The following is a 131,351-nucleotide window of genomic DNA, read 5'->3' as shown; positions in this document are numbered from 1 at the left end:
AGGTTTTTTTTTTTTTTTTTTGGATTTGGGGGAAAGGAAATTCGAGTCTTGCTTTTTAAGCAAGAAAATCATGCACAAACTAATGAATCAAATGCTCGAGTGCTCATATCAATTTTATTTCCTTATAATTATTTTCAAAAATATTCTCATATGTAATACTTTTGTTTAATCATCTACTCATTTTACAAAATTCGCATATTATAAATAGTTTATACCATATAACATATGTAAGATTTGTTCATTTTTTTTCTTCTTTCTTTCTTTCACAACAAAAATAAAATAAATGTTTTAATAAACTGAATCCATCAAAAAAAATTCGACGAAATGATTCATGACTTACAGATAAAGTTCATGTAAATATTGTATAACATATAACATATGTAAGATTTGGTTTTTTGTTTCTTTCTTCCTTTCTCATGCTTATGTAAGATTCACGAGACATTTCCCTGTTAAAAATAAAGAAAAACAGCCTGTAAGATTCAGATTACTCTTTAGACATAGGTAAGATTTGCTTACATATGTAACATATGTAGGGTTTGAGGCTTTCCCTAATAACATATCTTTTATTCTATTTTATTTTATTTTTCGATATATATATCAAGATGTCTTTTGGATGGGAGATTAATGATACATATAATGTTCTGTTTATGTTATTTTCAATTGGTGTAATTCTCTGTTGATGTTTGATTCATGAAATTTTGAATATATCCTAAAAATTAAAAAGAAATTAAACAATTAGGATCTATTAAAATTATTTACAAAAAAAAAATATGGAATCAAAGGATTTCTTTTTTGATATACTAATTAAATGTATTAACTTTGTCTGATTTTGGACAAGGAAGTATATATGTAGCTAAGCAAGGAGTAGGGTTAATCTTATTAATTTCAATATCATTGCATCATTGGAAGCAATCAAACAATTTTATATGGTTTTAATTTTTCATTTTAAGATTTAACACTTGTAAAGTTTTTTTCTATCTCAAGATACAATGTTTTATTTTTATCAATTAAGGCTCCCAATTTCTTTTTATTTTGATTAATCAGGGAAAATTAATGAAGGCACAAAAAATGCAGAATGAAAAATATTTTTTTTATAAATGTATTTACCTAGAAAATGACTAAATCTATCTAACTAAAAAAAATGATAATTTTTGTTGATTTTATTTGTTGTTCATCTTGTGTGAGGTTAGTTTTTATCTTGATATCTATTTTCCTTGATCAATTTTTTTAATTAATTATGATTAAAAAAATAAATTAACTAAACTAAAACATTACATTTTCGAATCAAAATTTCAAATATTATTAGATTTTAAAATAAGTATTTAATTATTTTAGATTAAAAGTTTGGACCTAAATAACAAAATATATTAGTGTATTGATCTTAGAAATAAAAATTACTGGTAAATTTATATTTTAGAAATTTCTTCATGAGTGATTTCGCATGTTTGAAGGATTTGATTAATCATTTGTTCTTTTATGGCGGGGGGATTGCTTATTGATTCATGTGCTTTGTCTTGACTTTTGCAATTGAATAGGTGTTGGGTGTTGCTGTCAAATCTTGATGACTGCAACTTTTTCTTTCAAACCAAATGCCTACATATGTAGGGAAATTAATAAAAACTCCAACAAAAAGAAGTGGGTTATTGACAATGAAATGTTTCTCATGGTGGCTACAGGGATTTATAAGAACAATGGATATCTAGTGGTTATAGCCAATGGAGGCTTGAATCAAAGACGACTTGCTGTGAGTAATTTCAATTTGTAGCTAGCAGTACTTTGGGGCATATTAATTACTTTTCTTTGGATTGATATTTACAGATTGCTGATATGGTCGTGATTGCAAGATATATTAATATCACGCTTATTGTTCCTTTATTCGATAATGAAACTTATTGGAACGATAAAAGGTTGGTCAAATATAAGTTTTTCTCTCTTTAATATCTAACAATATTTAGTCCTAATCTTGTGAGATGAATAATGATTGAGAATTATTGAATTGTTAAACCCGATCAAGTGAAGATTCAATAATTGCATATAAATGATCAAAGATTACGATAGTTCTTCATCACGCATAACAAAAGATCTTTTTTTTTTTCAATTTATAAAATTTATCTTGCCATTCTTAAACTTGGTACATGAAATTTAGAATTAAATCTTTAAATTTTAATTATTGAAATCTATATTCTAGTCCAATTATAATAATTACTTCATAACATCCTAATCCCCTATTTCTCTTCAAAATGCCATGCGCCAAGGGAAACCTAGTACATTGTCGTGCATAATCCCAAGGGTTTGGATTATATTAATCATCTTAAAAATGTGACTTTTAATTTGTTTAGCAGTTGATAATTAGCTAGTTAACAAGCATTTTTTCTTGATGTGGCAGCACATTTGCAGATATATATGACCTGAATCATTTTATTACATCTCTAAGGGATGAAGTTCGTATTGTGGAAGAGCTTCCTCCAGAGCTAAAGAGAAGAGAGGAATCAGAGTCAATTTATTCCATGGTTCCCATAAGTTTTGCTAGCTTGACATATTACTATCAAAAGGTTGGCTCCCCTCTTATTTGTATCAAGCTGCTTCTTCTTCTTCTGACGGCAAATATTTTCTTTTTCAGGTTATTCCTCGAATACAAAAGCGTGGGGTCTTGCATTTCTCTCTAACTGACGCAAGGCTAGCCAACAATGGGCTACCAGATGAGGTCCAAAAGCTTCGCTGCAGAGTAAACTATGAAGCATTGAAATTCACTCAGCCAATTGAGGAAACAGGTAGAAAAATTGTTAGTCTCCTCAGGCAAAGGGGACCTTTCTTGGTTCTTCATCTTAGATATGAAAAAGACATGGTTGCATTTACTGGTTGTGTTCAAGGTTTAACTAAAGAAGAGATCAAAGAGGTTACAGAAATGAGGTGAGAATTAATCTAATCCTATCTTTAATTTGTTTTTTAAACTGAATAGGTATTAGAATACAGCTTGATATTGTGACTGTGATTGAAATAATTTGGCAGGTCTTTAGATACTTTTATAATTGATAATGCAGTTATCATAATGAAATTTGATGATTGCGATTAAAAGCACTCTAATCTCAATACCAAACAAGCTCTAAAGCCAAATGTGAAAACTTTGGATTAATCAGGTACTCCTATGAAGGGTGGAAGCATAAACCGATAGATGCTAAAAGGAGGAGAGAACATGGTTCTTGCCCATTGACTCCCGAGGAAACTGCTCTTATATTGCAAGCATTGGGTATTGATAGGAATACCACAATCTACATAGCTGCCGGAAAAATATACAATGAAGAAAAGAGAATGGCAAACCTAGCAATGGCCTTTCCAAATCTGGTCAGTTGAATGAAAATTTTGTAGTATATTTCAACAAGTTAGCTTTAATTATCGACTGATAATTAATTCACACAGGTTGCTTTCTTGATGTGGAATGTGAAATAGGTCAGGAAAGAGCTTGTATTAGAACCCTCGGATCTTAGGCCCTTCCTCAATCATGCAGATCAGATGGCAGCACTGGATTATATTGTTGCAATAGAAAGTAATATTTTCATTCCTACCTTTGGAGGAAACATGGCCAAAGCTGTTGAAGGCCATCGTAGGTACCTATTGTAGTGTTTTTAACCAAGATGATGGTTGGGGTTTACTCATTCAAACCCATTGACATTAATTGATCATTTGACATGAATATTATTGACATTCAACTCGTTTTTTTTTTTTTTTTTTTCAGATACATGGGATTCAAAAGAACAGTTGTTCTTAACAGAGCGTTTCTAGTCAGGCTGATCGATGACTACAAGAAAGGAAGGTTGAGCTGGGATGAATTTGCTCTACTAGTGAAGAGATCTCATGAACATCGTACTGGGAAACCAGCCAGAAGAAGGGAGATTCCTGATCATCCCAGACTTGAAGATTTCTTCTATTCTAATCCACAAGAATGTCTCTCATCAATTTCTTGATCAACCACCGATTAGTCCTACATATATACTTTTACCATAGCTTTCATTTTTGTGTGTTTGATTTCATTGTTTATTTGGATATCAAATATCTATAAATGTAGCCATACTTCAAAATTCAAATTAAATGTGTGAATATTCCCATAAATAAGTTGATATATAAATATAAATATATATATATATATTTATATAATGTAGATCATAAAAACCTGATAGAATTTGAAAAAAGTATCCTAAAAATGTTAAAATTTGTGAGATATGCATCATATAAAAAACTAAAAGAGTTTCTTGTAAACTCAGACTGTATATTAACTTTGAAAAACGTTGTAACTGTATTGTTAATAATAAAAACCTGATCATCTTTTTGCTTAGGGGCAAGCAATTATTTAGTTCCTCTTGTTTTCAGGTGTAGGATTTGTGGATTCATGTTGTTCACCGCCAATGACTTTTTGTGGGGTCTCTTTAATTAGTGTACAGTTATCCAATACCCGGACCTTGACAATGTGTCATAAAAAAAATCTATTGTAGCAAGTAAGAGACTTAAAATGGCATATGGATCATTGAGGTTAATAAAATCGTTTTATTAAAAAAAAAGTAATAAATCTCATAGCACCGGCTGTTTGAGTTGGTGATAAACAATTGCTTATTTTTGAAGATACCTAGATAAAATTGAAACATCACAGAAGATTAATATAACTCCTGCATAAGGATGACATGCATAAATCAAGAAATGATTCAAATTTTTTCTACAATTGAGCCAAAAAAGTTTAGAAAATTAAACTATTGCCCAAACTTAAACTGAATTGAGTTTGTTTATTTATTAATTGTTTCTTTTGGTGGAGAGGAAGCCATTCCTTTTAAAAAAATGGATTCATGACAGAGAAATCATGTAACACCATATGAGTCATTAGCCTGACAAATTGAGATGTAAGAAGGGAAATTAAAGATTGTCAAATGAGGAATTAACCACCCCTTGAAATCTCATAATCCAAGGGGAACTGCTCTTACCATGAATTCGGTTAACACTAGGACCCCAAAAAACCAGAACCGTAGATAGCATATACAATAACCAAATGAAACTGAAAGAAAACAGAAAGAAAGAACAGGATGGACAACCGAGTAAGAATGAAGTTTCAGGAAACGCCAATGCCGGTCTTATTTCTTCAGCCGCCTTTTAGCATGATCAGATTCCTCTCCACTGCCCACATCTCTAAGACGTGTCATTGCCTGATTGGGGGAATTCTGTGGATCCTGTACAATTATTGTAGCCAAAATAAGAGCCGCAACAACTTTATACAAGAACATGGAACAATAAAATCCGACAACAGGATCGACAAACAAGAGCATTCCAAGATGTTGATAATGTAAAGCAATAATATTGTTGTCCACATGTAAAATTTTTCTCCTTCGGACAATACTGTAGGTCCTATCTATTTATATCAAGTTTGAAGGCCAAGCTGGATCGAATAATACATTATCAAGGTATTTCAGTCCAACAAATACTGACAAATAAAATTAATTTGATAAAACTAAGGTTCTTTTGATGCTTTTTCTCATGTTTTCGCAATTAGAATAAGCCATTAGAATACACAATTGTTAACTTCTTTTATTCTTATTTTAAACAATGAATATGAAGAAAAAGATACCTAAAAATCAAAGGGAGGTTCGAAAGGAGGGCTAAGAGGGTGCAATCGTCGGTATAAAATCTGTTCCTTTCACCAAGAGATATAAAGAATACAATAATTAATATTTGTCCCAACCCCATGAAAACAATTACTATGATTAAAAATTATTGTTTATCATATGATTTTAATGGGAAAAAAATATTAAACTAATAAAGAATGATCATGGTGGTGATTTGACAAGAAATAATTTCCTTTTTAATGAAAGAGTAAGTTTTTTTTTATATATATATACATAAATTTTATTTGCTAAATGCCAAAGTCAAATTGACTTGGGCTTTATGATTACATAAGAAAATAACATGAAAAAATGGTAAATACCACCCCAAATCCTAAAGACATTCAAATTAGGGATATTGAATGTCAAGAACTACAAAACTCAATTTACGCTCAACCCCTTGACTGATACACAAAATCGTGATATAAATTCCCGACCAACCTGTCCAGGCTTAATCACGTCCCAAGACAAATTGAGTTGTGTCCGAGACACTTGCTGTCCAACTGTAAACTCAAACCACTTGCTATCCGACTAAAGATAGATCCTTTAAAAATCCAAAAGCAATGTACATCAGATTCCCACTAGTAAAGAAATTATTTTTAACTAAACTACACAGCCGTATTCAGCCCAAACACTCCTCCAGCAACCTTATTGTTTTAAACTCAATCACATAAAGATCAAATTTAGATCAACTACTATATTCCTTAAGAAAAGATTAACTTCCACACAAACACAAACTTCTCAACTCAATTGACACCTTACTAACCGAATATACACAACAATCTGTCTGTCCTATTAATCCCAGCTTTAGCTAACAAATCAGCCTCTTCATTAGCTTCTCTGAGCACATGTGTTACCTTGCACTGAATTGTTAATCCCTTCAGTTGTTCGATTTGCACTAATAAAACTCTTAATCTCCAAGGTGCATTCTGTGACTTATTGAACCATATCACGGCATTACAAGAATCACTCTCGATGCATAACCTTGCATAACCACACATATTGGCACTAGAAAATATCAACAAAACCTCTTTTAATGCCATAATTTCTGCAAGATTAAAATCCCTCTTACCAATAGATTTTGAAAAAACCAGCCATATTGTACCATGATGATCTCTCAAAATTCCACCAATTCCTGCTTCACTAGAACTCCCCGAAGCAGCTCCATTTATATTAAATTTCAATTATCCCTCCTCTAAAGGAGTCCATGCAATAGGACCATGCACCAGCACTGCCACCTTCTTCTGAATCATCTTAACCATATTCGGCCATCGAAAAGTCTCTTCTGTTTGCTCTTTTAACTCAGGCCATCTAGCCTTCAACCAAACTCTTCTTTTGATTTTGTGGAGAATGTTATGGATCAATGTATATACCACAAGGTTAGCGGGAGTAAATCATCTTTTTGGTTTTATATGTGGATGATATTTTACTCGCAACTAATGATTTGGGGTTGTTGCATGAGGTGAAACAATTTCTCTGTGAACATTTTGCTATGAAAGATATGGATGAGGCATTTTATGTCATTGGCATTAAGATTCATAGAGACAGATCTAAAGGTCCTTTGGGATTGTCTCAAGAAGCCTATATTAATAAAGTTCTTGAAAGATTTCAGATGTAAGATTGTTCAAGCAATGTTGCACCTATTGTGAAAGGTTATAGGTTCAGTTTGAGCCATTGTCCTAAAAATGATCTTGAGAGGGAAAGGATGAAAAATATTCCATATGCTTCAACTGTTGGAAGCTTAATGTATGCTCAGGTTTGTGCAAGACCAAACATTGCATTTATAGTTTCAATGTCGGGAAGATATAAAAGTAACTCGAGTTTAGACCATTGGAAAGCTGCAAATAAGGTTTTGAGGGACATTCAAAGAACTAAAGATTCCATGCTTACATATAAAAGATCCGACAATTTGGAGGTAGTTGGATACTCAAATTTAGATTTTGCTGGTTGTGTTTACTCATCTAAATCTACATCTAGATATATCTTCATATTTGCTGGAAGAGCTATATCTTGGAGAGGTGCAAAGCAATCTCTAATTGCTACTTTTACCATGGAAGCAGAGTTTGTTTCTTGCTTTGAGGCTACATCACAAGGTATTTGGTTAAAACGTTTCATATATGGGCTTCAAGTTGTTAAGTTTATCTCAAAGCCATTGAAATTGGATTGTGACAATTCATCAGTTGTGTTCTTTGCTAAGTAATAAGAGTAGAAGTCAAAGTAAACACATCGACACTAAATACTTAGCTGTAAGAGAGCACATAAAAGCAAATAAAGTACTCATTGAACACATTCACACTGAGCTAATGATGGTGGATTCTCTAACAAAAGGCATGACACCAAAGTTGTTTAAGAATCATGTTTCACAAATGGGACTTAGTTCTATCTTGTCACATACCGTTTGAATTAAGATGCTAGCATATTTTATTGAGAAACTCTTAATTTTAATTGTTTTCTCTTTTTGAATTGTATACAGTTATTATGAGAATAACAGTTGTCTTTTGAGAACTTGGAATAAACATTTGAGGTGTTGCGAAAAGGATTTTTGCATTGTAATACATGGAAGGTAATAGTTGTTTTTAGAGGACTTACTACCATGATTCGTGCAATTTATTCCTTTTGTTTTAAGCATTTGGCTAATTAAACTAATATATTATGTAGATATTAAAATAACAAATGTTTGGACCAAGTGGGAGAATGTTGGAATTTTAAATTTAATTAAGTCTAAAATTCAAGTGTGGTCTTTATCACGTACTTGTTATTATCTACCCAATATTTATCTCTCACATTTAGTAAATGATAATATTAGTTTAAGTGGTTTATATAAAATATATTTCAAATTTTAGATAAAGAATTCCTTAGAGTTGGAGAGAGATGAGATTTTCTTTATGAGAGGAAGTCTATAATGGGTTCATGACACAAGCAATTCATTAACCCTGTATCCATTTATAGATTATTTTGATTATATATAGATTATTTTGATTGGCAAAATTTGACGAAGTTAAAGAAAATTGCAATAAATCAATGGGTTATTATCAAAATTTAGGGAAAAAAAAAAACATGGCAAGATAAACATGGTGGAGTAAGATGGGTATCATTTTTTTTTTTTGACAAAGCTCATGTGCACCCACAACCAACCTACGTACTGCCAGGGGCGAAGCGTCCCATTGCCTTGGGCCCTCAAAATTTTTAAAATATTTTATATATTATATATATTTTTACTAAATCTTTTAAAATAATTTTTATTAAATAAATAATACAATTAAAAAATAATAAATTGACTTTATCATGGATACTACGATCTTCCAAAAATTATAAAATATTTTATTTACTATATATTCCTCTGACCATTTAATGAAATTGGAGTCAGTAAGTATATTGTTAGTTATAAATTTTTACCCAATATGTTAAACTTATCAAATTTAAAAAAATAAAAATGAGTTTATTAATTTAAACCTACTAAATTTTAATATAAATCTAAATCTATCATAACAAATTATATTTTAACAATCTAGTTCAATAGATAACATATTATATCTCAACAATACAACTAAATAGCTCAATATATTAATTAACAATTCAAGAAGTAAATAGAAAATAAGATAGAGAGTTTTTTCAAAAAGTTACACATTTCGTGTATAATATATAAAATAAAAAAATAATTTATTTTGAATTTAAAAAAATTATTTTTTTTCACTCTTGCATGTAAAAAATAAAAAAAAAACTCTTATAGTTTCATTCAGTTATTATATATATATATATATATATATATATGATTAAGTCATTATTATTAATATTTTTTTTAATTCAATATCTTATAAAATTTATTTACCCTTTTTTTCTGTTTACCTTTCCTTTAAAAAAGCTGTAGCTCCGTACCTGCGGACTGCTACAACAAGGAAAACTGTCTGCCAAAGCAATAATGCACATTGAATACATGGTAAGTGCTGATAAAGACAAGAGAGACACGCTAACATGAGTTTTGCATGCACCAACACTGACAAAAATCGAAACATAGCCTCGTAGGTTCCGTGACCTACATGGTTTAGGAAGTAGCATGAAGCAACTCATTCCGTACTTATAAATTGCCATTCAAATACACCTATATATCCCTAGCAAGATTCCAATCAACCCCACACTAGTTTCCCGTCCCTTGTTTCATAATACATAGTTTTTCTCTCTTAACTATTTTATATTATACTGTGATTTAAATATCGATAAAATTTGGTATTATATAATATTTAGATCGAACATATTGATAATTTTATAAGAAAATATAAGTGTTTTTGTTTGTACGAAGGTGGATCAACGTATCAAGATTAATTCTGATTATGAAGATTCTAAATCTGTCGTGAAAGAGGTGAAGGGAAAGCACAGTGAAGTAGAGGTGATGAACTGTAAAGGTATTAGAGGGATCAAAGCTAGAAAGCTAGAGACCATGGCTGCCTCACAGTCGCAGCCTCCTGCAATCAAGTTCTGGGCAGCTGCGGCCTTGGTCTTGGTAACCCTGCTGTGGGTTTGCGTATTGCAGCTGGCAACGGTACTCAACGAGGAAAATACAGTGTCATCTTCGTTCTATAATCCCTTATCGTCACCAGAAAGTGAGTGTTGATTTTTTTTTTTCTTTGGAAAGGTATGATTTCATGTTGATTGGATAGTATGTGCCAAAGAATGACTATTTTTCATTTGTTTAGATCGTATCTACCTTAATTCTTTGGGTGATTCTTGCATTAGTATTAGAGTTTTATAATTCTCGATATAAACTAAGCTTAATATTTCTTAATTTCTCCAAAAAATAAAATAAGAATCTTTCTATTAGTAATGAGATAAAAAAAAAGAAAGGTGCTTGGCATTATGATATTATATAGGAATCTCATTTCCCAAATCATAAAATTGATACGATTTCATTATTGATATAATAATAAGAAAAAAATTAATGATTTTATCATAAATTTGATATAACAATGAGAATTTTTTAAAAAAAAAAAGTCATATCAATTTTATTTCCTTATAATTATTTTCAAAAATATTCTCATATGTTAATACTTCTATTTAATCATCTACTCATTTTACAAAATTCCCATATTATAAATAGTTTACACAGCATAACATATGTAAGATTCGTTTATTTTTTTTTTTTGTCTTCTTTCTCCTTTCACTACAAAAATAAAATAAATTTTTTAATAAACTGAAATCCATCAAAAAAAATTCGATGAAATATTCATCAAAGATTCATGATATAGAGATAAAGTCCATGTAAATATTATATAACATATAACATATGTAAGATTTGTTTTTCTATATTTCTTTCTTCCTTTCTCATACTTATGGAGATGAAGTTCATGTTACCATCAAAGATTCACGAGACATTTCCCTGTTAAAAATAAAGAAAAACAGCCTGTAAGATTCAGATTACTCTTTAGACATAGGTAAGATTTGCTTACATATGTAACATATGTAGGGTTTGAGGCTTTCCCTAATAACATATCTTTTATTCTATTTTATTTTATTTTTCGATATATATATCAAGATGTCTTTTGATGGGAGATTAATAATACATATAATGTTCTGTTTATGTTATTTTCAATTGGTGTAATTCTCTGTTGATGTTTGATTCATGAAATCTTGAATACATCCTAAAGATTAAAAAGAAATTAAACAATTAGGATCTATTAAAATTATTTACAAAAAAAAAATATGGAATCAAAGGATTTCTTTTTTGATATACTAATTAAATGTATTAACTTTTTTTCTGATATTGGACAAAGAAGTATATATGTAGCTAAGCAAGGAGAAGGGTTAATCTTATTAATTTCAATATCATTGCATCATTGTAAGCAATCAAACAATTTTATATGGTTTTAATTTTTCATTTTAAGATTTAAAACTTTTAAAGTTTTTTTCCATCTCAAGATACAATGTTTTATTTTTATCAATTAAGGATTCCAATATCTTTTTATTTTGATTAATCGAGCAAAATTAATGAAGGCACAAAAAATGCAGAATGAAAAATATTTTTTTAATAAATTTATTTACCTAGAAAATGACTAAATCTATCTAACTAAAAAAAATGATAATTTTTGTTGATTTTATTTGTTGTTCATCTTGTGTGAGGTTAGTTTTTATCTTGATATCTATTTTCCTTGATCAATTTTTTTAATTAATTATGATTAAAAAAATAAATTAACTAAACTAAAACATTACATCTTCGCATCAAAATTTTCAAATATTATTAGATTTTAAAATAAGTATTTAATTGTTTTATATTAAAAGTTTGGACCTAAATAACAAAATATATTAGTATATTGGTCTTAGAAATAAAAATTACTAGTAAATTTATATTTTAGAAATTTCTTCATGAATGATTTCGCATGTTTGAAGGATTTGATTAATCATTTGTTCTTTTATGGCGGGGGGATTGCTTATTGATTCATGTGCTTTGTCTTGGCTTTTGCAAATGAATAGGTGTTGGGTGTTGCTGTCAAATCTTCATGACAGCAACTTTTTCTTTCAAACCAAATGCCTACATTATGTAGGGAAATTAATAAAAACTCCAACAAAAAAAAGGTGGGTTATTGACAATGTAATGTTTCTCATGCGTGGTGGCTACAGGGATTTATAAGAACAATGGATATCTGGTGGTTATAGCCAATGGAGGGTTGAATCAAAGACGACTTGCTGTGAGTAATTTCAATTTGTAGCTAGCAGTACTTTGGGGCATATTAATTACTTTTTTTTGTGTTGATATTTACAGATTGCTGATATGGTCGTGATTGCAAGGTATATTAATGTCACGTTTATTGTTCCTCTATTCGATAATGGAACTTATTGGAACGATAAAAGGTTGGTCAAATATAAGTTTTTCTCTCTTTGATATCTAATAATGTTTAGTACTACTCTTGTGAGATAAATAATGATTGAGAATTATTGAATTGTTAAACTTGATCAACTAAAAATTCAATAGTTACATATAAATGATCAAAGATTATGATAGTTATTCATCATGCATAACAAAAGATCATTTTTTTTTCATTTCATAAATTTTATCTTGCCATTCTTAAACTTGGTACTTGAAATCTAGAATTAAATCTTTAAATTTTAATTATTGAAATCTATATTCTAGTCCAATTATAACAATTACTTCATAACATCCTAATCCCCTATTTCTCTTCAAAATGCCATGCACCAAGGGAAACCTAGTACATTGTCTTGCATAATCCCAAGGGTTTGGATTATATTAATCATCTTAAAAATGTGACTTTTAATTTGTTTAGCAGTTGATAATTAGCTAGTTAACAAGCATTTTTTCTTGATATGGCAGCACATTTGCAGATATATATGACCTGAATCATTTTATTACATCTCTAAGGGATGAAGTTCGTATAGTGGAAGAGCTTCCGCCAGAGCTAAAGAGAAGAGAGGAATCAGAGTCAATTTATTCCATGGTTCCCATAAGTTTTGCCAGCTTGACATATTACTATGAAAAGGTTAGCTCCCCTCTTACTTGTATCAAGCTGCTTCTTCTTCTGATGATGATGGCAATTTTTTTTTTTTCAGGTTATTCCTCGAATACAAAAGCGTGGGGTCTTGCATTTCTCTCTAACTGACGCAAGGCTAGCCAACAATGGGCTACCAGATGAGGTCCAAAAGCTTCGCTGCAGAGTAAACTATGAAGCATTGAAATTCACTCAGCCAATTGAGCAAACAGGTAGAAAAATTGTTAGTCTCCTCAGGCAAAGGGGACCTTTCTTGGTTCTTCATCTTAGATATGAAAAAGACATGGTTGCATTTACTGGTTGTGTTCAAGGTTTAACTAAAGAAGAGATCAGAGAGGTTACAGAAATGAGGTGAGAATTAATCTAATCCTATCTTTAATTTGTTTTTTAAACTGAATAGGTATTAGAATACAGCTTGATATTGTGACTGTGATTGAAATAATTTGGCAGGTCTTTAGATACTTTTATAATTGATAATGCAGTTATCATAATGAAATTTGATGATTGCGATTAAAAGCACTCTAATCTCAATACCAAACAAGCTCTAAAGCCAAATGTGAAAACTTTGGATTAATCAGGTACTTCTATGAAGGGTGGAAGCATAAACCGATAGATGCTAAAAGGAGGAGAGAACATGGTTCTTGCCCATTGACTCCCGAGGAAACTGCTCTTATATTGCAAGCATTGGGTATTGATAGGAATACCACAATCTACATAGCTGCCGGAAAAATATACAATGAAGAAAAGAGAATGGCAAACCTAGCAATGGCCTATCCAAATCTGGTCAGTTGAATGAAAATTTTGTAGTATATTTCAACAAGTTAGCTTTAATTATCGACTGATAATTAATTCACGGGCTGATTTTTCTTGATGTGGAATGTGAAATAGGTCAGGAAAGAGCTTGTATTGGAACCCTCGGATCTTAAGCCGTTCCTCAATCATGCAGATCAGATGGCAGCATTGGATTATATTGTTGCAATAGAAAGTAATATTTTCATTCCTACCTTTGGAGGAAACATGGCCAAAGCCGTTGAAGGCCATCGTAGGTACTTATTCTAGTGTTTCTAACCAAGATGATGGTTGGGGTTTACTCATTCAATCCCATTGACATTAATTGATCATTTGACATGAATATTATTGGCATTCAACTCATCTTTTTTTTTTTTTTTGTTTTCTCAGATACATGGGATTCAAGACAACAGTTGTTCTTAACAGAGCGTTTCTAGTCAGGCTGATCGATGACTACAAGAAAGGAAGGCTGAGCTGGGATGAATTTGCTCTACTAGTGAAGAAATCTCATGAACATCGTACTGGGAATCCAGGCAGAAGAAAGGAGATTCCTGATCATCCCAGACTTGAAGATTTCTTCTATTCTAATCCACAAGAATGTCTGCCACCAATTTCCTGATCAACCACCAATAAGTGCTACATACTTATAACCATAGCTTTCATTTTTGTGTGTCTGATTTCATTCTTTATTTGGACATCAAATATCTATAAATGTAGCCATACTTTAAATTAAATGTGAATATACTCATAAATAAGTCTATACATATATATATATATATATATATATATATAATGTAGATCATAAAAACCTGATAAAATTTCAAAAAAGTATCCTGGAAATGATAGAATTTGTGAAATATGTAGCATAGAAAAAGCTAAAAGAGTTTCTTGTAAACTCATAGTCTCAAACTGCATATTAACTTTGAAAAACGTTGCAACTTCATTGTCAGGAATAAAACCTGTAGCACCAGTTGTTTTATTTAGAACAATGAGCTGGTGACAAACAATTGATCTTGTTCTCGGATATATCTTGAATTTAGAACAATGAGTTGGTAATAAATAATTGATCTTGTTTTCAGAGGTATATCTAAGGATTGTAATAGGTATCTTATTACGGGGTACTCGTGGGTACCCGACCCTATTATATAAAGTTAGGATACCCTATAATCGGGTTCATGCATAATTTTACTGCCTGTATTGGATTCGAGTTGAGTTGGGGTATCCAATACCCAAACCTGATTATGTTTTTCTTTTTAATTTCATATAATTAAGAACAAACTCATATTATTAATTAAATTAATTCATAAAACTATAATTATTAATTAACTTATAATATATTTTAATGCATATACTTTACATATTGTGTTAATTTATAAAGCATATAATTACTATTATATATATACTTTTGATATATATACTTTAGATATAAATATATTTACTTTCTATTTTGTGTTAACATTACAAAAATTATAACTTATAAAATTATTAATTCTAATATATACCTTTATGTATATAAACTTATAAAATAATTGTGAGATCAGAATAATTTTGGATCATGGTTATTTTTTTAAATTTCATGGACAAACCCATATAGTTAATTAAACTTGTAATGTTTAAGTTGTTGTTTGAGTATTTATTTTTAATTATTTAAGTTAATATTTGAGATAATTGTTCTTGATTATTTAAATTTAAATTTTATTATTTGTATGTTTTTATAAATTTAATTATTAGTGAATTATATGAAATATGGATGAAAATATTATTATATATAGATACGAGAATGAATTTGAGTTCAGATAATTGGATTTTAATAATTTTTTTACATAATCGAATTTTTAAATGAGTTTGGATAGTTATCAAATAGTGGGTATGTATTACGATTCAGATTAAAGTAATAAATTTAAAAAAGATTAGATTAATTATAGAGTTCATATACTCATTTATTAATCAAGTTCGGGTATCTCAAAATTAATGGGTATCTTTATCATTGACTACCTTAGATATATCGATAAAATTGAAACAACACAAAAAGGATTAACATATTGATCTTGTTTTCGGATATATATCCATAACATTAGAATGACTCAGAAAAAATTAACCTGTGCAAAGATGACACGCATAAATCAAGAAATGCTCCAAATTTTTTCTATGATTGAACAAAAAAAACCAAGCTAGAAAATTAAACCGTTGCCCAAAGTTAACCTGAATTGAGTTCGTTTATTTATTGATGTTTTTTCTTTTGGTGGAAAGGAAAAGATTCTTGTTTTAAAAAAGATTTAAGATAGAAATCATGTAATACCATGTAAGCCATTAGCCTGACAAATTGAGATATAAGAAGGAAATTAAAGATTGTCAAAAACAAATCCACATATTGGGATTGATTGGTGATATAAAAGTTGACAAAAAAGGGACAAATTGATACCTAATCATTGATAGTTTTATTAAATTAGAGCTAAACTGCTTAAGTTATCCGCCCACTGGTAAACCATCACATTTCAACCACCAAAAAAAGGTGCAAGAGAAAAGGAACAATGAGTCTGTTCAGCTGGAAAAAAGGGCATCAAGAGGATTTGCTCTCTCTCTCTCTCTCTCTATATGTATATATTTAAATCAATACGTATGATACACCCATGATACAGGTAATGGTATTGGCATCCCCTGAACAGAAATCCGAGGAATTAAACACCCCTTGAAATCTCATAATCTAAGGGGAACTGCTCTTACCATGAATTCGGTTAACACTAGGACCCCAAAAAACCAGAACCATAGATAGCATATACAATAACCAAATGAAACTGAACAGAGAACAGAAAGAAAGAACAGGATGGATAACCGAGTAAAAATGAAGACTCAGGAAACGCCATTGCCGGTCTTATTTCTTCAGCCGCTTTTTAGCATGATCAGATTCCTCTCCACTGCTCACATCTCTAAGACATGTCATTGCCTGATTGGGGGAATTCTGTGGGTCCTGTACAATTATTGTAGCCAAAATAAGAGCCGCAACAACTTTGTACAAGACCTGGTGTATATTGACTATTTCCACAAAAGTAGCTGTAATGGTCTACCAACAAAAATGGAAAAATAAAACCCTACAACAGGATCCACAAACAAGAGCACACCAAGATCTTTCTTTATCTCAGCCTTACCTTAGCAGATGTTCCTGATGTTAGCCCTCTGTTTGCACGCTTTCCAAGATCAATCTGCACTGAGATGTTGGCCTGTGACAGATCCAAACCTGCGCTCTGAAGTGCTTGCGTCAAAGAGTTCAATAACCTGGTCGACATTAAAATCCAAAAAGATTATCAACTTATAATTCAGCACCCTAATCCTAAATAAAATTTTGCTAAGTCAAAAAGTATTAGACAACGTCTCCATTCCCCATCAAACAACAAAAGCATCCTCAATGGTAAATAAGATATACACAAGAAATGTAACAATTACATCCACAGAGGGGAGGAACAATTCCTCTCATTCCTTCAAAGAGGAATGGATATATGAAAACAAATAGGATAAATTCATGCCTCACTTCTCCCCCTTATTTGTGATTCAAGGATTATGAAACTCTCTAATACAGTCAGTTGCAAACCAGATAACAAGCAAAGACCAACAGAAACATAAACCTTGATGCAAGAACTAAGTATCTTAAACTTATGACCAAAAAATCCAACAACATAAGTGCTTCATAATTTAGAGAAAACAAGAGCAATGATGTAAAAGTTTGCAAGGGGGAATATCCAATCATGAACAGAATATATAAACGAAAGTCGTTAACCAAGTAATTGATGTGCCATACTACTGAATAAGCAAAAGAAGATACACCCACCCCTGAGAGTATACACTGGAGATGCTAATTCTTCCTCCTTCGATAGTCAGATCATCTTGCTGATTCAGTGTATCGCTGTTGATAAGACACTCCGTCGATTGAGCCTCAGAGACTGGTCGCTGAAGGGGACACACAAGCACATTATCAGCTCGGATGGGCAGAGCCATTCCCTTGTTTGCCAACTCGAGTTGCCGATCCATAGCTTTGGATGTAGGATCTCTGATATGATCAGATTCTACAGGATCCTGTGCACTTGTAATCATTGTGGGGGGGATCTTGATGTTATTCTCATCAAACTTCCCAGCAAATGTTGACCCTGGGCCAGAACCATTTTTAATAGCTTGTGGGTGACCAACAAAACTCTGCACACGCCAGTGACTATTTCTCTATTCAAGTAAGGAAGAAGTAAGTTACTAAGAAGTTTAATACCACAAATAAGCACCACGTACAGATGCTTTCTTCAAGACCGAGCAGATTACTACTACAACCAATTAACAAATAATAATACAATTTATTTCATAGTAGGCATATAAGGACTAGCACCATATAGATAGCTAGATACTCTCACACATTAAATTATTGAAATAATTGATATGGATTTTATAATCAGTAATATACAAACAAATAAATCAAGTACATTATGTCCTACTTCAACAAAAAATGCTGCAACACATAAATACAATTGCTTAAGCAATTGTTTGCTCATCCCAAAATTTTACGCATATCGCAGAAACCAGAAATAAGCCCAGCAAAATATCATGTACATCATTAACAAGCCTAATGTAACTCAACTTGCCATCAGAGATAATAATTTAAAAAATTTAAAATCATAAAATACCTAATAGCTTAACAAAGAGGATAGACACTAATCATGCTTTTGTGCTAGCTAATCCATAAACTACAGCAATACGTTTAAATGTGTCAGAAATACAAGTGGCTGAGGCATCTGTATAGACAGTTTGGCAAAGTTTATCAGATATACCAAAGGCTAACATAGAGGTTTTTTCTATTTCAATAGCATCATTGTAACGGATCAATTTATTTCTGGATATATACACACTTCATCATGAACATGTCTTTTAAAACTACAAATGAACTGCTTAAGCCACAAAAATAACATATTACTTAAACCCCATAGGCAGAAAGCATCCAGTATGAATACATACCCATGGCATTAATTTCGTGGGCTCAGAACTCCACCCCTGGTATGAACCCTCATATTTTTGAACCTTCTCCTGTAAAAATTGGACATACTCTATCACCTGCAGAAGAACATAGATTCAATCAACAAATTTGAAGTAGAATTTTCTTAAAAATTAAATACTAGATAGATAAATAATTTATATGAAAATTTTTCATTTCCAGATTCATGACATACCTCTAGTAGGAATGAAGCAGTATCTCTCTTTTGATCAGTGTTCGGTATTAGATCTCTCAATATTTGAAATCTGAAAGCATCAGAAATTTTATCAGTATTACTATTGACAAAGTTAAGCAAGCATCATCTTCTCACAACCTCTCTTGAATTCAGAGAACATCTGCAGGAACTCAACAGCACTTAAATTTTGGTTCCAAGGCCTAATGCAAGCAAAGGAACAAGCAAACATTCTTCAGTCCCCTATTTTATATATGCCACCACAACATGACCAATAACATCTTAACTTCAGGTGCCATTTCAAGTAAACATTTTGAACTAAGCTTAACCATTCTCTTGAACACTTCACCTGCACCTCCAGTTCCTAACACAATTGAATAGCTTTACACAAAAAGAGAAGTCTTCGACTAAAGTTCAGTAGAATCATCATCAATTCACAATACAGTCAGTTAGCTAGACAATCCATTTCCTTTTCAATAGTCATATTTACCCATTAAAAGTAAGCCAAAGCTAATAAAGTTCAAAACTTTATTAGACTCAACCTATCACAAGCCATTACAATCAATGGTTTATGCAATTACCAGAACTCATAACTTGACAATCATATAGAATTGCTTAAAGGGTATGACTAAAAAATTACTAATTTCCAAAAATAATAATAATGATATAATAAGAGATGGACATAGAAACTGGAAGAAAAGAAAAGAAGATACCTTTCATTAATCTTACTCCTCCTCCTCTGCTCCGTGACAGAGTGTTTTGATCGTATAGCGTTAGCCTTATCACTGTTCTTCCCATCTGCTTCCACGCCCCAAGGAAAACAAAAAAAGATAGGGGAAAAATATAACAAACCGAGGAACAAAAAAAAATACCCAGAATTCCAAATTCAACAAAAGAAGAAAAAAAGTACCCTTTAATATCCAATCACGTAGAAATATCATAAGGAAGAAAAGCAAAAGAGGGATCTGGGTTAAAGAGTGGGATCCAATCTAATACTATACCTTTATTGGTGTTGTTGATGTTGTTAGTGGCGTTGACAGACATAGTTTGATTAGAAGAAGGCCCTTGTTTCTTGGAACCAAACTCTTCTTCCTCGTACTCTTCCTCCTCTTGACTTCCCTTTCCCGTTCTCATTTCTTTTCCTTCTCCAGACGTCACAAACAAAAGTATATATATACTATAGAAAGAAACCAACACAGGTAAAGATTCAAAAAAAAAAAGGAGAACTTTTAAGATTGATAGATAAAGGAAGAAAAAAGGTTAGGAATTGGAGAAGAAGTGGGAAGGAAAATATGGAGTTTCCTTGGTTGGTTGGTTCCCGGCGAGAACAGCAGTGTGGTTAAACTAATTTCTGCCTCTTTGGCTGCTTATTTTTTTTTTTTTTTTGTCTGGAGGAAGTGGAGAAAGAGATGAGATGTGGGTGACTTCACCGCTTTCCCGTGAGGTTTACTTAAATATGGCCTTAATTTGTCCTTCACGTTACGTGGGCCCAACAAGCCTGAGAAAAATATAGAAAAATTGTTTTATATATATTAGAAAACAAAAAAAGTATTTTAGTATCACGAATCTGATAAAAATAAAAATATTTGGATATATAAATAAGAGTTTTTTCGATTGAATCGGAATCTTTTGAATTGAAGATATAAACTCATAACAAAATCATAATCAAGATAAACCAATTACATAATTGACGTAAAATAAAATGTTACAAACCTTATATTAATATTACTCTACCTTTCTTCAAATGATTTATTAATTTTAAAAATTATTTTTCATTTTAGTATATTTTATTTATATATTACCAAACTAATGTTCACAATTTTTCTCAAGATCTCATAATTAAATTATTGATTCTAGATTTAATCGAAGCAAAATATCAAATTTCTTTTGTTTATATTTTCTTATTTTAATTGTCTATCTACTAATTAATAGCAAATATAGACAATCCTTTTTTTTTTGTTTAAAACAAAAAACCCTAAAAGAAGAAGTATTAAATTGACCTCACACTAAAACAAAATTAAGAGAAATTATTTTTGAGGGAGAGCATCCTGCCTTCCTTGGCATAGTTTTGTGGAGGAGTGGGCCTTTGTGGGGTTCACGTGACAGAGTAGAATGAGACTCAAACTCACATTGATCACATGGCTACAGCCTTTTATAGTCTTTGGTACAAGCCCAGCTTTTCTTCAATGTATGCTTTGATGTGGCTACATCATTTCCTCCTCTTTCATCTTGCCATTATTTTGCTGCAGCCCATACTACCTTCTCTTTAAGATTGTCTCCTTGTGTTAGAACCCTGAAAATGAAGTTCATTTGACTTCACTGCAACTGTATTTTCAGGCAATTTCACAGTTTAAAGTCTACTAGAATTTCACAAAGATATCGATGAAAAGGCAGGAGGCCTCTAGGATAAGCAAGTGTGTTTTGAGCTGGAGGTAGGGGAACTTCCATCTCTTTTTTACGAATCCGAAGAAGAACAGCGACGCCATGAACAAGAAGGTAATAGGGGGGGGGAGAGATTCTGGCGGACAAGGATGGAAAATGGATCGAAATGTCTGGTAAAAGTAACATGAGTATCTAACATAAAACGAATCCATAATAGATGAAAAGATTCTTATCTTATTTATTTGGTCAGGATGCCCTAACTTAACAGAGAATCAAACACGAACATGGTTAAAATTTTAGAACCGATATCTAACTTACAATCAATATCTTTCATTTTCCACCAGTTCAATAATTTCTTTTTTTTTAGAATATATTGAATAATTTTTCTCCACAGAGATAGCCATGCAGAGATGCATCTATACAGTATTTGTCGTGGCTAAGGAGAAGAGATCAAGTAGAAAACCGGCCAATAGCAGTATTCTAATATTATATATATGTGTGTGTGTGTGTGTTTTCAGTCAATCATTTCATTGCATGCCGTTTTTCTCGTTTATTTTCTGCAGTTCCATGAAAGGTTGACCTTTCAGGAGAAAAAAGACAAGGACGTGATCATATGAAGAAGAAGCTGAAGTAGCCAAACTGCAAGGTTATACATAGGAAAATGGATTTTGGGTATAATCAACTCGATCAAATTGTAAATGAATTGCAATTTTCTTGTCCTTGCTTTTTGGTTTCCTACAACTTTTGCAAATATCCTGTTTATTTATCACAGATTTCACTATCTTCTCTTAATTAATTTGACTTTCTTTACTGATTTTTTGGGCATATAAACAAGCTTCAACAAGCGTTTCCTACGGTCATGTAATGTTATGATAATACCAGAATAAATTCAACAAGAGTTGGTATTTCAATGATTCAATCGATATTTTCTTGCTTGCCAAACAGCATGATGACATAGCAATAGGCTATATATGTATGACCTCAATCAGAAATTCAGATGGAATTTACTATATATAGAGAGGAGAAAATCACTTCATTTAGATTTAAAAAATTGAGTAAATGAACACAGCCTGTACGGTAAGATATATGTTTACGGAATCTGGGAAACAATCTTATTAATTATACTAAATTAATCGCACTTTGTGTGCAGTCGAGAAATGCTTGGCTGCAGCTACCATGGTGGCCTCTGGCCCTGTTGGCGCCGCTGCAACCTTCGTCTTCTTCACATCTTCATCTTCATCAAATACCGGAAGCCATGAAAGGAAGAATATTGATCTCAGGAATGATGAGGCTCGACTTTCTTTCCTGCCCTTCATCTTGCTTAATCAATATCTGTGATAGCTGATACTACCCTGCAAGCAAAGATATGATCGTACGGTTAATGTTCCTGGAGAATTATTCTTGTTTGTGGGTGTCTTTGAATCCATTTTATTGACTCTTATATAGGCAAAACCAGCTTGATGAGCAAGGTAATCAAGCCGAGTTGGTCTTCGGTCTTTGATAAGTAATTTAGATGGAAAGACCCGAGCAAGAGAAAGCACTGAAAGTGAAAGAGACTAAAGCTCCACTCGGAACATGTGAGTTTGACCATGGCTGCTTGGCTCCTACTTTCTTCTCAGGCTTTGCTTTGATTAAATCAAAAAAAGTAAAACACAAATAGTTAAAGTGTCAGTCAAACATAAAAAGTGTCAATTGTCACGTCACATGAGGCTTCCTTCAAGCAAATAACATCGAATAGACTTATAATTTGAGGTGAATTGCTTTTTATTTATTTATTTAAAATTTTTGTTTTGATCATTTAAATTTAAAAATAAAATCAAGTTTACTTCATCAACAATTATAAAATTAATGTTTCAATCACTCGACTGTTAAAAATTAACAATTGTCTTACATAATTTTTTAATTCAATTAATTTTGATCACACCGCGTGTCGAAACACAATGTCATATAATAGATAAGTTGACATCAACATGTCATGCGACCAAGCTCAATTGATCTAATCAAATAGCCATTAACTTCTAAAAATTAAATAATGACTAAATGAGACTTAATTTTTAAAAATTGATTTATCAAAATAAAAATTCTCAAAAAATTAAATAACTAAAAAAATAATTTACCAGTACTCTGACCAAAAGAAAAATATATACTCTATATATATACTTGTCATTGATTTTGAATTAAGATGGATTAGGTATTAAACATTAGTATTTGTTAGCACAGGCCTGGTTAAAATATGTGTTATATTTAATTAAGAAATTTGGTAAACATAGACCAGTTAGCCAAGTTGGTAGCTTGTAGTAAAGGCAAAGACCAACCTGATCGAAACAAGTTAGTATTATAACTATAAGTAACAGAGTCAAACATGCCTTTGTGTTCTTTCCTAATAACTATATAATTGAGATTAGAGGCTAAAAATTTCTTGGAAGTTGCAGCTTTGAAGGTTGTTTGGTTTCTCATTTCTTCTGTTTTACAATTTTTTTTATCAAGAGTTGATTAGATTAATATAAGAAGTCTTTAACAGATATAAAACGATTAACTAAAGCATGAAGGTCACACTTGACTATGGTAATATCGCAGACATTATAAGAACATAAACACCTAAATATCCAAATTACAAAGATACGAATCTTGCAAGATAATGCAATAGTAAAAGATTAGATTAATATGAAAAGTCTTTAACAGACATAAACCGATTAGAGAAAGCGTGAAAGTTACATTTGACCATAGTAATATTGTAGACATCATATAAGAATATAAACATCTAAATATCCAAATTACAGAGATACGAATCCTACACGATAATACAACCATAAAAACTCTCACAAAAATTGTTCAATTTATCTTAAATTGTTTACATAATCCATCCAAGAAACAAAATAGTTGAGAAACACTGAGAAGTAATCAAACAAAATCTGAAAAAAAAATTTGTTTCTCTTAGGGGTCCTGCTAAATGTAATTCTTCTTATATCCAACTATATATCTTTGCCTTTTTGATTTCTTGTTTTTTTTTATCTTCTCCCATAACACTAGAAGATTATTTTCATGGGTTGGACCTGGGCCGTTTAGGGTTGGGCTAAGGGCTTGTTTAAGTAATAAAACAAATCAGACTAAGTTTGGGTCAGGCTTGAGAGGGCCAACACTTTACAATGGGCCAAATCAACCATAATAAGTTTTTTTTTTTTAATTTAGAGAAGGGAAATTCAAATTCTGTTTTTTAAAGAGAAGATTGTACGTCAATTAATAAGTTAGATGAATGAGTTATTTAAGATTAATTAAGAGTTATAAGTGTTTATTGACACCTGTTAACCGAACATTTAATTTATTTTTATAAAAATATAAAATGATGGGAAAGTATTTAAAAACAAGGTTTGTGATCAGAGATATTTTTTCTTCCTCTTAATTGGTTGGATTTAAATAGGAGTAGTTCGAGCAGTTCAATGCATCAAAATGGCTTTGATGACTGTTCGGATGAGGTGTTAAACATAAGGAAATTGCACCATGTTTTCCATTAATTATACTCACATGTTTATTATTAATTGATCCTCATTGTTTGTTGCCTGTTCTTAAACAATTACCAAAACCATCTCACCCCATTAACTACAAAAAGGGCAAAAAAAAAAGAAAAAATATATATTTATTCTTTTAAAATATATTTCACCTTTGAATCGAGAAGGGGGAAAAACTTAGACATAATACTTTAAAATGTTCTTGAACGATTTAGAAAAAATTCAAGTGAGTTTTAATTCTTTTACTGCATTCAATTAATTTTTTTTTTATTATTTTAAATTAAATAAATTTTTATAATTAATATTTGATTAATTGTCATTGATTAAAATATCACTTATTACTTTTATATCGAAGTAGAGGGTGAAAAAACCGTATTATCATGTCATAACAGCATGTCACGTCACCGTCTAATATGATATGTTTGCATGTCACGTCAACAATACATAATATAAAATCACAAATAATAATTATTCAACCATTAAGTATAATGGTCTGTTTGATTCAAAATAAAAATATAAATATTTGATCAAATATAACAAAAGAACAATAATTTATTTAAATTTTTGTAAGTAATTTAATTTTTTTAAAAATATTTTGTCAGAAATTTATAAATTGAAATTTAGGTTACATGTCTTTTTATAACCCTAAATCCGAGAAAAAAATAATAAAAATATCTAATCAAACCTTATCTTACTTTCATTGAAATTGACTCGGAAAAAAGTTTAATTCCACAATCATGGCTCTTCTTTCAGCATGATATTAAATTAACTTTAATTAATATAGTACATGTTAACATCAATAATTAACAGCACATTTAAACACGCTTTAATTTAGTTACTTAAACTATATATCCCACCTTTCATATAAAGTCACCTGCAAGTTGCAATGATGCTTCAATGGGAATTAACCCACGAAAGTTCCCTCCAACATAATTAATTACCAACCATAATTACAACGATGTAACATCAAGACACAGATTGTATTAACTCAGACTAAACCTGTCTACGTATATACTAAACAATTGTCTCTCCATTTAGCCTTCACATTCAAGAAAATTAAAACCGCTAATCATCTTCAAACACACACTTATCTTTTGCTTTCCTTTTCAGCACAAATACAAAGACAAAGTTAGCGACAGGTCACGCAAATATCTGAAATGGTTTCCTAGGATTTCAATTTTGGTTAATTAAATCAATTAATTAATTTATCATTAGCCTTATCACAAAGTATCTAGGAATCGAAACTATATAATATATAATATTAGTATAAGACATGAATAATAAGCCAAGATTATGTAGTCACAACAAACAAACAACATACATTCTTGTAGTAAATGTTTTAAAGTTTTAGTTTCAATATTGATAAAGATTATGATTTAGACTTGTCGTAAATTTAACTCAAATAACATTTTGATTTTACATTGTCAAGCTTCTTATATTATTTTCGAATTATTCTTCCTAATAGATAATACACATATATATACATAAAAAAAAATAAGACGTTCATAATTGATAGAACAAAATAGATAAATTATAGATAAATTGAAAAAATTATATTAAATATCGACTCAAATCTATTACAATATAAAATCTGGTCATTGAGTAGGACTTTCCCAAGATGTTGGATAAGATGATCTTTAACTCATTTTGTCTAAAATAATCTTTTAATTATACATAACCATATAAACACAGGTTCAGCAGAATCGTAGGGTTTCAATGGTGGCTTGCCTGACGTGCGTGAAGGGGCCATGCATGTAAAGAAATGGCCGTTTTGGGGGAGAGGGATCAGTGTCCGAAAACGTGAGGCGCACGAATCCGGGCGCGAAACGCCCACGGGAAACATTCCCCGGAGCGCAGCCCCTGCTGAAAGGAGGTTGAGTCAAGCTCTGACACTCTCTTTTCGGTCCAAATCAATTTAGCAAATCCACTGCTGTCCATGTACAGCGACAACTTGCTGATTCCTGGACGAATCAGTCTCACCCCTGACGTCGCATGCCATTATTGCTTGGGACTTTGTCGGATTTTCCATGTTGCCACGGTGTACAGTGCACCTAGTCACTGGCCAACGGGAGTGGCTCCAACTTTCAACCAAAAGTGTATGTCACCCACCTATAACCAATTCCAATTAAATATTTTAAGTGTACTGATATTGATATTCTTGAATTTAATTCGCAAAGTGAGTAATTTCAGCACCAAAAACTATTTCATCTCATGATTATGGGGTTAGTAAACCAGGAAGAAAGAGAATAGAAGAAAAAAACAAGCGTAATTTGCACTTTTGGGACCCTTCCTGTTTCGATACGTTTCTATCATTATTTCACTTTCGTTGCTTGAGATATTCCGTTGTCGTTTACATCAACTTGTCCTCATTTTTACATCCAAATCCCAATTGTAAAGAAATGAGTATAGGAGGGGCACTCTTACCATGAATTAGTCAAGTTTGACAACTTCTTATTTCTATATATTTCATATACAAATACTTAACATTAAACTTCACTTAGTACTAAACAAAATTAGTTTTTATTGATAAAAATGGGATTATGACAGATGTTTTTTTAAAACTTTGACGGAGTGTACTTGACGGGTATTTAGCTGGAACAAAATTTGGAGTCAAATACATGAGTTTGGCATAAAAATTAGTGACGAAAATTTTGCATTGAAAATAAAAATAAAAAAAATTTGATCGTAATTCAACGAGTGGGTTTATTAGCTTCTATTTATGCAAAAAAAAATGAAATCAAAATTTGCATTTAGGTGAAAAGGATAATTAAACCATATTTTAATTTTTAAAAAAATTAAAATGTAACATCAATGTCTGTTTTTGTTAAAGAAAATCAATGTCATATTTAGATTTAACTATCATAAATTGTGATTGAGATAAACTAGTAGATATCTAACAATTAATATTGGATTCATAATTGTGATAATCATAAGAAATTACCATAAAAGCAACACATATTCCATAAAAAAAAAATCAAAATTCATACACTATATTCTCGAGTGAGGGCACTTCGAATGTGCTCTCCTCCATTATTTTTTCTATCCGTCTTATAATATACTCGTCGTCATCATTCACATGCATAGAATGCATTCGTAAATTCAACCGAATTAACGACTATTAACAGTATATCAAAAGAAATAATTAAAAAATTTGAAAAAAAAATGCCAATAGCTTGATTTGGATCCGGTGCATGCACGTTGGCTTAAGGTCAAGAAGTGTGATCCAAAAGCTTAATATATTAATAATAAATATTGCCTTTCGATTTATCCGAAATGAAACAATGGGCACACAGCACCAAGTCCTTTTTAAAATATTTATTATTTTTTGTATTTGCTGCTGAAAATAACAAAAATATACGAATATATTGACAAAGAAGACGTGTCAGGATAATACCAGGATATGGGATTTAAAACGAAAAAGACTCTGAGTCACCGTCACGTGCACAGTCCATGCTAGTTGTTTGACCTTGACCCTGTGGTTATCCTACTCTCTTATCTCAATTTTAATACAGAATTTAATTTCCGATATTTAATAGGGATTTCTTCTTTTTATTTTAATTCTTTTTTCTCCATAAATAAATCAGAAAAAGTTAAGTCTATGTCAAAATTAGACAGACATAAAAAAAGGTTACGAGCATTCTAATAAAAGACTGCTTGAACACAATACAAAATAAAATAGAGTAAAAGAAAAATTATTTGATATCAGAATCAGACTAAAGTCATATTCAAATATATAATATTAGTAATAGTACTTTAGTTTAAACCAAAAATAAATATTAAAAATCTGCTATGGATGGGCTCCATCTTGCATTTGCCGACACATGAACACGGTGCCGTCTTGCACGGACCTAATCCATGATTAATCATTTAATAAATAATCCTACTAGATAATGACTTGTTATTAAAGAAATCCCATTTTAGATTAATATTTTAGATTAAACTAATGAAAAATCATACGGTAATAAATACATAATTATTCTTATTTTCTTGTAAAGTAAAAGTCTATGGAGTTGAGGTGGAATTTGTTGACTATGTGTGATTGAAAAGGAAAATACGAAATGGTTTTAAAGTAGTAATACTTTGTTTCATTGCACACGAGACAAGACATGATGGGAGGGAATGAGGTTACGTGGAGCCCCACCAGTCAAATTTAATGAAATGAAAGAAATGGTGGGAGGAAAAAATAAGGGTAAAGTTTGCATCAGGCTCATCAGTCAAACCCTTTGCCGTAGCTATTTTTGGGAGTTTGGCATCTAGAATAATTTACTTCTTTCCATTCCTAGTTCCTTCTTCTTTGAGTTCTTCTCTCTCTCTTTTTTTTTTTTTATCTTTTCCCTTTTTTTAATAAGAAAGTGACATGATTAAATCTTGTTACATAAAAAATTACTATCTGGTCAAGAAATGGTCAAGCTTTAGAACAAAGAAATCCTCAGTTGAAAAGAAAAAAAATTACTAATTATTAGCATTTGTAAAGAAAAAAAATTGAAAAGAAAGGTTGGGTTTTACTTTTAAAGGTTTAACATTTTACAAATTTTCTAAATTATTTAAAAAATTTTGAACAAGTCATTGGGTTCAAATCAAGTATTTATATTTTTATTTTGAATTAAATAAATTTATATGACTAATGATTGACTTATTGTCATCAATTATAATGTCACAGATTATTTTTACGTCATTTATATTGGTTTGAAGGATGAAAATGTTATGTAATTAATATTATCATATTACATCAGAATGTTACGTCATTATTTATTATGATATGATAATATTATAATGTTAACATCACGTAATATAAAACAACAAATGATATTTTAATTAATTATAATTAGTCAACTATTAATTATAAATACTTATTTGATTCAAAATAAAAATATAAAAATTTAATTTAACACAATAAAAGAATAATAATTTATTTAATTTTTTTTGAATGATTTAATAAAATTTTTAAATATTATGTCATAAATTTCGTGAAAATTATCAAAGGATGCTAGATTTGATTAAGATTTATTTGGACTGTGTTTTAGGCTGCAACCTAACCACAAAAATCGCAATTCGTGTATTACAATTTGTTACATGTCATTTTCGGCTTTTTATATCAAGTTAGTTTGCCTACCATACAAAAGGAGATTATTGAGTATTTTTTACATAAAATTTTCTTTTTTTTTAATTTATATATATATATATATTAAAATCGACAAATAGACCATATAAAAAAAAGCAATATATCTTTTTAAAATGTTATTCTATATTTCTTCAATAATTATTTTTTTGTCATGTAATTCCTTTTAAACGTGTAAAGATATTAATACCGTCACTTCATGGATCTTAAAATCTTGCTTGGGATGTTATTATCATCAAATTATAACCTCACAATATTCAACTTCTATTTTAATCACTTTCTCACCATAAGCAATTAATGTTTTTATTCATTTATATTTATAAGATAAAAGAAAAAAAAAAGGAAGATAATAAAGGAGAATCAACCTAAGTCCTAACTCCCACTTGACCATTAAATACCCAATTTTATAAGAAATTTATTTGGGAAAGTTGCATGCAACATGCAGGCAAGATCTTACTTTAAATTGCATTAATTTGATTATGTAACCCAAAGATAAAGTTACATTTTTGTTATTATTATTTTCTCTAAACTTTTTGCGGATAACTATTTGATTATCTGAATTAAAATATGTTTAGCCTTCAACAACACAAAATGTCAAAAATGGAAGTTTGTGATACTTTCAATTTTGGGGTTGATTAGGGTAAATAACATTTTTAATTATAATCCAATAAAAAATTATAAGATTTAGACATAATTGCCCCATTTGTCCTCATTAGATGTGACAAAATTTTAAATGCAAATAGGGGGCACTTATGTCAGTTCAAAATAAAGAAACTATCCCTTGTATGTCAACCTTAATTTTGACTACATAATCAAATCAAATTGACAAATCCAAAAATGTCTCCTCTATCTAAGGTTTATATTTGATACAATGATAATGTTTAAATTTTATTCAATATTGCTTAACCAAATATCATCATCTCGTTAATAAGAAAATTTAAAAGTTAAAAATTTTAGAAAATACTCATATTTTAAAAAATTTATTTTAAAAGATTTTTAAACTTTTACTTTTTCATATTTACGAGATTATATACTCTCTTATTAAGTGATAGTGTGTCAAATTTGCATACGAACAATACAGAAAATATAAATACTTTAATCTAAGGACCGAATTGAATTAATGATCACCCAAAGATTTCAATTAAAACAAAACAATATGAAGTTCAACTTTCAATTTGTGTTTAACAGGATAAACTAAGTTTGATAGCCAAAGATTAGGTGGTGAAGACTTTTCAATAAAGAGTTTGAAGTTTGTTTTTGTTTTTAATTTTTTTAATTATTTTTAAACATGAAATAACGGTTTACAAATTTATAATTGATGATTAACACGAAGATTTATTTATCTTAGTGTAGATATAATTTTTTTATTTGGTCAACCATATGTATGTGGTTTAATAAACTTATTATAGCAAGATGAATACGATGATTTGTATAAAAAGATTATGTATACATCAATTTTTTTAATTTATTACTATGAAATAATTTATTAATAATTACGACATTAGAATTTTATGTAATTTTATTTTATGTACCAGTGCAGTAACTAATTTAGATTGTTAAAAACATTTCCAAGGAATAACTATAATTATGACAAATTGAATTTTGCTTTGAGCTTAATTGATTGATAATCCTGATTAACTCCACTAAAACCAAAACTAAGTCTAAGACCCTAATATTTGGTTCTTGGAATTCAATCCGTCAAATCAAAACCGTACGATCAGATGCCCCTGAAAACAGTCAACAGATACACTAGGGACCCAGTTTAAGCACAAGGATAGTTCCGTCTTTTCAACAAATTGGGTATTTTCGTAAGTTTCCAACAAATGAGGGTCAATTAGATTTCGCCGATCAGATCGGCGAGGAAAACATTGGTGAAAACGGGGCCATTGGCTAACACTGCCTGGAAAGACGGTGACTACGGCCACGTCATCATCCAATCCATTATCTCCACGTCACCGCCGCACACAAATCCCCAAAGGAGAAAACCCATCCAACGGCCCAGTCCCCCTTCTCCTACATCCAACGGTCCTGATTCCAAGTTCTAGATCCTTCCATTTCCCCCGCTTTAACAGAACAGAAGGCTAACCAATAAAACAAAACCCAAAAAAGCAAAAGGAACTAGCAAGGAAGAGAGAGAGTGATAGAGTTAACTAGGGTTAGTTAATCAACCCAGGGAAGGAGCAAGGTAAGGCAAGAAACTGAGTTAAAGAACGTTTCTTCGAGGAAGGAGAGACAGAGCTGAAAGGAAAAAACAGGAAAGGAAGAAAGAGAAAGAGAAAGGGAGATAGAGAGAAGGGAGTTTCCTGTGTTTAGACTACTGAGTCAACCCGGACGATTCCTTGCCGCCTTTTACATTTCCCCCCGATTCCTTCTCTTCAATCTCAACTGGTCTTATTCCGATTCTTAAATCAACTCGGAAAATTTATTTGTTTTCTTTTGGTTTTTAATCGGCAAGCCGGGTAATCGAGATTTCTTTGTACCGTTCCTTCAGATCTCGAAATCTGGTAAGTTAATTATCTTAAATTTGTAGGTTTAAAACTGGGTTTTGGTTTGTCTTGTTTTGGTTTTTCCTAGGTTCAGTGTCGGGGTTTTAAGTAAGATGGGACGTTGAAGATTCAATGTCTAGAGAGTGCCTCTTAGTATGTATTTGTTGAATTAATTGAAAATATTAAATTTGATTTGGGCGTTTTTTTAATTTGACAGTTCTTTTTTCTTTAATATCTTTTTAAGTAAATGATAGCAAAAATTTACTCTGGAAGTTTCTTGGGTCAGTTGCTATATGAATGCTTTTAAGCTAATATTCATATTAGCAGCTTAGTTGTCTGTTAGTTGATTCCTTGAATATTGAAGAATTGCATTAATTTTACTCTGTATTTCTGGGTGTGGGATTCTGTTTGTTTTGGATTCATGAATGCATTCATTTTGGTAACTGCTACTTAGCTAGCTTTACACTTGTTTGTTTAAGCTCAACCATTGAGGGTATACATGGGTATATATAATAATAGTTATTCTTTTATGTGCTAAATCAAAATCTGGGTCTTAAATCAAATATTGTTTCTTTTTTACAGGTTTTTGGGGTTTCGTATTGTTTATGGCTACTAAAGATGGTTCATGCGATGTAGTGTAGGGATAGATCTTCATTTTGGTTCTGCCGATTTTGTAGATTGGGTTCTTTTTTTTTTTTCCTTCCTTTCCAGTTTTTGGGCTGGGGTTTTGGTTTGGTTTTTATTGATTGATGATTGTTGGTGAATTGAAGTTTTTTCTTGTTCAATTGCGATTGGCTTTGGAGTTTGGCGTCCTCTTGTGGGGGGAAGAAGCTCTCTTCCATTGTCGCCTCTGCCTCCGGCCCGGAAAGCCGTGATTGGTTTTTCTCGACTTTTCATGTCTCGTAAGTTGGACAGTCCTGTTCAAACTCAGATGGCAGTGGCAGTGTTTAAAAGTCCTCTTAGAGGGGAATATCCTAGGAACAATAGAATGGAAGGGAGACAACCTGCTGGGAGGAGACGGGTCTTTGTGCAAACAGAGACTGGTTGTGTCTTGGGCATGGAGCTGGATCGCAGTGACAATGCTCATACGGTTAAAAGGAGGTTGCAGGTTGCGCTTAATTTCCCCACAGAGCAAAGCTCACTGACTTTTGGGGATGTGGAGTTGAAAAATGACCTAAGTGCCATTCGGAATGATTCCCCACTTCTCCTAACACGGAACTATCTTCACAGAAGCTCCTCTACTCCTTGTCTTTCGCCTACTGGAAGGGATCTTCAGCAGAGAGATGGAAGTGGTCCTATTGAGATACTGGGACATTCTGATAGCTTTGATGTATTAAAAGTTGTGGTTAAGGACATTGTTAAGGCAATTAAGATGGGTGTTGATCCACTTCCCGTTCATAGTGGTCTGGGAGGTGCCTACTATTTTAGGAATCCTAGAGGTGAGAGTGTTGCAATTGTGAAGCCAACAGATGAAGAACCTTTTGCACCAAACAATCCAAAAGGCTTTGTTGGGAAAGCCCTTGGACAACCGGGTTTGAAACGTTCAGTTCGAGTAGGGGAGACAGGTTTCAGAGAAGTTGTGGCTTACCTTCTGGACTATGGTCATTTTGCCAATGTGCCACCAACGGCACTGGTGAAGATTACTCACTCGGTCTTCAATGTCAATGGTGGTGTCAATGGACATAACCCTTACAAGAAGAATCTTGTTAGCAAGATTGCATCTTTCCAACAGTTTATACAGCATGATTTTGATGCTAGTGATCATGGAACCTCAAGCTTCCCTGTTTCTGCTGTACACCGCATAGGGATACTTGATATACGGATATTTAACACAGACAGGCATGCAGGAAACCTTTTAGTCCGGAAGCTGGATGGTATTGGGAGGTTTGGTCAAGTGGAACTTATTCCTATTGACCATGGCCTTTGCTTGCCAGAAACTTTGGAGGATCCATACTTTGAGTGGATTCATTGGCCTCAGGCTTCAATTCCTTTCTCCGAGGATGAGCTTGAGTACATAGAAAATCTTGATCCTATTAAGGATTGCGAGATGCTGCGAAGGGAACTCCCAATGATAAGGGAGGCTTGTCTCCGTGTTCTGGTCCTCTGCACGATTTTCCTTAAGGAAGCTGCAGCTTTTGGTCTCTGTCTTGCTGAAATTGGTGAGATGATGAGTAGGGAGTTTCGGGCTGGAGAGGAGGAACCTAGTGAGCTAGAGGTTGTTTGTCTGGAGGCAAGGAGGTTGGTAGCAGAGAGGGAGCTGTCATCTCCTAAGTCTGAGATGGGAGATGCAGAGTTCCAGTTTGATATTGACTGTGAGGAACCAGAATCAGACTTCGCCCCAAAAATGGCTAATGAGGATTTTATGACCAGAGCTCCATTCCAATTGGGAAATGGATTTATGAATAATCGTTTTCCACTTTCAAAGCTGGAGGAATGCTTTGAGGAAGATGAGGACAGTGAAGGAGAAGTAGAGCAGGAGAATTTTTCTGCTTTCAAAGCTCTTCAAAGGATCCCGACCATCTCGAAGCTGTCAATGTCACTTAAAGATACCAGCTTAGGTGACAAGAGCCAGAAGTATTCAAAATTTTCTGGAACAAAACAAGAAAATGGCTATCTTACAAGCTCATCGGGGCATAGAAGTGCAAATGAGCAGCTTCCTGCAAGTGTGAGCTTTGTGAAGCTGGCTGACATGAATGAGGAGGAATGGGCCTACTTCTTGGAGAAGTTCCAGGAGTTGCTCTACGCAGCATTTGAGAAACGTAAATCCGTCACCTTAGGTCAGAAGCAGAGACAGAGGCTTGGTACTTCGTGCCAGTTTTGAGATTGAGGTGCCAGTAATATCGATACCAGGGAGTTGACTGAAGACGAAATAAGACTTAGTAGGTTTGTTGGGACTTGGGATGAAGGATTGTTAGGATAGATTCAGTATATGGGTTTTCCCCGGGAACGTTGTAGGAGGAATCGCTGTAAATATTCTTGGCGTCAGCTAAGTGGAGAAGTGAGTAGAATTGGTTGTATTTCTTCTTTAAGCTTTTATCTTTGATTTTGTTTGTTTTTTTTTCTTCTTCTTTTCTTTCACCTCCGAATGGACTCTGTTTGATAAATAATTTGTAGATTGGGGTCTTAAAAAAAGAGAGAAATATTTATGTAAATAGGGACATTTCGATCTCTGTGTTCTTGAAAGCTAGCCTTCCAGTTCTTTTTGAGCATCTGCCATGGGTTCATTTGTGGTGATTACTTCATGTTGGATATTGAATAAAAAAAGGGTTCATATGTCCCAAAGAAGGCATATGCCCATGTTGCTCTCTGTATCCCACTTTCGAAACCAATGCCACGATGTACCTAAATCAGATTTTTCTTTGCTGATGATAAATTCGTGACGTCTTCTCTTTGTTCCCAAAACACCTTGGCTGGCATCCACAGATTTATTATTTTGTCCCCGCCGTCTGATGGTATCATCTTTAGTACTATTACTATTGGCTACTGCTAACATTTTTTTTGGTTTTCTTTTGACCATTTTGTATTGGAAAGGACAAGTTTTGCTACCTCAGGGCAACCTATGAAAGTTTTTCCAAATCAATTACCCGTCTTCTTCGATCATTGGATTCAGTTTTATATGCATATATCTCATGTTTAAAGGGTTAAGTTGGAATTTACTTTTTTAAAAAATTATGTTCATAAATTAATATTAAAAAATTTAAATGTAGAATTGGAACCCAAAAGCTGAAAGCTTCAGATTGAGACAAAGGAGAGATGGGTTTCAAATCAACAATCGAGTCGATGGGGGGGAGAATAGGATTACATATGGAAATATTGTCGATGCTGACATTGAAAGCAAAGAAAGATTATTAGTAACCAACAAAGGAACATCACATGTTGGGGTCCCATTTAGCAATTGGAATGGAACGGAATGCACGATCAGGAATTGAAGATGATGATGCCCTTTCAACGCCTTGGGCGGGGTCTATCCTCTCTAGTTGCCAATTGCCATGCCCTATGCCTTTCTTTCTTTTCTTTGTCCACACCTGACAACAACTTGGAGCTTTTCCTGTGGATCCCTGTTTTGGGAGTTTTGCTACACTTGGGACATGGCTTTTCTTTCACTTTTGGTCATGTCCCAAGGATATTGAGAGATGAAAAGTATATCTATATTTAAAGAGATAAATCATTTTCGATTTTTTATTGATCCATAACTTATAGAACTTATACATAGTTGTGCATCTAATATAAACTCATATCAAATGTATTTATAGTTAATGAATTAATCTCATTAATGCATGAAGGAATAGGATCAACTGCTCAATTAAATATTTCCAATAAATTCTTACTAAAGAATAGGGATATTAATTATCAGCTAAATCTAACTGGAATGTATAGCAGAATTACATTATACCGGGCTTTCCATGGCTGGGATTCTGCTATACTAGTGTTATAATTAGTCTACTAAGGTTTAGAGCTTTTTGTTAAGAAATAAGCGGTGGAAGTACACAAAATCATCATTGCCTGTTGGAATGTGTAGCAGCCAGCCAAGATGAACATTTCTTGCCATGTGTTAGCATTCTGCTCACCAAGTTGCTTGCAGATGGGTGGCTGTTGTTGGGATCCTTGTGGGTTTTATAGGTCAACATCACCCAGGTCACAATCACGTGCACAAACCGAACTTTATCTGATTCAGGATAAACATCAGGGTTTAGACAAGTTCTTGGTAGTTGCTAGCAGACTAGGCCTCTCCACCTAAGATTTTAATCATGGAAGCTGCTTATTTTGACCAGAAGTTATTTATAACATGAGACTGAAGGGTTAAGAAATTAATTAATAACTTAAAAACTGTTGTCTGACAGTTTAGACGTGGCACCCTGATCTCTTACCTGGTTCTTCTTGGTCATCTCTTGCTGCCATTTGTCTTTGCAGAGTGAGGGTCCAGCTTGGTATTCTTTACATTGATTGTAGTTCAAGATAAAATGATAAATCATCAAAGAGAAGCAGAGGTAGGCAAAAAGTGGAGGCCTGGAGGGGAGTGGGGCCTTATCTTGTTTGTCCCCTAATATCCTTGAAGCAAAATGATAGTTACATTTGGTGGAGATATCATTATTCAGGACTTTAGAGAACAGTTGAGCATGTGGAGAAAAAGGCTTCAATGATCCTTGTTTGTGCTCTCACTTTTGTGATCTTGCCAACAATACATGTCTTTTGCCTCCGCCAAGAAACAACTGAAACCATTTTTCAAGGTCAGCAGGTGTGCCCACACATGGAGAGCAAAAGCTGGAACAAATTTCTGATATATCTGAGTTTTCCAGTGAAAATACCCTCATGCGGCAAATAGTTCAGGCCTGTCAGGTTATGGGAAGTAGTGGACAATACATCGTTCAATTTCAAAAACCAAGAGCGGAAATCATGGAAGGATATTTGTCATACGTGGATTAGGTGAAGTATTTCATTCATCAAGATAAGGATGAATTCAACACACTATGTGAGCACAGATGGCTCTTAAAAGACACGGTTGATAGATATCAAGTTTGGAGAAAAGTGCTGTAATCATAGTTTTCATAAAGAGATTGGGAGATGATAGTGTCAAGAAATGGACGTTATAACAAATTAGTGTTATCATGGGATCTGTGTCTAGTTCAAGAGGGGTTTTGAGAGCAACGTTATATCAGCAACGGGACATCGTGTCTGACGAGTTTGAGGCTGCAGCAGCATTTGTTGGTGAGGTGCATGATTGAGATCAGCATGTTCCTTTAAGTTCTTACATGGCAGTACGTACGTCAGTTGATAATCCTTTGTTGCTGTAATCTATGCAACAGTTGGGCCGGTTTTCCATGAGTCATATTTCTCTAGGAATAAGATCATTTGATTGTAAAGAGTTTCTCCATTACCAAACTTATTAATCCATGATTGACCCATTAATGTTAGCAATGTGATATATCCAATCCAACATCCAGCTTTGCGAACCATGGCCTAATCCAAATGTTCTTGTGGCCAGCTGCATTTGGCACAGGATGACTAGCCCATATGCTGCATTCCTCGTTCATCAAGGTTGCTGATGGCCAATTATATAGAAAGTACTAAACCCTCTAGACTTTGAGCTCAAGGTTTATGAATTCTTCAACTCAAAATGATATGATGACATCAATGTCAACACAGATGTTTTCTTTTCCCAGCTGAGAATGAAAATAACTGATAGCTGCAAGGTAGCAGGGAAATCCATGAAGTCTACAGGCCTTCTCTAAATAGTATTGGGCCTTTCAGTTGTTTTCCTGAAGAGTGTAATCCTGAAACCAGTTGGACTATCTCTACGTGAAGGTGGGTTGTTGACTTGCGTTCTTCCCACTCTTTGACTGACGGAGACACGGGTACTGATAAACATTTGTTTATTAGTACTATAAAGTGTTCAAATCAATAAAATAAAAGTAAATTCTGGTGTTTGATCCTAATGATTGGCTCCCCATATGAACATCTTCCCATTTACCTAACCCTTGTAACTACCGATGAAACAGTTGACAGCCTTCGATAGCTTGCTAATATGGACAGGAACAGGATTAGCAAGTAAACCTTCTGCAATTATTCTATTGTTGTCGTTAGGACATCAACTCCATAATCATCATCATCCAAAGCACACTCATAAATCTAATATGCTTGACAACACCATATTTTGTTTTCATTTGGTGGGGAGAAGAAAAAACTGCATATTGCTGCCATAAAGTAAACAGACTGAAGAATGAAGGATGGTATTTTCAATCTACATTCTGCCAACCCAAGAAATAGATCTCAAATTCACATATATCTACTGGATAAACAACCCGAGGCTACTGTTTCACTTCATATGCAAAAAAGTTTCATAGCCATCTTCATAGATGCTCCTTATGACTATACACATCAAGAGCTTAGGTTTTGTTCAATACAAAAAAGGAGGGAAAAGGGAGTTTAGGAGTTAGTATAGAGATGTTAAATGTGCCTCCAAGGTCTTTCAGCAAGGCCTACACATTCACTGTATCTGAAACAATCAACCAGATGATCAATTGTCAATCCTGCTGCTTGCATGAATGAGCACACAATCACAGGGCCAACAAACCGAAATCCACGCTTCAGTAAATCCCTGCTAATGGCTTCTGCTTTTGGAGTTCTGAGGGGAACATTTCTAGGGTATTTGTATCTGTTGATGGTTGGTTTGTAATTCACGTAACCCCACATGAAGCTGCTGAATGATCCATATTCCCTCACAATCTGTATTTGGATAAACAAGTCCGTTGAGCAATCAAATGTATGTAAATGTAAAGAACACCCCAAAAAAGTAATCAGACATTTTAAAACTTGCCTTCAGTATGCATTTAGCATTGTCTACTATGCACCTCACTCTGCTCTCTGCCAACATGATGGCTTTGTCTGATGATATCTCATTGATTTCTTTGTCCCCCATTTTAGCAACAATCTCAGGATCAAAGCCAGAGAAGGCTTCTCTGTATTATCAACCAAAACTGCAAGCTTCAGCTCAATGTTCATCAAACTTTTTAGATAATCCATGCACTTGCAAATTGAAGACTGTACCTGTATAGTTCCTTTCTTTTCAAAATCTCTGTCCAATTGTAGTCCATCAGCATACCAGACAATGCAAGCAGCTCGAACAATTGGCTGTTTTGATTACTTATAACTTGAGGATGTCAATAAATTCGATAAGTACTTATGTTAATGAATTCGAACAACTTACTTGTCATCATAAACAGGAACCCCCCACTGCTCGTCATGAAATGATACGTATACTTTATCTGTATCAAAACTTTTCATTAGTTTCTTAGCCATCAAGTCATCAACAGCCTCTTCCCATGTTCTTTTCTTTGTTTTACTTTATTTTTTTTTGGCCGGTTCTTTATATGCATATCATAATAATTCATGGCTATTTCTTAAGATGGGATGTTTCAGGAATCAAGAGTTACCGTAACAATGACCAAGTCAAAGAATAAGTACTGTGACGATATCCATACATACACATAGAATATAGACTAATAAACATCTTGGCCTTTTGAATTTATACGTAACTCTCAACTGCTAGATAATGATAGGTAATTAAGGGAAGTTTCTTGTTGATTATAGTTGCCTGACTATTGCGGTTGTTCTATCTTATCAGGTTAATGTGCATGTAGATGCACAATTTCACAGCTTAACCACCGGAGGCAATGTCAAAGATTTAGCTCTAAAGCAACCACTCAAAACACTGTACTTGTACAATGTAAAGGGTGATACTGATACCTGATTATCTCATTTGAATTTAAAATTTTATGTGTGTTTTCCAATTTATTAGTAGAGATGTTTGCAAAGAGAAATGACAGAATTTGAAGCTGGTATGATGTCATTTTGATATCTTTGTGAAGATGAACAACTGCTATAAGAATCAGTACAGGTATGTAGATAAGGTATATTAGTTGCTGTGGTGAAGATGGTGACAAGAAAGAGCCAAAAACTTGTACCAAAAGAAGAAAGAGGCAAACAACAAGTATCCAACCCATTAATTCTGAAATGCTGGTTGGTTTGTTGTTTAAATGGGGTTGAAGAAATTTTGATTGCATTTGGATCTTGGACCTGCTAAAAATTAATTCAGGAAGACAAAAAGATCCAAGACTTGCTATAAACCAAGTGGTTGAGATGCTTCTTCACAATGAATATTAATGACCATTATTAACAGTCAGACTTTGGTATGAAATCTGACGATGATTCCATCGGAGAGAATCTTAAAATAATTGAAACCAATACAATGCTACCTTCTTTTTTGTTTACATTTATTTGATGTTTCCATTTCACAGTTGTATAACATTTCTTTCTTTTATCTCATAGTATTCAGTAGTTCCTCCTATTTTTGCAATTACCCATGTCCTTGATGGAGCTGCACTAGCTAAATATCAGATAAACAGGTGATCATATGCTATTTGCTATTTCTGGATGTGTCTAATCGAATCTCGGGGCTTGGAAAATTTTCTCTACATTTGACCTCAAGGCCACCTAATTAACTGTTAAGCTGCAGTCTGCAGAAATTTATTGGACTTTACAGTTTAGTGTTTCCTTCAATATGCTGAATCCAATTATTCACTGCCTGATTAAGATTCTATGAAAGCATTTAGAAGGTGTTCCTATACAGGTTTTCTGTGCTGTGCTTAAACAATTCATATATCATGTGCAAAATGAGAAGAAAGTAAAAGCATTTCTAAAACACACTTACCACTATTCTTTGTAACCCAGTTGCACCTCCTGAGTTCTCCACTACCAGGATCCTGACTTGGTTGTTGCTGCTGCTGATGATGATGATGCTGGACACTTTTAACAACCGGGACGACGAATTCTCTTCTTTCATGATGGGGAGCAATCAAGCTGAGTGCTAATGAAATCTTCTGCTCCAGAGGGGTGCTAGAATGATCTGTAAGAGAGGAGTCATTCGAGTTCTGTGACAAAGACAATGATAAGGATGATAGTGATAATGATGAAGTGCTCCTTTGAAGTCCAATTGGGTAGATTTTCTTCAAGTGTTTGGACAGCACACTTTGTGCTGGCTTCTCTTTTTCTTTAGGACTTCTGTTCTTCTCCAGAATATGTCTCCTGACATTAGCTTTAGACATGCTTGAGAAAATCATGGAGTTCTTGCCTTTTGTCTTCGATATGGGTAGATGTAAAGGTGAGCTTTTTGAGTTTGATAAAAGTTTAGGGTTTTATATATATTGTGGGAGGGAATGCAAAAGCTACCATACCTAAGTTGGTGAAATGTGTATTTCATTATGAATTACCATCTTTTCTTTTTCCTCCTTATTTTGTAAGCAAAACCAATAACAGTAGGTTGAAATTTGGATATATATTCTATATATGTTATCTCATCAAAATGAATGATGTTTATGAATATTATTCTATATGTTATTGAATTAGATCTCTAAGCTAAACTGATCATTGGCTTAATCCAAATTACAGGCATAATTTATATCAGATAGAAGTCAGCACCTGCTTTAAATGTCTGCATATATCATACATGTGTCTGGTGGCTTAATCCATATCTGAAAGTAGGGGACCGATATTTAGTGATTTGGATCTATCATTAATTTGTTAGATTACCAGCCTAATATGAAGATGATGACAAATGCTGCTGAAAATTTTATATGTTTATATTATTCCTACGCTAATATACTAATCATCATTTCCAGTTGGCCAGTCTGATATGAAGGGGAATATATAATCCTTAAACAGGTTCATACTTCAAATATTCATATAGCTTTGCAGTCTCTCCTTTAGAAATTGAGAAGGCAAAAAGAAAAACTAGTGAAGGTGAAAACTGCATATAATAGTTAAGTTTATTGTAAAGGGTCAATTTTAGGTGCAATGGTTATGGCATGCCTCAATATATTCTAATGATTTAATAGCCTTTTAGTTGCAGTGTTTTTCTCAATGCAAGAGGAATGGGTCCAAACTCAAATTATTCTTAACTTGCACTCCTGAGTCCTAAAAGGTTTGAGGCAAACCTCTGGCCTGCATAGACAAAGAAATCTCATCCATCATTCTTTGACACAGTCTTTCTCCTTACTCTCTACCCACAAAAATTCTGTATCCCTCGAGGTTTTAAATACACCCTTTGACTATTCGAACACATTGAGAGATTTGAACCCCATTCTTTGAGCAGAGGATGCATACATGTATTATTGAACCAAATGCTGAACTAAGTATCATGAATGCTCAATGTGTACCTAGGACAGTCATGTGCTGTTGCTACTTAGCATTGAATTTGGGGTACAAACAGAAAGTTACACGAGTTGAATTCTGATCAGTTCATGGCCCCTCTCCACATGGATTAGCTAATCTTCCCATTATCAATCTCTGTCTTTGCAGTCAGGCAAATTTAAAGAGCAAAGGGACCAAACCAAGACAAGAAAAGGAGTAAAACATAAACAAGACAGAATGTTGTCAGCTGCTCTACCATTCATCTTTGCAAAGACTTTTGGAAGAATTTACAAATTAAAGCAAGATGAAAAGGTGCTTTTAATTTGCTTGTCAGGAAATTCAAAACCCATTCATGTTTGCTTTGGTTTGCAGAATAAAAAATTTTAATGAAAAATTCTATAATTGGAAATTGAGTGTTAAACCAAACTTAGGGTATTTTGCCATTGCATGAGGCAGCCTCTTGTTCATAAAATATAAGATAGTTGATGGAATTATGGTAGTGGGTTGTAAGATTTGTGTTTTCTATCTTGTATTTGGGGTCCAAAAATCTTTTCTACTTTAGGCATCACCTCTTATTCTGTTTCTACTTGCTTCCCTCCAACTAACAAATACATTATCATGATGCTTGGCTTGGCCATTAAATCATTTTTTCCCCAAATTGAATCTTTAAATTTTTAAATGACAACTTGTTAGGTCATATTATTTTTGGTATAATTAATATTTCAATAAATCAACAATTAAATATAACAAGTTTTTTATATATGTATTTAAAATTTTAAATCAATTTTATATTAATATTCAAATCAATTGAAAATATTATGTTTTTAATAAAAAATGGATTGTTATGATTGATGTCAAAAGAATAATTATATCTTAAAATTTTACGTGTATGATTAAAAATGTGCAAATGGTTGATCCAATTGATTCGATGTTAAAAATTCAAAAACCAAAAAAATCAAAATTGTTGAATGAAAAATCAAACCGAACCAATATTGTGAGGAATTATCAAATCAAATGAAGATTGAACTACTTTATCCACTTGAGCAATTATATCAAAATTGAAAAATAATTATATATATATATATACACACATGCCCCCACACATATATAAATAGAAAGAAAAAGAATTTTTTAAGAGGAATAAGAAAAAGTATTAAAAATAATATATATAATATTTTATTAATATATTATTTGTTCGATTTTTTATTGATTTAGTTAAAAATTGATCAAATATTAAAAATTGAAATTACCATACATAAATAAAATAAAATCTAATAATTATATTAAATTGTAAGATAATAAAGCGAAAATGTATGAAAGTTATTTTTAAAAAGAAAGGTTTGTGGAAACTAAAAAATGGTTAAAAATCAAAAGTGCCCATTTACCTGTCAGAATCTGCAGTTTCAACCAAAGTGACGCCGTTTCTATTTATGAACGAACTTCCACGGGAGAAATGAGTCATCTTCCCCGTTTGCCTATCCGTCTATAAGCTAAACCCTCTCTTTCTCTCGGAGGTCTTTGAAATTGCCGGGAAACTAACTAACGGCTCTCTTAAACCCTAAAACCCTGTACTCTCAATTTGGAACCCTCTCTCCCACTTTCTCTCAGAGCAAACCCCTACTGAATAGTTATCACCATTTCTAAAAGGTGACACCCTAAAACCCTAAACCCTGATTTTCCATGCTCAATAAATGGAAACCCTTCAGTTTCCTGGCAAAACCTCACAGTCTCTCCCCCCTTTCTTCCATAATCTTCTTCAGACCTTCAGTCTCCGTTGCCAATCTCGTAGAAGAGGAACCCTATATTTTCCAGCCCCCTAAAGACCCTGTTTTTGAGATCCTTTCTGGGTTGAAAAAATTGGGTTTTAGGAGGTTTTTAGCTGGGGATTATTTTAGGAACATGGTTTTGAGTTTGAATCAGTTACAGGTTGATAAAATTATAAATTGTCTGAGAGTTGAAAGCCCTGATTTTGCAGTGGTTTTCTTTGATTTTATGAGGAATGAGTATAGGTTCCGGCATTCAAGGTTCTCACTGTTCGTTGTGGCCCATGTTTTGGCGGGACAGAGGCGGCTCAAGGAGTTGCGGTTTTTTTTGGTGCAAATGTTAAAAGAGGAAGGTATTGTTTTTGGGGTATTGATTTTTTTAAACTCTATGGTGCGTTTCACTAGAAATTTTTTTTCATTTTTTTTGTTATTTTGGTTTCTATTCATAGAAAAATCATTGTACATTTCCTAGCATTTTTAATTAGTGATATGTACTGTTAGTTGTTGCAAATGGCATTTATGTCAAACTAGCCTTGCTTTACATCTGGGTGTAGTAATCGTGATCCCAGATGATTACCCAAATGATTTTTAGCTAAAAAGTTTTTCCTTTTTTTTTGGCCAAAGATTTGAAATGCTGCTCATTTTTTTGTTTATAGATTTTGTGTGATTTCTGATAGGCTCTGGTTCTGCTCCTTCACTTTGTGAGCTCCTTTTGAATGGCTTTAGGGACTGGGACAAGAACAGTTTGGTATGGGATATGTTGGCTTTTGCTTATTCAAGATCTGAGATGGTTCATGATGCTCTCTATGTTATTGCAAAGATGAAGGACCTGAAGTTGCATGCTTCAATACTGACCTATAATAGTCTTTTATACAACTTGAGGCATACTGATATGATGTGGGATGTGTATAATGAAATCAAAGCTACTGGAACTACCCAGAGCAAGCAAACTAATTCGATAATCATAGATGGCCTTTGTGGGCAATCCAAGGTACAGGATGCTGTTACATTCCTGCGAGAAATTGAAGCAAAGACGCTTGGGCCTTCTGTTGTTTCGTTCAACACAATAATGTCAAGATATTGCAAATTAGGTTTTGCTGATGTTGCAAAATCATTTTTTTGCATGATGCTTAAGTTTGGACTAGTTCCTGATGCATACAGTTACAATATTCTTATTCATGGACTATGTATAGCTGGTTCCATGGAGGAAGCATTAGAATTCACAAATGACATGGAGAAGCATGGGTTAGAGCCTGATATTGTGACATATAATATTCTCACCAAAGGGTACCATCTACTTGGTCTGATGAATGGGGCTTGGAAGGTTATTCAAAGTATGTTAAATAGAGGGTTGAATCCAGATCTTGTTACATATACGATACTCATATGTGGCCATTGCCAGACTGGGAATGTCGAGGAAGGATTAAAGTTGCGGCAGGAGATGCTTTCACGTGGTTTTCAGTTGAGTGTCTTCTCATACAGTGTATTACTCAGCAGTTTGTGTAAGAGTGGACAGGTTGATGAGGCACTGGTGTTGCTGTATGAGATGGAAGCTAATGGCTTGGAACCGGATCATGTAACATATTCCATCCTTATTCATGGGCTCTGCAAGCAAGGAGAAGTGCAAAGGGCTCTTCATCTATACAAAGAAATGTGCTTAAAGAGAATTTCGCCAAATTCAATTTCAAGTGGGGCCATTCTGTTGAGTCTATGTGAGAAGGGGATGATATTGGAGGCAAGAAGGTATTTTGATTCTTTGATAATGAATAACTGGGTGCAGGATATTGTTCTGTATAATATTATGATTGATGGGTATGTAAGGGATGGTAATGTTGAAGAGGCTGTAGAGTTATATAAACTAATAACTAGAAGAGGGATTACTCCTACTGTTGTCACTTTTAATTCTCTCATTCATGGGTTCTGCAAAAGAAGAAACTTTCCTGAGGCAAGAAGATTCATGGACACTATCAGGCTTCATGGCTCAGAGCCAACTGCTGTGACATACACCACTCTTATGAATGCATATTGTGAAGATGGAAATATGCACTGCATCCTAGAGTTGCTTCAAGAGATGGATGCAAAATGTATTGTTCCAACTCATGTCACTTACACTGTATTTATCAAAGCACTATGTAAACAGCGGAAGTTGCAAGAAGCTGTCCAATTACTTCACAGTATGTGTGATAAGGGTTTAAACCTGGATCAAGTAACATATAATACCATCATCCAGTGTTTCTGCAAAGCTCAAAACATTAAAAAGGCTTTTAAGTTAGTGAATGAGATGTTGCTGAATAATCTTGAGCCCACACCTGTCACATATAATATTCTCATAAATTGTCTCTGTGTATATGGTAACCTTAAGGATGCTGATAAGCTTCTGATTTCTCTTCTAGAACAAAATGTCAATTTGACCAAAGTTGCTTACACCACTATAATCAAAGCACATTGTGTGAAGGGTGATGTGCACCGTGCATTCATGTTCTTCTGCCAAATGGTGGAAAAGGGCTTTGAAATTTCGGTGAGAGATTATAGTGCAGTTATCAATAGATTGTGCAAAAGGTGTTTGATAACTGAGGCACAACATTTTTTCTGTATGATGTTATCTTATGGCATTTCTCCAGATCATGAAATTTGTGAAGTATTGCTCAATGCTTACCATCAGTGTGGTGACCTCATTTCAGTTTATAAAATGCTTGCTTGGATGATCAAATCTGGCTTACTTCCTCAGAGGTTATGAGAAAATGATGATATATAATTTTTAATGCATCCTTTATTCCATCACTGCCTAATTGATGATGCTGAGGTTCATTACTCGAAGGTATAGAACATTACATTATAAATATATGTTTCTCATGGTTTTCACTGCTTCACTGCAGGGTTAAGTTATATAGTCCTAATGGAACAAGCATAATGCTTTCCCTCCCTCTGAATTGTAATAAGGAACAAACAATATTGTGGAAATGACAACAGTTAGGCTAATAAAAGCCTAGTTACATAATACTTAAAGTGTTCTTTAAGGCATGGGAAGGCTTTTACTATTTTCCCTTTCCTTTCCCCAATTTTATATGTGTCTTGTGTCATTTATTTGTAATCTTAGTACTAGAAAGAATATTGCTGTGCAATGAAAATAATTTCTGTTCTTTAATTATCAAATAATACTAAGTGCTTGAAGTATAAAACGATAGGCTGAGGTATACCTTATTAATTGTCTTATCTATTATAAAGATTGGGATGGTGAATGTGGTTTGCATCCTTTATTCATGAATACACTAAGTGCACGATTGGCCAAGGTAAACCCTATTAGTTGTCTTATACTTTATTAACATTGGGATGGTGAATGTGATTTTTGTACTTAATTTTAAGATTCTTGATGTCTTATGACTTCATTTTCTCATGGTTGAGTGCTGCCTCATTTTTTTTCCATAAAATTTTGTATTGGAACTATTTGAACTGCATTGAACTATTTTTTAGTGCCATTTATCTGTCTAGATATATAAACATGTTTATTTTATAGGTTTATGAAATGAGGCATGGAGAGTAATTTGCACAATAGGAAACCTACATCAGTAAAATTGAAGCTCAAGTACCCAAGGGTAATCAGCTTTTGAAGAAGATGCCAACAGTTTGATAGGCTGTGATATTGCACAGAATGTACCCTTCATCTTAATGATTTATATAATGGTAAGTGTGCTTTTCAGCCTGTTTCTACTAGTTATGCACTGCAGTTTATTTATAATCATAGTTTCAGAACGAATAGAAGCCAGTAAGATTATTAAAACAAAATTAAAAGGAAAAAAGAAAAAAGAAAAATCTAAGCCTTTCCATTCTAAACCAAGATTAGAGGTTTTTATTTGAGCATGGAATATGTGATTTAGAGGCTAGAAAAGGTATTGCCTTGTAATTTGTGTCTTGGAGTATAATTGGAAGAGGAGGAAATGGAACGAGACTGTAATAAGGTTACTTCTGCATGTCTGAATGCATGTTTTGATCCACATGAAAGCTTAGAGTGACCCTACAATATGGGATGGATTCGGCTACATATCTCTCATGTAAAGATTACCGGTTCATTTTAGAAACTTGAATATCTAATGGCATACTTGTAGATTTGGAAGTAGAGGTTTTTGAGTATTGACAAGGTTTTGTAAACCAATCTAATTAGGCTACTTCAATTTTCAATTTCCTTCAAATGTAATCTTAGTCCAAAATCTATAGAGCCTCACCCTTTTTCCTTTTTGCTAGCTCATAAAGATTTATTTTTCCTGTTCCACGATAACCACCCCGAGCTGAGGGAAATTTTCAAATAAAAAGATGAACAGGTATGGTATTAAAATATTTAATCAGGGACTATGCTATCAACTAGGATCGCTAAAGTATATGCATGCATATACATATGTGCACATGCAGGCACATATGCATACATGTAATCTCTTGGATAACATAATTGCATCAAGAAACTTGAACAAAGTCCCATTTCTTCTAACCTTCAAAAAGAAAAAAATGCCCCATTTCTTCTAACTTTCAGAAAAAAAAAAAAGCCCCATTTCTTCTGATCCATTTCTCTAGGGAAGAGGGGATGCCATCTTTCATGGCTGTTTGATTTTGCTACAAAATTCCCTTATGCCTAATTTATGCAAGGAGAAGACAAACCAGCTTCAATTTATGCCCGACTAGTGATATATTCTTGATGGTGGTATTGCTATTTGTTCAAGCAGGTGCACCTGTGGACGACTACTCCAGGGATTAGGAATGTTTGGGCAGATCTCAGAATGCTTTAATTGCAAATTCTTATTGGTGAGCTAACATGGTTTTTTTATCATTAATAAAAGCTAACTGTTGACATCTTGAATTGGCAAGATTGGTTGTTATAGCTATGTTCAACTTCATAGGGCTTAATTGCATTTTAGAACACTGGTTTTCATATTTCTTTTCTCAATTGTAGCTGATGTAGGGAGGTCCCCTATATCAGATGATTGCTGTTACTAGGGAGGTCCCCTCTCCATTTTTTTAATTCGAATTCCACTTCTCTTTTTTCCATTCGTGCTTCTTAGCATCTGATTTAACAGCTTGTATCGATCCGTTGGCTAGTTGCTCGTATCAGACACAGCGGACACATTCATCAACATACTGGAAGATTTGTAGTCAACACTTTTATGCATCGACCACCATCATTCCTGAAAAAGTAAGAAGTTTCACCATTTTCCTTCTTGTGCTTAGCACGAACAATGAAAGTCTTTACAATGTTAATGACTGACATCTTCTCTATTGACATGTTATGTAGGGGGGAGAAATTTGTGCATGATGGTTATATCAGGATGCCATTAGCAAGTATATGAAGTGAGGCTCGTGTAAGATTATCTGTCAGCACATGTTTAACACCTATTTTTCATCCTAAGGTGTTGTCTATTGAGAAGACATAACCTATGCCAACACATCTTCTATGAATCAACTGAAATTTATATATGGAATATTTGGAATCTGACAGTAGAATGTCATTAGCACTCGAACATAGGATTTGCTTACATGTATTCATATTTAAAGAGTGGAATTGAATTTTTATTGGGGCTGATAGAGGAAAGCAGGATCTAGCTTTCTCTAAGTTGATCCAATTCTCTTACAAATCTATCCAAATCCTTCATGGAGCTCCCACCATCACTTGTTGCAGCCAAAGCCTTCTGTTTCAGTTCCTTAGCCTTTGCCTTCACTCCACCCTCATTCATCGACTTAGCGATGATCCGACCCAATTCATCTGAGTCAGGAACCGAGTCAGCACCTTCACACACCCTAACACCCACACCCACACCCACATCCTCCACCAGGAGCCTGGCGTTCACAAACTGGTCGGCTTCCATGGGCCAAGCCAGTATCATGACTCCACCCACTATCCCTTCCAGCACCGAGTTCCACCCGCTATGGCTCAGAAACCCACCCACCGCCTTGTGACTCAATATCAACGCTTGTGGGGCCCACCCTTTGATCACCATACTCCGATCGGCCACCCGCTCCTCGAACCCATCGGGTACGACACCATACCCGTCTTCTTGCTGTTTGGTCGTACCCGTTTTCACCACCCAGATAAAACGCGTCCCGCTCTTTTCAAGCCCGTTAGCCAAGGCTTCCATTTGTTCCTTTCTCAACAGCTTTTGACTCCCAAAGCAAACATAAACAACAGACCCATCGGGGCATCCGTCAAGCCAAGCCAACACACGGTCATTCCGGTCAGACTCCGAACCCGAATTGCCCCGCCCCGATACATCCGGGCTTGTCAAACTAAGCGGCCCGACAGTGAAGACACGATCATGACCTACTTGTGTCTTGAAACATCGAACATGCTCAGTTCCCAAAGCATCAAAGTAATTAAAAACGCAACCCCAACTCTTTGTATTTGCAACCAAGCCATCCTTGACGAACTCCCAATCAGGATCTGATCTCTTGTAGAGTTTAAACACGGATGGCAAATGTTCCTGCTTGAAGACCGGGGATCCATGGAGATAGTTGAACTCGACTTCGCTCAAAGGCGTCAAATTTTCAACATTGTTCCAAATATAGTCGAAGACAGAAGCCAAAAACACACCTACTGAGAAGAAAGCGATCCTGGGGATGTTCAAGTGGGTCGCCAGGTGTTGTGTCCAACCAAGGAAGAAATCGGAGAGGATGGCAATTGGAGGGTTGGGGTGAGAGTTGAACCAGTGGATTAAAGGGTCGCGAAGTTTGCCTAAGGCGGCCATGATGGGTAGGTTCCCTGTGTTGCCAAGGTCTTTAACGTGTTCGACTCCGGGTGGGATGAGAGGGTGAGAAGGGAAAGGGAGGACGAGGGGAGTGATGGAGGAAGGATGGGAGGAGAGGAGAGAAGAGAGTAATGGGAGGTTTTTAGGGGTGATTAAGATGGTGATGGTTAGACCACGGAGAGCGAGTTGGTGGATGAGGTCGAGAAGAGCGAGCATGTGGCCATGGGCTGGGTATGGAAACACCAGGATGTGGGGGTGAGGGTGAGAGTGAGAGGCCTTGGGGCTCCTGTCGGTGGACTCCATCGCTCCAGAGACTGCAGCTAGTTCAGCTGAAAAGAGATGAAGAATTGGTGAGTTGACTTGACAAGTGACCCTGGCAAATAATATATGGTGGAGCGTGAAGACATAGCTACCTGAAAGTGGATTCGTGTGTGAAAAAACACTCCTTAGAAATTTGTTAGTACAATTACTTGAGTTTTAGACAAAAATTCTGATTAGGATGGTCAATGATCTGATAGCTAGAAGGGTTAATTCTACATTTTGTTCTGCTAAATCTCCTTAATTCACATACAACTTTACAAATATGTAATATCTCCCTACTAAAGTAACTGGCCCATAACTATTAAAACATGTTAACTTTAGATATTTAGGTATGTTAAAGTGTTCGTACAATTCAATTATTCATGAAAAATAAATGATTAATATTTATCTCCTCATGCTGTTTGTCAGATCATTTCGAGACACCATGGTTGTGGCACCACGACCTAAACTCGATCAGATGGGTCAGTTCATGGGGACCTAAAACTTGCGGGAGTTGGAGAGCTCATGAAAGATGAAATGGCTTGGCTCAGTTGGTTATGGGTACTTGCGAACCATTGGGACTTTCCATGGACTTTGAAAAGCTTTGAGCCCCTTAGAGATGGGTTACAAAATGACTATTTACGACATTTGATTTACTGTTGACAGTGCATACAAGTGTCATACGTTGGTAATGCTTCAAATATAAATTCATATATATAATGATAATGGTTAAGTATACATAAGCTTTGAAGGAGAGGAATGAAACTTATAGTGTTTGCACAGAGCAACAAATTGAGTACCAAATAAACTCTAAATGTAGCATTAGACAGAAGATCTCCCTTTATAATTAACAGGGATTGAATTCCCATACTCATAACTATTTGGTTCCGAATTTACTTTAGCCTTATTGGTAAAGCCAAATACATCCATTGGGAAAAACTTATAGCTAGGGGGCCATAGCTTTGGCCTCTGTTATATTAACAATTTAACATTACAGCCGCAGCTTGAGAAGCCCCGCCAACCTTCCAAACCTTAGCAGATTTAAGACAATCTAATCCAGCAGCATGGAGCAAAAGAGAGGGAAGCTGGCAAGTAGGAAAAGAGAAAGGAAAAAAAATGGAAGCTTAGCTATCTTTTAACATTCATAGATACAAGCAAAAGCCAGAACTGTATTTTGAACATTCCTCAGCGCTATATTGTTTAGCATTCTTTATTGGCTACAGTATGTTATCTGTCTCAGTTATTCTTGGGCGGGTGGTGCCTCGGCGCATGATAATCAGCATTGAAAGCCACGAAACCTGACTCATCCACTTCGTCAGAGGAATGACTGACAGTTTGTTCCCCGCCACTTCTCACATCCTTCACCTTCATTTGCCTGTCAACCACCATTTTTCTTCCTCCTAGCAAGTTTTTGTTTGTAGCAGCAGTCACACCGCGTTCACCATCCAGAAGCCCCTGATTAAACAAAAAAATTTTCAGATATAGCAACATCTATCATGGAAGAGTTTAAATTAGAATTAGTGCAGCTACCTTAATCATCACCTTTCCGGTTGAAGCTGTCTTATGGTTTGAATCTGGAATACCCCCACCTGAATAAAAGAAAAACTACAATGAATTCAACAATCCTAAACCATATATACTACATTGAATGCTCAATTGATACTACTTATACCTTGGCTGGCTTGTGCAAAGGAGATCCAGCTAGCAAACAGAAGTAAAATCAAGAGGCATGTTACCCTCCCAGCTGCCATCTTTCTTCACAGGGAACGTGGGTTAGTAATTAACAAATAATTAGCAGAAGAGTAAATGAAAACAGAAGCAAAGGCTTTATAGCTAGGGAGATCAGAAGCAGGTCAAAATATAGATTCTAGCACCTATGTAATAAAACCTAAGTCAAAGATATTAAGACTATGATTGGTTCCAACCTCGGGCCTTTTTCTCATATATATATATATATATATATATATATATATATATATATAGATATATTTATACAAGAATATAATTATACATGAAAGAACATTGAATAAAATATAATACTGCATTTGAACCCCTCGAACCACATGTGTCAACGAGATTCAACTATATGGGAATCTCAAAGCTTTTTTCCAATCACAAAAAATTATCATATGATAAAAGTGCCACTACTTGCTTCAAGGTCCAAGATAAAAAACTGGGTGTCATGAAAGGGCTTCTTGGTAACAATTTGTATGGAAAACACCGAAGCTATGGTAGCTATGCCGAGGTGAAATGAACAGAGAGATCAAGGGATGGGGTGGTCCATACAAGCTGCATGGTGTTAGAGGTGGTGCGTACGATAGCGTAGAATGTAAGGTACGTGTGTTTTGCGCCTGTCTGCCGCCATGTATTCAACGAGACAAACGAAGCTTTGTTTGGTTTGCCCAGCAGCTGGTATATGGTTTCTCCAAATGACTAGGCTACTATTCCCCATAAATAACATGAAAATTTTGAACGGTTTAGACCATTTTCACTCCTATGAACTTACAAAATTTGCAGGGTGAATTTATTTTTGGGTATAAAATTGATTTTTTTCACACAAAGATTAATTATCATGTGAGTTTACGAGTGAACTCATATGTTAATAAATATAATTGATTGATAAGATTAAATCCCTTCTCCTACATTTAAAATTCTACTTATTACACAGTTAATAAATCAAAGAGGAGGAAGATGATAGCATACAGATTCCTAATAATTAATCTAAACAGTATTGGTTTCACTGTCAAATTAAGTATCAAGAATAAAATACACTTTTGTGTTCTAAATTCTTAGATGCTATAATTTTGTTAGAACAAAGAGAGGAAGAAATTGAAAACATAGAATCAATAAAATACAAAATATTATATATATATTGACAACGTGAAAAGCAGTGACAGGGCTTCGGAAACATAGGAATTAGAATACCTAAAGCGTTTATTCCAACTTCGTTTGAATGATTCTGTGGGTGTTCCCCGGAGAAAAACGAGGCCTAAGCCACCACCGGTAAAACATATTTTCACCACTCGAAATTTGTGCGACAGCGTATCGAACTGCAGCCACAGGCATGTTCTGCCACATGGCCACCACATATCTAGTACGAACCGTAGTTGGAGAACAAAATTTCATAAAAGAAAAAAAAAAAGAAAACATTGAAGGGGAGAATTGCAGAGAGAAAAATGAAAATGGCAAATTGCCAGGAATATCTGGTATTAGCAAGCTGTCCTTGCTGGCTAAGTCATTTTGATATAATTTTCTTTGGCATTTACAAGCATCATCATTAGCTAAAATTCTTTGAATATCTTACCTTAATTGCTTGGTGAAACCAATTCTGAGTTTCCATTTTAATCTTTCCTTTATTTGGTTGGTGAAACCAATCCCCTTTTTAGTGTCACTTTCGGGGGTTCACAGTGACAAAATTTGATCACTTCCAGACGCCTGTTGATGGGTAACCATGGGCAACAGTAGGCCAGTTACCGTCTACTCTTCTGATGGTCAGAGCCCAGGTTTTCTGTCAGATCAGATCGCATTTTCAGGCAGAAATTGAGTAGGGCTGGCTGGCTATGGTGTATGTATGGTCCATCCTACCTCAAACCCAGTTCGGAAAAGACTAGAAATTTACGAAGGAAAACAAACCAAGTGATCCAAGACTCAGCCCATTACAGTTGTTCATTTCCTTTGTATTACCCGGCCCCTTTGTTTGATATCTCTTTACAGCGTGCTAGCCAGCTAGTTGCTAGGTACCGCATGGAGTTTACTTTGCTTCTTCAAACTCAGTCAATACTCAAAGCTTCGAAACAATCTGGAGATTGTATCTACTGCCTGCAATTGATTCATAGAGATTGGTCTTATGGACCATTTGGATGGAAGAGATCAATCTAGCCGTTGACCATTGATTTGCTTAACAAGGATCGATGAGGAACATCCAGATACCAAGTTCTGAAAATAATCATAACTTTTTTGGTCCAGTGCCATGATACTGAATTAATTACCAATAGTCTTCATGAAAGACCTTTTCACTGCATGCTTATGTCAGGAGCTTGATCCTTAATCTAAACGAAGATTAATCTATTAAGTGAAATGATCCTTTTTTTATATATATGTTCAAAATCATTTTAAAACATATTCAATATAAGATTTGACCGATTTAAATCATATAATAATTTTCATGAGTAATTTATAACATTTTTATAAAAAAAATTCAATGATCTTATGAGTTTTAATTCGTGATATCTTTTAAATTTAAGTGACATAAAATACTTTCAAATTCACATTAGATGTATATTAAGAATTTAAGATGATCTCATGTGAATATAAAGAGATAGAATCTTTAAGGCTCTAAGCCTGACACTTGCATGAGGAGATTACAACTTAAACTCGTGAACTAAAAAGACACCTAATCACACAATCGAGTGGAACTACGGGAGAAAGCCAGCATTTCTTCTGTTTCCAATTATTGCTCCTTTCAGGATGAATCCCCACTCAACAGTTTGAAAGTTGGCCATGTTATATATAGAAATCTGAACAACTCCATCAAGCTAATAATACGACTGGCATTGCATGCTTGGTAATTTAAATGCCCCATAAAAGGATAAAGATATATTTGCTTGCTCAAATATATAGATACATGATCTCGTAGGATTGTGACAATACTCATTAAATCGAGATGTATGTGTTTGTATTTTGGTTTTTGGATATATACATTCTCTAATTAAACGTGTTAGAATCTAATTTCATCTCGGATAAAAACATATATTTAGATTTGATACTAGGTTCTTCCTGGACAAGGGAGAAGCTTAAACCATGGATGGAACAGAACTAAAACATAAACTGCTAATTGATGCTTCAAAGTCAAACAAAGATAATATAATATTAATGTACTTATATGTAATCATGAATGTTCCCTCTCCTCTCCCAAAGTAGACCCACATCAGTACCTCATACATTTTTCTTTTCAATTTCTATATGCTCATTAGCCCCCACCACCTCATCATTCCTCCACTTTTTCTTGCATACAAAATTTAAAAATTCATATTTTTCTCTAATTTTCAAATCCTTTTTAATTTTATTTTATTTTGCCTAATGGATCAATGCTGGAGTCATGGAAAGCAAACTTCAGGATGAATCAACTTGGAATATAGAAACGAAACGCGTGCAAGGGAAAGGTTTAATTTGGACACTCTAGACTAACAATGGAAGGGCTAGCTAGCAGCTAGGCTTTGATAAAGGGAACAGAGAAAGCCTAGAAATATAACACTTCTTCTGTACAACTAAATCTGAATATTTTAATAAGAATCATGAAAGTTAGAAAAAAAAATCTCAATTAAAATCAAAAGGGTGGTTAAAACAAATTACATAAATAAGAATTTGATAAAATTCTGTTCATATAAATACGTCTAAAACCTAAATTTATATCGTAAACCATATCATCACATAGCAAAGCGCAGGTCATATAGAGATTCTATCTTTTTTCTTAATCTCTTCTTGCCATGTCAAATAGAGGATGAGAAGCCAACCCTGTCGAGGAATCTCCAAGCAATTGTTGGAGATGATGGGCGCCTACAATGGGAGGTCAGAAAATAAGATCATAAAACGAAACAAAAAACAACTAAAACATCAGACTAATTGAGATTAAAAACATCACAAAAATAAGACCATACAAGTTGATTTTGTTGTCAAAAAATTGCCCATTTTTGTATGATTTTCATTTCCCTTCAGGGATGAGACTATTGCTTGAGCACTGTCCCCATAAAGACAAGAAAACAGGAAAGATGAACATCTAACAACCAATCACATCTGCCATTGAATTATCTCTTAAACAGATTGGCCCACTCTATCATAGCAAAGAGCCATGTAATTGCAATTCAAAATTCAAAAAATGGAAAAGAGTTTTGTTTTATTTTTTTGTTGCCCAAATTATAAAGAATCAAAATATATTTATGTACTATATGTCACACCTTTAATCTGATATAATAATCTAATGGTATTGATTTTATTAAGAATGCAATTAACTTTTGGTAACCATTTTGAAGCCGGAAATCACTCTTAGTTAATGTAACCGACAGGAATTTCCTCCCTACTGCTTTGTCCTTTCCATGTTTGCTTCCTCTCACTCTCTCCCCTTGAAGCCAAAAATTTCTCAAGAACCAAACATAAACAACCAAAATCCCAGGATCTTGATTTCCTAATCTTCTTTTGTCTCATTCACTATATACTCTGTGTTCTCTTCCTACTCTTTTACCCTCCAAAAAAGGAAAAAAAGCTAACCACGAAGTCTAGGCATAGCCTGAAAGCCTTACCATGCACTTCTTATCAACTTGTCACACCAAAAACATATAATCACCATCAAATTGTATCATTCTTTGTGGTTTCTGGGATCAAAATGGGGACTGCAACATCAACCATGGCAGCTAAATTTGCATTCTTCCCGCCGGACCCGCCTTCCTACAACATAGTTGTGGATGAATCAACTGGGAAAATGAGGATCTCGGATGTTAACCAGAGAGATAACGTGGACGTGATGAAGCTGACTACCAGGAGAGGGAATGAGATTGTGGCCATGTATGTGAAGAACCCATCAGCTTCATTGACAGTGCTGTATTCTCATGGAAACGCTGCTGATCTTGGTCAGATGTATCACATTTTCACTGAGCTCAGTATCCACCTTAATGTTAATCTTATGGGGTCAGTACTTTGTACATGTCTTAAGTGTTCACAGATTTTTCATAGTTTAACCCTGTAAAAGTTGACAAGATAGAAAGGTTGTTAATTCAGAATCAAGGAGGATCAGTGTGATTTTTTTTTCTGTGTTGATGCAGATACGACTACTCAGGATATGGACAATCCTCTGGAAAGGTATATTCCTGTCTTGTTCTTTGGCCTTTGCAATGTAGAATTTACTGGAAAACTGGTGAGCAATCTAGCTAGGTCAAGCCCAACATATACCAGCACGTGTGCTTTGGCTGAGATTGTGGAAAGTCAAAAGAGAGAGAGAGAGAGAGAGAGAGAGAGAGAGACTGGAGATATGAAGATGAAACCAATTTTACTTTTCAATTTAGTTTATCTTCATGGGAAAATTCTCCTCCTACTACGATAACAAAATCCCATGTGCACATTTGTTTTTGGTGTTCATATGGCTTAGAAAAAAAAAAAGAAAATAGTTTCTTTGTCAAGCTTTTCTTGGCCTTCTTTTTTTTCTTTTTTGCTTCGGAAATTGATTGAGACTTAGTCTGACGATTGCTCTGATACATCTTCGCCACTTAGCCAAGTGAGCAGGACACATATGCAGACATAGAGGCAGCTTACAAATGCCTGGAAGAGACCTATGGAGTTAAACAGGAAGACACTTTATTGTATGGGCAGTCAGTTGGGAGTGGACCTGCTCTGGAACTAGCCATTAGGTTGCCTTGTTTGAGGGCTGTAATTCTTCACAGTCCAATCTTGTCTGGCCTCCGTGTCATGTATCCTGTGAAGCGTACATTCTGGTTTGACATTTACAAGGTTTCTGTTTCAATCTCTGTTCATCAATTGGACTAAGGTTTTTGCTGTTTCAAGATGTGACAATTCTGCTCTTTATTAAAGACATGCCCCTTTGCTTTTATTGCAGAACATCGATAAAATTCCTCTAGTTGACTGCCCTGTTCTGATAATTCATGTGAGTGTGCACTTCCTTTAGTCCTGAATGATTCAGATGAATTAAGCCATATTTGATGCCAAGTGTACAATTTGATCAGTTGAACCTACTGCAGATTTCATCGCCATGATAACCTGACGTTGTCTCAAAACTTGAATTTAGAATGTTATTTTCATTTTATTTGGGATGAAGTTGTCTCAGGAAACAATTTAACCAATGTTTTTGCAGGGAACTGAAGATGAAGTGGTGGATTTCTCCCATGGTAAGCAACTTTGGGAGCTATGCAAAGAGAAGTACGAGCCATTATGGCTCAAAGGTGGGAACCATTGTAATTTGGAACTCTACCCTGAGTACTTAAGGCACCTTAGGAAGTTCATATCAGCCATTGAGAAACTACCACGTCTTCGTAATGTAACTGAGCAACCCAAGGATCAGTCGGAACAACCTCCAAACAACACAGACCAAATCAAGGAGAAATCCAGGGCAAGCACTGACCATAGAGAGAAGGGTAGGCCAAGTTTTGGGCAAAGAGAAAAGTCTAGGCTAAGCACAGACAATAGAGAGAAAGCAAGAGCCAGCACTGACAAAAAAGAGAAATCAAGAAAGAGCATTGATCGAAGTATGAAGGCCAGGAACAGCACGGATCATTCCGAGAGAGCAAGAAATAGTTTTGACCGGTTAGATACTTATGAATCATTAAACCCTTTCCTCCTCGTACTCCTTTTTCTTTGCATTATTCTAAATATTGATTGTTGGAATTGGTCATGGCAGCTTGGGAGATATGGTGCGATCTGTTGGACTGTGCAATGTTGATTGTTTAAGGCAAACAGCTGCTGAGGTTTGAGTAACGAAGTGTTTCCCACCAGCAGTGACTGCACATTTGGGGTTGTAAATTTTCGTTTTCTCCATTGCCTGTGTTTATGGGTTGGGGATGTTTCTGTAATGATGATTGCTGCTGTTTCTTCAGGAATCATGCATCATACATACACATCCTCACTAGAACTTTCATTATTTTCCCCCCCTTTTGTAATTCCTTTGCGGGTTTAATTCGAAATAAGAAGAATGTAATTGAAGATGATAGGTTATGCATATGAAGTTCATATATGATATATATCAGCACATCAAGATTTTCTTCGCAACCATGTTGACACAGTTGAAAATAGGAAATGGGTTTCCATTGTTGATGACAGAAAAGAAAGTTCAAGAACAAGTTTGAGTTATAAACCAGAAACATAACGTCTATGGTAAGCAAATGCATTTGCTTTTCAAAAGAAAGCAAGGCCTTGTCCATATTTTGCTAAACAGTTTGCCATATTTCCACTAAAGAAAAATCTTCATTCTAAAAAGTTCCAGATTGACTTAGTCATGGAGCCATCTTTCCCTTGTTTTTTCTCAGCCAAAATAAAATTTCCATTAATAAAGAAATAGAAAGTTTGAAGGAACAGGATAGAACAAACTCTTGATACATGACTAACATTACACAATCCACACTCAACGCCATATCTAACTATCTAACTGGCAATACAAAAGTTAAAAACGAACACATAGTCGACATTAAATACAAATGGGGGTACAAGAAATGGAACACATGACACAAGGACCACCATAAAAAGAGACTGCCACTAGTTACAAAGTTGTCAACCACAAAACACAATATTCCATCCGATGCAGTGTCTTCCTTGCACAACCACAAACATTCCAAAGTAATTTCAATAAAGATGGATGGAAATTGGAATGAGCCACCAACGAGTTGAAAACAAAAGAGCAGTAAACTGAAACAGGTGGAAGAGGACCCAGAGATTAATTCATGCACAAGAGCAATTCATCATATAATCAAGAAACCACATCAGAAATATAACACTACGAGGATCTTATAAAGAACGTCAAACGACCCACAACGTCAAGCCGAGGCGTCAAAGACAATATCAAGCCGAATCATCAAAGCACCGAATTGATGAACTGGGCTGTGATTTTGACATGGGCTCCATGTCAGTCCCAATTGCATTTTGACGTGGGCTGTGATTTTCTGATTGTGTAGTTGATGAACTTGGTCTTACTGCCAAGTGCGGGCTACAGACTTTTGGGTTGTCAACATGCAAAGCTGAGGTATGAAAATTCATACAAATTGAGGTATTATTACTTCATTCTCATAAATATTTTTTACTCCTAATTACTCCTAATTCAATATTTTAAAAAAAATTTTAATCCATAAAATATCTCCTTTTCTTGACAAGTTATTTTCCATCAAAGAGTAATGTTATGAACTCACATTATATAAGTAAAAAAAGAATTATAAATTTATAAGTGTGAATTTTACATATCTTATCAAGTAAATTTTTTAAAAACGAATGATGATTTTTATAACAAAGTGTTATCAAAGTTAATTTAAATATGACTAATATTATGTCAAATGTTTCAATAAATAGAGTAGGCATGACGACATCACTCACGATGAGAATATCAAGGATTCATGTGAGTAAAAATGTTACAAAATATGAGTTTATAAATATTTAGGATGTATATCTTATAAAGAAAAGAGGATGCCGTAAATTTATATGAAAAAAATTATAAAATCTCATATTGAATAATAAGATTACAAATATGAACATTGTACATTCTATATAAAATAAATATTTAAAAATTCAAAAATACATTCACACTCCAATAAAAACAAACATAAAATAAATAAAAAAATGATAATGATCCTAAGGTATGATAATTGAAGTTGGCATGAATCTCACTTCACTTCAAGATTTTTCCTTCCTCTTGTAAATTTCAATAACAGTAGGGAAATCAAACCAATACAAACTTTTTGTTTTCTTGATTAAAGTTAAAGAAACCAACAATAATGCTCAGCAACATTTTCCTACACTTGGAAATTGAAGTGCAAAAACAAAAAAGGAAAATAAAAAATAAGACAAAGGGGATAATATTGGCAGGGTGCTGAAATGGCAGAATCTAGGCCTTACAATTCCAAGGGCAAGTAACCCCGAACTCAAAGCCTCCCACCTTGTTTCTCGATGTCTAGAACCCTCCACTCTCTCCTTTAAACCCCTTCAGTAGGGTTTTTACTCCTTTCTCTCAATACCCAAGATTTTATCTTTGCTGTTTCTTGCCCAACTCTCTCTTCCTCCAGGGCTTGCTTTTGATGGCTCCAGTTCTAAGTAGAAGCTTGGCTACTCCATCTTTAGTATCTCTCCCTTTGACAAACCCCAACAAGGCCTTCGCTCTCAGAAGCGCTTTTCTACCACGAAATGGTCTGCATAAGGCCTTCTCTTGCACTGGGTTAAGGTGGAAACTTGGGAAGAGAAACAACCGAATTGCCGTTCGGTGTGAGGCGTCGGCAGTTGCTGAGAAAGAGGCCGAAGAGACCTCCGGGGAGAAATTTGAGTACCAAGCGGAGGTGGGTTGCTTTTGCTTTTCCTGGAATTGCTATTTTTTCCTTCTTTTTCTATTTTGGTTTTTGATGGAATATGTGTGGGTCCACTTAATTGGTTTATGAGAAAATGAAGGAAAATGGTGTTACTTAATGTACTATGAGAATTGAAGAATTAAAAATCACTGCTTTTTTCTATTGGATAGAGCTTTTGTTGGTCAATGGTAGATGTTTATTATATTGACGGTTTTTGTACTTTGTTTTTGATTCTGAAATTGGTATGAGTTTACTAATGGTTGCAGGTTAGTCGCTTGTTGGATTTGATTGTTCATAGTCTGTACAGCCACAAAGAGGTGTTTTTGAGAGAGCTTGTCAGGTGAGGTTATCAATCTCCTGATATCAGTAGATTTTTTTTTAAAAAAAAAATAAAGATTCCTAGTTTTCATTTGAAATGTTTGGCTTCATAGGCTTTGACTCATGGTTTCATTATAGAGACAGATTATGTGTTTGCATTTGTGAGATTTGTATTGAAAAGCTTTTATGGTTTTGTGTGCTGACTACTGACAAGGTTCTTTTTTGTGCTCCAGTAACGCAAGTGATGCTTTAGACAAGCTTAGATTCTTAAGTGTGACTGAGCCCTCTCTGCTTGGTGAATCTGGGGAACTGGAGATACGTATCAAATCTGATCCAGAGAATGGGACTATTACTATCACGTATGTTTGCTTATGTCCTTTTTCCATCACCACATTCTTGAATAAATTGAATTGATAGAGTAGTATTTCAGTATTTTTTCTAATGGATTTGCAGAGATACTGGTATTGGAATGACAAAAGAAGAGCTCATTGACTGTCTTGGAACAATTGCTCAAAGTGGTACTTCGAAATTTCTTAAGGCTCTTAAGGTAATCTCTTTAGTGCTTGTAAAAACTATCTGTTCTAAGAAAAAACACTAATGTTTTTGGGTCACTTATTGGGCATCTTATTATCTGTAGGAAAATAAAGATGTTGGGGCCGACAATGGTTTGATTGGTCAATTTGGTGTTGGATTCTATTCTGCTTTTCTTGTTGCTGAGAAGGTAATGTGCTATGCGCTTAATTTATATCTTGCATTATGATCTTCTGCTTCCTGTAAGAAGCCTTTTTGGTCAATAATTTTTTAGTTAGGTTGCTAATTGTGTTTGCTTGCTTATATTATTCTGTAATCAGGTTGTTGTGTCCACCAAGAGCCCAATGTCAGAGAAGCAATATGTTTGGGAAGCAGTGGCTGACAGTAGCTCCTATGTGATTAGGGAGGAAACTGATCCTGAGAAGCTTCTACATCGTGGAACACAGATTACACTTTATTTAAGGGTAATCTAGCTGCTCATTCTTTTTTACTCCCTTGCATCCTGTTTGAATATTTTCGTGTATTTATTTGCATTTGTATGCTTAAACATTAAAAGAAGATAGTAAATGGAATTGAGACTTTAATATAGTGTGTTGTTATATGCGTTAACTTTCTGGTTCTTCAAATGTACAATTCTTCTAAGGCCAAATGTGGTCTAAGATATTGCTCTCTTGCAGTCAGATGACAAGTATGAATTTTCGGATCCCATCAGAATTCAGAATTTGGTCAAGAATTACTCTCAATTTGTTTCTTTCCCCATCTACACTTGGCAAGAAAAATCAAGGACAGTGGAGGTGAGTATATACGTTTCTGTTCTAGTTTTGATATAAGTACTTCCTTTCCTTTTCTACTAGTTCTTTAAGCAAGTGAAAACAATTTACATGAGTAGTTGTTGCCCCGTCCCGGTGTGACTCCTCTCCTTCTCTTTATGTGCTGATGTTACCCCTCATTGGATGACTAAGTTGTTTTAATTGTTGTTAACTTTCTCAACATTTTTTTATATTTTATAACTATAAATACAAACTGTTGAAAGTACTTGTTTTCTTTAAAGGTGTTACCACCTGGCTAAACCCTTTAAAATACTTGTGAATTTTCTGTTTTTACCTGATCTTCATACATACCAAAGAGTCACTCTGTTTTGTTATAAGCACTTGAGTTTTGATCACATAAAAGATTTAGCTCTTTAACCATTCTTTACTATATTTGATCTTTGGGCAGGTGGAGGAGGAAGAACAACCAAAAGAGGGAGAAGAAAAGCCAGAGGTAACTATGCCATGCTTCTTGATGTTATTGTCGTAGCAAACATTCTGCTTGGTTGATATTGTGTTAGAGTTGGTTTATGTGCTTGTTGCCAGGGTGAGAAGAAAAAGAAGACAACTAAAACTGAGAAGTATTGGGACTGGGAATTAGCAAATGAAACAAAACCAATATGGGTGAGTTTTTGTTCTCTCTGCACAATAACATACAGTTTCTGAGACTGGTTTGTCTTTAGAATATTTCTCTATTTTCCATATAGTTTTATTGTTATGTACTGTTATGTATGTGTTTCTTCGGGCATGGTGTAGATGCGAAGTCCTAAGGAAGTTGAAAAAGATGAATACCATGAATTCTACAAGAAGACTTTCAATGAATTCTTGGATCCACTTGGATACACACACTTTACTACAGAGGTATGCATAGGTTTATTTGTTTTACGAATTGACTTCCTATGCATAGCTAGAGTTATTAATGTTTCTTTATAAACCATGCAGGGTGAAGTGGAGTTTAGGAGTGTTCTGTATATTCCTGGCATGGGGCCTCTTAACAATGAGGATGTAATAAACCCTAAAACAAAGAATATACGTTTGTATGTGAAACGTGTATTTATCTCAGATGATTTCGATGGAGAGCTGGTAAGTTTAACTTGGTCACATTGTAGCTCTGTTTGTACATGCAGTAATGACTTTTCTTAAGGGAACTTATTATGGTGCTTTGTATTGAACAAAATTCAGATGCCTTGAAAATATTAAAACTGAAAAGTTTTAGTCCGTTTTGATAATCTCTTTCTTCTTTACCATAAAGCCATGAAAAGGTCTTGTATTATTTTGAACTAGACAAATATTTCTAAAATCTACTTGTATATGGCAAGCGAAGATATATTGAAGATATTCACCAAAACATAGGAAAAAGGTTGTTTAATTTCTTTTATTGTGTTTTCTTTTATAAGGTGACTGAATCATGGAATTTTGCAAGTAGGGGCTGTGATGATAGATAAAGTCTTTCCTTGTGTTGATGGCTTGTGCTAGCTTTAACTTGTATTAAACCTTAATGTTATTTTGCAGTTTCCACGATACTTGAGCTTTGTGAAGGGTGTTGTGGACTCAGATGATCTTCCTCTAAATGTTTCTCGTGAGATCCTTCAAGAAAGTCGAATTGTAAGATTAATTTTGTTTGCAATTCTGTGGTAATATCAACATGAGTTTTATACTTCCACATGAGTGCACTTTTTTTTTTTTTCTGAAATTATGTGTGCACATTTATTCTCACATAAAATTCTTATTCTCAGTTTAGGATCTATGAGTAACTCTATTTAGCAGTTATTGCTATTTACCATATTAACTATTGTCTGGTTATCATGTTTTAGGTGAGAATTATGAGAAAGAGGCTTGTCAGGAAAACATTTGACATGATTCAAGAGATTTCTGAAAGTGAAAATAAAGAGGTATACAGCATGATGGAAACCGTGTGTTTTTTAACCGTTGCTTACCTAAAATTTGTTGATCAACTTGGACTATGGCGAACTTGATTACAGGATTACAAAAAATTCTGGGAGAACTTTGGAAGGTTTCTAAAGTTGGGCTGCATTGAAGATTCTGGTAATCACAAGCGTATAACACCCCTACTTCGGTTTTACACATCAAAAAGCGAAGAGGAATTGACAAGTTTGGATGAATATGTTGAAAATATGGGTGAGAATCAAAAGGTTATTTATTACTTGGCAACTGACAGCTTGAAAAGTGCCAAGACTGCTCCGTTCTTGGAGAAGTTGGTTCAAAAGGACATTGAGGTATGTTTGTGCATTTGGCATTGGCTGTAAGGCTCTAAATAATCATTATTTTGGTCTTTAGGCTGCCACACATGATATTTAGAGTAGTTGTAATTATGTGATTAAATTTATTGATATTGTCTAGTGAATTATCTGGATCATCTTCTGGTAGTTTTATATCTTGAGATACTAATGGAAGACTTAGCTTAAGAATAAAAAAAATTAACCTTGGTTGTTTCTTATAGCTGATAGGATGGTAGGGGCCTTTAAATTCTTGTTAGTGTTAGCAAATCTTAGACCTTTGTTTTTGTTTGTTTCCCCTTGGTAACTGATATGGCTTCTTTGCTTTTTTATATTGATGTTCCTTTGATGACTGATGTAGCTTCTTCTTTTTTAGGTTCTCTATTTAATTGAGCCTATCGATGAGGTTGCAATCCAAAATCTGCAAACCTACAAAGAAAAGAAATTTGTTGATATTAGCAAGGAAGATTTAGAACTTGGTTAGTGTTTATGATTTCTTTCTTTTTCTTTTTTTTTTTGGTTGGGTGTGATCTTGGGCACCTTTGCTCTTCATTTCTGATGGCTTTTGTGTGAATCTGATGAAATTTTTTGTTATACCAGGTGAGGAGGACGAGGTCAAAGAGAGGGAAACTAAACAAGAATACAATCTTCTGTGTGATTGGATAAAGCAACAACTTGGTGACAAGGTGGCAAAAGTCCAAATTTCAAAGCGTCTAAGTTCATCACCTTGTGTGCTTGTTTCTGGCAAGTTTGGATGGTCAGCCAACATGGAAAGGTTGGTAATATTCTTTTACTTCTCAACAAGAGTCATAGACACATGTAAAACCTATTCTTCAACTAATATTTCGATGCATTATGCAGGCTGATGAAAGCTCAAGCTCTTGGAGATACTGCAAGTTTGGAGTTCATGAGGGGAAGGAGGATACTGGAGATTAACCCAGATCATCCAATTGTTAAAGATTTGAATGTAAGACCATTTTAGTTAGACTTGATTGAAGATGTGTTAGTTATAATACTTATCTTTTAATTAGTTAGTGGAGAAATTGGTATGATAAAATGGTTGAAAGACATCTAGCTAGGGCACCATCACAAAGAAGAATGAAATTATTAAGTCAGATATCTGCAGACTATCTATAATTAATGTGAGATTTAGTAGCAGTTACTCTAGTCACACTAATGTCTCGAGATTTGTGCTCGCAATTTGACAGAGCAGTTACACTTCATTTTGGCAGTAGTGGTGGTCAAAATGTTGATTGTAAGGTGTATTCTGAAAATGTTGATATGTCAAGGATTGCTGTCCTTGGTTTTTCTTAAATGATTTCATAGGCTGCAAATGGAAATTGTGCCTGTCTTAATTAGGGTGTTAATTTTGGTTATTTTCCTTGCAGGCTGCATGCAAGAATGCACCTGACAGCAATGATGCCAAGAGAGCTGTTGACTTGTTATATGATACAGCATTGATCTCCAGTGGTTTTACTGTAAGTGGACAGAACGATATGTTCTGTTTAGCTAAACATATTTGCAGAATTTTATGTATCATCGAATTATTCTTACGATCCTCTTCATTATACAGCCCGACAGCCCTGCTGAGTTGGGTAACAAGATATATGAGATGATGGCAATGGCACTTGGAGGAAGATGGGGTAGATCAGAGGAGGATGAGGCAGAAGCATCAGAAGTTAGTGCTGCTGAAACTGATATGAATTCTAGTGAAGATTCAGAGACCCAGGTTATTGAACCATCAGAAGTGAGAGCAGAGAGAGATCCTTGGCAAGACTAAAAAAACTCCTGTAACATTCCAATAAAATTTTCGTGTATTATTTGATTGTTATTTACGATATAAATCCAGAATGAGAGAGTAAGAAGGAAAGTGGAAAATTTTGAGAGTTGGGTTGGGGAGGGGAGATAAAAAGTGGTTGTGAAAGGGGAAGGCAGGAAGGCAAAGTTGTTGGAAGGAGAGGAGGCTTACTGATGATATGTGTCGATGTTAAATCATTAATGAAACTTGTTAAACGTAAGCAGTTCTTGCTGTCCCATCCTTTTAATTATGAAATGGTTGCAGAAACAGTAATTCCCCGCATTGATTACACGACTGCAAAAGGGGTTATTCCAGGTTTGATTGTACAGTGACATGTTCAAGGATTTTGCTTTGGGAGATGGTGTCTGCTTTTAGTTGGACAATTAAAGTATATTAAGCGACGCCAGCTTCGATAAGTTCCAGCAGTCTTGGGACTCTTGTCGTTATAAGTTAAAAGAACATTTAATTGTGCAAAAACATACTGGACAACGTAAATGAGTACCAAGGGTCAACACGACAACACCCAAGCGTGAAAGACTACAAGACAGGAACAAGGCGCATCTCGAGCTCGTCTTCCTCTCTATCGGCTCTTACATTAGCGTCAACCAACATGACAACCACCGACACCAACACCCACATCCTGGTATTCCCCTACCCAGCCCAAGGCCACATGCTCCCTCTTCTCGACCTCACTCACCACCTCTCTCTCCACGGCCTAACCATAACCATCCTAATCACCCCCAAAAACCTCCCCTACCTCTCCTCCCTCCTCTCCACCCACCCTTCCACCATCACCCCCCTCATCCTCCCTTTCCCTTCTCACCCTTCCATCCCCCCCGGCATCGAGCACGTCAAAGACCTCGGCCACTCCGGTAACCTCGCCATGTTGACCTCCCTTTTCAAACTCTACGACCCTTTACTCCACTGGTTCACTTCTCACCCCAACCCTCCCGTCGCCATCATCTCCGATTTCTTCCTTGGTTGGACTTATCATCTTGCCCTCCGCTTGAACATATCCAGGCTCGCTTTTTTCCCGTCCGGTGCCTTTTTTGCTTCCATCGATGATTATATATGGAACGACGTTGAAAGGTGTAAGCCTTTGGACGAGATCGAGCTTTGTTCTTTGCCTGGTTCCCATGTTTTCAAAGCCGATCATTTGCCTTCATTGTTTCGGTTGTATCAAAAATCTGATCCCAACTGGGAGCCTGTCAAGGATGGCAAGATCGCAAATACAAGAAGTTGGGGGTGCGTTTTTAATTCCTTTGATGCCTTGGAAGGTGAGTACATGGATTATTTGAAGAAAAAATTGGGTCATGATCGGATTTTTGGGGTCGGCCCACTAAATTTGGCGGGTCCGGATTATTTCGGTCGGGGGAATGCGGGTTCGGGTTCTGACGCGAATGACCGGGTACTTACTTGGCTTGATGCATGCCGAGAAAGTTCTGTTCTTTATGTTTGCTTTGGGAGTCAGAAGCTGTTGAGAAGGGAGCAAATGGAAGCTTTGGCTGTTGGACTTGAAAAGAGTGGTACCCGTTTTCTATGGGTGGTGAAAACGGGTACGACCCGACAGCAGGATGAGGGGTTTGGGGTTCTTCCCGATGGGTTTGAGGAGCGGGTGGTGGGTCGGGGCCTGGTGATAAGGGAGTGGGCCCCGCAGGTGTTGATACTGAGTCACAGAGCAGTGGGTGGGTTTCTGAGCCACTGTGGGTGGAACTCGGTGTTGGAAGGAATAGCGGGTGGGGTCGTGGTATTGGCTTGGCCCATGGAGGCTGACCAATTTGTGAACGCCAGGCTCTTGGTAGAAGATATAGGCATGGGCGTTCGGGTGTGCGAGGGGGCTGACGCGGTTCCAGACTCCACTGAGTTAGGTCGCGTCGTTAGTGAGTCAATGAGTGATGGGGGACGAATGAAAGAGCGAGCTAAAGGGTTGAAAGATGAGGCATTGGGAGGTGTAACTAACGGGGGAAGCTCTGCCAAGGACTTGGTTAGGCTTGTTGGAGAATTGTTTAATCTCCAAGTGAGATGAATACTTTTGAATATAAGTTTGATTGAAATTTTGCTTGTAAAATTTTTATTATTTATATAATAATACTAATTATTTTTGTTATTCATTTTTGACTTAATTTGAATCATATAATTAATCATGTCAAAGTTTTGGTTTAATTGTTGTAATTTTTTAATAATATAATTTTAAATTAAATTATATAAGATAAAAAATGGAGAGGAACTTAATCCTGTCAAATATATGCTTTTATTTTTTATTATAGTTGTGAATCATTATTATATGTAAATTGAGATATTGTAAATTATAGAAGAAATTTTGGATTGATTTGAGAAACTATTAAGAGTGAATTTATGAAAAACTATTAAGAGTGATTTTGGATAAAATATATCAATTCTTTCAACTTTTAACTATATACACATGAATTCATTAGTTTTCAAAATAGACATTTTATTTTTAATATATAAACAATGTTAATGTCTAAACATGAAATATTTAAAATGTTTTTATTCTTTTTTTATTTTTTTTCTTTCAAGTAAGCTAACAACACTCTCTTATTTTGATTGGTTATCTCGTGGTTGGATCTGACCATTAAATACCAAATTCGGCTGAATCTCTCTAAAGAGTATCAGATTTGGGGAGTGCTAATTTGGTGGTCCTCGAAAGAGCACAATTTGGCTGAATCTATAGATTTTTGTCTAGATTTGACTGACAAGAGGTACGTAGAGTTCTTTTTTTTGAAAATTATAGTTAAGTAATTTTTAAATTAATGAAATGTAAAATTCCTTTTGATATTACCGCTTTATCAAACTAACAGAAACATTAATGGTTGACTAATAGCTAGACTTATGGATCCAGTGGGAGATATTCTTTTGAGACGGATTATATATTTCAAAAATTAATCACGTAAATTTTTATATTTTTTTATTTTCTTGATTTCTTTAGATTTTATTTTTACTGTTTTTTGGGTAATTTTAATCACACATGGAATGCATTAAAAAAATAAAGTATAATACTCCAAAAAGCCTTTGTACTAGTTAAAAAAATTCAAATAAGTTCTTAATCTAAAGATTTTTTTAAAGTATTATGTCAAAAATGAATTAAAAGTTGGCACATGGATTAATTGATCTTTCTTTAATTGAATTGATAAAGTACATTTTTTTAAAAAAAACCAATTAATCTTAATTAAGAAAGCTAGTTTAGCATCTCATCTAGACATTATGATCAGTCTTCAATGGTTTTTAACAACAATTAATGAGTGCTCATTTTGACTTTGTTTTTTTGATGTCAAAGTTTTTTATTTTTGTATTTTGTTTTAAATTGATCATTAATCAAAATTTTTAAACATTAAATCTAAAAATTAAAAAAGCTAGACCTAAAAAGTCAGAGTAAGAACTTAATACTCTGTTCGGGAGGAGCAATATGTTGATTCATTTTTGCATTATTAATCACTTAAGAGAATTAATCAAACAATGCGAGTTTATTCATATTTTAATTATTTATTTTTTTATAAAAAATGAATAAAAGATAAAAAGATATATAAAATAAAAGATAAATAACAAAAACATCAAATAAAAGATAAATAACAAAAACATCAATCAAAACGAAAGGTCAATTTATTATAAAAATTTTATAGCAAAAATTTTCCCAACTTATTTGAAAATGGTACCTAAGTTTTTCCCGTTAATATATTAAGAAGTATAGAATTCACTTGTCAATTGCAATATTTTACCTATTTTCTACTTGTAGAAAGTATAGCATTTGAGGCATAAAGGACTCTGCCTGCCCCTCTGCTTTGGTCCCTGGCTATATCCATATTTAAAGATAAAAGAGAAAAAATATGCCCATGTGAAAGTACTGTATGAAGGGGGGAAAAGAGTCAAAGGGTTAATCACGCATACAAGCTTACCATGGAACCATGGTGCTACAACTAGCCAGAAGTTCTGGCAAGCTTTCATGCTCCAAGTCCAATTAACCAAAATGGAGTGGCCTAGCTTTTCAATGTCTCTGCTTGTTTCTGTTCTGTTGTCATTTTGGTGGGCAACTTTGGGCCAAACTCATGAGGGCTTCCTCCGATGCCTTCTCCTACATTCTGATGACAATGTTGCTCCTATCTCTAATGCCATTTACACCCAAAACAATTCCTCCTTTGCATCTGTATTGGATTTTCCGTATGGGAATCTTAGGTTTTCTACACCGACGACCCCAAAACCTTTAGTCATTGTTAAGCCCACTCATGTCTCTCACATCCAAGCAACCGTTAATTGTTCAAGGAAACATGGCTTGCAGGTTAGAGTTCGAAGTGGTGGTCATGACTACGAAGGTCTTTCTTACGTTGCTCAAGATTCATTCGTCGTAATTGACTTAATTGATCTACGATCAATCAATGTTGACGTAGGGAGTAAGACTGCGTGGATTCAAGCTGGTGCAACTATAGGCGAATTGTATTATAGAATTGCAGAAAAAAGTACAACTCTTGCCTTCCCGGCTGGTGTTTGCCCCACTGTGGGTGTTGGTGGCCACTTCAGCGGCGGAGGTTATGGCATGTTGATGCGCAAGTTCGGCATTGCAGCTGATCATATAATCGATGCACACTTAGTTGATGTTGATGGAAGAATTCTTGACAGAAAATCCATGGGTGAAGATTTGTTTTGGGCTATCAGAGGAGGTGGGGGAGCTAGTTTTGGAGTCGTCGTGGCATGGAAAGTTGAGTTGGTTTCTGTTCCACCAGTTGTGACTGTATTTACCATAAACAAGGTCTTGGAAGAGAACGCAACAAAGCTTGTTCACAGGTGGCAATATGCAGCGCCTAAGAGTCCTGAAGACCTGTTTCTCAGAATCTTCTTCACGGATGTGAATTCAACCCAAGAAGGAAAAAGAACAATACAAGCTTCTTTTGTTTCCATGTTTCTTGGCAGAACTGATCAGCTAGTTAAGTTGATGCAAGAAAACTTTCCGGAGCTTCGATTGGTCAAAGAAGATTGTCACGAAATGAACTGGATCGAATCTATCATCTACTTCGCAGAAATCCCTAATAGTTCACCACTCGATGCGTTGCTTGATAGGAACTTATATCCTGAAACGTTCTTCAAAGCAAAATCGGACTACGTCAAGGAACCTATTCCTGAGACTGCACTAGAAGGGTTATGGCAAAGGTTCTATGAAGAAAAACCAGGGACGGTGGAACTCATCTTTAGTCCTTACGGAGGCAAAATGGACGAAATCCCAGAGTCTGAGACCCCATTCCCTCACAGAGCAGGGAACCTATACAAAATTTATTACGAGGTACTGTGGGAAGAGGAAGATAATCTGGCACCTCAAAAGCACCTAGATTGGATGAGAAGGCTTTACAGCTACATGGCTCCCTACGTCTCGAAATCTCCAAGGGAAGCCTATGTGAACTACAGGGATCTCGACCTTGGGACTAATAACAAAGGAAATTACACGAGCTATAGACAAGCAAGCAAATGGGGTGTTAGATATTTCAAGCACAACTTCAACAGGTTGGTTCGGGTAAAAACCATGGTTGATCCACACAACTTTTTCAGAAATGAGCAGAGTATACCTCCTCTTGTCCGTGAGTAAGGAGGAGAGAGATGAACAATTAATAAGTGAATTGTAGATGGTGAGAATAATTAATCTCACTGTTTATGACTTAAAATGTTTTTCTTTTCTTTATATAAAGCATAAATAAAGATGTTGATTATTGGAATGTATTAATAAAATGTTTCCTTTAGGATGAGTTAAGACTATAAAGACCCAAATTTAATAAAATCATATGGGTGTAAAATAATATTTTTATTTTTTATGTTAATTTCACATAAGAGTCGTAGAAATATAAAATGATAGATATTATTTTGATCAATGACGTTAATTATTAGTTTTAAAAATTTGTAACCCACTTCACCACATTACATGCATCAAATTTAAAGAGAGATTAAAGATTATTATTTTATATACAAATACTAATGTTTTTAAATTTCACTGTTGATGTTAAATTATTATTAATATACTTAATAAGATAAAAGAGTAAAGTTTCAACCTTCTAAATATAGTAGGGATAAATTTTTCATAAAATAAAGAGTAAAATATTTTTATCCCTTAACTTTTAGTCATAATTCTCTCCCAGTTCATTAATTTTTAAAATAGACAATTTATCTCAAACGTAATGTTAACAACAAGTATAAAATGTCAAAATTACCTTTTTTTTCTTTCTACCTCTTTTTCATTATTTTTTTTTTAAACCAGTCGTTGGCCCTCCCGGTTAGCCACCTCCCTTGCCCCCACCCCTGTGCTCCCTAGAGGAGCTGGAGCGTGGATCTTGCTCCCCCCACCCCCCACCCCCTCGCCCCTCAAGGGAGCGTAGATCTCGCGCTCCCATGGGGAGGGAGAGCGGGGGTGGGATGGGGGGTGTGGAGAGCGGGGGGAGGGAGATCCGATCGGATCTGGTGCTTCTCAGTTAGAGTCGTTTCTGACGTTCCGGTTAGCGAAGAGGTAAGGGATAGGTTTTTCTTTTAATAAGACAAAAATTAAAAATGAAAAATTATAATTTATATAATGAGATAATTTTTAAAATTAAAAAAAGATAAAATTATCTTTTCAATATTACAATGTAATCAATCTAACAAAAATATTAATGGTAGATTAATTACTGAATTTATATATCTGACGAAAAATATTTATTTGAAATAGACGATATATTTTGAAAATTAATGAATCCATAATACAATTATAACTAAAAGTTAGAAGGTGAGGATATTTTCCTCTAGTATCCACTTGACTTAATTTTTTTTTTCAAGTTATTTATCTTTTAAAAGCATATGTTAGGCTAAACAAAAATTATAAGAAGATCTTGAAAAAAAATAATTTTTTTAAAAAAAAATTAAAAAAAAGAGCTTTAAGCAAAGTTTAAGAGAAGAACTTTTTTATCTTTTTTTTTTTGTAAAATATGCCTCATTTTCAAGATTTTTATTAAAAAAATATTTTATTTGTTAAAAATAATCTCAATATTATTCGTTTTTATTTTTATATGATTTATTATTAATTATAAATTTAATGTTATATAAAAATATTTTTTATGTTTTTGAAAATTTATTTTAAATAAATAAAAAAATGAATTTAATTTTTTTATTATAAATAAAATAATTTGTAATTAATCGAAAGTTATTTATTATATATTTTTTACGATAATATTAACTAAAATTAAAATTTATATAAATTATTTTATCAAACAACTTATTTATAAAAAATACTTATAAAAATAAATTTATTAAATAGATTTAACTTAATTTTAAAAATTATTATTTATCCTAAAAATTTTATAATAACTTTTAACTAAAAAAAAAACCAGACAGAATTTAAATTATAATCGTACAGGAAAACGGTCTATTTGGGTTACACCAAATTAAAGAAACCGGTGGGCTATTAAACCCATGGAACTTTTATTATAGCAAAAACGGAAGGCATAGGTTTTTGGGAGGGTTTAAAGGCGGCTACATCAGCTTCCGAAATTTTTCTCTTCTAGGATCTCACCATTTCACATTAATCTTTCGTTTCATTCATTCTTCTCCTTAACTCAACGCCTCAAAATTTTTGACACTTTTTCAATTTATTTCCCTTGTTGTCATAGAAAAAGAAGAGGAAAATCCCAAGGAAAGCTTTTCTCTTGCCCAATTATTATATCTTTCAGCTTTGGATTGGAGCAGTTTATGTACAATAACAGCATAGCTCAAGCATGTGGAGAAGCTTAGTTAAACAAGCTGCCTACAGGGAAAAGTTTAAATTTGTCGCTGAACCATATACTTGCTCGCTTTCTTCATGTTCTGCTACAGGGTTTTCTCAGGATTCAGTTTTTGCCAATAAAGTCAGGGCTTCCGAGGCCAGAGCCAACGGTTTTTATGGGTGCCTGTTTCCGGGTTTTCGCCAAATTGGCGTCTTCTCTTCTCAAAAGGATGATTTAGGCAAATTCAGTTTGAATCAACCAGGTGACCCTTTAAGATTTTCTGGGAAATTTTGGAATTTGAAAGGGTATGCAAGTGCTGCTGAGGCTGTTATATCTACTGAAGAGGACATGTCGGGGTCTGAAGAAATCCATGAATTAATGGAAGCAATGGCAAGAGAAGAGAAGAAAATGTCTTTTTTAGTGCAACCTAAGAAAGTGGCAGAAGGAATGGGGGTAGCAAAGTACAATACGTTAAAGAAGAGGCAAATAAAGATAGAGACTGAGGCATGGGAAGAGGCAGCTAAAGAGTACCAAGAATTACTAATGGATATGTGTGAGCACAAGCTTGCTCCAAATTTGCCTTATATTAAGTCATTGTTTCTTGGTTGGTTTGAGCCTTTGAGAGATTCTATTGTTGGTGAGCAAGAGTTGTGCAAGGAAAATTGCAGGATAAGTCATGCTGCTTATTTTAACGAGTTGTCTGCTGATATGATGGCGGTTGTTACTATGCACAAATTGATGGGACTGTTGATGACTAATACTGCTGGAACTGGGGGTATTAGGGTCGTCCAAGCGGCTTGCCAGATTGGTGAAGCCATTGAACATGAGGTGAGCGGGTTATAACTTCAAGTTTTATCATTCTTCTTTTTCTTGGGTTGACTGCATTAGATTCAGTGAGTTTGTTTTCTTAATATAGCAATCTGGAGGAGTATGTGATCTTGATATAAATGTCAATCTGTGGTGGACAAATTTAAGAAAACTGCGAGCCTTGGTAAAAGCTTTTCAGTTGATCACATGATATAACATTATAGCTGGAGTTTATAGTATTCTATTGTTTCAAAATATTCATACGTTAGTAAGTAGAACTCAGTTATAGATTCAATGTTGTGATTCGTGGGTCAATTTCTAAAACTTAACGAAATGATTGGTAACCTTTGAATAGTTGTTGTCTTTCATAGGACAGTTTGCTGTGGAAATGAAGTAGAACTGAAAATTATTAGCAAAAATCTGTTTTCCACTTCACATGATAGAATTTTAGAATTTCTGGATGATATATATTCAGGCAACTTAATCTGAGTGGAAAAAAGCCCACTCTCCAGAGCAATTTTTACTTTGCTTTATTTTTACTTTAAGGTTTTATGGAGGAAATTGATTATTGTGAAAGGTAGTTGGGGACATGCTGGTTTTGGGTGCTCTTCAATTTAACTTTTTATTGACATGGACTTTAATGTTTTTTGCTCAAAAATTCAAGATAAGCTGCTTATTTTAGATGTATATGACATCTTTGTTGCTTATACTCAAGGAGCATTCATTTCTATTTCTTGCTGAGAACTTATCTATGGTTGTCTCCTTTGTGGATCAGGCCAAAATACAGAGCTTCTTGGGTAAGACAAAGAAGAAGAAAACAACGGATAAAAAACCTGATGGTGAATCTGAACCTGTGACCAATAAACAAGAGAAACTGGTCAAAGACCAGGAAAAACTGAGGAAAAAGGTGACTCAGTTGCTTAAAAAGCAAAAGGTGCATCAGGTGAGGAAAATAGTGAAGGGGCATGATACTTCAAAGTCTTGGGGCCAGGAGGCTCATGTTAAGGTATTTGATGTTTGCAGTTGTAAAATGTTGAGATCTGTTCCGGTTTTGCTCTGTTCATAATGTTGTATCATGGTGTTGCCCTTTATAGGTTGGCTGCCGTCTGATTCAGTTATTAATTGAAAATGCGTATATACAGCCACCAGTTGATCAGTTAGGAGATGGTCCACCTGATATTCGCCCTGCATTTGTACATTCTCTAAAAACTATCACCAAAGATGGAAAGTGAGAAACTGCATCTATATTTATTTGCTCTCTCCTCTCTCTCTCTCTCACTTTTCACTTCTCACTCAGTCACTCATAACTCACATCAGAGTATTTATTTTTGTGTGTATTCTTCATCAGCAAAGGCAGCAGGAGATATGGTGTCATTGAATGTGATCTACTAGTTCGCAAAGGTCTTGAGAAAACTGTAAGTGGAGTAAAAAGTAGTCTTTAAGAAATGGTGCTTAACAAGCATTTCATTCATGAAAATTACCCCCTTGAATAAATCTCTGTTCTTTGAGGTATATGGATGAACTAATCTCTGCTTCTGTAATCAGGCTAGGCACATGGTAATTCCTTATATGCCGATGTTAGTGCCTCCTCAAAACTGGACGGGGTATGAACTAGAAGTTATATCTTTACACAGTTTATTTCCCCTGCTTCTTCGATCTCCCCCAATGATTCAGATATATTGACAGCTTGGTCGCAACTTATTCCAGCTTATTTAAATATCTTTATAAAAGAAAATTGCTCTCTCAACTTGAAACAGCTTTATATATTTTTCTGTTCAGTTCCTGTTCACTGGTTTATCTCTGATAAATTCTGTGATATTTTGGCAGGTATGATCGAGGTGCATATTTGTTTTTGCCATCCTATGTCATGCGAACACATGGAGCAAAACAACAACGTGAAACTGTTAAAAGAACTCCAAGGAAACAATTAGAGCCTATTTTTGAGGTTTGAAATCCTTAAGATTTATTGTTTATCTTCATGTTGTGTACTTTTTTAATTGTTGGCAATTTGTTCTTTACATTGCTTTTAATATGAAAACAAGATCAATAAATTGTTGTCACTCACCAACTTTATATTACTGTTCGATGTAGCCTTTCTCCATTATTGCAATGATTCTTTTATTGTCTTGTGTATCAGGCCCTGGATACACTAGGAAATACCAAATGGAGGATAAATAAAAGGGTTCTTGGTGTAGTAGACAGATTATGGGCTAATGGAGGCCGTGTTGCAAGCTTGGTTGACCGTGAAGATGTGGGTACCTGTGAAATAAGCAGAATCTGATTTTCTTTTTACTGGTTTATGTTCTTTTTTTCGTTTTCTGAAGGGGAGAAATTCATTCGATTTGATGTGAAGTTTTTTTCTTTTTGCTGCTTAAATATTAAAATCTGCAATGCTGTTCTTTCTTTTTTCCAAGTTAATGATCTTCTGTCAACTTTGATTTTTTATTTTTTAAATTTTAATCAGGTTCCTCTGCCTGAGAAGCCAGACACTGAAGATGAAGCAGAAATTCAAAAATGGAAGTGGAAAGTAAAAGCTGCCAACAAGCAGAATAATGAAAGGCATTCACTGCGGTGTGATGTTGAACTTAAACTTGCTGTAAGAACCTGCCCTAAGCAGTAACATCTACCTAGTGTTATGTCATGTTCTGATATATGGCATTCTAACATTTTTATTTCTGTTGGAGATAGGTGGCTCGAAAGATGAGGGATGAGGATGGCTTCTACTACCCACACAACCTTGATTTTCGAGGCCGGGCATATCCTATGCACCCCTATCTAAATCATCTTGGCTCTGATTTATGTCGAGGTGTCCTGGAGTTTGCAGAGGGGCGCCCCCTTGGGAAATCAGGCTTACGCTGGCTGAAAATACATTTGGCAAATTTGTATGCTGGAGGAGTGGACAAGTTGTCCTATGAGGGTCGAATAGCATTTACAGAGAACCATTTGGATGATATCTTTGATTCAGCAGACAGACCTCTTGAAGGAAGGCGCTGGTGGTTGAGTGCAGAGGACCCCTTCCAATGTTTGGCAGCATGTATTAATCTCTCTGAAGCATTGAGAAGTTCGTCCCCAGAGACCACTATTTCGCACATGCCTGTGCACCAGGTGTTTTTCCCCTAGCAAAATTAAAAATCGAGATGCTGAATTTCTTATTTATCTGCTAGTTTCATTGATGAGAAGTCAAATGTTCCTGGAAACCAACATACATACATACATACATATATATGTATATATGTATGTATGTACACACACACACACACACACACACACACACGTGTGTGTTTGTTTGTGCTCTCTAGACTTTGGAGGTATATTCTTTGAGTATGCAATAGCCTGCATCCTGGATTAGTTGTGATTACTGTTACTGTGTTGTAATATGAGACTGTATTTGCTCTATGCCACTGGTTGATACTGGTAGCTATAAGAAAAAATGCTTGTATTAATTTATTATATTGCAATTGTTCTGTTTTTTCATGGATTTGATGATCAATTAATGTGACTCTGCTTTGAGTATTTCATCATATTTCAATTGTCTGAAGCATAACATTGAGTTTTTATGTCTTAATTCCTGAAAGGATGGTTCATGCAATGGTTTACAACATTATGCTGCCCTTGGAAGGGATAAGGTAATGCACTTTTCTCTTTGTCATACTTTATTCCAATGTTTCCATCCAGCATTACCAAATTTTGATGTCTCAAATTGTTTGTCTTTTACTAAAAGCGGAAAGCATTAGCTATTGATTTATTCCAATTATGCTCTTAATTGTATTGTTAATTAGATTTCAAAGGAAAAATCCTATCAAAAGTTAGTGACGCCGTGGCATTGTAAAGACACCTGGGCATTGTGAAAGACACAAATCGTGGCGAGGTTGAAAACCCCACTAAAGTGAATCACTAATCTTGGCAAGGTTGAAAACCCCACTAAGGTGAAAAATAGCCAAAATCCCACTTTGGTTGGTTAGGCCAAAGATACTAAAACCTCTTACTCTTTAGAAAGAGCCTAGAGAAATAAGCACTCCTACTTAAGAAAATATTATTTATTAACTCTCAACTCTGAATGTTTCATAACTAAGCCTAAGGGTTTTATTTATAGTATTATAGGCCCAAATCCTAATAAAACTTTACTTCTAGTTATCTAATACAATTAGAATAATTAATAAGAGATTTAAATAAAATAGGTGTTCTATTCCTAAATAGAACATGACTATCCTAATTAAATACTAATTTTTAAAAATATTAAAATAAAAATAAGAAAAGAATCCTAATCTAAATAAAATAAAGAAAATAAATCCTAAATCAACTAAATTAGCAAAAACTAAATACAATCCTAGACGCTCTTGCGTCAGTTAGAGTATGGGTATAGAGGTGAGGGCTGTGAAGTATTTACAGAGGTTAGAGGGGAGAAGAAGCTCAAGTACATCCAAACATGTGACATGTTGATTCTTGTTGTGGTTTTTTATCCCTAGGGTGTAACTTCGTTCTCACTCTTTTTATAGAAGGGCATCTTCAGTTACAGCAAGTGAAATGTCAGTAAATTAGTTTATTGAAATTTTATTAATTACGGTAGTCTATTTTTCATGTTAATTGAATGTGCAACATATCTATATAGTGAATGAATTATTTGTATGATCGACTAAATTTGTGTTTGTGCTTTTTTTTCTTTGGTATTTTAATTGAATTGCTTTGGCTTTCAGTTGGGAGCAGCTTCAGTGAATCTTGTTGCAGGAGAGAAACCAGCTGACGTCTATTCAGGAATTGCTGCCCGGTAATTATTACTTTCTCTCTCTAGTCCTCTCTGCCACCTGCAAAGGGCAGGAGACTCAACAATTTGGGTGTGTATGTAAATGCTAACTAATGGTGCTTCAATAGCTGGGTTTGATAGGTCTTAATTCTTTGAACGCCAAAGGCTAAGATCATGGTTTTTCATTCCTTTAATTTTACTATAATTCCTACCATAGCCATATATCCTAAAATCCCAAATTTCTGCAATTGTAGCCTGCCATATATGCCAAGCAGGCAGACTAGCCTAACTATGTCCTGCATCAATATCTGTCTATGCAGTATGGTTTGGTGCTGGGACATTAATTTGTCCTTAAAATTATTCTATTTGGGATACGTACAATTTAGAAGAAGACAATCGTCTAAAGTTTCTCCAGCGAAAGGTATTTTTACGAGTAGAAGTTGGAAATTTGGAACTTTTAGCTGAAATGCTTTTGGAAATGGATCAAAACATAAAGCTGCAATCCTGATTAAGAATGCATTACACTGCCCTATTGACATTTGAGTGCAAAGGCAGAGTCCATCTCTGGGGCCTTGGAGGAATTTGCATTAATGGAGTTGTATGAGTTATATCGTGAATTTACATATCCAACTATTTCTGCATGCAAGCTGTCCAACTAAGTGTATGATTTGCTTATTTTGCTTGATTAGATAAATAATTCACCATGTTTCCTCAAACTTGTGTAAAAATCGTCTTGGAATTTTGAGTTTACCAAAGCAATGGTCTCTTATAGAGTTATCTATCTCAATTTGCTATTCTGGTGCAGAGTTCTTGATATTATGAGGAGAGATGCAGAGAAAGATCCTGCAACAAATCCTTATGCATTACATTGCTTGATTGGATAAATGTTTTACCATGTTTCCTCAAACTTGTATAAAAATCATCTTGGAATTTTGAGTTTACCAAAGCAATATTCTCTCATAGAGTTATCTATATCAATTTGCTATTCTGGTGCAGAGTTGTTGATATTATGAGGAGAGATGCAGAGAAAGATCCTGCAATAAATCCTCATGCATTACATGCTCGGCTTCTAATCAATCAGGTTTGTGTCATTTCTTTTCTGTTTGTTGGATGAATAAGGGGACAATCTATGAAAATTATTCAACTAAATAGGTTCTGGGATTTTTTTAATCTAATTTTATATCTGGCCAAATTGGAATGCATATGCTTATATTCAGGAGTTTTATAGCTCTCACTTGTGTGTATTTTATTTCTGATATTTTACCTTCACTATTTCAAATTTATAGCTCTCACTATTTCAAATTTATTTCAAATCTTTAGGTTGACCGGAAATTGGTGAAGCAGACTGTGATGACCTCAGTGTATGGTGTAACTTATATTGGTGCCCGTGACCAGATCAAGAGAAGGTTGAAGGAGCGATGTGCTATTGCAGATGATGCAGAAATGTTTGTTGCATCTTGCTATGCAGCAAGAGTGAGGAAATTGTTTTGTGTGTGCATACATGCAGGTGTGTCACTGTCTGATTAAGGTTTAACTCAATCATTCATGTATGTGCAGACCACCTTGACTGCCCTGGGAGAGATGTTTCAAGCTGCAAGAAGTATCATGAACTGGCTTGGTGAATGTGCAAAGGTCTGTCATTTATTTATAAAATGTTTTCTTTTGGTACTTACATAGTGAATGTTGGTAATTAATAGTTCAGAAGTTAGCATACGGCTTGTTTCTACAGACAGATTTATGAATTTATGATGTATCCCACAAGCAAGAAGGCCAGAAAAGTGGATTCGAAGTAAAATAAGAAGAAAAGATTGTGCTTTGAAGTCTTAGGGTTAGGGTTTCATGATTTGAATTGTGGGTAATTTGTTTTAGGGATTCAGAATTTTTGTTAGGTTTAGAAAGTGCATTTGGTGGACTTTAATGTATCATGTTTTGTTCATTGGTTTGGCACTTTTATTTCTAGACTTAAATCCTAAGTACTTGAAGTTCATCGAACTAATTCTAAAAACAATTTTAGGGAATGTATGAACATCTTTAATTTGGCTAGTATTGGTGACAGCTTCTGTGAGATTAATTAAATAATTCAGGTTGGGTATCCTTTTCATTTAGACAATATCTAATTCACTTGGTGACACCCTGCTAATATGTTTTTATGGCTTCCTTTTAACATGCATGTATATAAATATATATGTATGTATGAATGTGTGTGTGTGTGTGTGTAGTTTTAAGGGTTTGGTGATGTGAGAAATTTTGTCATACATTAGCTTTCTGTCTTAACAGCTGTGTGATACACTCTGTCATTGCACTTGAGCATTTAAAGCATGGGCTCGTGGAATATTATCTTGATTTTGTTTTTACCAATAAATTTTCTAGCATACTTCTAACTGCTGACAGACTCTGTATAAACAGGTTATATCTTCTGAGAATCAGCCAGTGCGATGGGTCACACCTCTTGGTCTTCCTGTTGTACAGCCTTACCGGCAATTAGGACGGCATCTTGTAATGCTCAGAGACATTATTTAACTTCAAAATTTTTCACCTTGCAAATCTAAAAGAAAGCATTATGACATTTTTTATGCTTTAAATTTGTGCAGATTAAAACTTCCCTTCAGGTGTTGACTCTACAACGAGAAACTGACAAGGTAATTTTTTGCATCGCTTTATCTGTGATGTGGTAATTTGATGAAGAAACATTAAGGTTGCTGAGTATTATTTAGAAAAAAAAAGGTTACCAAATATTTTGAGATTCTTGCTTCCTCTTGTTGAATTAAGACTTGCATTGAAGACCTTAGTCAACCAAGTCATCAGATACAAAGTCTAAGTAGCACTGTTTTTGCTATGTGATAGCTGCTTGCTGTCATGTACTTTATGCTTATTTTACTAGCTAATTTAGTACAGCACCCAAGTGTGGTTAAGACTTACCTTGTAAGCTTCCTATTGTACTTACAGCTATATCAGTGTAAATGATTGAACAAAAAAGGTCTGTTAAGCCTTTTGTTTCTCATACTTCTTTTCTTTTCTGGTTTTGTTCTCAGTTCAGTATAAATGCTTGTGTTAGAATTCAAAGCTTAACTGCATACTGTTATGATCTTCAAACAAATCCAACACATCTGTAGTTGCATAAAAAGGGAGTAACTGTTGGATTAAACACCCACTGCAAGAACCCATTTACTTAATCAGTGCAATTTTAGGTTGCTCATTCATATCCCAATGCAATATTGCCATGTGTACCTTACTTTGGCGGCTGCTGAAATCGCCAACTGTGATTGTAGGTCATGGCTAAGCGGCAGAGAACAGCATTTCCCCCAAATTTTGTTCACTCCCTTGATGGATCTCATATGATGATGACTGCTGTTGCCTGCAAAAAGGCGGGCTTGAATTTTGCAGGTCTAGTGAATTTTCCTGTGTGATATTTATTGCATGCATGTGCTGTTATCTTTGTGTATTTGAGGAAGTCTAAAATGTTCAATGCTAATGTCTTTTCACAGGGGTCCATGATTCATACTGGACACATGCATGTGATGTTGATGAAATGAACAGAATACTAAGAGAAAAGTTCGTTGAACTCTATGAGGCACCAATACTAGAGAATGTAATGTATCTTTACCCCTGGGTTCTGTATGGCTTAAATTGTATTTAAGAGGCTTTCTTTGTGAAATGTAGGCTGTCTGCCAAATTCAAGTGAAACACCAAAAAAAAACAAAGGAGTTCGAAGACATTGTCAAATTTCTAAATAATCATCTAAAGATCAGTATGAATACATAAAACACAATTTTGAACTAGTAATAGGTGGTAGCATTTACCTGTTTTTTTTCACACCTTTTCTGAAGTTTCATTGTGATTGTGATTTCATGTAAACACATTCTTGAAAAATGTAAAAACAGAAATGGCTTAGGTGTAGCCTTACTTTAGGGACTTGAATATCCGTAAAGTTGTTATTCATATTTGTGTATAACATAAGGAGTTTTGTTTATCTGGAAGTGCCATTATTGGAATTCAAATACCTTTGATTAGATGTAGGAAAAATTTTTTCTTAAGCTGAAATGCACATCTGTTGCATTTGCTGGGCTATGTATTTTGCTGATTGCTTTGATTTATTTGTGCTTACAGTTGTTGGAAAGCTTTCAGAAGTCCTTCCCTTCATTAAACTTTCCGCCCTTACCAGAGCGGGGAGACTTTGATCTCAGAGAGGTTCTAGAGTCTCCCTATTTCTTCAACTAGCCTTATCCAGATGCTTATGATGTTTTCTTAAATTCAAATCCCTCTGCCTGTCGCTGAGTGACATATGATGGCAGTCGTTTATTCTTTCACGACAGACACAAGATTGTGACAGGCAAGCTCTTTGCACCCAATCAAGGAGCAAGGGCAGAATTGAGTATCTCAACGGTAGGGTGCGAGCTACAACCATTGTCCTGTGGATACTTCTGTATATATGTTATACGAAATAATCAGTTTTGGCCAGAGATTTCCTTCAAATTCATTGCCTACACTTGAAGTTGGCTTCATAATTTTTTACACACTAGTTTAAAAGGAATGGCAAAGAACAGCTCTGACGGTCTTTAAAGCAAAGGCAATATGGTTTAAGCTTTACAGAACCCGTTGAGGAAGTGATCCACAGACCAAGGACGGAAGCTTCAATGAAGCATGTGGATTCTCGATCTTTTAGCAATAATGAGAGCAACAAATCATGGCAGGCATGGAAGCAGGTCTTTCCATGGTCCTCCAGGCTAAGGGAAGCTATTGCAGGGATGATGAGTGTGTTTGTTCTTTGTTCTAAATTTTATTCACCTGAGAGATAGGTTTAAGCTGTGTAGAGACTGAGATTGATTCTTGTTCCTTGAATTGAAACTAAGTTTCTATTTATAGTAAAAGGGTTAAATCTATTCTTTTTACTCCTACCTTCAAATCTACTTTGTATTATTTTACTTGATTGCTTCTAACTATAAAAGTTAAAAGTAGCAAAATTATAAAGCAACAATTAATTAGAGGATGTTTTGGCTTTGTAAGCCTTGTACTAATTTATTGTGGGTTGTTTGTGGACTTCCTCTCTGCTATATATTGGACATGGTTTGATTTGTGATAGCATTATCATAAATGATCATAAATTTAGGTCAACTGCCACCAAATTATAATAAATTTGATTTAACTCGACAAAGACCCTGTCCCAAAAGATGCAAAGCAACAAGAACAAGGGGTAGAATATAGGGGGGAAAATGGAGGAGTAATGGTGGAGGAAACAGAACAAGAAACAACCTGAAATCACAGGAGTGAAAAGCAAAGGCAGTAAGCCAGTAATTTGATACTAGCAATAGCCCTACTTCCAACTTTACTATCAAAATATAAAATGAAAAACAAAGTAAAAAAATTACTGCAAAATTGCATTCACACAGAGGCTGCTTTCTTGCCCTTGTCATGTTGATTTAACTTGATTAACATTATTGGTTAATCTACCATTAAACCAATCCTACCATATACTATATATATGTTACCAAAAGCAAAGAAGATGTAACAGTCCAACTACTATTTTTGATTAATGTTAACAAGGCACTGAAAGTCAAGGCCATAGTCTTATCCCTTAGACCAAGTCTACATTCCAAGAAGAAATTGGACCAATACCTTTGATTGCCAAAAAAACACTACATGTCGTTGAATTTTAATTTAATTATATTTTATGTCATTGTGAATTGTCATATTTTTTTTGGTATATATCAGATATATAAAGAGAAAATGAAGATTCTAATCTTACATTTAAATTTTACTGAGAAAAATAATAATCATTAAGTCAAATTTAAATATAATTATTGATAATCATTATAAAATATAAACTTTTTGCCTTGAACAAGGTAACCCTAAGTGCCAATGTAAAAGCAAAGGCTATTGGAGGCTTTCTTTATGAAAGAGACCTTAAAAAAAAATCTAAACATGTTCAATTCTTCAACAGTAATGGAGCTGACAGAGTCTTTGCGTCTTGCTGTGTTCATAATCTTTTGTTTCCTTTGTCAAACTAAAAGTTTCCATCCGTATTTATGCATGAAGACATAAATATATATATGCCATGACTAAAACTATTTGAGTTTATCTGGAAATCAAATTTTCACTTGAAGTTTCAATGATTTGCTTATTTGAAGGGTTTAATCCATCGACTTGATCTTAAAATCTTTCCATTCGTCTTTGCATCATGTTAATCAACTGACTTTTCAAAATTGTACAGTTAATCCATTATTTTATTATATTTAACCCACTAATCTTTCTTTCTTTCTCCTTTCACTTTATTTGGAAGGCATGACACCAATAAGTACATAGAGATGATTACATAGAGAGTTTTGACTTTTGATGTCAAGAATTAAAGCACAAGTCCTGAGGGATTTGGTCACTTTCAGGATAATAACGTGGCAGAAGGATATATGTTAAACTACCATTAGAGAAGAGACTAATTCAATGAGCAACTTCATTTTTTTCAAACCTCTTTCATCCCCAACTCAAGTCTTTCAGATTCTGCAAGGTGAGCTCAACACCCTACAGGAGGATCCTTGGAGGTTGCAGCTCTGGTTAGATGTCGGTACGAGTCTTTGCTCTCTTCCATTTCATTGTGATTTCAAGTTTAACTATTGAACTCGAATTGTAAAGCTTGACCATTCATACTCTGCACAAGCTTTTCCTGGTAAACTCTACCATTTGTTTTGTAAGACAGGAACTTAATAGGAAAACTTTCCTGGTAAGAATTTATTGAGATGATTCTATGAAGTACCAAGGTCTCTTTGCAAGAATATATGTCTATTTATTTTGTTTATTGCATAGTGAAGTTCTCAAAGCATTCCATGAATAGTTCAGCTGCAAGTTTCAACCTGAGTAGCAGACTAGCAGAATTTATTGAGTCAATAGATTCAGCATGAGAAAGGAGAGCATCAGCTGCTTAGATTTGGAAGACTGATTTCTACTATCTCACAAACTCTGAGCATGCCAAATCCTTCATGGAATTACTCAAGCTCTTTTTCTTCATTTGAGTTTCTTTAAGTTTGTAATAAGCTAACATTTCTTTAACTGATATAAATAGAACTACCAAAGTTCACAGTGAGGTCCAAATTTTTGTCAGACAAGTAAAGTACTGTGGAAGCAAATACCTGTCAGGTCATGAAAAATGCATGAATGAGTTGACAATATCCTCGACTATGCATATTGACCAAGCTTAATTGATTAAACATCTCACTTTGTTCTTCTGTTTTTTTTTTTGGGGGGGTCTTTTTTCAGATAGACAACACTTCCTTTGCTAGTGTTTTTGAATCCTTGTTGGAAGCTATTTCAGCAATCATAGAATCAGTAGCATGTATAGAAGTAGAGCAGGAAAACTTCATTGCAGTGGGATGCTACCTTTATCGAGTTTTTCCAGCCATAATGGAGTTACAGTATACTGAGAATACCCCCAAAAATACAAAGGAGATTCTACAATCTCTTTCCCAGAATGTCAATCTGGCGAAAGATCTTGTGGGAAAATGCCATAAAGAGAACCATCCAGTCTCAGATACTGAACTGAGAAACGTCATAGCCCAGCTAGAAGGGGCGGTAAAAGACATAGGTGAATGTTTGTGCTTGATACCATCTGCAACATATGGGGGTGAGGAATATGCAGAAACTGCAGTCCAGTCTCTTTCTGAGGAAATGCAGAATGTCCATTTTGAAGTTAAGCAACCTCAAGAAGTACGAACCAAGGAGCTAGAACCACAGATGTCTTTTGCATCAGAGCAACCGAAAAAGGAACTAATGCCCACAGAATCAGATCTTTACTCTGTAGATGTGGACATCTCTGTCTCTACAGAAAGTTCTCAAATTTTCTCTATGCCACGCCTAACTGATTTCCTTAAAATTACAAGTCAGAAAAGCCAACGGAAACATGAGAACATAAACAAATCCTTGACAACATTGCCACAGGTGGCTTACTACATTGAACCTCTGTATGACACTTTCTTCTGTCCCTTAACTAAGCAGATTATGGACGATCCAGTTACCATAGAAAGTGGAGTGACCTATGAGAGGGAGGCAATAACGGATTGGTTTGAAACGTTCGATTATCTGGAGGATATAGTATGTCCAACCACAGGGAAGAAGCTGACAAGCAGAGTTTTAAGCACCAATGTTGCTCTAAAGACCACAATAGAGGAATGGAAGGATAGGAATGAGGCTGCAAGGATCAAGGTTGCCCGTGCAGCATTAACTTTAGCTAGTTCAGATAGTATGATCCTAGAGGCAATAAGAGATTTGCAACATATATGCCAAAGGAAACAGTATAAAAAGGTACAAGTACTCAGTGTTGGAATATTGCCACTGCTTATTAAGTTACTCGGATACAAAGATGGAGATGTTAGATGTGCAGCTTTGGAGCTATTACGACAACTAGTTGAGGACAATGATGAAGGAAAGGTTTGATTCTTATTATTTCCTGATCTTTTTATTTTAAACCACAAAAAAAAAAAAGGGAACATTACAACATGATTGTAGCTAGAGTGGTAGATATATATCCATAATCTAGTCCATATTCATACTGACCGAAACATATGCGAAATGCCTGATCTTCAGGTGGAACTTCTGTTACAGAAAAAAGAACATTTGTATTGCAAGCAATATCTCTAATACCAATGTCCAGCCTTCTGCTATGAGTAAATTTTGAATAAGCACTTAAATTTTAAGTTGGCATATGCATTCTATAGAGAACAAAATAGGACTTCAAAAGAAATTTTCCCTGGAGATATGCACCATTTTAGTTATGTTTTGTGCAGGAAATGATTGCTAAGACTATGGATATATCAACATTAATTGAGTTGTTATCAAGTAGCCACCAGCAAGTCCGGCATGCATCTTTGCTGTTCTTGCTTGAGCTTTCAAGATCTCAAGCTTTGGGTGAAAAAATTGGTTCAGCTACTGGAGCAATTTTGATGCTGATCAGAATTAAATACAATCGGCATGTCGATTCCTTTGCTTCACAAAGAGCAGATGAAATTTTAAAGAACCTGGAGGGATATCCAGATAACATAAAGCAGATGGCAGAGTATGGATTCTTGGAACCTCTTTTAAATCATCTTACAGAAGGTAATTTAAAGATCTTTTCGAGACCTTCTTCCAAGTAAGAAAATTACAGCAGTGGTTGGCTGATAATTATATTTCAAGGGAACTATTTCTAAACTACATATTAGGAGCAGTAAGCCTTTAGACAACTATGCTGATTACTGTTACATATATATAATAAACAGGTTCCGAGGAGATGCAGATGGAGATGGCAAACTATTTGGGGGAAATCATTCTTGGACATGACAGCAAAACCTATGTGGCTGAGAGGGCTTCTCCGAGTCTCACAAAAATGGTGCAAAGCGGAAACTCCATTATCAGAAATGCTGCATTTAAGGCTCTAGCACAAATCTCATCTCATCATCCAAATGGCGAGATACTTGTAGAAGCTGGTATTGTCCGCATTATGGCCGAAGAGATGTTCATTCGAAGAATATATGATGAACCAATGAACTCAAAGAAAGAAGCTGCTGCAATACTTGCAAATATTCTTGAGTCAGGTGTTGAGCATGACAACATCCAAGTAAATACTCATGGCCTCAGGATAAGCTCAGATTATGTTGTCTATAACATTATCTACATGCTTAAAAACTCAACACCAGATGAGCTCAACATCAATCTCGTCAGAATACTCTTATGCCTGACAAAGTCACCCGAGTCAATGGAAACAATTATTTCAGTCGTCAATGAGACTGAAGCAAGCTATACCCTCATTGAAATCATCAATAACCCACACGAACAACTTGGGGTTGCAGCAATCAAACTACTCATTGCCCTTGCACCGCATGTTGGTAACACACTAGCAGAGAGACTCTGCAAAACCAGTGGGCAACCTGAGAATTTAATTGAGAGCCCGACTGAAACCAACCACATTACAGAGAAGCAGGCAGTTTCAGCAAAATTCCTGGCAAAACTCCCCCACCAGAACCTAACACTCAACCTTGCTCTTCTGAACAGGAATGTTGTCCCCACGATCCTTCAGAGAATCTTTCAAATCCAAAGAAGTGGAACAAGAACTAGTAGGCATGCAACTCTTTACTTAGAGGGCCTAGTAGGCATTCTTGTCAGATTCACAACTACACTGTATGAACCACATATCTTGTTTCTTGCAAGAACTCACAACCTCACATCAGTGTTCACAGAACTGCTCATGAAGACATCTAGTGATGAAGTTCAAAAATTATCAGCAATTGGACTGGAGAATCTCTCACTAGAGTCAATAAATCTGTCACAGCCACCACAAATTAAGAAAACCAAGTTTACGAAAATGTTCTCCCTACCCAAGTTCCTATCTTCCAGTTCATCAAACAGGAGAAAGATACCCGTATGTCCAGTTCATAGAGGTTCTTGTTCTTCGCAAAACACCTTTTGTTTGATCGATGCGAAGGCCGTTGAAAGGTTGTTGGCATGCCTGGATCATGAGAATGGCGAGGTGGTTGAAGCTTCACTAGCAGCTATATGTACTTTGTTGGATGACAAGGTTGATGTGGACAAGAGTGTGAACCTGTTGAGTGAAGTAAATGCTATTCAACATATCTTGAATGTGGTGAAAGAGCACAGGCAAGAGGGGCTGTGGCAGAAATCATTTTGGATGATAGAAAAATTCCTAGTGAAAGGTGGGAATAAGTCAGCTTCAGACATATCACAGGATAGGTTGCTGCCTGCCTCATTGGTTAGTGCTTTCCATCACGGGGATGGTAATACGAGGCAGATGGCTGAGAAGATTTTAAGGCACTTAAACAGGATGCCAAGTCCATCAACTACTTATTACACCATGTAAGAATTTCTCTCCAGTTTTGATGTCAAAGATATGCCTATGTATCAGGCATTCTAAGTTGTGATGGAAAGAACATAATGAAAACTTAATTTACGTTACCATTTCTTTCTTTCTGGTGGTTGGAGAAAATGTGGACCCCTAGGAGTTCTTTCTATGCCCTTGGTGAGAACTTGCAGGAGGTTTTAAGTGGTCCCAGACAGGTGAAAAATGTGGCATGCAGCATGCCAGTGCCAGCCTTTATGTTTGTCCATCTCGAGCAGTTGGACCCCATAGTTTTACGCTATGAACATACCCTATCAAATGGTCCTATACTAAATATCTAGACTACAATCTTATTTGCTAGCAGAGACGACAGATATGCTTGGTACAGGACAATCAACTTTATGAGCCAAACCAGAAACTCATTTAGACTGAGAAATTTGGCTTTACTCTAGGAACACTAGTACTAAGAACAACCCATGATATCATTTATTATTACTTTTGAAAAGTCATAATGACAACACCATCTTCCATTACTTAATTACATGAATTACTGATATAATTCACACCAATCTTTTAAGGTATGGTATTGTTTACTTTAGATCCAAAAACACGATTTTATCTCACAAAGAGGAGTCAATTCTGATACCAAATATCACGGTCTACACCAACTTACAAAGTATTATCCATTTTGACTCATTGAATCTCACAGTTTTATCCCATAATTGAAAGTGGTGTGAACACTTAAATAATCAATCTCACTCTAATACATAATTAATATAAGACTTTCGATTCTCTTCTGAGAGCATAACGATTAAAAAGTTTTACGTGAAGGAAGCATCAAGGCAGGGAAAGGAAAAATTTTATATAGGCATTTCGTAAAATAGGCAAGCATTTTTAAGTCCTGCTGTATCCAGAGCTCCCTAAATCCCGGTTTTGGGTTGTTTGTGAATCCAGGGGACATTAGCCATCGCAAGTTGGACATATAATCATATGATCTAGACAATGTTTTAGATTGTTACAGAGCAGGGGGCTTGGCCGGTAGTTAGCGGCTGTTAAATATGGTTATCGTTGATATCATAAACGTTCTTTTCAAAGTCCAAAGCATCTGGTCAATGACACCTTACCCTGATCTTTCCATCTTTGTTTCCCCTCAATCTCTGTTGGCATCTTCTGACCGTCTCCAAGCAATGGTCTCGCTTCGCATATACCTTCTAGCTGTTGTCTGCTAGCTTCCATTCTCCCTAATATGATATACCATTAAGCCACTTGACATGCCAGCAACCAATGAATCTGTACGATATGGCATAGAATTTTGTCAAAGCTCTCTTTCCTCATCAACAATTAAACTATGCTTTCAGTCGTAAATGACACCCAAAACCGCCAAACAACATGGAGCTTTTCTTCTATCGGTTTGATCTCAATTTACAAGCAATTACTACTAGTAGTATTTTTTAAAGCACCCTTCCAAATTTGGGGATTCTGATAAAATAAAACCTTGTTGGAGTAGTTCAACTTGAAATAAAGAATAGGATAAAATCAAAGCAATGCTTCATTGACAATGTCGAAATCAGAAGCATATTTATTAAACCACAACATTTTAATGAATCAAAGATCTATTATAGGTCTCAAGTGGGTGGGGTAACATCAATAAACACCAGTTTTTTCCATCCCAGACACGTTCAAACAACAGGAGCTTATCCTTCTGAGTCATTCCTTGTTTCAGAAGACAATGGCTTCTTTCTCAGTAGAAGATTTTGTTGGCAATGGGGTTCTGAAGGAATTGCTTCCAAAATTATTGGAAGAAGGTTGGGATGACGTCCCAACCTTAAAGATCATGAACTCAGAGGACATGGATGCAATCAACATGTCACAACATCAAAAGGTTAGTTAATCAAATAGCTTTCAACCCATGAAAAATCTTTTCAGCTCTCTGAATAAAACGAATTATTCACTTGTTACTCATATGTCCATGACTGACTTCTTTGAACATCTAGCATTAGCACAAAGCCAGTGAGATTTATATGGTTTGGTTCTACTTATAAAAAAGCAAAGATAAACTCATACACAGCTAATCGACCCATATGGCTTTTCTTTATATTACTTCAGGATGCTCTGGAAATCAGAACATACCTTCATGATCGTGCACTGGTCCAATATGGAGATAGGCTAGAGGCCTCCAGGAAAATCCTGCCTGAGCTCCTTAACATAAGCACTGAGGATCTATCTTCACAGTTTGGCATGAAGAGGGGGCACATCGCACGCTTCACGGATAGAACCAATCCATGTGCAGATCCTCTGCCCAAATCATATGGCCTCACTGCAAGTAAAGTCACTGGTACACCATCTAGAAATAATAGCATCTACAAGCATTTCGCAACTGTCAATTCCAATAAGATGCAAAATACAGCAAAATCGTTCGGCAGGAGCAGCACAAACAATGAGAGGTCGCTGGGAGAATCACTCGCTGATTTCAAAATTAAAGATGGATACATCTTTAAAGGGATTGTTGCTGCAGGACCAGCTGAGCCTCGAGCCTGTGGTTGTGTACAACCTCCTCCTGTGGTTGATAATGTTGCGCCTTACTCTGCTATTGGAAACATATCAGTTCAGAAATTAACTCCTGCATATAAGATTGGGATGGAGCGTTTGGTGAAGTCTAAGACTCCACCAATGAAAGCTTCAGAATTATGGCGGGATAAGCCAGCTGTACTCCTCTGCATTCGACGACCTGGGTAAAGTCAGAAAATTATTTATCTTGGCATTTTCATCAATTTCTTCAACTCCATTTATCTGATGTATTATTGCAAACTTAGTCCAACTAGGAGTCTCATCAACTGATATTCTCACAATTTCAATTAAATTACATCAATACCCAGTTTATAGGCACCGGCCACAAATAGTAATTTATGAAAAAAAAAAAAAAGAGGAAGTAGAATCATGAATATCCCTTGTTGGAGCTAAGATGAGAACTAAATGTATTGGATTACCTAAGAAATGCTAATCACTCATTGAGATATTTGGATGCAAGGAGCCTCCTATTCCCTGGCCCCCAAAAGAAAGTAAAAGAAGTAACTTATTTTACTGACACAGAAACTATGTTTACATCATCTAAAGGATGAAATTGATTGGTTTTTCTGTCTGTCTGTTGAACTTGATAACAGGTGCATCATGTGCAGAGCTGAAGCTCACCAGTTCTATGCCAAAAAGCCAATATTTGATGCACTAGGAGTGCAAATATTTGCAGTTCTTCATGAGCATATAGAATCAGAGGTGCCTAGCATACTTTTATTCAAAATCTTGCTCCAATAAACTCCTCTTTTCCTGAGATTTTAATTTTTCTGGAACAGGTAAAAGACTTCTGGCCCCGCTATTGGGGTGGGGTTGTAATTTTGGATCGTTCTATGGGATTTTTCAAAGCTCTTGGAGGTGGGAAATTACTCAAGGATAAGTTCCTATCAGGATTTGTATTCAACCCTCGGGCTATTGCAAATTACAAACGTGCAAAAGCTATGGGAATAAAGCAAAACTTTAAAGGAGAAGGTGAAATCAAGGGTGGGCTTTTTATAGTTGGCCGAGGAGGAACTGGCATTGCTTACCAATTTATTGAGAGGAATTTTGGGGATTGGGCTCCTGTAGCTGAAGTTATCGAGATCTGTACTCGATTGCAGGTAATTGCTGTCAACTCTCTATTTCCAAATTGTAGCATTGCTAATCAAATTATTATGACCAACTTTTCTTCAATCTGATACAGAACCAAGAGCTAGATCAAGGAGCTTCTAGCAAATCCCCTCAAGAATACGAGTGAAGTGGTTTCTTGAATTCATCATACAATAAACTCTCTATCCTTATCAGCATAAACGAAGTCTAATAATCTCAGTCTTTAACATCACTTGTAATAACCTCTATGGCTTGTATTAGTATGAAATTTAGCAAACCACTTTTTTAAATTTTAAACATAATATAGGTTACATATGAGAAATGATGCCCATGTGGATATAATTTGGCTTCACTGGATTGTAATACCTTCTATGGCTTGTATCAGAAGAAATTTTGCAACAGCAAATACCATTCAAAATAAAATGAAATTAAGCAGTACACAGGAATTTAGTGAGATAATCATGTACCTTTTGAAAAGATCAACAACTTTGTGAGTCTTCCTATTCTTCTCCTCCTCCTCCCTCTGCATGTATAACATAGTTCTGCAATTTTTCTATCAACAGTTTTTTGCAACATTTAGCTCTCTCTCTGATACAACTTGAACAACTGTGTCGTGTATTCTGATCTGATTTTCTGGTAAACTAACTGCAAAGTCATGTCTAATAAATTCCATTAGACAACTAGTGGTCAAACCTATGTGGAATTGACTACCATAGCAAGCATCAACCAATGCAAGAATCTTGAATGAATATACATACAAACACAAACACACAGAAAAATATTTAATTTGTATATGGAATACATACATATCTTCTGTGCGTATGTGATCTTTCTGCTGAGATAGAGACTTATTATCAAGAATTTTCCAGCATTACTGCTCGTGATTGTGTGAAGCAATTAACCTTAGGTGTAATTCCCCAATACCTTTTCTTTTAAAACCCAATTACACCTACCTCATACAACCACCCCAATTCAACCCTAAGCCCTTAATTACTGTTATAACTACTGTTCACAGTACCGGAACTACTTCTAAACAACTTTCTGAATCCTTTATTCTTCACCTCCAATGCTATTCTCAGTCCAAAGTTCATAGAAATCTAATTACTCCTACAATATCCATTGTTTTGACCTCATTTAACCCTAGAATTTAGTCTCAAAACCTAACATTTCTTGTTTTACACAACAGCAGATATTCTTGTCAGTTGATCTCTTTCCTGTCATACATCACAGTAACATGTCGACATAGATGATGAGGCCAGAGGAATAAGGAACATAAATCATATAAAATAAGAAAAGGGGAAAAAGTTCAACCAGAAAAGCAATATAGACAGAGGAAGAGATCAAGGGGGGAAGGCTAAAGGAAAATATGAAAGTAACTAAATCAAAAAGGAAAACAAACTTACAAAATGGGGAAAAAGACATTTAATCATCAAGGTTCCGTATTTGGAGGAACTGGTCATGTAACAGACAGAGTAATGTTATGCTGCTATGACAATTGATATGAACCTCAGTTTGTGATTAGGTTTACCCCTAGACCTGACCTACTCAGCATGTATGCAACGTCGCTCAGGAATGGGTAGTAGCAAACTTATTTATTACCTATCAATGTGCAGAACAATCATAGATTTTGTGTCTGTGCACAAGCAGGCAACACATGCACATGTCACGCAGACATGTTATAAGATGTTTGGAATCAATGTAGAAATATAAATTCTTCTACTTAATTATGGCAGTGCCAGTAACTTAAGTATGAAGCAAAACACATATCCCATCATGTAATCATATCTTACCTCAATAATTGTAGCATGCTGAAGAATAATTGAATCAATTCCAGAATCACTCTTGTTATACATGGGATACTCTTTCCACACTGAAATCAAGCAATGAAACTCCGCTTTCATATAAAAATGCTTGACCTGGCAATAATTGGTGTATCTTCTATGCTCCTTACCTGATATGGATATACTAACGATTGTGACTAGCATAGCAAATGTACCTTGTTTTCAATGTTAAGATGTTAGAAGATGATCTTTTAAAATGAATAGCCCTCTAGTGCTTTAATCATATCCCACTTGATTGTGGAATTAATTTTTAATGCAATAATCCTGCGATTTGATTATTCGAATAGTCAGTCAAGGGTTTTGATCTCTGCTACAACTTTGGTCATGGAAAACAGCATCACCAGAAATCTCCACACGAGCATGTTCCATCTTTGAACAAATGGAACCGGACAGCGTCTCTTACCAATATCTCTCTCTGGGTGATCTTAGAAATGTACTTAGTGGCATTATGGCAATCCCCACATACCCTAAGATTTTTAACTATGCGTATGGGAAGCCCAAGAGGAACAAATATCAACCCAAATGCAATTGCAAGCCTCTCACTGTGGTAATTAAGCATCTTTATCTTTTCTGATTCCTCAACATCATGCAGAACTGAACTCATATCTGGTACATAACCCTCCTTTATCATCTCCTGATTTAATTTGTCCAACTCAGCATATATCTGATCTGAAAATTGACTTGTCTGGTCATCTGCTGAGAAAATGTACACTTTGCCTTTATATTTGATCCAACTGCATCCTGGTTCCTTTCTCACTCCTTTACTTCTCATTCCCCTCCTCAATTCAGCCACATTATCCCATTTCCCTTTAGCAGCATATATGCTTGAGAGTAAGATGTAACCTGCAGGGTTGCTGGGCTCTAGTTCCTGAAGGGATGTTGCTGCCCATGTCCCAATTTCCAAGTTACCATGCAGTCTACATGAGCTTAGTAAGGTAGACCAACCAACTGCATCAGGAGGGAATGGCATTTGGTTTATGAAACTTCTTGCTTCTTCTAACCTTCCAGCTCGGCTAAGAAGGTCAATCATGCAACTATAATGATCAACAACTGGCATAATTCCATGTTCTTTCACCATTGACTCAAAATACTGATACCCTTTTTCCACTATTCCTGCCCTACTACAAGCTGATAGAACACCAACAAAAGTGACTCCATCAGGTTTTAGACCATGAGCCAACATTCTTTGAAACAAATCAATTGTTTCATTGGCTTTCCCAAACTGAGCATAACCAGACACCAATGCAGTCCAGGAAACTTCATCCCTAAAATTCATCTCATTGAACAGCCGATTAGCATCTTCAATGCTTCCACATTTGCCATACAAAGTGACAAGTGCATTTGAAACTGTTGTGTAAGAAAATAAGCCAGAAACTATTGCTTGGCTATGAAATTGAGCACCCTCTTCTAAGCTTGCCAGGTTTGCACATGAGCTAATTACACTTCCTAGAGTGTAATAATCAGGATTAATCCCATTTCTCTGCATATCACAAAAGATTCTAATAGCTTCTTCACTGTACCCATTCTGGCCATAACCCACTAGCAGTGCAGTCCAGGACACAACATTCTTGTGGGTCATCTTCTTGAAAACTGTCTCTGCAGATGTTATGCTTTTGCACTTGCAATACATATCAACAAGTGCACTGCCTACAAAGACATTATCTTTTTGATTAGTTCTAATTACAAAAGCATGGACTTGTTTGCCTTCTTCCAGGGCCAGTAGACCCCCACAAGCAGTCAACATGCTTCCAAAGGTAAACTGATCCATAGCCAAGCCTTCTATCCTCATTTCTCTGAACAAATTAATAGCCTCCCTATACAAACCATTTTGGGTCAATCCTGTGATCATCGTTGTCCAAGAAATTGAATCTTTTTCCTTCATACTATGAAACAACCACCTGGAGTCCTCCACCATACCACACCTCAAAAGCCCTGTAATCATCGTATTATACATTACCACATTCCTCTGTGGAGTTTCTTCAAAAACTTGTTTCGCATCATGAATCAACCCTCCTTTTGAATACATATCCATCAGAGGACAACCCACAAACACATACGATCCAAACCCAAATTTCACAATCTGCCCATGAATCTGCGGACCCAAATCAACACACCCTTGACTAGACGACAATATAAGCATTGTAGAAAACGTAATCCTATTCAAATTAGCCACCCCATCCCTCAACATAGAATTATAACCTTTCACTGCCTCAGTAACCATGCCTCGAGAAGCATACCCTGAAATAAGGGAATTCCAAGAAACCCCATCGCGTTTCGGCATGCGATTAAATATATAATCCATGTCTGAAAGATTCCCAGCTTTCGAATAAGTGAAAAGAATAGTATTCCATGAAAAGAGATTCGGTCGGAGAATTCTGTCGAACACGTAGCGTGCATAGGTTAAATCGCCTAATTTACTGTACGCATTGACGAGATTGTTCAATAAGAATGTCTCCGGGTCTTTAAAGGTTTTGAGAATGTGGCAATGGATTCTCTTTGCTTGAGTCCGGTTACGGGTTTCGGTGCAGATCTTCAGTAACGAACAGTAGTAGTTGGAGTTTGAAGACATTTTCTGTTGAAAACAGTTAGTTGGCGGGAAGGAGCGTTAGGGTTTATTTGGTTTAAAACGCAAAGGCAAGGTGACAATATTATTTAATATAATATTGAATTAGGTGACATCGCTGTATACTTAACAATGGAGATCAAAGAAGAGCTTTTACCTATGAAACTTGATAACTTACAAGCACCAGATTGATAACAGCTGTCATGATCAGAATTAAATAAATAACTGTATCAAATTCTTGTAGCTCAGATTGAGAGCCATTGCTTTCCACTTGCAAGTTGCAGCTTGAAAACCCCAATTCAAATTCTAGTATCTTTATCTCCCACATGTTGGCTTGAGTCCCCATCCTTGCTCCAAAAACACTGGTATACAGTTCATAGCTGACTTTTCTGTAGATATATTATGATTGCTGGTGACCATGACAGCCAGACATTTTATTCTACCGGGGCCATCTTCATCAATTATCAACTAGAATCATAATAGATTTGCATCTCATATCCTTGGGAGGATCAGAATTCTATGTGATATTCAATGTGACTTATAGGAGGACAAAACAGTACAGGATAAGAACCGCCCCATTGTTTGGTAGACACCTTCCCATGATTTCTTGTCCCCCCCTGCCCTCCAGGGGGATTGTTCTGAAGTTTCAGATTTGTATACTAAAAAAAATATGTATCTGCTTATTGAAGGAATCAATCTTGTAATAAATTCCAATGTCTAACTCAGTCATACGCACGAATTGATGCCATGGTGAGGATGAACACTTTCAATAATCAACAAAATAGGGGTAGTGATTTTATTCCAGGAGTATGGGGTAGTGAATGCAGATAAAGCCAAAAAATATATAGAGGAAGATTGAAGTACATTATAGCCCTCAATACAAAATAAACAAATACAACTTACATCTCTGAACTGAACAAAATACTTCCCACTGCCATCTGTAAAATTACAGAGATCATCTGATACTACTAGATAAAAGCATAAACTCCTATATATCACAAAAACTTTCCATCATCAATCTATACATTCTAATCCACCTTTCCTCTGACTGGGACAGCAATACAATTCCCACCATCAAAGGAGTCTCATTTCCCTCTATATATCTAATGCTCAAACAAAATAAATGGAAATTACTGTCCCACCGTACAGTTAAGGAACCTTGAGCCTTCAAGCAAGCCTTTGTTTTGGCAAAATGTGGCAGATATTCCCAGCTATAAAACCAGGCCGATAGCACCTTCAATTATCCAATAAGAAACAGGTAGGAATATGCTGACAGTATATGTTTATACTTAAATCTTTCAAATACTGATTCTGCATGCCCTTGGCTACCTTCAAGAATGCAGGATAAGTGTAGCAGGTAGAAGGCCATAATGGAGCTGCCTGGAATAGACCTGTAAGAGGAGGATCAAAGTTCTACTTTCAAGTGACCTGATGGTAGAGACCCTGAAAATGCAATAGATAAATTTTAGTCAGATCTGAGAACACTTGGCCTATGACATGAAAAAGGGAGTTATACCATTTACATCTTGGCTGTCAGAAGGAGCACCAGCTCCGTAATTCATCTGGACAACATTGTGGAGGTCATCCTCCCAAGCATTCGATAGCTGGAACCAGAATGTATCAACCATGAAAGGTAAATCGTAATACTCAGAGACTTATGACGTTAAGCAGACAAATCATTTTACATCATTCACATCATGCATTAAAAGCCAACGTTGCACAATAAATTTTCATAGCTCATTAATTTTCCTTTCACGTTGATAACACTTTAAAAATATATTAAAAGGGGAAAAACAATGACCAAGAATAAAAAAACTTAAGGACCAAGTTCATGCAAGGGAAAGGTTTCACAGAGGACCCTCATGAATTAACTCAATTCTTGCTGATTAATTAACCACTTGATGCTACAAATACACACACACATACATGAAGTGTGAACTAAATAAAAAGAAGAAAAAGAAAACCTGATTAGGCTCCTTGTATCCTCCAGTCATGGGTGTGAACTGGGAACTGAGAGTTCTACGAATTACATCAGAGGTATTTCCCATGACAGGCAGAGCAGCTTGAACAAGTCCAGGTTGAGATGGATGTAATGAAGGATAACCCACGGACATATCTGGAGAAAACCCCAGAGATGAAGGACCAGCTCGTGATTGAATAATCTGTATATCAATGAAGATGCACTTTGATGGATCAGATGAGACACATGTAGACATGAGTTATTGCTGAAATCTGTGCTGATCAACTTACATCTTTTGCCAGGAGCCCTTCTATATTAAAATCCAGCCTTGGGTTCACTGTAGCAAGTTTCATTGATAGAAACTGCAAAAAGGAGTAAAAGGTGACATCCATTAACTATACACTCATCACTCGGTCAAAGGATAGGGAATAAAACTAGTGAAGAGCAGCAGAGGGTTATGTCTCTACAATATATCAAATCAACTGTACAAAAATTCACAGATGAGTTATAGACATTCAAACTGTAAGCCCAGACATCAATTATAGTTTCTTAAAAGCAAGGCCATCGTGAGAAATACCATATAAGCCCTGAGGTTGTATCATTTACATCAATCTAGAACAAGATTCACCAAGTTACTTATTTTTTTAGTTTGTATATTTATCAGATCAATTTGATAAGATTGAAGTATGCACAATTCCACCATCATCAATCACACTAGATTACTAGGGAACCACTAGGTTGGAAAAGGGAAGTTCTGAATTCTGGTCCAATACCTCAACCTGCCGCTGAAGTGACTGTACATAGTTAATGATTTCATCTAGCATCACTGCCTTGCCTGTAACCTGCATCGATAATAAACCCACACAAAATGAACTACAGTAGCTGTTCTGATTACTGCTGAGAAGTCAGTTTGATTGTACTTCCTAAGCTATAACAACCAAGAAAACAAACCTTGCTACAACCAGGTACAAGGTCCTGAAGAAATTTCATCCTTTCACTGATCTTTTCTCTTCTTACCTAAAGTCACAACCAATTCCAATCTAAACAAAAAAGATTATCTAAATATTGCTAAATTTCAATGAAGTTTCCATGTAAATTTACCCTTTCTGCAAGACTATGGCTATTTGTTGCCTGGCCTCTTCGGGCTCTAACATGAATGTATTCTTCTTTTGGTGGATCAGAAGCTTGAGACCCTTGTTTCCCCTGTTTCCCTGTAGTCTTATTTATTGTTGTAGTTTGGTTCTGGTCTCCCTTCTTTTGATTTTCAGCATTATCCTTCGCAGCCTCAACAGGTGGTTCACCTCCCTTTACCTGATCAACCTCAGCATCCTGCCACAAAACACAGCACTCAAAATGTATGCCATAAATGGAAATGTATAATGGATCAGGGAACCAGTTGGCAAACATTTTTTACCTGTACACTCCTTTTTCTTTTCTTTGAACTAAGACCCTTAGCAGAAGGTTCCAAACTTAAATCATCCAATGCAGATGGTTCATCTTGACCACCAATACCACCACTAAACTCAGCCTCATCAGACTCGTTACCAGAGCCACCATTTCCTTGTTTTGCTTCTTCATTAGATGGAACAAGACTTTCACTTTTCTTTTCATTCTTGAGTGGACTTTCTTGAGTAGCCCTATTTTCAACTTGCAAAGAGGCATCTTTGGAAGCTTCAGTGGAATTCAACTTACTTTTCTCAGATTCCACAACAGATACTGATTTCATCCCACTTATTGCAAAAATATCTTGTGGTCCTTGCATCAAGCCAACACCCCTAGTATACAGACCCATAGATTCAGGAATACCAAAAGGGTTCACCATGTCACTAAAATTTCCCCCATTAAAGCTCGAGAACCTGGCAGCACGATCAATGAAAGCTGAATCAGCTGGCAACTGAGATAGGCTCTGTGGTAGAATCCCAGTCGCATTCGGTAAGAAAATACCCCCTCTCAACATTGAACTTGCTGCATTCCAACTCATATCAAATGGTCTATCTATGGTACTTCGCAGAGAGTTACCACCTTTTCCAATTCCCATTCCATTTGAAGAGCTTGCACCATTTTGTGCATTAATGTCACAAAATCCCAAGTTTTGTGAATTAGATGTGTGCTCCCAAAGGCTCGTACCGAATGAGTCTACCACTGAAGCAGAGGCACATGAAGAACCAATAGCCATGGGATTATCACTAGAAACTAAACTCATAGGAGTACTTGTGAGATTGGCACCACCAAACTGCCAATCAGGAGACATACCAGGTGCCTGGTAGTTTATGTGATTCTCATTCCTCTTTTCTAGCTCATATTTATCCTTTTCACCTATATCCATCCCTATTCAACAAGAATAGCGATTGTGTCTCAGTCTGTGCTTTTCTCCACAATTATATTTGAACACCTAGTCAAGCCAACAGTCCAAACTCCGAAGTCAGGCTAATGAACAGAAACGAAGCCTTCAAAATTTGACCACTACCTAAAAAAACCCTTAACTGCTCCAAAATGATCAACCAAAGATTAAAGACCACAAAATATACAGGTAGAAAAGACAACAACAAACAAATCACATGGAAAAATTATCTAATTCTTTGACATATATTAAAACACAAAAACTTTAGGAACAAGCTTCAAGCTAAGTCCACAAGGGGTCTGAAAACTTAAAATATAAGAAAGTTACAGCCCTAGAAAGCTGAAATTCACCCACCCCAAAAGAAAACCATAGAAACGGTTCAGCAGAAGTAATCAAAGAAAACCCACTTCAATTCATAAACCGCCAAAAACAGAACTGAAATTATGTAAAAAAGATCCCCACAGGCTGAAACAGCTACCATTTCCAAAGCAACAACCGGAAATTGGAAGTACAGAAAAACTCGCACAATGGAAAAAGCCTTATTCAAGACAAAAAAGTCACAACAGAACAGAAAAAGAAAGTTCAAAGAAGAGCTGTGAAAAAAAAAAGAAAAAGAAAAAGAGTCTACTAGAAGCAGTCAATTAATCTAAAAAAGAACATTGATTTCAGTACAATAAATAAAGCCACCCTTCTCATTCAAAACCCTAGTCAGAGTTTTAGCAGAAAGCACCCAGAAAGAGAGAGAAACTCAACTAAAAGTAGGGGAGAAAGATACCCATTTTCAGATTCTGTGCTTACTTTTCTGTACTCTCTCTGCTCTCTCATTCAAGGCCTTTTTTCTTTTCTCAACACTCCCACGCACACACAAAATTTAAAGCTTTAATTGAATTTGAGCTACTAGTTTTTTTTTTTTTTTTTGTTTCCTCAGCAACAGAGCAACTCTGCTACAAAACAATCAAAAAAACAGAGAAGAAAAAGTAATAGAGAGTTTTGTTACTTTAGAGTGAGAAAAAAAGAAATGGGAATTTGTCTATTTGGAAGAGGAGAGAGTGAAAGAGAAGGGCATTGGCAAAGGTCCTGCATTTATACCCACGCTTGCATCAAAAAGAGAGCTCTTTGATCATTAACCACCGCCACTGCCACTGCTAAAATATTGCAAAACAGGCCCCTTCTCTTCCTTCAAACTTCAACACTTTGCTTCCTTTCTCCTATGTGGGACTATTTTTTTAACCTTTTAAATCACTTTGAGGTTATTTCTGTAAGTTTGTTTTAGTGTTTTCAATGGCATATTTTAGTTATAATTATACCCATTTGAGCTAGCAACTGACACTGCCAACTCTCCTCAGAGGATTTTTCTTTTTGTTTATCTTATTGTGTTGTCTTTTTTATTTAAAAAAAAACCTTGGGAGGAGAGCTTCAAGATCTTTAATGGGGTTTGTTTGGTCAAGAAGCTAAAATCTAGCTCATTTTCACAGTTCGTAGAATTATCTTTTGGGGGTTATTAATTAGGATACAATACCCATCTGGGTCATGTGGTGGGTATTATCATCAATTTTCATTTGCATATGGGGACGGAAGAAGATCTATGGCATCTTTCTCCCTTTTGATAACTTGACTGCCTTATCCACCTTCTTGTGCTGTTTGTCTGTGGAAACTTGGAGGGAAAAAAAAAAACAAATCCTTCACCCATTCTTTAGGTTGCTTAATTCCCGTATCAAGGTAATGTGTTTTGTACTTATAAAGATGGTGCATTCGAAATTATCATCATCGACACTTAATACCCAGATTAAGCCATCTAACAATTCTCTCTCAAATAATAAAGGAAGACACTTGTTCAGTTGGTGTCAATGTTAAACATTGATATGACAATGAAGCGATGGTCCAAGTCCAAGGGACAATGCTTACAAAAGAATAGTGGCAATTGCGGTGGTGGCATTAGGTATCAATCGGACTAGTGTGCACTGGAGGGTAAAACATGGCACTGCTGTCTACTTGCCAAATTGACAATGCCTTTTGCCCACTGCCATGCTGCTGCCTCACACCAACTATTGCTCTCAATGTCTTCCTTGCATCATTGTGTAGCTTGGGAATTCTTTTATAGGCACTTGGCCAAACTTTGTGAAGGCCATTGTACTTATTCCTTGCAAAAATATAGCTATTTATTTGACTTTTAAGTCCCCACTTGAAGTTCAAGTAAAGGTTTTCATCTTACCCATTTTTAGGTCAAAAAGACCATATATGAATCTGAAAAGGAACATTATATGTCTGGTTAAGTTTTCAAGTTGTCCTGAATCTTCTAATATCTCCAATTTTCTTTGAGCAAATTTGCAGAATCCCTTACAAAAGTAATCAAATCTAATGGCTATCAGCTTTAGCTACATTCTCAGAGAGTTGACCAAACAAATTTGAACCTCTTTTCTTTTGTGTTCCTCCTCTCTAACCAAGGCTTTAACTGGAGGAGGTCCGGCAGGTCATCCATGAACAATAAACAATCTAAAAGATAGTGTTGTTTTTCCTGTAAACTGTGTGTGGCAAATATTTTACTACCTTATACTATATTTGATGGACTGTCCCTTTCTCTCTTTCTCTCATGTCATTATTAGTTGGCCTTGGGACTTACAATTCTCAAAGACCTAAGCTGTAGAATAATGGGAATCTGTCTCCCACTTTTACTTTACAAGTAAACGACTAATCTTTTACTTAACCTTAAGCTCTATTAAATTGCCCCATGTAAGAAGTGAAAATGATTTGTGTTGATTGGGTTGGTTTACTAGGTATGTTGGAGAAGAATACAACAAGTTAGATTTGTACATTTTATAATTAAATAACATATCTTATAATAATACTATAAATTCTTTCAGAATACATTGTATTATAAACCATAAACAAAAATCTACAAGGGTACAGTCCAAAGGAAAAAAAATAAAATAAAACCCTACTAATCTAATTAAACAACAGGGGCATCAGATTCCTTAGTAACAATTTTCTCCAATTAAATAATTGGGCAACTCAAGAACTTGGCAAATGGGATGTTGCCATCTGTACTTGGTGTGCCCTTTCGTAAGAAGGGAGGCCTATTGATTGGTGTCAATATATATTTATTATTTAAATAGAAACTATACATATATTATAAAGCACTAAGAGTTGGGTCATGGTTGGCAATGGCTCTCCTTTTGGGAAAAGGCAAAAAACCAAGCAAACAAAATCCCATCCTAAGCAACAAGGGAAGGGAGTTGGGGATTCGAGATCTCTTAAACAGGGCTTTTAAGAATTCTTTAACCTGAATCAAGGACTGTATCATCCATGATTACTCCCCCCTTTTCTTTTTCTACATTGGTATGGAGATGTTAATAAAGTAGTGCTTGCTCTAGAGCTTTAATCAATTAAAGCAAAGCACGTTTCAACCTTTACATTATGCCAATCGATATCATCTTGTACTTGCACATTATTAAAATTTACACCCATATTTATTGTACAAATCTTGAAATGTTACTAGTATTTTACTCAAGGAGCATACTTGCTAGCAGAAAAAAATAATGTTGACCATGTTTGTATTTCTATAATTCCAATATCTTACTATATAATATAATAATAATTATTTCATTACATCTTTTTGTTCACGACAATAATATCGTATTTTAAATTTAAAATCTCTATCCAACATTCAAATTAACAAGATAAACTAAGTCTAAAAGTGTGGATCTACGGGTTTGAAAGAATGTATTTGTATCAAGGGTATTAAGTAGTTTAGATTGTGTATTAATGTAGCTGAGATGGGCACAGCTCATTGGTTTGACGTGGTTAAGTGAAAGGGGTCAGCCCTTCCATTATACCATAATGCAGTATAAGGTACGTAAAGCTAAGTGCTAGACAGTAAACATTCAAGAGTTAACGTAGCTTTGAGATGCAAAGATCTTGAATGGTAGAGAAGATGAATGTCAGTTGGGAGAGTCTGAAAAAAAAAATGAAAAGATAAAATCTGCTTTAAGATTTTATGAAATTCATGCAAGCATCATTGCATAGCATGATGAGAGATGTTGTTGGATGATAGTTTTCAAACTTTTTGGTACCACCTTTTGGCTCACTTTTTCTTCCCCTCAAAACCCTAATCCATAATAAGATTCACCTTTTTTTCTAAATAGGAGATGCCCACTCGAAAATGTTAGGAACTTTCCTGTACCTTTTTAATGTTTTTTCACTCTTACAACCAAAGTAAATGTAAGGAATATGGGACCCTTTATTTGGTGGAAGATTTAATTGTGATGAAAAAAAAAAATAAACAAGAGTACCTGTTATCTCAACTTGTTGTCTCCCCCAAAGCAATCGACTGTCCCCCAGGAAAATCGTATAGAGAGCTAGGTTGAGAGATATCGGAAATGTTCCTAAGCTAGGAACCTTTTACATCAGTATATGCACCCATAGATTGGTGAAAAACGAGTCATTTTTGGTTGGGTAATTGTCATTTCTCAAATGCAATATGGTTTTGGCTAATTTTACCTTCCTCAGACCTAATTGTCTTTCTTTCTTCTTGATTATGCATATATGGTATTTCTCTCCCAATGTTGGTTGTTGGAGTTTTGTGTGTAACACAAAATAATATTACATATTGAAAGTCAAATCGAATACGTAGTTCAGATTTTCTTTTTTTTTATGATACATGTGAGAAATATCATCTGAATATAATATATTTATCCGATTTTTATTTCATCCTTATCAATTGAGTTAAATTTAAGTATTGATCTAAATAATTAAGTTCAGTCACTAAAAGAGGAGTCAAGCAGTGGGGAGCTTCCACTGCCCACCAAGCCCCTGCCGTCCCTTCTATACTTGGGGTATCCTCATTCAGTTTGCTGCTACTCTAATTACAGTCTATAGATCCTTTCAAATTAGTCATTATTTTCCCAATTTGGACAGCTTCATAGACATAAGCAGGCTAGGGTTCTAATAAAAAATGAGGGCAATATATGGCAAATTATTTATGGAGAAAAATTCAAGGTCCTTTGAGGTATACATGCATGGTTCTTTACCTTGAATCTAAATTTCAAATTATGTCACCTTTAAACTTAATCAAACAAAAGAAAAGGAAAAGCCTGCCGACTTTTCCTTATCTTTGATTTGAGAAAAAGTGCTGGGGTTTTCAAATCTAATACCTTTTATTCTAACCTATAATCTATGAATGGACAGAAAAAGAAGAGTTGAGAGCTTGTCTTCTTCCTGGAACTTGTCTGGTTTCTCCATCAGAGTACGTACGTTCTTGATGGCCACATCACACTTTTCTTTCCATCCTTTTCAATTTACAATGTTATGGTGACCTCACGATTTAATACCCTAAAGTCACCATCTCATCCAAGGAAAGAAACCGAGCCCAAAAATACGAAGGCTTTTTTTCTTCCCCGTCACCCATCATTGGATATTTCTAGCTTAAGATCAATAATGGGGTCCTGCATGCTACATTGGTTAGACTAATTTAACAACCCTTTTTTTAACTTGCTTTTATAGCAAAGCAAAGTCATCCCAGGGTTCTGGTTGGTTCAATCACTAATATCTTCTCTTTGCCCGTCTTGTCCAAGAAACTTAACCTAATCATACATAGAAATTAGTTTGATGCACAAAGGTTTTTCCCAAACCTGTCAAACTATCACGGGATTTTATAAAGGAATCTGCATGTATATCATTGATGGATGATGTTGCTCTTAGACTCTTGAGTACACTAATCACTTGTCTTAGTGTACCGACTTTTTCCTAATTATGATACCATTAAATCTTTAAATTAATCAAACAAAAATGAAAAATATTTCGAGACTTCTAGAGGAGCCGAATCTCTTTTCGTTGCATTTTAATTCGTATAAGATATCGTAAAATTAGGAATACTTAATAATCTTAAAACTCTTTATGATTTCGAAAAATAGCTTTAATCTATTTTTAAGAAACATAGTAGACAAGAGAAACGAAAATTAAACCTAATTTGAGTATGATTTTGAAATTTCATTAAAGTTAAGCCTAATAATTTTAGTACGAACTCTTGTACGATGCAAAGTGGACAAGAGAAGTAAGTTACGGAACAAAATGCAAAGACCTAACTTGAATATGAAGTTTCACTATTAGTTAGTTCGAAGTCGAGATTGTGATGAACCGACCAAAATATTTAATCCACTTTTAATTACTATTGATAAATCTAGCAATTGATTCTTTCATGAGTGGGAAATGTAATTCAAAGAAAGCAAAATCGGCCTAACCAAGCTTCCAAGCAGGCACAAAGACAGACAAGTTAGTTAAACATCCTGTCCGAATTCTATAATTGTAGCATGTTTCGGGGAGAAAGGTCTCGGAAGCCTTTAGTAATCAAAGCACTGTCTTTCTCATTAAAGTCACAAAGGATAGAACTTGTATACTTGGACAATCTTTTGAGGGGTAAATTGGTTCAAAAAGAAAAACAAAAAATATCAAAGGTTTTATGAGCATGTGTTTGTGGTTGGTTTTAGTGTATATTTGGCACCCTAAAATTGGTTTGGCCTAGAAAGTTATTTGGCATGTGGTATGAAATATATATTGAATCACAAGGTCAAAATGATAGTGGCCTCAAAAATGCCACATGTTTCACAATTGTTATCTACTTGTGTGAGGCCAAATTTAGTAGATAGGTTAAAAGTTTTTTTCACAAGATTTATAATATCACTTTGTAGGGTAGAAATGGGTTGTGACACTCGTCTATGTATTTCATATTCGTCATACTTATTCACGAGAATTGTTCATTTAATTTTGAGAATGTGATTAAGAAAGAAATCTTGTAAATCAGTGAGGAGTTTATGAAAATATAGATTCATATTATTTTACATTAAATGTCATTACGTATGGTATGATATGTATTGTGTGTCATATGATATTGATAATGATTATTATATCAAATATAAAACTTTCTTCAACATTTTTAAAAGAAAAGAAAATTGAAGAAAACGAGGGGATAAAATAGGGACAAAAATGAACCAAACAGAATCATACAAATAGGGCTTTGAGGACAGGGCCCTGCATACAGCAACATGTTGCAAATAAGCCTGAAATAAACATTTTGTTAGTTTGGGCTAGGTGGCTAATTTAATGCCTTTGCTATGGTCCAAACTTTAACTGTGTTCGGCCATAAAAGCAGAAAGGATGGACTTCATTTAATGTTTAATCCCATCACACTCATAAATCATGAAGGACTCAAGTTCAAGTTTAATTACACCCAGAATTTGTTTTGCTTTTTTTTTTTTTGTTTTTGATAAAATTTGATTTGTTAGGAGGTCGATGTATCTTCTGTTTAAAAAATCGATTAAAGATAATATTATTTTCGAGGATTGCGATAAACGAAAGGTAAATATTATTATAAATTTGAAAATTTAAAATTTAACACTTAATTATCCCCGTGTTTATTTGTGTGATCAAAAGAAAAGATAATCACAAATGTACACACATATCACGAGTGAGATTCACAAATCCGACAATAAAATAATATATGAGATAATAATAATACTTAAGCATAGTTCACAATCTTTTGTTATAAAGGTCTATCTTACTGGACCATTTACACTACTTTTGGTGGACTAATTTATCATTTATTCTTATTTCTAACGTGCTATAATCATTATTTCCTTAGTAATCTCCAGCAAGTTTTAGATATCCATAGTGATTATTATATTCATATTATCATTTCATAAGGTCTTCATAATAATTTTTAATTTTAAAAAAAATCAAACAAGTTTTTAGTATATTTTACTCCTCTCAGGTGTAGGGAAAACGGTCTTAACACGTAACAACTTATCACTAAAGGAACAACAACGAAGACACTGCCTACTCTCATGCTGCGTTAAATTTTAGAATAAATATCATACCTAAAATCGATGGATAATAGATAAAACAACTTTTATTATATTTATGTGTTCAGAATACCTACAATTTAACGAATGTGAAAATTCTTTATCACGGTTCTGATACATATTTATATATATATATTTTTACGTAGTATATATGAAAATTCAAAGAACTCGGTTTCAATTTTTTTCTTGAAAATTGAATATATACTATTTTTGTAAAACTTGTTCCTAGCATATAGTAAGGGCCGAGTAAGTACAGTAGAACAAACAAGAAAGGTCTAAAATCCGAAGCAAATCCAAATCTGATGACAAAATAATTAACTTGGGTTCCTGAAACAGACATGTTTTGAGTTTGGCCGGCTTCTTAGTGCAGGCTGTTTTGGTAGGCCATGTGATAACTTTTACATGGGGTTTTCTTTTCGGCATCTCAATAATTCAACGTAGGACCCCTGGTGGTTGCTAACGTGCACCGACCACATCATTCTGTCTAAACCATCGCCCACTCTCATTGACATGGACTTGCCAATACACCACGGCACATTTTAGACTCTATGATCATTAACAGACAGATCGAAGAATATCAACGGTATTATGAAATGAGAGGTAGTTGAAAACGAAAAATGAAATTCTTCTTTGGCTGATCCATTTCCTTTTCAAGAATTAAAGAAAACCCATTAAGGTTTTGCTCTCAGGTACCTCATTCTCATCTCATTTCTTATGTTCCTCGCAAAGTATTCTTGTTCTGAACTAAACTCTGCATAGTACTGCAGTCTGCTTCTGCTTTTTTGTTTTTGTTTTCCTTTCCTGGTTTTGTTATGTTATTTATGCATGTTCATTTATTGTTTCATTATTTACAGTTGGGTAACTTTAAATTCTAGTTGGGATTAATGGGAGATGATACTAGGTGGTGTTGTTTTGGTTTCTTTAAATCTTCTAATGCTTTGACTCCAGATGTCAACTTTTCGTCTGATGTTGGTGGAAGTGTTAGGGAAGAACCGAAGACTTTTAGTGCTATATAAAGTTTTATTTCCTTTTCATCTTAATCTAATTGTAGAATTCAAGTGTCAAGTCTTTGTCAAAGAATGAGTTCCATTATTATAACAGATGGGGATCATTAAGATTTTGGAATGCACCAGGGTTGGGAAAGCTTTCAAGTTGCGGGAGGGGGTTAGCTAATAAATTGCTGATTTTATTGCTCCATGGTTAATTTGTCTTTTTCAATTTGCTTTCTCAACTTCAAAAGAGGAGATACCTGAATGAACAAAAAGTAGTGTGCATCATTGAGTTTTCTGTGGCTGAATTTTGCTGCTTACCGCTTTAGATAGAAGCCAAAATTTGTGGCTGAGCACTACTTTAAAACAATGTCAGCTAGGATTATCTTAGGTCATGTTTGTTGAGTAGTTAATGAACCATAAAATGGTCAAATGCATCAAACCATTTATATGGATTTGCAGAATGATAGTCCAACCTATTTAATTGGGGACGACAATAATGACTAGTTCTTATAAGTGCAAATGCACCCACATTTTGTCCTTCATTGATAAGAGACAGTTAGTTTTAAGGTACAGTTTTTCTTTCGGCTAATTCTTACGACGCATTGTTGCTATCATGATTTTATGTGAACTAGAAGCTGTATTTAAAGCTCAATGATATGTATGCCTAAATGTCGGGAGACGAAATAATCACTCCCATCAATGCACATCCATAGTACTCTTCTGTTTCTCTTTTATGAATTAGTTGCAAAGTGTAATTTGTATCAGTATAATGGAACAATAATGCCTACTTTTGCCTTTTCGTTTTTCCTGCCTTCCTCAGATAGCTAAACAAAGAACTGAGCCATGGAAATCAATGAGGTCAATGTTGATGATAAATATATGCAAATGGGCAATCCAGAGTTAGATACAGTTCAGTTACATGAAGAGGCCTCATCAAGTGGAGAGGGCATCCAAGAAATGCAGAATACCACTTTAAGCAGAATTGACTTGGACTTGGCATATTCTAATGAGAAATTGGTAAATTTGCATGTACTTTTGATGCTGCTTTTGGGTTGGGACAGTGATCCTGAAGCAATGGCCTCAGGGAATAGTGATTTTTCAGCTCAGTTCATTGAAAAGGCATTGGTATTTGATCTTTTATGTGGAATTTTGGATTCCGAGTTAAGGGAAGTGGAAACTTTCTTGGATACTGTTCAAGCGGAGATTGTTGATGCCCGTCATAAAATATCTTCAAGCAGACCTTTGGGAGCACTATTCAATAAAATGGAAGAGAAGCTGCATGATTCTGAACAATCCCTTAAAAAGTGTCAAGAGCTTGTCTTGGAGGTGAAGATGCAGTCAACCAAGCTGCAAGATTCCATTTCATATTTCAGACATGAGAACTGTAAGTTTTAATTTGAGTTTATCACATAACATAAGAATAATAAGTTACGAATATTGTTTATAATTTAACAGCTTAACCAATACAAATAATGAAGATCCATATACTTTAGTTTTATTGATTTTATACCTTTCTAAGAGATACATATTAACAGGGAACAATGACAAGGCCATGGATATAGCTGAACAATATCAGCTATCAAACATCATTGGCAAATCAAAAGTACAGACTGTTGAACAGCAAAGGCATATATTAAGGATGCTTGAAAAATCACTTGCACGGGAGCTAGATCTTGAAAAGAAATTATCAGAGTTTGGTCAAAATGAAGAGCAATTAAAACTGAAGCTACACTATACTGAACAAGTAGCTCTTCGCATGGAGGAGGCAGCAGAAGTTGTTTGGGGAAGGTTTCTAGAGGCAGAAAATGCTGCTGAGGTGCTCATGGGAATTTCAAAGGAGCTTGTAGGTCGACTTCAGATTGTTCAGTTTAACATGAATGGTTCAATTCAACGTGAGGCTGAGCTCAAATCTAAACTTGAAGGTTGCATTGAAGAGTTAAATACCAAAGATATTGCTTTAAAAAAGCTTGAGAGCAGCAATGCAGAACATGCTGCAGAAGCTTCTGAAGTATTCAGTTTGAGGAAGAAGGTGAAATTACTCGAGGAACAGCTAAAAGAATCTAAGCTACAGCTGAATAACGCAAATGCCTCCAATCAAACAAGTCAAGAGCATATTCATGAAATGGAAATCATTATTGATTCACTGAAGGAAAACATTTATGAAGCAGAAAGTAGGTCTGAAAGTGCAGAAGCCAAGGTTACAGAGTTAACAGATGCAAACTTGGAACTTACCGAAGAGTTGAATTTTCTTAAAGGTAATAATGATAATAATACAGAGAAGGTGACCTCACTTGAGAAGCAGTTGAGGGAAAAGGAGATTCAACTACAACATGCAAAAGCATCTTCTGATGCAAGCCAGGAGCAGCAGAACATGTTGTACTCTGCAATATGGGATATGGAAACTTTAATTGAAGATCTAAAATCAAAAGTTTCAAAAGCTGAAAGCAAGACTGATACTGTGGAAGAGCAGTGCATTATATTATCAGAATCTAACTTTGAACTTAATAACGAGCTAGGCATCCTGAGGAATAAAATCGAATGCTTGGAGACATCTTTGGACCAAGCTAACAATGAAAAAGAGGCAATCGCAAAAGAAATCAATTATAGGACCAAGCTAATCACAGATATGGTTACCCAACTAGCTACAGAAAGGGAACGCATTCAGAAGCAGGTATCAACTTTACATTATTCTGATATGGAAAAAATCCAAAATATGTCCTCTACTCTTGAGTTGTTTTATTGTGTCTTATTCATGATTTTGTGTATGCATGTACCCCGATGTTGGAGCTGGTAAAGTAAATGACAATAGCATTCATAGTGATTATTAAAAACTTGTACATGTCAAGAAAACCTAAAAGTTATGCTGTTAAAGAAATAGTTCCTACTGGTTTTTAAATTTCCATTTGAATATTGGTGAGGCAGCTACTTTGATAGGTAAAAAGATGTTGAACTGTAGATTTTCTGTAGGACATGCATGATTGACTGTTGAGTTTTCTTTTTAACATTTCTTTTTTGAACTTTTAACTTTTTCTTGTGAAACAAAGAGATAGGCAAATGCGTAGTTGACCGATGTTAACATTCGTATGGAGCTAAAACTTTCACTTTAATTTTTTGAAAAATGTTCTTTGCAGCTATTTTCATTAGTAAAGGAGAAGGCAATATTGGTGAAAAAGTTGCAAAACACGGTACAAACTGGCTCTTTAGCTGTCTGCAACTCTGGAGTTGATGGCGCAGAGATATCTGTCTCCAAGAGTGGTTCAAATAAAGCTAATTGCACAAAAACATTTGAGAGAACAGTTCTCTCAGCCACAAGTGTACAGGCAGGTACTCAGTTTTTCCTTATTGTTTTTCACAAAAAATAATAAAATTGCAACTAGTTGATGCAATTGCTGTCAAAGAGGTAGGGGAAGCAAGGTGCATTTTATTTGTATGTGAAGTAAAATTTTCAATGCTCCATGGAACTGAGTGCTTGCTAACCGCTAGATAGGATCTCCAATTAAATTTTAACACAGCTTCCCTTTAGAGTTTATCAGGATCTCCATGGAACCGAGTGTCGGCTCCTTGTGTATCAGACTCCAACAACCCCTCTAACCATGAAGGTTGTGAATACACTTATATGACCATGTTGGTAGCACTACGAATGCAGTACTTGACTGGGGACTGTCACATGAGATGAAAGTCGTTTGGTAGATTAGATTCAATTATCATTACACATTTCAACTGAATACTCATACCCTTTGAGTCAATATTTATGATTAGCGGGCATTCATAAGATGTGATGGATATAGTTTTCGTAACCTGAAGCACACAACTGAATTGGCAATCAAACTTCTATATAATCCTAAGTGATGGTGTTTTTCTTAGCAATTTTCATCCAAGTGATATTGACAAAGAACATCATTCAAAATAGCACACTGTGCATTGAAGATTTTTAGGCAGCTTTATGTTGAAATCAATGGAATTATATCATCCCTTGTCATCTCAAATAGGTTCTAGTTGTTCTTTAACAGAAAGTTTCAATTGGTCTGTTGAGAAACCATGATGTACCTTTGATGATTACTCATTCTTTAAGAAAAGATAATGGACCTTTTAGAGTTTTATACATGAAAAACCATCGTTCATTTGAATGATCTCTTCTTTTTCTTCTGAAACAGGTGAACGATAATCAAAGGAATGCATCTCTTTACAGGACTGAAGTTGAACCTTCCGGTGCTGTAACTGATGGCAGTGACACAATTTCAAGGGTGGAAGTTGCAAAAAGAGGAAAGACAGGCCACCTTAAACTGATATACATTTTCATAGCAATTCTCATTGCACTCTTTTCTGCATTAGCTGTATATTTGTTGAGGGCGAAACCTCCCCTCTTGGTTTATTTTTGATGGCCACTGAGAGTCTGTTTTGCAGGCACACATTGTGCCTTATGATGTATATTCTTGCCATTTTTTTATGTATATTGTTTTACTTGGAGAATGTTAATGATTGTGTTACTTGTTAAATATCAAAGCTTTGACAAGGTGCATGACATGGGGATATGCCCTCCCATTACACTTTGGATCTCTTGACTGTTCCAAGTTTAACCTGAAAAGGCCGCTACTTGTGGGCATGGTAACTGATTCTTTATATGGGTTAAAGATATTTCTTAAAATATAAAATACAAAATAAAAAAATCAAAGCACAAACATTAGAAGTTTGGAGACCCTAAATTGAATTCTGAAAAGCTTGTGCGTCGTCGTTTTATTCAATGATCACCTTCTATAAATACCATCTCAATACTCAAACCCTAGTCTCAATCATTTCACCCTCCTAACCCAACACCCACCAAATGAAAAAAAATCATCATTTCCCCTGGAAAAGAATAAAGAACCGCCTGATGAGCTAAAGCAAGGGAAACCCTGTTGCCATTTTGATCTTTCAATTTTCAGGTAAGTAATATTTGGATTGAAATTATTACTACTATTACATGACAGTGTTAAGCACCAAATGGCCCCTTGCTTCTTAAAGTTTTAGTTGCAAGGAAAAACTCGAGAAAGAGGTATTACTACAGGTGCAAAATGGACCCTTTCTGGCACCAACCTCTGTTTTTGATTTGAAATTAATCTCACTAAAGGAAAGCTGGTGCCAGAAACAATGGTTTTTTCTTTCCTGAATAATTGCAAAGCAAAATGATGAAAGTTGTTTAGAATCTGAATCCCCTTGTGGGAACCCCATTCTGGGTCTTCAAAGTTCTCTGATTGCTTTGCAAAACTATGTATTTTCGTTCAATTTATTGTTTTCAAGGATGGGTTGGTCTGATATTTTTGTATAGAAAGCAAGATGAAGAGATCTGTTTAATGGCTGAATTTGATGTAGAATTCCCATATCATTATAATGGTCTTCAAAGTTCTCTGATTGCTTTCATATTTAAGAATATCAGTTTACCGATGCAGTGTGCTACTGAAGTAGCTATGTAAATATTTTTCTTGTCTATAAATCTTATAGCTACATCTTTTACCCTTTTGGCTCTAAGTTTGAGTACATGAGTAGCGATGGTATTATTGATTTGGTGTTATGGGTTTTGAGTGTTATATGAGGAAGTTCAAGATTAAAGAGATTCAATGGGCACCAAAATTCATAGTCTGTTGTGTATGTCATATTTCAGGCTATACGAGCATGGTGCGATAGAAATGTTTCTTCTTTTGTTCACTTTTTGCTGGACTTACAATTTTTGAATGATTGATGCAGCAAGAACTGGGAAGAACACGTACTGGAGTTATTGTTAAATTCCCTCTTGTTATAGTCACACAACTCAACTGTACCTATTGATTCATAGTCCTGAAAGTGTCATAACTTTTTAATGTCAATATTATTTGCTTGTTGTTAAAATGGAAAAACATGCTCTGAGTAGTATACTCTTATCTTATGCCTTTGAGATTTGGGAGTTGTTATATGTATATATGGGGGGCATTTGTTTTGCTTAGTGGGCGCTAGGCAATGGCATTTTAATTTTTTTCATAACTGTTATTTTCTTTATTGAGTTTGAAAATCATCTTGATGAAATCTTGTTGTGCATTAAATGCTTTTGCTTGCCAATGTTTAGTTCGGACCTTACAAGTGATTTTTCTTAGTTTCTTCATTATTTTCCCTTTCCAAATTTAAAATTTCTCTCATCACTTTGTCTTCTGAAGATTAATCAATTTCTGCAACTGCCGTTTGTTCTAGCCTTTTGGACAATCATATAGACATTAATACCATGTTTAAGTTTAATTATCTGTTTTGTCTAGCTTTTTTACATTGTCATTGCTGTTGAAATGTACTGATATTGCAAAATCATGCAGTATGTATAATTCTATTTTTGTTTGATTTTTTTTTTTTATAAATTTGGCTTGATATGTTAATCTACACATTTTTGGCTTTATGATGGAACTTTTGAAACCATGGGATGGGATAAGTGATTTTCACTCAAGTCACTAGGTTGGAAGCAGGTAATTTACCTTTAGAAACCGTGTTGGTGGCTGAAGTTTGAGATTGACAAAGAATGACAATGATGTTAAAAACTTAATGGGCTGAAGGAAGAGTTTGAAGGCAGTATAGTAATGGGATTCAGTTGTTTTGGTTATTGGATCTAGTTTGTCCACTTAGGTCTGGGGTAAAAGATATAGAAGATTGGGCTTGATTTTGCAGTATTTGAGGAAAAGTAATGTTGAAAATGGCATCTGTTTTCTGCCTTTAAAACCTTGAGATATGAGGCTAAGCAAATTGGTTTTGAGGGTTCCACAATAGAGAAAAGAAATAATGCAAGGACAAAACAAAACGACAGGGAGACCTCTAACTTAATGGAGAGAGTTCTTCATATTGCTTGGGGATATGCTTTTGCTTTGTTCTTTGGACCTCTAACTTAATGGAGAGAGGGTAAGAGACCCTCTTACCTTCCATGCTGTTTGTTCCTAACATTTTTAGTTTGATCCATTCAGAGAGTAAATTGAAGCTAGTGTTGGCTAATGAAGGATAAGTCATATTTCTCTTATTTTATAATTTATAATTGTTTTAAGAACCAATCCTCTTACATATTCTAATGATAGGGTTTAGGTTTAGAGTTAAGTGGGTTGTGTCTTAAGCAGGTTAAATATTCGTATTATTGTGCTAATTCATATAAAATAATTTATTGATGTGTCGTTTTTTATTGTATAAAAACTAATTTAATTTGTTTTAAATACGTGTTCAGTGTATGGTGTTATATAAAAGTTAATTTGGTTTATTTAATAAACATGTTAATAGTTACGTGTTTAAAATCTTGAATTATTTAATTGATGGTGGTAGTCATGTTTACTAGTTAGTATGTCGAAGAAATATGATATGATTATGGTGTGTGTGTACATAGAGTTAATTTATCAGCCATTAGTTTGCAGTTCAAAATTGAACATTAATTCTCAAAATTGAATTAGCTCTAAGTGTCAATTTTTTCCGTTTGATTATAGTAATTAAGTTAATTCATTCGACATTAATTACTATTTAACTGGCTTCTGTTTCTTGTCCAAAAGACAAAAGAGAAAAAGGAAAGAAGAAAGTTCATCTCTTTTTAAGAGGACATGCTGCCATTTTAAGCAGGCAGATTTTCCTTATAATAAAGCAAGCACCATATTAACCCAAATAAATCCATCCAAGTCCAACCCTTAAGAAATATATGGGGAAGTCTTCACTCAACTTGGCAATTTAAGTTTCTTTCCATAATCACAATATATAATATGCAACACTTTCCAGTTTCTTTCTTATTTGTTGCAGAAAAAAATAAATGAACAGCAGTAACTACATGGTTGGTGCAGATTGGCAGATCAAGGGAGTTGAAGCAAGGAATGTTGTTTCCTTCTGATGCCATCATGATGGAGACTGCAAAAATGTTTGCCGAAGATGCACGATTTGCATTCGTGAAAACACTTGGTGTAAATGTCCGTACGAAGATCCAACCCCATGCCTTTGACAGAAGCCATTTTGGGGTGCAAAGGGGCACCCAGGGAATTATTGATTTGCAACTTTTAATATAGCTAAGGCTGTGGCTCAATAAGATTTTCTGACTTCCTATACCTATAACTTTCTTAATAAATCTTGATTGTTTTTATACATGAATATTTGGTTTATTGGTTAGTGTATAATTTTTTACCTAAAAAATAAAATTGGAATTACCTTTCTCTCAATTAAAAAAAAATTCTTGATTGTTCTCTTTTCTTGTTTGTTCCTTTTCTTCCTTCATATTATGAAGTTTATGTATTTGATCCTGCATTGCTCTAAACTGAAGTGAGAAGAAGATAAATTTACATTTTTTTTCCATTAAGGGGATGTCAGAACGCATATGTAGAGTCTTCAAAAGATACAATTTGGAATTCAAATTGTTGGTTAAATAATTACTCATTTCAATAGATATTTTTAGAAAAATCTCTAAAAATAATTAAATTATAGAACTTTCCCAAACACTTTAACGAACCAAATAAAAACTTCTTTTCTAGAAGATCAAATCCCTTGTATCAGTGGCGGATCTAGAAATTTGTATGAGGAGTGGTTAATGAGTTATCAAACAAAGTCATGAATCGGATCAATGATTCGATTCAGAGTAAAAAATTAATCGCTTTTAAAATAAAATTAAATTATAACATAAAATATTATTTACAATTTGAATATAAGTTCTCAAATTCATTAATATAAATAGACATAAAGCAGAAAGAAAAATTAATATTAGATTTTTACATTATGTATTATAAGTTGTACTCAACATGCTTTCATATTTTCAAATCTATCAATAATTAAATCCGTGTTAATAGTTCTAGCAATCATTTTATACCTACTTAATTTGAAAAAGTAAAATAAGATTATTGAAAATTTTCAAATATTTTAACCATATTCTTGTTCAGTTTTTCATATTAACGTATAACATATTGTATAAGTGCTCAAATCGAATCAATAGATTAGAAGAAAAATCAAAATAAAAAATGAGGCATTTTAAAAAATAGTCCTTAAAGATAAGATGTTTTTAAAAATGACCCTCTTTATAGTTTTAACTATTTTTAGCCAAGTTGGACAAAGTTACCCTTAATGAAGTTACACGCTATGATGTTACACGTCATGTACAAAAATCTGTAACAAGCTATGGTTAGCGTGTTACACGCCATGTAGAAAAATCTGTGACACGCCATGTACAAAAATCTGTGACAAGCCATGGTTAGCGTATGACACGCCATGTACAAAAACATGTGACACGCCATGTACAAAAATCTGTGATAAGCTATGGTTAGCGTGTGACACGTCATGTACAAAAACATGTGACACACCATGTACAAAAACCTGTGACAAGCCATGGTTAGCGTGTGACACGCCATGTACAAAAGCCTGTGACAAGTCATGGTTAGCGTGTGACACGTCATGTACAAAAGCCTGTGACAAGCCATGTACAAAAACCTGTGAAACTTCAAATCCTCTCAACTTTTTTCTTTTTTTTTGTTTTTTTTTTTGACAATTTGGCATAGATTAAAGTGTTTCTAACATGTTTTCATAAATCAAAATACAAATGTTTTTTTTTATCTAAAACACCCACTATGACTAAAAATTAAAAAAAAAATTCTTTGAAAACCTAGATTTATAAATTTCAAAATTTTGAGTTTATTGATATCTAGGTCCTGAATTGATTTAATTAAAAACTATTTCATATATTTGTGATTATTTCTACCATTTTAGTTTTATCCAAAATACCTAAAAATCGAATTTTTCAAACAGCCACCCATCTAAGCATGTCAAAACCATTGCTTGGTGTCTTGAAAGCGTAAGAAAGAGAAATCTGAAAACGTGAGATAGAGAAATCGGAAGCATAGCAGACGAATGCCGAACAGAGAAATCGATAAAATTTGAGAGATTGGGATGCTGAGAGAGAAATCCGAAGCACAAATGAAGAGAAATGGAAAAAAATTGTGATAATTGGTTTAATTTATTTGAAATAGTTTAAAGGGTATTTCCGTCAGGTCATGAATAAATATGGCTAAAAACAGTTAAATTTATTTTGATAGTTACTTTTAAAATATTTTTATCAAGAAAGGTCATTTTCCACAATTTTTTCATAAAAAATTATACTTTTTAAGCAGTTAAGCAATGCATCTTTTACTACATAGGACTATAACATAGTATATACAATAATATAAAAATATTTTAGTAATGTTAAGCTAAAAAAAATGAAGGGTTTTTAGAAAAAGTACATATTGCCTAAATGTTTAAATCGAATCAACAGATTGCAAGAAAAATCAAAGTAAAAAATTATACTCATTAGGCAATTAAGTAATGGGAAAAAGAAATATAATTTCAAAATTTGAGTTTACTCTATAAAGAAAATGGGTTTACTCTATAAGGAAAAAGAAAAATAATTTCTAATTTAGGCAGTTATGCAATGCATTTTTTACTCGATAAAAAAATTTGGGTTTACTTTATAAGAAAATTTGGATTTACTCTATAAGGAAAGTGGGTTTACTCTATAAGGAAAAAAGAAAAATAATTTCAAATTTAAGTAGTTACGTAATGCATCTTTTACTCTATAAGGAAATTTGGGTTTACCCTATAAGAAAAAAATAATTTCAAATTTTGGGCTTAGAAAGAATTGAATTCAATCTTCCAAAATTAAACTTAAATGACTTACCACCATATCAAGCTAAATTATTTGAGATAAATATGGTGACAAACTAATATATTTACAATTTTATACCCATAAAAATAAAAAAAATAAAAAACAAAGGGATGGCGTCCACTACCTCGTACAATGATAAAACACACTTTCATATATATATATATATAAATGCCAAAATTATATAATATAAAATGACAAGTGTATTTTCTATTAGAAAATTAGTAGAAGAAGAAAAGAGAAGAAAATAAGGCTTGAGGCGTGCTGTAACACACTTTCTTTAAAGAGTTGTTGCCTACTATAGGGATTCGCAGACAAGGACTATCCAAGATACAACAAGCTTTTTTTTTTTGTAGAATGCTTTGAATGAATTTTGGCTTGGAAGTACGTTCTTTTATAAACAGTGAGAGGTTGTGTCTGTTGTCTTTTAACAAATGTGTCCTTTTTATTTTCAACAGATGTGTCTGTACTGTTTTAACAGATGTGTCTGTTGTATTTCAACAGACGTATCTACAACTTTCAATAGTTGTGTTTATTGTAAATATTTATTTATTATTATTTTTTTAAGAGTTATATTTATTTTTAAACAGTCACACCTGAATACTTATCTTCCAACAAATATTACAAACTATTCAACAATCCCTCATTAGTTTGTAATATTAATAATACTATGCATAATAGAAAGTATCTTAAAGATTTGAACTTTCTATTAGTATAGAAATTTTAAAGTTAAGATGAAGTTATTGGTATCACAGGGATTGAACCTCAACTCCTTATGTCATAACCGAAAATATCACACACATAGTATTATTTGTTAAGATTCTGCCAACTGCTTTAGCACTTATATGGCCTTGTGCTAATCCTGGTTTCATGAATATTTACAAGAATAAACCCTTTTAATTCTTGGTTGGAGCGGCACCACTCTAATATTCATATAGGTGAAATTTGTATTTATGCCCCTGTTACTACAGGCATTTGATGTTTCCATTAAGAGCCTTTTGCTCATCCTTTTCTCATAACAGTCACATTGAATGTTCTAGAATGAGGCTATTTGAATATTCTACAATGAGGCTATTTAATATAAAATTTAGTGCATAATGATAGCATATAGTAACTTGTTATTACCTATTGAACTTTTATTGTTAGTTTTGCTAACTCAAAGGTGGGTTTCCATTACTAATGCTTTTAAGTCAAGGGTTTTAGCCCTATTCCACTAAAAGTTGACTTTATAGCCTTTCTTGGCAAAGCTTTGGTAAGTGGATCAGCCAAATTCTTGCAAGATTTAACATAAACTATTGTTATAATGCCATTTGAGATTAATTCTCTTATATAGGCATGTCGTAGACTTATGTGTCTAGACTTTCCATAATACTTTCTTCTCTTTTCTTCTTTTACTAATTTTCTAACAATTTTAAAGAGTTGCCTACTATGGGGATTCGCAAACAAGGACTCTCCAGGATACAACAAGCCTTTTTTTTTTTTGTAGAATGCTTTGAATGAATTCTGGCTTGGAAGTACGTTTTTTTATAAATAGTGAGAGGTTGTGTCTATTGTCTTTCAACAGATGTGTCCTTTTTATTTTCAACAGATGTGTCTGTTGTATATCAACAGACATATCTACAACTTTCAATAGTTGTGTTTATTGTAAATACTATTTTATTTATTTATTTTTTATTATGTTTTAAGAGTTATATTTATTCTTAAACAGTTACACCTAAATACTTATCTTCCAACAAATATTACAAACTATTCAACATTTTCACTAATGACAGTTATCCAATTGTCAATTATATAGATTTATTTTATTCAAAATAAAAGTGTACGTATTTGATTGAATGTGATAAAACGATAAAGATTTATTTGAAATTTTTTGAATAATTTAAAATTTTTTTAATATTATGCTTATTATTTATAAACAATAAATATCTCATCATTTCTATTTCTTCACTTTTGAATTTGAATTATTTGACATTTATTCATTCATGAAATGTGTGCCAATGGGGAAAATAAGAAATCTATTATCATGATCCCTAATCCTAACCGAAGGATCAAATTATGTGGAATGAAATAATTTATAATATAATTATTTGGAATAAAGTCTATGTCTACGTAATGTATAAAATATCTTGTTTAAATATACTTAGAATAAGTTAAAGTGTTATCTGTATGATTGATTAAGGTTACTATTTCAAAATTTTCCATTTATTTCATACTTCATTTGTTTTAAATTGAATGTTCACTTTCATTTTTTTAGTCAAATTTACAATTTTGATCGTAATTTTTTTAGATATCATATGAAATTAAAATAAAAAAAAGAAAAAGATAGAAGAAATAGATTCATCTCCCTGTAAATCTACAAGCAAGTCTGCTTCATAGTTCAAACAAGGCAATAATATAATATCAAAAACTTTATTTCATTTTAGAACAATTTATGCCCTCTTTTTTGTTGTTTAAGCATCACAACATCTGCACTGTCCATTAACACAACTATGGATGTTACATCTAGGATCACACTTCTTTGTTACAGTCAAAGTCTTTGGAATAACTTATTTTTGTTCTAAAAGTAGGAACACATTAGCATTGGCCATCTAGGCACTCTAAAGTTTTGTCTAAACACTCTAAAGTTTTGTCTATACACCTAATATCTTTGCAGTCAGCTACAGTGGTGCATGGTTGCCATTGTGCTCCTAGTACTATTGAGAATACCATTGCTGCAAAATTACAATGCATTAATAGTATTATAATTAAATTTAACATGAAAGTTAACAAATGAGATCAGTATGAGAGGAATTGACTTACATGATGCAAATAGCCAAAAGATGAAAAATTTCATGCTAACAGAAGCTTTTTTCATGTTGTCTTAGGCTGTTTGCTGTTGCTGTTCTTGATGATGTTGAGGCTTCTGAAACCACCAGTGTCAATTTATAAGATGGGATAGTTTGATCAAAATGCACCGCAATGGAAAGTTCAATCAATTTGAAATGAATCTATAAAGAATTTACTTAATAGAGCAATTATTTTCCAAATTATTGAGATATTTTACCACACATAATTTTGACCCCAGCCCAAATTTGACAATGTGGTGTAATGACTAATGACCAATAACATGGTGAATCTGAATATGAGCAGTCAAGAGCAACTGTTCCACGTAATTGATTGGCCCATCCATTTCACACATCAAAAATTTGAATCTTTGAACTTCTTGATCTTTGCCCTTACAGCGCATGCACCACAATTGATTACGTCATCTACCTATTGGATAGAAATTTATGTTGATGTATTTTCAAAATAAAAGGTTTCTTTTCAAATGAAAAATTATCTATTCATATTGTGTCTTATGAATGAATGGTTGTAATTTCAAAAGATAATTATTGAAATATCGCGTTATCCAAAAGTTGTGTCTTGCAAATGTGAAGATGTCTTTTAGACAAATAGGTACCTTGATGAAAGGGTTGTGTCCTTGAGAAAAGGACTTGTTGCCAACCATTTCAATACATCAAAACAAAAACAAAACAAAAGTAGAGAAAAGTGTTGTGTTATGAAAATTAACATGAACACTTAAGTTTCCATCAATTACAAAAAGCATCTAAATTTCTTATAATCTACTTCTTTCAAAAAGTAGGCTTTAAGATTGAAGAATTTTGTAAACCCTTAGGTGTATCTAGCGGCCTACTCTCGTAAAGTGCAAGACAAAGTTAGACGTTGGCTTCATTGTATCACTAAGGTTATTCGTATTATTTCCCTTTGCATATTGAGCGGTGGGGGAGAAATAAGTCTTAAAGGTAACATCTATTGAAAGACTCATCTTGAAGTCAATTTTGCTAGTTCATTGAATTCCATCTAAACCCCATTTGCACCAACAATTTTAAGACTTACTTTTTTTGTTATTGGAATTCAAAATGGCTTCACTTAAAGAGATGGCTACCAACATTGTCAAGCTAGATTGCTTTGAAGGAAGAAACTTTATTTGATGGCAAAAACATATGCGCTTCCTTTTTACAATGTTCAAGGTCGCTTATGTTCTAGATACAACAAGGCCGAATGAAGAATATGATGAAGAGTCTGTGAAGCAAACTTGTTTGAGGCAAAAATGGGATAATAACACTACATATTAATGGGACAGATTTTTCATGGAATGTCAGATACATTGTTTGATGCATACTAGTATGAAGCTAGTGCAAAACAACTTCGAGACAAATTGGAAGTAAGATACATGGCCAAAGATGCAAGTAGCAAGAGATTTGGTTAGTCATTTCAATAACTGCAAAGTGGTTGATAATTGTTTTGTTATGGAGCAATTACATGAGCTTGAATGCATTCTAAACAACTTTATGTAATATGAACTTAAAATAGATGAAGCTATTGTGGTATCTTCTATAATTGATAAGCTTCCCTTTCATAGAGCAACATTAAGAAAGCTCTAAAGTATAAAAAAGAGGAAATGTCTCTCGAGGACCTTAGTAATCATGTTCGAATAAAAGATGATTATTGCAAACAAAAAGAAGTCAAGTAAAATGAAAAAGAAAAGGATTCTAATGAAAAGAATCTTGAGACTTCGAAGGTCCATGTGATGGAACACAAATCATCATACAAGCTGGTCTCGTACAACGAAAGAAAACATTTTGTTAGAATGAATGGCAAAAGTTATAAGATCAAAAGGAACAAAAAGGGGACATGTTTCCATTATCAAAAACTTGGACACTCCAAGGCAGAACGTAAACTTTTGAAAAATAAGACACAAGTGTGAACAATAACAAGTTTGTGACTATGGTTTTCGAGGTTAATCTTCTCCATGATGATGGAGCATGGTGGACTGACACTGGTGTAACTAAGCATGTATACAAAGACAAATGTTTCTTTAAGACTTTGAAAGTGGTTAACGATGGAACCATGCTCTATATGGGAAATTATTGATTTGCAACTTTTAATATAGCTAAGGCTATGGAAAAATAAGATTTTTTGACTTCCTATATTTATAACTTTCTTAATAAATCTTGATTGTTCTCACACTTGAGCGTTTGGCTTATTGGTTGGTACGTGATCTTTTGCTTAAAAAGTAGGATTTGAATTCTCTTTCTCTCAATTAAAAAAAATCTTTATTGTTCTCTTTTCTTTTTTGCCCCTTTTCTTCCTTCATATTAGGAAGTTTATGCATTTGTTCCTTCATTGCTTTAAACCGGAGTGAGAAGCAAATAAATTTAGTTCTTCTTTTTTTCATTAAGGGGGTGTCAAAGGCATAGTTAGAGTATTAAAAAACATGTTCTCAAAAGATACGATTCGGAATTCAAATTATTGGTTAAATAATCACTCATTTCAATAGATATTTTTGGGAAAAATCTTTAAAATTAATCAAATTATAGAACTTTCCAAAACACTTCGAAGAACTAAATAACAACTTCTTTTCTAGAGGCCCAAATCCCTTGTACTAGTGGCAGATCTAGGATTTTGTATGAGGGGTGGTTAAAGAGCAATCATACAAGGTCATGAATCGGGTCAATGATTCAATTCAGAGCAAAAAAGTAATCACTTTCAAAATAAAATTAATTATAAAATAAAATTTTATTTACAATTTGAATTTAAGTTGTCAAAATCATCATTATAAATAGACATAATTTAGAAAGAAAAATTAATATTAGATTTTCACATTAGGTATTATAAGTTGTGCTCAATGTGCTTTCATGTTTTCAAATTCATCGATAATTAAATCCGTGTCAATGGTTCTAGCAATCACTTTATACCTATTCAATTTGAAAAAGTAAGAAAATTATTAAAATTTTCTAAATATTTTAAGCACATTCTTGTTTAGTTTTTCATGTTAACGTGTGGCATATTGTGTAAGTGCTTAAATTGAATTAACAGATTGTAAGAAAAATCAATGTAAAAAATTATACTTTTTAGGCAATTAAGCAATGCATCTTTTACTCCATTGGACTATAACATATTATATGCAATAATACAAAATATTTTAGTGAAGTTAAGCTAAAAAAAATGAAAGGTTTTTAGGAAAAGTGCATATTGCATAAATGCTCAAATCGAATTAACAGATTATAAAAAAAAATCAAAGTAAAAAATTATACTGTTTAGGCAATTTAGCAATGGGAAAAAGAAAAATAATTTCAAAATTTGGGTTTATTCTATAAGGAAAATGGGTTTATTCTATAAGGACAAAAAAAAAAAAATTTCAAATTTAGATAGTTAAGTAATGCATCTTTTACTCTATAAGAAAATTTGGATTTACTTTATAAGGAAATTTAGGTTTACTTTATAAGGAAAATGGGTTTACTCTATAAGGAAAAAAGAAAAATAATTTCAAATTTAGGCAATTAAACAATGCATCTTTTATTCTATAAGGAAATTTGGGTTTACTTTATAAGAAAAAAAATAATTTCAAAATTTGGGCCTAAAAAGAATTGAACCTAAGCTTCCAAAATTTTACTTAAATGACTTACTATCGTGTATTATTTGATTTAAATAGGGGTGGCAAACTTATATATTCACCATTTTATACCCATAAAAATTAAAAAAAAATGTAGGGTGGCCCCCGCCGCCCTCTACCTCTGCCACTACCTCGTGCATTGATAAAACACACTTTCCTATATATATATATA

At 34.5% G+C, this 131,351-nt stretch overlaps 18 protein-coding genes and 3 long non-coding RNA genes across 27 annotated transcripts in view; 14 read left to right on the top strand and 7 right to left on the bottom strand.

The window, feature by feature from the left end:
- LOC18610168 (uncharacterized protein At1g04910) overlaps nucleotides 1–4,107 on the top strand; it is a 5,114-nt gene extending 1,007 nt beyond the window's left edge. Inside the window, exons 2-8 of one of the 2 annotated variants that reach the window (XM_007045680.2) lie at nucleotides 1,677–1,744; nucleotides 1,819–1,907; nucleotides 2,387–2,552; nucleotides 2,621–2,910; nucleotides 3,138–3,342; nucleotides 3,448–3,605; nucleotides 3,734–4,107. In XM_007045680.2, coding sequence (XP_007045742.2) covers nucleotides 1,677–1,744; nucleotides 1,819–1,907; nucleotides 2,387–2,552; nucleotides 2,621–2,910; nucleotides 3,138–3,342; nucleotides 3,448–3,605; nucleotides 3,734–3,962 — 1,205 coding nt within the window. In that variant the 3' untranslated portion in view covers nucleotides 3,963–4,107. The remainder of the gene's footprint in view (nucleotides 1–1,676; nucleotides 1,745–1,818; nucleotides 1,908–2,386; nucleotides 2,553–2,620; nucleotides 2,911–3,137; nucleotides 3,343–3,447; nucleotides 3,606–3,733) is intronic. The other variant, XM_018116199.1, reaches the window with a different exon arrangement.
- Nucleotides 9,780–14,667, top strand: LOC18610166 (uncharacterized protein At1g04910). 2 transcript variants are annotated; one of them, XM_007045678.2, is made up of 8 exons: nucleotides 9,780–10,237; nucleotides 12,249–12,316; nucleotides 12,391–12,479; nucleotides 12,958–13,123; nucleotides 13,194–13,483; nucleotides 13,711–13,915; nucleotides 14,021–14,178; nucleotides 14,312–14,540. In XM_007045678.2, the coding sequence occupies exons 1-8, from the start codon at nucleotides 10,027–10,029 to the stop codon at nucleotides 14,538–14,540; spliced, it is 1,416 nt and encodes a 471-aa protein (XP_007045740.2). In that variant the 5' UTR covers nucleotides 9,780–10,026. The 2 variants fall into 2 exon arrangements, with proteins under 2 accessions (XP_007045740.2, XP_017971689.1); XM_018116200.1 differs by having other exon boundaries at nucleotides 9,781–10,237; nucleotides 13,006–13,123; nucleotides 14,312–14,667.
- On the bottom strand, nucleotides 16,337–20,535 carry LOC18610165 (transcription factor BIM2). The gene is made up of 7 exons (XM_007045677.2): nucleotides 20,121–20,535; nucleotides 19,833–19,917; nucleotides 19,123–19,192; nucleotides 18,911–19,006; nucleotides 17,745–18,130; nucleotides 17,068–17,194; nucleotides 16,337–16,889 (listed from the first exon to the last, which is right to left on the bottom strand). The coding sequence occupies exons 1-7, from the start codon at nucleotides 20,251–20,253 to the stop codon at nucleotides 16,794–16,796; spliced, it is 993 nt and encodes a 330-aa protein (XP_007045739.2). The 5' UTR covers nucleotides 20,254–20,535; the 3' UTR covers nucleotides 16,337–16,793.
- Nucleotides 21,343–22,854, top strand: LOC108660755. The gene is made up of 2 exons (XR_001926429.1): nucleotides 21,343–21,615; nucleotides 22,065–22,854. It is a non-coding gene; the product is annotated as an uncharacterized LOC108660755 (long non-coding RNA).
- On the top strand, nucleotides 32,229–35,923 carry LOC18610164 (phosphatidylinositol 4-kinase gamma 5). The gene is made up of 2 exons (XM_018116022.1): nucleotides 32,229–32,630; nucleotides 33,195–35,923. The coding sequence occupies exon 2, from the start codon at nucleotides 33,508–33,510 to the stop codon at nucleotides 35,431–35,433; it is 1,926 nt and encodes a 641-aa protein (XP_017971511.1). The 5' UTR covers nucleotides 32,229–32,630; nucleotides 33,195–33,507; the 3' UTR covers nucleotides 35,434–35,923.
- On the bottom strand, nucleotides 39,325–42,300 carry LOC18610162 (DNA-3-methyladenine glycosylase). The gene is made up of 5 exons (XM_007045672.2): nucleotides 41,821–42,300; nucleotides 40,318–40,375; nucleotides 40,158–40,241; nucleotides 39,928–40,069; nucleotides 39,325–39,836 (listed from the first exon to the last, which is right to left on the bottom strand). Exons 1-5 carry the CDS (start codon nucleotides 42,227–42,229, stop codon nucleotides 39,558–39,560), a joined length of 972 nt encoding a protein of 323 aa, XP_007045734.1. The 5' UTR covers nucleotides 42,230–42,300; the 3' UTR covers nucleotides 39,325–39,557.
- LOC18610160 (putative pentatricopeptide repeat-containing protein At1g13630) lies at nucleotides 44,762–52,879 on the top strand. 2 transcript variants are annotated; one of them, XM_018115961.1, is made up of 7 exons: nucleotides 44,762–45,414; nucleotides 45,739–47,879; nucleotides 48,576–48,742; nucleotides 49,774–49,852; nucleotides 50,125–50,240; nucleotides 50,340–50,395; nucleotides 52,516–52,879. In XM_018115961.1, exons 1-2 carry the CDS (start codon nucleotides 44,979–44,981, stop codon nucleotides 47,796–47,798), a joined length of 2,496 nt encoding a protein of 831 aa, XP_017971450.1. In that variant the 5' UTR covers nucleotides 44,762–44,978; the 3' UTR covers nucleotides 47,799–47,879; nucleotides 48,576–48,742; nucleotides 49,774–49,852; nucleotides 50,125–50,240; nucleotides 50,340–50,395; nucleotides 52,516–52,879. The 2 variants fall into 2 exon arrangements, with proteins under 2 accessions (XP_017971450.1, XP_017971449.1); XM_018115960.1 differs by lacking the exon at nucleotides 52,516–52,879 and having other exon boundaries at nucleotides 50,340–50,615.
- On the bottom strand, nucleotides 50,500–52,450 carry LOC18610161 (UDP-glycosyltransferase 89A2). The gene has a single exon (XM_007045671.2). The coding sequence runs from the start codon at nucleotides 52,087–52,089 to the stop codon at nucleotides 50,644–50,646; it is 1,446 nt and encodes a 481-aa protein (XP_007045733.2). The 5' UTR covers nucleotides 52,090–52,450; the 3' UTR covers nucleotides 50,500–50,643.
- On the bottom strand, nucleotides 53,229–55,056 carry LOC18610159 (root meristem growth factor 3). The gene is made up of 4 exons (XM_018115223.1): nucleotides 55,012–55,056; nucleotides 53,759–53,841; nucleotides 53,617–53,675; nucleotides 53,229–53,541 (listed from the first exon to the last, which is right to left on the bottom strand). Exons 2-4 carry the CDS (start codon nucleotides 53,835–53,837, stop codon nucleotides 53,323–53,325), a joined length of 357 nt encoding a protein of 118 aa, XP_017970712.1. The 5' UTR covers nucleotides 53,838–53,841; nucleotides 55,012–55,056; the 3' UTR covers nucleotides 53,229–53,322.
- On the top strand, nucleotides 58,158–60,818 carry LOC18610158 (protein ABHD17B). The gene is made up of 6 exons (XM_007045666.2): nucleotides 58,158–58,767; nucleotides 58,902–58,938; nucleotides 59,347–59,583; nucleotides 59,690–59,737; nucleotides 59,945–60,393; nucleotides 60,488–60,818. Exons 1-6 carry the CDS (start codon nucleotides 58,466–58,468, stop codon nucleotides 60,558–60,560), a joined length of 1,146 nt encoding a protein of 381 aa, XP_007045728.2. The 5' UTR covers nucleotides 58,158–58,465; the 3' UTR covers nucleotides 60,561–60,818.
- On the top strand, nucleotides 62,682–69,056 carry LOC18610157 (heat shock protein 90-5, chloroplastic). Its single transcript, XM_007045664.2, has 19 exons — nucleotides 62,682–63,119; nucleotides 63,395–63,468; nucleotides 63,680–63,805; nucleotides 63,900–63,993; nucleotides 64,084–64,167; nucleotides 64,298–64,441; nucleotides 64,655–64,771; nucleotides 65,196–65,240; nucleotides 65,333–65,410; nucleotides 65,543–65,647; nucleotides 65,729–65,869; nucleotides 66,299–66,391; nucleotides 66,601–66,678; nucleotides 66,769–67,023; nucleotides 67,400–67,502; nucleotides 67,624–67,798; nucleotides 67,885–67,990; nucleotides 68,412–68,501; nucleotides 68,597–69,056. The coding sequence occupies exons 1-19, from the start codon at nucleotides 62,865–62,867 to the stop codon at nucleotides 68,801–68,803; spliced, it is 2,370 nt and encodes a 789-aa protein (XP_007045726.2). The 5' UTR covers nucleotides 62,682–62,864; the 3' UTR covers nucleotides 68,804–69,056.
- LOC18610156 (UDP-glycosyltransferase 89A2) lies at nucleotides 69,142–70,928 on the top strand. The gene has a single exon (XM_007045663.2). The coding sequence runs from the start codon at nucleotides 69,432–69,434 to the stop codon at nucleotides 70,845–70,847; it is 1,416 nt and encodes a 471-aa protein (XP_007045725.2). The 5' UTR covers nucleotides 69,142–69,431; the 3' UTR covers nucleotides 70,848–70,928.
- LOC18610155 (tetrahydrocannabinolic acid synthase) lies at nucleotides 72,743–74,565 on the top strand. Its single transcript, XM_007045662.2, has one exon. It carries the CDS (start codon nucleotides 72,780–72,782, stop codon nucleotides 74,406–74,408), a length of 1,629 nt encoding a protein of 542 aa, XP_007045724.2. The 5' UTR covers nucleotides 72,743–72,779; the 3' UTR covers nucleotides 74,409–74,565.
- On the top strand, nucleotides 76,285–86,988 carry LOC18610154 (DNA-directed RNA polymerase 1B, mitochondrial). The gene is made up of 19 exons (XM_018116144.1): nucleotides 76,285–77,373; nucleotides 78,128–78,358; nucleotides 78,447–78,580; nucleotides 78,701–78,767; nucleotides 78,898–78,956; nucleotides 79,180–79,297; nucleotides 79,490–79,603; nucleotides 79,817–79,948; nucleotides 80,041–80,457; nucleotides 80,928–80,978; nucleotides 82,047–82,117; nucleotides 83,090–83,174; nucleotides 83,414–83,566; nucleotides 83,651–83,725; nucleotides 84,500–84,589; nucleotides 84,685–84,732; nucleotides 85,363–85,477; nucleotides 85,579–85,682; nucleotides 86,201–86,988. The coding sequence occupies exons 1-19, from the start codon at nucleotides 76,558–76,560 to the stop codon at nucleotides 86,309–86,311; spliced, it is 2,991 nt and encodes a 996-aa protein (XP_017971633.1). The 5' UTR covers nucleotides 76,285–76,557; the 3' UTR covers nucleotides 86,312–86,988.
- On the top strand, nucleotides 88,406–93,033 carry LOC18610153 (putative U-box domain-containing protein 42). Its single transcript, XM_007045658.2, has 4 exons — nucleotides 88,406–88,649; nucleotides 89,339–90,505; nucleotides 90,862–91,171; nucleotides 91,333–93,033. The coding sequence occupies exons 1-4, from the start codon at nucleotides 88,644–88,646 to the stop codon at nucleotides 92,925–92,927; spliced, it is 3,078 nt and encodes a 1,025-aa protein (XP_007045720.2). The 5' UTR covers nucleotides 88,406–88,643; the 3' UTR covers nucleotides 92,928–93,033.
- On the bottom strand, nucleotides 93,752–95,123 carry LOC108660996. Its single transcript, XR_001926845.1, has 2 exons — nucleotides 95,037–95,123; nucleotides 93,752–94,196 (listed from the first exon to the last, which is right to left on the bottom strand). It is a non-coding gene; the product is annotated as an uncharacterized LOC108660996 (long non-coding RNA).
- Nucleotides 94,457–97,022, top strand: LOC18610152. The gene is made up of 5 exons (XM_007045657.2): nucleotides 94,457–94,788; nucleotides 95,013–95,638; nucleotides 96,068–96,176; nucleotides 96,254–96,574; nucleotides 96,658–97,022. Exons 1-5 carry the CDS (start codon nucleotides 94,636–94,638, stop codon nucleotides 96,709–96,711), a joined length of 1,263 nt encoding a protein of 420 aa, XP_007045719.1. The 5' UTR covers nucleotides 94,457–94,635; the 3' UTR covers nucleotides 96,712–97,022.
- LOC18610151 (putative pentatricopeptide repeat-containing protein At1g68930) lies at nucleotides 95,555–101,581 on the bottom strand. Of its 2 annotated transcripts, XM_018116564.1 has the most exons (4): nucleotides 101,125–101,581; nucleotides 98,354–100,976; nucleotides 97,031–97,208; nucleotides 95,555–95,634 (listed from the first exon to the last, which is right to left on the bottom strand). In XM_018116564.1, exon 2 carries the CDS (start codon nucleotides 100,971–100,973, stop codon nucleotides 98,742–98,744), a length of 2,232 nt encoding a protein of 743 aa, XP_017972053.1. In that variant the 5' UTR covers nucleotides 100,974–100,976; nucleotides 101,125–101,581; the 3' UTR covers nucleotides 95,555–95,634; nucleotides 97,031–97,208; nucleotides 98,354–98,741. The 2 variants fall into 2 exon arrangements, with proteins under 2 accessions (XP_017972053.1, XP_017972052.1); XM_018116563.1 differs by having other exon boundaries at nucleotides 97,031–97,222; nucleotides 98,354–101,581.
- On the bottom strand, nucleotides 101,738–106,592 carry LOC18610150 (transcription factor bHLH49). 2 transcript variants are annotated; one of them, XM_018116136.1, is made up of 9 exons: nucleotides 106,044–106,592; nucleotides 104,342–105,319; nucleotides 104,029–104,256; nucleotides 103,879–103,944; nucleotides 103,701–103,769; nucleotides 103,218–103,289; nucleotides 102,932–103,129; nucleotides 102,491–102,571; nucleotides 101,738–102,410 (listed from the first exon to the last, which is right to left on the bottom strand). In XM_018116136.1, exons 2-9 carry the CDS (start codon nucleotides 105,251–105,253, stop codon nucleotides 102,387–102,389), a joined length of 1,650 nt encoding a protein of 549 aa, XP_017971625.1. In that variant the 5' UTR covers nucleotides 105,254–105,319; nucleotides 106,044–106,592; the 3' UTR covers nucleotides 101,738–102,386. The 2 variants fall into 2 exon arrangements, with proteins under 2 accessions (XP_017971625.1, XP_017971624.1); XM_018116135.1 differs by having other exon boundaries at nucleotides 102,484–102,571; nucleotides 106,044–106,585.
- LOC18610148 (WPP domain-interacting tail-anchored protein 2) lies at nucleotides 113,656–118,668 on the top strand. Of its 2 annotated transcripts, none has more exons than XM_018116393.1 (5): nucleotides 113,656–113,810; nucleotides 114,934–115,497; nucleotides 115,649–116,784; nucleotides 117,245–117,433; nucleotides 118,268–118,668. In XM_018116393.1, the coding sequence occupies exons 2-5, from the start codon at nucleotides 114,957–114,959 to the stop codon at nucleotides 118,490–118,492; spliced, it is 2,091 nt and encodes a 696-aa protein (XP_017971882.1). In that variant the 5' UTR covers nucleotides 113,656–113,810; nucleotides 114,934–114,956; the 3' UTR covers nucleotides 118,493–118,668. The 2 variants fall into 2 exon arrangements, with proteins under 2 accessions (XP_017971882.1, XP_017971884.1); XM_018116395.1 differs by having other exon boundaries at nucleotides 117,245–117,437.
- On the top strand, nucleotides 118,905–122,207 carry LOC108660560. The gene is made up of 2 exons (XR_001926304.1): nucleotides 118,905–119,035; nucleotides 121,872–122,207. It is a non-coding gene; the product is annotated as an uncharacterized LOC108660560 (long non-coding RNA).

The sequence above is a fragment of the Theobroma cacao genome, chromosome 2 (assembly GCF_000208745.1).
Source record: "Theobroma cacao cultivar B97-61/B2 chromosome 2, Criollo_cocoa_genome_V2, whole genome shotgun sequence".
NCBI classification, from domain to species: Eukaryota; Viridiplantae; Streptophyta; class Magnoliopsida; order Malvales; family Malvaceae; genus Theobroma; species Theobroma cacao.
This window is presented reverse-complemented; position numbering and strand designations above follow the sequence as displayed.

Bases quoted from the DNA above. Each gene is read 5' to 3' on its own strand.
- LOC18610166 (XM_007045678.2), top strand. From the start codon at position 10,027: ATGAACTGTAAAGGTATTAGAGGGATCAAAGCTAGAAAGCTAGAGACC. The intron at 10,238-12,248 runs GTGAGTGTTGAT...TGGTGGCTACAG, and splicing joins TCCCTTATCGTCACCAGAAA to GGATTTATAAGAACAATGGA. The intron at 13,916-14,020 runs GTCAGTTGAATG...AATGTGAAATAG, and splicing joins CAATGGCCTATCCAAATCTG to GTCAGGAAAGAGCTTGTATT.
- LOC18610165 (XM_007045677.2), bottom strand. From the start codon at position 20,253: ATGAGAACGGGAAAGGGAAGTCAAGAGGAGGAAGAGTACGAGGAAGAA. The intron at 19,193-19,832 runs GTATCTTCTTTT...TGATGCTTTCAG, and splicing joins AGGAGTAAGATTAATGAAAG to ATTTCAAATATTGAGAGATC. The intron at 17,195-17,744 runs GTGGGTGTATCT...AATGTCGACCAG, and splicing joins TCCAGTGTATACTCTCAGGG to GTTATTGAACTCTTTGACGC.
- LOC18610164 (XM_018116022.1), top strand. From the start codon at position 33,508: ATGTCTCGTAAGTTGGACAGTCCTGTTCAAACTCAGATGGCAGTGGCA.
- LOC18610162 (XM_007045672.2), bottom strand. From the start codon at position 42,229: ATGATTTTCTCAAGCATGTCTAAAGCTAATGTCAGGAGACATATTCTG. The intron at 40,376-41,820 runs GTAAGTGTGTTT...GTTTTGATACAG, and splicing joins CTGGGTTACAAAGAATAGTG to ATAAAGTATACGTATCATTT. The intron at 39,837-39,927 runs GCAAGTTTTAAA...ATCCAAATACAG, and splicing joins ATGCTAAATGCATACTGAAG to ATTGTGAGGGAATATGGATC.
- LOC18610160 (XM_018115961.1), top strand. From the start codon at position 44,979: ATGCTCAATAAATGGAAACCCTTCAGTTTCCTGGCAAAACCTCACAGT. The intron at 45,415-45,738 runs GTATTGTTTTTG...GATTTCTGATAG, and splicing joins GCAAATGTTAAAAGAGGAAG to GCTCTGGTTCTGCTCCTTCA.
- LOC18610161 (XM_007045671.2), bottom strand. From the start codon at position 52,089: ATGGAGTCCACCGACAGGAGCCCCAAGGCCTCTCACTCTCACCCTCAC.
- LOC18610159 (XM_018115223.1), bottom strand. From the start codon at position 53,837: ATGGCAGCTGGGAGGGTAACATGCCTCTTGATTTTACTTCTGTTTGCT. The intron at 53,676-53,758 runs GTATAAGTAGTA...TCTTTTATTCAG, and splicing joins CTTTGCACAAGCCAGCCAAG to GTGGGGGTATTCCAGATTCA. The intron at 53,542-53,616 runs GTAGCTGCACTA...TTGTTTAATCAG, and splicing joins CCGGAAAGGTGATGATTAAG to GGGCTTCTGGATGGTGAACG.
- LOC18610158 (XM_007045666.2), top strand. From the start codon at position 58,466: ATGGGGACTGCAACATCAACCATGGCAGCTAAATTTGCATTCTTCCCG. The intron at 59,738-59,944 runs GTGAGTGTGCAC...ATGTTTTTGCAG, and splicing joins GCCCTGTTCTGATAATTCAT to GGAACTGAAGATGAAGTGGT. The intron at 60,394-60,487 runs GTTAGATACTTA...TGGTCATGGCAG, and splicing joins GCAAGAAATAGTTTTGACCG to CTTGGGAGATATGGTGCGAT.
- LOC18610157 (XM_007045664.2), top strand. From the start codon at position 62,865: ATGGCTCCAGTTCTAAGTAGAAGCTTGGCTACTCCATCTTTAGTATCT. The intron at 65,241-65,332 runs GTAACTATGCCA...GCTTGTTGCCAG, and splicing joins AGGGAGAAGAAAAGCCAGAG to GGTGAGAAGAAAAAGAAGAC. The intron at 67,991-68,411 runs GTAAGACCATTT...TTTTCCTTGCAG, and splicing joins CAATTGTTAAAGATTTGAAT to GCTGCATGCAAGAATGCACC.
- LOC18610156 (XM_007045663.2), top strand. From the start codon at position 69,432: ATGACAACCACCGACACCAACACCCACATCCTGGTATTCCCCTACCCA.
- LOC18610155 (XM_007045662.2), top strand. From the start codon at position 72,780: ATGCTCCAAGTCCAATTAACCAAAATGGAGTGGCCTAGCTTTTCAATG.
- LOC18610154 (XM_018116144.1), top strand. From the start codon at position 76,558: ATGTGGAGAAGCTTAGTTAAACAAGCTGCCTACAGGGAAAAGTTTAAA. The intron at 78,581-78,700 runs GTGAGAAACTGC...ATTCTTCATCAG, and splicing joins ACTATCACCAAAGATGGAAA to CAAAGGCAGCAGGAGATATG. The intron at 82,118-83,089 runs GTAATTATTACT...ATTCTGGTGCAG, and splicing joins TATTCAGGAATTGCTGCCCG to AGTTGTTGATATTATGAGGA.
- LOC18610153 (XM_007045658.2), top strand. The intron at 90,506-90,861 runs GTTTGATTCTTA...TGTTTTGTGCAG, and splicing joins AGGACAATGATGAAGGAAAG to GAAATGATTGCTAAGACTAT. The intron at 91,172-91,332 runs GTAATTTAAAGA...TATAATAAACAG, and splicing joins TTTAAATCATCTTACAGAAG to GTTCCGAGGAGATGCAGATG.
- LOC18610152 (XM_007045657.2), top strand. From the start codon at position 94,636: ATGGCTTCTTTCTCAGTAGAAGATTTTGTTGGCAATGGGGTTCTGAAG. The intron at 94,789-95,012 runs GTTAGTTAATCA...ATATTACTTCAG, and splicing joins ACATGTCACAACATCAAAAG to GATGCTCTGGAAATCAGAAC. The intron at 96,575-96,657 runs GTAATTGCTGTC...AATCTGATACAG, and splicing joins AGATCTGTACTCGATTGCAG to AACCAAGAGCTAGATCAAGG.
- LOC18610151 (XM_018116563.1), bottom strand. From the start codon at position 100,973: ATGTCTTCAAACTCCAACTACTACTGTTCGTTACTGAAGATCTGCACC.
- LOC18610150 (XM_018116135.1), bottom strand. From the start codon at position 105,253: ATGGATATAGGTGAAAAGGATAAATATGAGCTAGAAAAGAGGAATGAG. The intron at 104,257-104,341 runs GTAAAAAATGTT...GTTTTGTGGCAG, and splicing joins AAAGAAAAAGGAGTGTACAG to GATGCTGAGGTTGATCAGGT. The intron at 103,770-103,878 runs GTTTGTTTTCTT...TTATCGATGCAG, and splicing joins TTGTACCTGGTTGTAGCAAG to GTTACAGGCAAGGCAGTGAT.
- LOC18610148 (XM_018116393.1), top strand. From the start codon at position 114,957: ATGGAAATCAATGAGGTCAATGTTGATGATAAATATATGCAAATGGGC. The intron at 115,498-115,648 runs GTAAGTTTTAAT...ACATATTAACAG, and splicing joins ATATTTCAGACATGAGAACT to GGAACAATGACAAGGCCATG. The intron at 116,785-117,244 runs GTATCAACTTTA...TGTTCTTTGCAG, and splicing joins GGGAACGCATTCAGAAGCAG to CTATTTTCATTAGTAAAGGA.